The sequence below is a fragment of the Chelmon rostratus genome, chromosome 8, assembly GCF_017976325.1.
Source record: "Chelmon rostratus isolate fCheRos1 chromosome 8, fCheRos1.pri, whole genome shotgun sequence".
Taxonomy (NCBI): Eukaryota; Metazoa; Chordata; class Actinopteri; order Chaetodontiformes; family Chaetodontidae; genus Chelmon; species Chelmon rostratus.
In genome coordinates this window covers 16,223,735-16,365,903 of record NC_055665.1, presented here as the reverse complement: position 1 = coordinate 16,365,903, position 142,169 = coordinate 16,223,735, and the positions used below count along the sequence as shown (strand labels likewise).

At 43.8% G+C, this 142,169-nt stretch overlaps 7 protein-coding genes across 20 annotated transcripts; 2 read left to right on the top strand and 5 right to left on the bottom strand.

The window, feature by feature from the left end:
* The first annotated feature begins 3,386 nt into the window (after positions 1-3,386).
* Positions 3,387-12,082, top strand: tcea3 (transcription elongation factor A (SII), 3). 6 transcript variants are annotated; one of them, XM_041943297.1, is made up of 16 exons: positions 3,401-3,636; positions 4,376-4,438; positions 4,615-4,720; positions 4,826-4,928; positions 8,149-8,208; positions 8,361-8,432; positions 8,572-8,640; positions 8,734-8,796; positions 8,917-8,991; positions 9,757-9,917; positions 10,062-10,118; positions 10,237-10,391; positions 10,491-10,637; positions 11,177-11,248; positions 11,342-11,360; positions 11,532-12,082. In XM_041943297.1, exons 1-15 carry the CDS (start codon positions 3,568-3,570, stop codon positions 11,348-11,350), a joined length of 1,281 nt encoding a protein of 426 aa, XP_041799231.1. In that variant the 5' UTR covers positions 3,401-3,567; the 3' UTR covers positions 11,351-11,360; positions 11,532-12,082. The 6 variants fall into 6 exon arrangements, with proteins under 6 accessions (XP_041799229.1, XP_041799232.1, XP_041799234.1 ...); XM_041943296.1 differs by having other exon boundaries at positions 11,342-12,082; XM_041943299.1 differs by lacking the exon at positions 8,149-8,208 and having other exon boundaries at positions 11,342-12,082.
* A 16,529-nt stretch (positions 12,083-28,611) lies between these two features.
* oprd1b (opioid receptor, delta 1b) lies at positions 28,612-31,113 on the top strand. Its single transcript, XM_041943303.1, has 3 exons — positions 28,612-28,850; positions 30,032-30,387; positions 30,584-31,113. Exons 1-3 carry the CDS (start codon positions 28,612-28,614, stop codon positions 31,111-31,113), a joined length of 1,125 nt encoding a protein of 374 aa, XP_041799237.1.
* Positions 31,114-39,830: 8,717 nt separating this feature from the next.
* On the bottom strand, positions 39,831-46,672 carry rcc1 (regulator of chromosome condensation 1). The gene is made up of 10 exons (XM_041943301.1): positions 46,619-46,672; positions 45,536-45,624; positions 45,091-45,278; positions 44,791-44,967; positions 42,630-42,726; positions 42,415-42,537; positions 42,146-42,286; positions 41,877-41,996; positions 40,849-41,001; positions 39,831-40,603 (listed from the first exon to the last, which is right to left on the bottom strand). Exons 2-10 carry the CDS (start codon positions 45,612-45,614, stop codon positions 40,428-40,430), a joined length of 1,254 nt encoding a protein of 417 aa, XP_041799235.1. The 5' UTR covers positions 45,615-45,624; positions 46,619-46,672; the 3' UTR covers positions 39,831-40,427.
* Positions 46,673-49,012: 2,340 nt separating this feature from the next.
* On the bottom strand, positions 49,013-73,832 carry phactr4b (phosphatase and actin regulator 4b). 7 transcript variants are annotated; one of them, XM_041943284.1, is made up of 15 exons: positions 73,741-73,832; positions 67,358-67,471; positions 66,762-66,806; positions 60,333-60,497; positions 59,909-59,989; positions 58,403-58,909; positions 56,531-56,872; positions 53,454-53,985; positions 52,702-53,015; positions 52,395-52,593; positions 52,147-52,202; positions 51,672-51,733; positions 51,446-51,583; positions 51,202-51,278; positions 49,013-50,525 (listed from the first exon to the last, which is right to left on the bottom strand). In XM_041943284.1, exons 3-15 carry the CDS (start codon positions 66,772-66,774, stop codon positions 50,510-50,512), a joined length of 2,502 nt encoding a protein of 833 aa, XP_041799218.1. In that variant the 5' UTR covers positions 66,775-66,806; positions 67,358-67,471; positions 73,741-73,832; the 3' UTR covers positions 49,013-50,509. The 7 variants fall into 7 exon arrangements, with proteins under 7 accessions (XP_041799218.1, XP_041799221.1, XP_041799219.1 ...); XM_041943287.1 differs by lacking the exon at positions 73,741-73,832 and adding an exon at positions 73,689-73,711; XM_041943285.1 differs by lacking the exon at positions 73,741-73,832 and adding an exon at positions 73,630-73,698.
* A 9,605-nt stretch (positions 73,833-83,437) lies between these two features.
* Positions 83,438-86,574, bottom strand: LOC121610957 (endothelin-2). Its single transcript, XM_041943305.1, has 5 exons — positions 86,274-86,574; positions 85,344-85,500; positions 84,988-85,101; positions 84,205-84,258; positions 83,438-84,108 (listed from the first exon to the last, which is right to left on the bottom strand). Exons 1-5 carry the CDS (start codon positions 86,329-86,331, stop codon positions 84,033-84,035), a joined length of 459 nt encoding a protein of 152 aa, XP_041799239.1. The 5' UTR covers positions 86,332-86,574; the 3' UTR covers positions 83,438-84,032.
* Positions 86,575-90,507: 3,933 nt separating this feature from the next.
* Positions 90,508-129,780, bottom strand: LOC121610946 (transcription factor HIVEP3). Of its 3 annotated transcripts, XM_041943277.1 has the most exons (10): positions 129,550-129,780; positions 109,487-109,532; positions 100,876-103,226; positions 100,350-100,642; positions 98,035-100,053; positions 97,413-97,558; positions 93,986-94,161; positions 93,702-93,803; positions 92,250-92,917; positions 90,508-92,079 (listed from the first exon to the last, which is right to left on the bottom strand). In XM_041943277.1, the coding sequence occupies exons 3-10, from the start codon at positions 102,881-102,883 to the stop codon at positions 91,426-91,428; spliced, it is 6,066 nt and encodes a 2,021-aa protein (XP_041799211.1). In that variant the 5' UTR covers positions 102,884-103,226; positions 109,487-109,532; positions 129,550-129,780; the 3' UTR covers positions 90,508-91,425. The 3 variants fall into 3 exon arrangements, with proteins under 3 accessions (XP_041799211.1, XP_041799210.1, XP_041799212.1); XM_041943276.1 differs by lacking the exon at positions 109,487-109,532; XM_041943278.1 differs by lacking the exons at positions 109,487-109,532; positions 129,550-129,780 and adding an exon at positions 125,026-125,123.
* Positions 129,781-133,853: 4,073 nt separating this feature from the next.
* On the bottom strand, positions 133,854-141,735 carry serinc2l (serine incorporator 2, like). The gene is given in 11 exon segments (XM_041943294.1): positions 133,854-136,170; positions 136,629-136,783; positions 136,786-136,828; positions 136,927-137,077; positions 138,185-138,275; positions 139,287-139,456; positions 139,645-139,782; positions 139,919-139,998; positions 140,108-140,295; positions 140,599-140,760; positions 141,634-141,735. Coding segments are annotated over 11 exon segments (1,356 nt in total). The 5' UTR covers positions 141,673-141,735; the 3' UTR covers positions 133,854-136,031.
* Between the last annotated feature and the right edge of the window lie 434 nt (positions 141,736-142,169).

Below are 142,169 nucleotides of genomic sequence, written 5' to 3'. Positions count from 1 at the left end.
TAATTGCCCAGGCCTGGCGTCTCTGGTCTGTGACTGGCAGAGACACCAGCGCTGGGCGAGGTGCGCGGAGGGGAAAGTAGACTGGGGGATGTTCCCCGCTGGATCTGTGTTAACTCTTTGTCTGATAGAGCATGGGGGATGCACAGCACAGTTAGGGGTGCACGACCACTTTCTGTTTTCTGCTCGGAAAGCAAGAGAAGACAAGACGGGGCTTGATGTGGTCAGACCCGAGAGGCTAATGATAGCCTCAGAACGCCAGCGGCAGAGGCTCGGGGTACTTCAGTGCAGTGTATGGGAATGCACACAGATGCAGTTATGTAACCATGTACAGCCTGAGAGCCAGCAGGAATCCAGAGTGAGGGGAGACTCGCCGACTGCACAGAACATCAGGGACTCAATCTTTTCAGCAAAATCCCCATCTCCGCTGTCTCAAGGACAGACCGTCTTCTTTTGTGTGTACTTCTCCTTCGCAGTGGCAGAAGCATTCAGATCCTTCACGTCAGTAAAAGCAGCAATACCACAATGCAAAAATACTCCCAGAGCAAATGACTGAGTGTCAAGTTGACGGGGTTGTAACTCTGCTGTTCCCTCAGCTCTACAGAGAGTTTCCGTTTCTTTCAGTTCGTCGCTTCGGCTTTAAGGCCCACAAGTTTGCTGTTTTGGTCTGCTCTCACCGTTTGCATGAATGCCGTTTCGAGAGGCAGCTGTTTACAGAAAACAAGCTCTAAAAACTCACTGCACACCACCTGCTCAGTACCGGACAGTAGACAGGCACAGTTAGCGACTAGTTCATGCACAAAATGCAGCATTTAGCAACTTAAGAGCCCAATGTTTCCCTCAGGAATTGCCAGAGATCAAAAACTAAGAGAGTGACAACTGGACTCACATTTATTAAGTGGACAGAGGCAGGACCGCAAATGAATTATAATGTTGCTCCATATGTGCTGGATGTTTGCTGACAAGTTCACAATATTAATAATAATTATAATAAACACTTAAGTGTATATGTCACTGTTGTGATCGCAGCTTCTTTCTGCTGCTCCAAAGTGACCAAAGAAATGTTTTCATTTTCATTTTCATCAAGTAAAAATAAGATTAATATTACTGTTTAATTCATGTGTAAGTAGCATACTACAGTTGTTTAGGCTGGTGTCAATGTTAAATACTATTGAGTAATTGAATCTATAATCATTATTTGAGATGATCAAATTGTAAAATTGTTATCTGACAAGGAAGTAAAAATTACAATATTTGCCTCTGAAGTGCAGTGAAGCAGAAAGCATTAACTGGGAGGAGTCAAGTCAAGGGCCACAAAGTTGCACTTCTGTACAGCTCTTGAGTAAATAGGTTTTATTCCACTGCTGCTCCTTTGTAACTGGTACAGATGGATGGAAAATGTAATAATTCTTAATATTTGTGCACCAGCCCAATTTGAGGTTGCAGAACCAAGCTGGTGGTACAAAGTATAAACAGTTCTTTTCTTAAGAATGAAGAGATCAGTTTATTTAGTCTGAGTGTCTGGGAAAGGGGTCAGAGAGTTGCAGGAGGGGGAGCAGCTCTTTTTCAGCCCCAAGCTGAAGGGTTTAGTACACGGAGTTAGAGGATGCCGTGGGTTGATCTTGATCACTGGTTCTTCCTCTTGGCCCGCTTCCTCTCTTACCTCACGGTGACCCGTCCTACTTCTTCAGTTGGCCGGCGCTATCTCTACCTGCCAGACACACTGCTGTCTGCAGGCGGAGGCAGGGACGAGCTTTACACTCAGCCTGTTGTGTAAGAGATGTGTAAAGAGCTAATTCTCTTTCCTCAAGACAAGCTCCGGGACTGTACTTTCACCCGCCGTCATTAACGCAGTGATCTCCAAATCCCTGCCCACAAACAAGAGTGTCACAGCTGATTACCGGGACGAGGATCATATTTTCAGGTTTTAAATTTGACACTGTTGCACAGTAAATCTGAACACTTCCACTTTACCTTTAGGGCAGACTTTTATGTTTTCCAGCCAATGCTGCTCTGTAATGACATACAATTATGTTAGAGAGCATTGCCGTCTACATAAACTGCGTCCATGTAAACTGTTGGGTATGAGTACATTTCTAGACAGAGAAATCCAAACCAATTAAAACCTCAACTCTTCCCCACAGATATTTGATCTAACTTCAAAAACAAGCTGCTGCAACTTGCATCTTTCATGTCCTTGATTCCCACAGCCGTCGAGACATCCAGCAGCAGGGACGTCTCGGAGATCTGAACTGTAGCGAGGCTCAGTTCCCGGTGGACTGTGGGAGGATGCTTTCATGCCTCTTGGTTCTGGGAGCGTGTTTCCCCTGGAGGAGATTTTCTATGAAAACAGTCTGTAAGTGATTGCTTCCAAGAATTTGTCAGACATGATATATGTATAAACACATTTTTACAAGGGTACATAGTACCTTGTAGAAAGCATTTGCTTGAGTAATTACAAGTAATTTCATTCTCTGAATGTTTGTCTACCTGACCTCAGATAGCTCACTGTGTACACCACAGGGCTCCATGGAAGGAGCAGCAAAGTCACGTGCAATTACAGGCTCAAGTCCTTTAAAATAATACCATCCCAGTTCAGTATTAGGATAGTTTAGCATCACTTCAAACGCTGGGTGCCTGCATGTCCTGGAAAACAGCTCACATACAGTCAACATTCATACTTTCACAATGAGTGTTTCTGCAAACAGGAAGAAGAAGAATAGACATTTTTTATTTTATTTTATGAAGTCTCAATGAGCCCAAAGGGAACGTGAAGTCTTCAGATTAAACAAATTGAAGCAAATGACAGCTGATGCAAAGTCAGTGCTTTCAAGCCGAAATCTTCAGTTAACTCTGGTGAAAGGCTCTGATCAGCAGGCCCGTGAAGTTGCGTTGGGTTACGCAGACTTGCATCACAGCACCCTCTGGTGGCAAAAGCGTATACACGAAACCAGGAGCAGATATTCACCACGTTCACTTCATGTGAACGGCGGTGAAAATCTGATCTCTCCACGTACTTCACGCTGACCAAAAAAACTCCAAAAACACTGCAGAGATCTGTGCGTTTCGGCGCTGAACTTGCGTTTGAGGTAACAGCCATGTAGTAAACTGTGATCTGGTGTCAGGTTGCTCTCTGGCACAGCGGCAACTGGCGCTGGTGTGCAAATAACTGGTGATAAACTGCAGCCAGAGAAATACACACGACGGTATATGAAGCCATTACGACTTTTCAAAAAAGACTAAAGACTGCAGCTGATTGGCTACTTGAAACGCACACATGAAGAAGCGTTTAAAGAGTTTGGCGCTTTGTAAGAACTTCACATGAACCACTTTGCTGTCTGTGTTGTCCTATGTGTCAGCTCGAGCGTCTATATTTAGTTGTTGTCATGTGTCGTGCTGGTCAGCTGGGACCCCGCAGCAGGACACGCCTCTGGGCTGAATGGATCGCGCCGTGCGTAAAGTCCGACCTGCAGCGGATCCAAACTTTTTGTTTTTGTTACTCCATTTCACGCTTTTTAATAAGCATCCACTCTACGTTGTTGCGTCGCTTTCAGTCGAGTAAATGCAGCGATGACGCGAGAGGAAGATCTCATCCGGATTGCAAAAAAACTGGACAAGATGGTGTCTAGAAATAACACGGTGAGGCTGGAGTTTGACACCTACAGGTGGCGCGTTGTGCTGCCACCTCGTGCTGTTGCAGGAGGCCCATCTGAAAATGGTTTCCTCCGGGTTTACGTTGACGATATGTTAGATTTCTGTCTGTAATTGGAACGTGTGCACATGTGTAATATGAACCAGACTGTCCTGTAACAAATGACTAACAGGTGTTTGGCGGACATTTCGCTCGCGGGACGCCTCGGCGTCGGAGTGTCCGGCGCCACATGGGCCCCGTCATGTCCACTTGTCGTGGGCTTTGTGCAGATCTTTCGCTGGTGTCCATATTGATCAGTGACTCGTGCAACAGGCAGTAAACACCGCGGCCTGTGGGCAAGGTCGAGGGTATTGTGACTGACTCCGCAAACAGGACGTTGTTCCATGGCGCCCTCGCACAGTTGGAGCGCAGTGCAAACGAGAATGAAGCGCTCAATAACAACTGTGCAAACTGCGTGAGATCAGGACGGAGCAAGCAGTCACAGACATGTTCATTCAATGCCTGTTGTGACAGAAGTTAATAGAATCAATGTTGATTTGCTGTGAAACGCTGCTGAGCGCTTTAAGATACAGAAGTGAAACTCTTGCTGCTTATCAGTTTTTTTTAAACGTTTATGTTTGCATGCTGTCAGATCTGCACTTTCACACCGTCCTTACACGGCTCCAGATAAACACAATCAGGATTTCGAGGTTAGAAGTGTAAATGATGGCTGTTCTGTGCGTGCAGGAGGGTGCCATGGACCTGCTGAGGGAACTGAAAGGTTTCAACATGACACTCAGGCTTCTGCAGGTAGGCTCCAGGGTGCTGCATTAGATGTACACAAAGCTTTACATCAGGATGCAGTTTTACCATTTGTTTTCAACTCATTAACTAATTAAAACAGTGCAAGAATGATTAAACCAACACAACATGGTGAATGCATGATTACTAAAGCTCACAATGTACTGTGGGTGTGTTTGTTTTAGGAAACGAGGATCGGCATGTCTGTGAACGGTATCAGGAAGCACTGCACAGATGAGGAAGTCATTGCCTTGGCGAAGGTCCTCATCAAAGACTGGAAAAGGCTTCTGGGTACTCCATGATTTACATACATGCATGATTTACAGAGCAGTTAAATAGTAGTGTGTGCAATCACTGACCGGTTTGCCGATATGATTCATTCAAACATTCACACAGACTCTGGCCATTCTCACCCTGAGAAACCATCTGAAATGAACGGTCTGAACTCCAGCAAAGCAGCGATGTCTCCGAACAGTTCGCCGTCTGAGACGCAGAGCAGGTCAGTGCTTCCTTCACAGGTAACGTGATATTTGACAGGAAGCAGAGACATGGTGAAATCAAGTTCTGGTCAGTATCAGCACACCTGCAACACCCGCCTGCTGCTGTGGCCTCCAAATAGAACATGAAACAATGCTGGAAGTGCAGACATTCAGAGAAATGGTGAGATGTTTGTCATCCACCATGATCCACTATACTACAGTATTGGTATATGTGAAGATGTTTATGTGTCATGACACTTGAAAAACAGCCCCACATGCAACAACAGCTCTGTCAAAAAGCACTGAAGAGATTAAAAGATGAAGTAAAATGTCAGGAGTCGCAGCGACTGCCTGGAGGCGACGCTGTAGCAGGATATCCAGACATAAATGAGTAATTCTTTCAGAGTGATGCAAAATGCTGTAAACACATTTGTTTGTTTCTTTGCAGCGAAAGCTTTTAAGTCCTTCTATTTTTACCTTGTTGTTATTCAAGTAGCATTGCATCATCATTTTGAGCAAGTACAGTTTTCTACCCACTGACAGCTGTAAGTGGTCTTACGTCATTCTTACGTGCAGTATTGCAAGGGAAAATATATTAACCTCTGGAGAGAGCAGTAAATGTCAGGAGCAGACCGATCTCACAAGTGTCCAAAGCACCAATGACGGTGCTTTACGACTTAAAATGAAAACTATGACAGAAGCATCAAATGTATTCACCTGTTGTAAGTGAAGTTAGACGGACGGTGCTGCAGTGTGTCTGCGCTCACTCAGGTTATTTTTCAAGATCGTCGTGTTTACAAGTGCAAACACAGGACATTTGTAAAGAGGCTGTGATACTAGAGATATCCTCTCAGCGTGTTTTTGCATTGAGTTTTCATCTGAAACACTGAATTAATAATAATTAAGTAATAATTACCTGCTGTTCATATTGGTCCTCATGTGGTTTATGTCCCGTCCGCAGAGGAATTTGCATTTCTAAAAAGTCGGAATTTGTATCCGTAGAGTTGTGTTTGCACTCACTCATGGATTTTAGTTGCGTCAGGGGGAGATTATTTTAATTTTATTCCTGTCCAAATGGGGTCTAAATTGCATTATAACAGCAAACCTGACGTAGGTGAAACTGGTCAGTGTTTGCTGGCGCTTGAACAGAGGTAAAAATGATACTTCCTTTGTTTCTGTTAGTCACAGGAGGCTGGATGTCAAACCGAAACAGGACTCAGATCCTGACAAAAAGCACTCCAGTAAAAACAGAAAAGAAAAACATCATGACGAAAACAAAAGCAAAAAGAGACATGCGGATGACCTCAGCGATGAGAAACACCTGGAGGAGCCCCAAAATGAGAAACATCCCCATGAAATCAGAAAAGAGAAGCATCTAGAAGAATCCAAACCTGCGGAGGACGCCCGACTGCAAGTAGATAACAGGAAACAGAAGCAAGACCTGCAGAGCGAGAAACACAAGCCAGAACCAGGGAAAGAAAGGCCGTTAGAGGAACCAAAAAAGACGAGACACGTGGAAGAGGTCAAGAAGGAGAAACACCCGGAGGAGCCCAAGAAGCACAGCTACGCTGATGACGTGAAGAAGGACAAACTCAGAGAGGAAAACAGACACGAGAGGCCGATAAACGCAGTGCAACGAGCGAGACCGCAGAGCGACCCCCAGAGAGAGAAACCTGCTGATGTCCACAAACCAATATTTGAAAGGTGAGAGGAAAGTGGCTGGTTATTAAAGCTGGTTATTGCACGTGAGAAACCTCCAGCAGAGCCTCACAGTGAAGTCTTTGTTTCAGGAGAGGAGTGTTGGACAGCAGTATTCTGTATCCCACCCGCTTCCCCTCTCCTCCTCGACCTGCTCGGCCTCTTCTCCCGATCAAACGCCCCTCTCTGGACCTGAGGAAAGACAGGTCAGGACTCTTGCATGGCCTGAGCTGTAGAGCGTGACGGACTGAAACGCTCCCACTGATACTGCATGGCATAAGCGTTTGTGAGTCACTCATATCTGTCCCTGCAGTGTCCTAACCGCTCTCTTGGGCGAGCAGGATACCCGCTGTGCATGGTGCATGCTGTGATGGGTCAGTCAGGTGTGCCTTTACTTAAAAGGACTTCGTATTGAAATGCATGCCGCAACGTCGGAGACTCTTGAGTTGCTGCGCTCTGATCTCTGCTGCTGTGATGTTTGCTCAGGAAGGACAGTAAAGACTCTTCCTCCCGACCCCCTCGTCCTCCCGCTCCCCGACCCACCTCTCCTCCGGCCAAGCGTCCTTCACTGGAATTAAAGAAAGAGAGGTGAAACGATTTGTCATTGAGTTTAGTGCCGAGAAGTTTTAAGGACTTAAAGGGAAAACTCAAAGCAAATGTTCATTTTCACATCAGGAAAGTTCCACCGGACCCAAACGCTCCCATTGCTCCTCTTCCTCTTCACCTTCATCCTCCTCCACCAAGGTCAGGGTCTGCATGCCCGCTGCATTGCCTCACATTAATATTCGCTCCCACCTTGAGGTGGTTCATCTCAGCTCAAAGGCGTATTCTCATTTAGAAAAGAGGCTCCGGACCCCAACGCTCCTCTTCCTCCACTTCCTCTTCACCTTCACCCTCCGCCTCCCCTGAAGCGCCCCTCGCTGGACGGGAAGAAGGAGAGGTCTGGATCAGATGAGTTCTCATTACAGACTGCATGTAGCCACCGCCTTGGTTATTTTGGAAAAAATAACCCGTAATTTCATTTGGCGCTTCTTCTCTGCATTGAATCCTTGTGTTGTTTGCCACAGCAGGAAGGAGGCGTCAGACTCCAAACCTCCTTCACAGAAGAAGACGTCAGATCACGTGAAGAAAGACAGGTCCGGGATGTGGGAGCTGCTCTGGCTCTCGTTCATCCTTGAAAAACCACTTTGCTGTTGTCTCCGGAGGATCAGTGACCTCAGACTTAAGTCTCCAGTTGTCGTTTGTTTTAGAAGAAATGTTGACACAGAGCTCGAGTGCAGCGCTGTTAGCAGAGTTGTATCAGTGATTCATCTTTTTCTTTTCACACGACTACAAAGGAAATAACACAAAAAACTCTTTTTACAGTATAGCAGGTAGAAATTAAAGGATAAGCTTTGTCAGATTTAAAAATTTTGAAAGGCTTATAATGAATTCTCCCTTTGCTTAAATATCCTCTCAACACTGACGTCTTATTTCAGGCTGGTGTTCAGTAACTCACTGTAAGAAGAGTCTAGTAGCAGATATTCTGTTTTCTTTTTGCAGGAAAGAGTCATCGGATAACAAATTGTCTCAAAAACACTCCGATGAAGCCAAGAGAGACAGGTTGGCGAGTTACGAGTGTGAAAATGCTTGTTGAGCTGTGGGTGTGATACGCGGTGGTCATATGACTAGAGCTCCCACGAGGAGCTCGCCTTTTATACGTTTACTGTGAGTGGTTTTCTTTAAAGAGTCAAACAAATGTTTCCTTTTGTCAGGAGCGATTCATCCGACTGTAAACCAGTTCTGCCCAGAAAGCCCAGTGTGGACGTCAAAAAAGAAAAACACAGGTTTGAAGGAGCAGGAAAATGTACTCTGCAGTACATTACACTTTGGTTTTACGCTACTTCACGTCCGACATAATCTTAAGAGTGTATTTGACTTTTTTAAGCAAGGTGTCAAGCGTCACAGCTCTTTTCGTCGTTGCAGGAAGGACTCCTGCGACTCGAAGCCTGGCCAGCCTGTGAAACGTCACTCAGCTGACTCCAAACCTGACAGGTAGGGCTGGTGTGCACCGCTTTCAACCTCACTCATACTTAGAAATGAAAAAGAAAGAAAAATGCTGAGAAAATCCATAATTCCTGACTGCAGGCGGGAATCCACTGATTCAAAGAAAAGCAGCTCACCTCCAGCAAAGAAGCTAACAGCTGAAAGGTAAAAGAAAGAGAAGGAAGTGCTCATTAGAATTTCACTGAAGTGCTGACCATGTGGGGAAGAGTTGGAGGTTTGTTGCAAAGGAAAGTGTGAAGATGATTGTATTGATTTGTCTTATAGGAGAGAGTCTCATGGCTCCAAGACCTCTCAGCCTGGACCTCCACAGAGGAAGCCCTCGACTGACAGCAGTGAGAGGTATCCTAATATGATTGTTTTTAATCAATATTAATCAATTGGTTTCAGACCTCGAACCCCAGTTTCCTTGCTGAAAGTCCTGTATTTAACCCATCCAGTCACCACAGCCTCCTCCTTACATGGACTTTTTGCTCTTTATGCTCCATCACCTGGTGACAGGTGTAAACAGCCGAGTGGCTGCGTGTGACTCATCTTCAGGTTCATTTTTTGGGGTTTTATTGTCTCTTGGCTCTCGTCAGCCTCCTTTCCAGCAGCAGCCAGATGTTTTTGGTGCTAAAGGCGACCTGGCCGACACCAAACAACAGACAAGGTTAGCAACCGGCTGGTGAGCGTTGCGGAGCATTAAGCAGACAAATGAGTCCGATTTTTCCCTCAGGAGTTGGTGGAGACCAAAAACAGAGCTAAAAAGGGAATATTGGCCAAAAACACAAATACAGTGAATGCTTATGCTATGTTTGCTGTATGTTTAAGTAAGTAATTGTATGCTAACATACAATTACTTACTTACATATGAGCCATAGTATCTCATTGTGATAATATGTCACCAATGGGGCTCAGTTGACATGTGCATCCTTTAAATGATGCCAAATTTGGATTTCAACTTTGTTTAATTTGTCTAATTTTAGTTTAATATATTTAATACAAGTCAGAAATGTTCTGAAGGAGGTCTATTGACTGACTCTCCTTCCTGATGTCATATCAGATCGAATACACCAGTGATGCTCAACATGCCCTGTGATTGCTGTGATGTGTCCTTTTCTGCAGGAAAGGCAAAAGCGACACCCCTAAAACTCCCACCACCCCGACCAGCCCCATGTCACCCGGCTTCAGTTCAGCCGGGGGTCCACTGCCCCCTCACCTCACAACCGGAGACTCCGTCAGAGACAAGTGCATTGAGATGCTGGCTGCTGCCCTGCGCACAGACAGTGAGGCCAAGATTACACTTTCTCACTGAGAGCACGCACACAGCAGCGAGTGACACAGACAGCACAGCAGAATATTACATAAGCAACACACACAAATATCACTGCACACGCAGATCGACATGAAATATTTTTCTCTATTCACAGATGACTACAAAGATTTTGGAACTAACTGTGAAAGCATGGCTGCAGAGATTGAAGATCATATCCTTCAATTTAGTCTCTTATTTGCTGTTTTGACTTGTAGTTCATTCATTGATGATCAACATGCCTCATTTAACATTATTAGTATGATCAGATCTCCCTTGACTGCACGTCGCACATATCTACCAGGAGATAAAGGCCACAGATATGAAATATAAAAACAGAGTCCGCAGCCGCATCAGCAACTTGAAGGACCCAAAGAACCCTGGTCTTCGCCGAAACGTACTCGCAGGAAGCATCGAATTAAGCCGCATCGCCTCCATGTCTGCTGAGGTACAGAACGCGCCGATGCACTCCCTTTATGAACTCCCCCTTGAATTACTCCACATTGTCCGCTCTGCTCCATCCTTTCCCATCTCTGTCTTTCTGTAGGAGATGGCCAGCGATGAGCTGAAGCAGCTGAGGAACGTTCTCACCCAGGAGGCCATCAGGGAACACCAAATGGCCAAAACGGGTGGCACCACCACCGACCTGCTGCAGTGCGGCAAGTGCAAGAAGAAGAACTGCACCTACAACCAGGTGAGCATACATATAGGCACGAACACGCAGGCACGGGTTTCAACAAAGCAAAACTAATCATCAGTGAAAGAAAAACATTTGAACATTTTTTATAAAAAGAAGTACCAAGAAGAGGAGGATGCAAGATGGTGGAAGGAAACTGGCTGTGAAGTGACATTGTGTTTTGCCTTTTCACAGGGAGAGCGTCCTTAAAATCCAGATTCAAAGTATTACATACTTCAGCTTATACATAAATTCATAAGTGACATGTATTTATGTGCAGTTTTGAGAGGACAGTGGATAGAATAATGGTTTATTTGTTTTAGTGCGAAAAAGAAACAGTAAATGTTAAGTATGGGTAGGATTAGTGCTGTGGATTAATTCAGCTTTGACGATATTGGAACTGCTTTATGAATTTTGTGCTTTTGAGATCTTATTCTTTAATTAGATCGTGTGTGTGTGTGTGTGTGTGTGTGTGTGTGTGTGTGTGTGTGTGTGTGTGTGTGTGTGTGTGTGTGTGTGTGTGTGTGCGCGTGTGTGTGCGCGCGCGTGTGTTGTAGGTGCAGACACGCAGTGCTGATGAGCCAATGACCACATTTGTCCTGTGTAATGAGTGTGGTAACCGCTGGAAGGTGAGTCTGTCCACCTTTGTTTCAACTCCTAGTTTTTATACTTTTTTTTGAATCATTTAAACAGACTTTTGTTTTTTTCTTCTTTACTTTCAGTTCTGCTGATGCCTTCCAGGTGAATCCACATGTTTTTTTTTTCTGAGCATATTGAACTGCATTTTCTATAATGGGAGGGGGGGGGGAGTTTATAAATGAACTATCGCAGCTTGTGATTTAAACAGATAATAGTGTTCTTACAATTTTTACTTGAAATTTTGAGATTTGTAAGCATGTGCTTATAATCAAGGTTTGCTTTGTATGGAACTGAAGACTGAGCATGAACGTCAGTTAATGACTGTTGGAGCAAAGAGTGCTGATCACGGTGCTGTCACCATGGAGAGACCAGCCAGTTAATATGCTGTGCCATATTACAGCTGTTCACTTTGTATATATCCAATTCCAATAAAACTGCATAGATCATCAGTACGATGGCTTCCAAACTCACATTTAATAAAAAACATTTGACAATCAGTCTTTGTCACTTCCCAGAGTATCATCATCATCATCATTAATGTTTATCACTAACTGTTATCACTACTTTTAAGCATGATTTGAGTGCACATTTTAAATTTTTTATTTTTTTAATTTATTTGGGCATTATGACTGGTTCACAACAGTTCTGTAAACTCTGATAAGTATTTGGTTTTTATGATTTCAATAAACACATCTGGTTCGACCGAACTGAAGAAGAAAAGAAAGACTGAGCAATGCAAACTGCACCTCATCTACAATGTGCTCATGTTCCAGGATTTTAACACACAGTATAACTGACATGTTTATGAATAAATACAGAGTTAAGTGCCAGATGTTTTTTTTTTTTTTTTAATGAAAAAGGTGTCGGTCATTGGATCGTTTTTCTGTTGCACCACTGAAAACATACAGTAGATGGCAACAATTCAGCTCCAAACACAGGCAGCATCAGTCCCCACGACTCACTTATTCTCTCTTCAGGTTACCGAGCACAAATTAGACGCTTGCTCATTAGTGCCAGTCCAACAGGCTTGTGAAGCCAGAGGGAAGAGCTGCTGAAGAGTAATGTGACGATATTAAAGCCGTTCAGCAGCTTTCAACAAAGCAAACCTTCTCCCTGAGCATTTCTGATATTGGCACATGAGAAATATGTTTTAAATTATACCAATTCTGTGTTTTTTTTAGAAATTGTGTCACATACAGTCCAGTCAGTATATGAATATCAAATGTGGTGCTAATGTGAGAGGTATGGTCTGTATGTCGGTAGAAATAATAGAAAGGAAAGTCTTCCCTCTGGCTTAGTATCCACCATCTGGTTTCCTGTGAGTTGAAACCACATTCATTTACTACTTCTGCCTCATTGCCACCATTAAAAATCCTCTGTTGATGTGCAGGCAGAGCTCAGAAAGCATCACCGCTGACTGTGTTATTCTACACTGGTGCATTGGTGTTATGATCATTATCTCTCTTTCGACCTGCTGAGAGTAAGCAGGAAAATGTCACCTCCAGTACTTAAACGTAACACACACGCACATAAACAGGAATATAAAAAAATAAATCCATAAAGCAGAACCCACTCGACTAACTGCCGCTTCAGCTTGGAAATCCTCACACAGGCAAATGAAACAGAAAATCTGTGCAAAGCCCAACATTTCTAATAATTTGTTAATGGATTCTGCAACATAATTCCCCATATTCTCACTTGGTGGCAGCTGCTCTGCTGTGTGACCTCTGCGTACCACAACAGTTGGTAAATGGAGATGTGAGAAAATAAAAGCTGTTGAAACAGTAACACTTAGTACGATACTCCAGCTGGATAATGCTCTCCCATAAGGGCTAAATGTTTTCGTGCAAATTTAAAATCATGTATAAGGACATCGCGAATTGTCTATGCCTTTGTAGCCTTATTATTTTAAACCCTTATTAGCTTTCCCAACAGTGATACACACAACAGTTGTGTACAGTACGTGTGTCTGCTTTTATGCCAATATTATACTGTAATTTACAAACAGTTAATAATGTACACTCAATATAAACTGAATAATTCTGACACCATACTTTGTGGTGTGTTGGATTTCATAATGTTGCAAGGGATGTTGGTTATGTCTTTATTTCTGACGTGACCTATAATATAAATCTATGCCATGTCAAGCAAATGAAACGCGCACGGTGAAGTAAACGCAGTGTGGATGTTAGCGTCCCTCTTGATAATATGCATGACAGTCCATCACTGACAGGCACATGCGGGCATCATCCAATCAGATCGCTCCATCTGCTTCAAAACAACCAGACCTCAGGAGTTAAAGCAACTGTCATTCGGGATGGATTTGCTTCACTACACAGCAGAACATTTGGGCATGGCCACGTCTCTGTCAGAGGAAAACAGGCAACGCTGGAATGCTTCAGCGTCAGCACTGCACCCACTGGTGTGTTAACGGGAGGTTAAACGCTGCACAATAAGGCCTGTTTGACATGAAAAGCTTAAAACCTTATTTAACTCAGCACAGACAGCGACTCTTTGACTATATTCATGCCTCTTGTAATCACGTGGCTTACACAGCTCACACTGAAAGCTTGTTGCCTTGTTGGCTTTGTCTGAAATGTTTCGATGCGTCTGTAACCTCCCAGCCTCCTGTTGTTGCTGCATGCAGCCTCTCTGTTAATGCAAATAAATGAGACTCGTTAGACATGCCGCGTCCCCCACATAACATAATCCGTCAGGAGAGAAACACTTCACTGTACAACTATAAATGTGCTTTGAGCAGCATAAAGGTCTGCCTGGGCATATATTTCCTGAAATTCACACACTTTTAATAACAATATTTCACTTATAGATCTACCTATTGTAGATTTTCAGTATATAAGATGAAGTAAATTAATTTAATAGTGTGTTTAGTTGAACAAGAAGAGTCTACAGCCATGCTGGTGGCTCAGTAAGGCTACAGGGAATACTGTGGTGCTTTGAGCTAATCCTAACATCAACATACCGATGTGAGCACAATAACAATTCTAACACGCTGATGTGAAGCAGGTATGTTGTGTTAGTTTAGTGTATTAGCGTGCTAACACAAGCTGATCATCTCAGCATAGTAAGTGCTGATGAAGCTGAAGGCCTTGGGTTTGAGTCCTGTAATCTTGGTTATGTGAATCTTCTCTGCCTCAGTAATGTGTCTTAAAAGCTGTACTGTCATACCAACCTGCTGCAGCGAAACATTATCTCCCTGTGAAACTTTTCAATTCAGAGCATTTGCAGCCTCTAAAGCATCCAAACTGTTGTCAGCCTTCGAAATGGTGCCGTCCCTGCTCTCTCTTCTGGAGTCTTTCAACCTCTGCGACTATCTCGTCCTCCAAAATTAATCTTTCAAAGACTCCATTACTGTTTACGTAGGCTGCGGACATAGTGGTCTGTTCAAATAGTAGAGAGTAGAAAAGTTTTGCATGCACACAAGATCTGCTCTTGTTGAGACTAATGGGAAACGCATCAGTCTTTCAACTGGTGTTTCATTGCAGTAGCAGCATTTCAATCATTTTCATCTTAATGTTTTGAGGTCTCTGTAATGACAGAGTGGGCGCGCAATGTTGAATCACCTTTACAGCTGCCGTGGCATATGAAATTGTCATGGTTGACACTTTTTAAATTGCGAGGAACGTGCACCGAGGCTGAGAGGGAATGGGTGATCTATAACTCTGGACTCCCGTGGAGCTGACTGCCTCACTCTCAGTCTCCTGCCTTTTGCTCTCAGCTAAGCTCATGAGTGGTGGGAGGAAATGCATTTGATGTTGAGAGCTGTCAGACTGTGAAGGAATATTCACGTCCTGTGTATACACCTCTCTCTGTAGAATCCGTTCATTTAGGGAATACGAAGTCCTCAAGGCAAGAAAGTGCCTTCTGATCTGCTGTAGAAATAATCCTTTAACCTGTAGGCTGTGGAGGGGAAACTTTATTGGTTATTAGCCATGCAGGAGCTTCTCATACATGTGCTGAGAGCTGATCGCTCTCTTCATAGGAGGTTGGTGTCAGAGGCTGTCTGTTTGATATATCCTCACATTTTTTTGTAGGCAGGTTGAGCAAATTGGCCATCTTGACTAGAAATAAGCAGTTGGCGGACTGAAGATGTCTGACCAGAAGGAGAGTCTCTGACATTTTGAAACAAGTTTTGAGGACCTGCAACTTGTAAGATGTTTGGAGCAAGTCGTGTTTGTCAGTGGCATTCAAATAGTCCCAGATATAATATGCATGGTTGCGTAAAGCTGGGTGAAATGACCTGGACCTGACGAGGGCACAGCGGTTTGCTAGAGAGTATTTGAGGACAAGCAGCGGGACTCCATTTGGATTCTGCAAGGTTGCTTCTGGACTTTGCCTTAGCTGACTTTTATTTCAGGGCTGCCCTACAGGATCAGGTCCTAAGAACGACTTCTGAACGATGCCAAATATGTTCCATCATGTGAAGCAGAAGACATTCTGCTATACCAGCCTCGTAATGGTACTTTTAAACACTAAACCCACAGAGACACACAAATTCCAACTTTGAAGCTTACAGAGCACATTTGTTATCGGTCTGCTGTGTTTATGGCTGTGCAGGGAGGACGTGGGAAAAACTCATTTCCACCTCATCAAAAAGATTGGAGCCTTCAGGCAAGCTGTCTGCAGTCATGCCGGATGAAAATGTGCAAACTGCAGATCTTAAAGTTGTTAACACAGAGAAATCTGAAGACTAAAGACATGAAACAAAGAGAGAATCAGCCACTGTCTGAAAGGAGAAGATAAAGGAGCAAAGCCATCCCCAGACTTGCGGGACAGCAAGGAGACAGTGAGACAAAACATTTCACTTAAATCAATAAAATGTGACTAGTGTTACAGGATGCAATGAGCTGGATAGCACAGCACTGTGGACATGTGAGTTAATTAAAGACATAATATATAGCTGGATATGAACAAGACGACTAACAGTCTACAGCCCAATGAGCACAAAACATAGCGGAGGCTGATCAGAGTCGCTATCACAATCTGTACAAATATGTACACTATAAAACAATATAAATCACCCATATATAGGAAACACATGACATATATGTGAATATGTAAACTATGTAATTTGCAACAATAAATACCAGCCAACTATGTAGAACATAACTGTTGTGCAGCATTCAACATCGAGTAATAAGAATAAAAATAATAAGAAAAACAAAATACTAGAATACAACTACTGAATACGAATATTAATAGTATAACAATACCTATAACAATACAAACAATAGAATATATAGAATTACATATAAAGCATATGTAGTAATAATGCCCCTTTCATACCCAATCATTATACTATCACCTGTTACCAATCAACCTGTTTACCTGTGGAATGATCCAAACAGGTGTTTTTGGAGCGTTCCACTACTTTTCCAGACTTTTGTCGCTCCTGTCCCAACTTGTTTGAAACATGTTGCTGCATCAAATATAGAATAAGCAGATATTTACATAATTCAATGAAGCTGAGGAGGTCAAACATTAAATCTATTGTCTTTGTACTGTTTTCAGTTGAGTTTATGTCAAAAAGGATTAGAAAATGATTGCATTCTGTTTTATTTATGTTTTTTACTGTGTCCTAAGACCAGCATCACCATAGAGCCAATTTAAAACTATTGCGTAACAAATAAATTGGCATCAGAGTGAAGTCATCCTTTCCAGGTGCAGCTGTTTGATTCAGACCAGAGCAAATAAGAAGTTTATATATGAATATGCAAACACTCCTGAATGATGCCCAAAATGTCATGTCCATTTCAGCCAGCCCTTATTAACACCATTATCATGTGTAATGGGGCTGATGCCATTCTCATGGAAATTTTGCTCCCTCTCCCTTTTCTGAAATGACTCCGTGAGCCTCGTAGAGCCTTGAGAGAGCGAGGGAGTCTTCACTGGAGCAGGAGGAACAAATCAAGCTCAATGAAAGGCTGATGTTTCTATTTTTTTGTGAAAGTGCATCGTGTTAGCCAGTACGTTCGTCAACAGTTCACAAGCATTAAAACTGCAGTGATCTTTTCCTTTGTGCTCCTCTCCTCTTATCTTGCTCTTGGAGAAATTAACTGCAACAGATTTTTAACTGCTGTCATGGCGGACTTGATCATTGGGCATGCTGTCAGCAGGACAAATAGGACGTCGTCAATAACATCAATGAAATCTGGCTGCAGGGGTATGTGGCTGGCATAACAATAATATCAGATTTCTTCTGAAGCTGAGAACATCAAACCACAAGTGTATGTTGTCACATTCATCAAAAACCTTTTGAAGGCCGTGTCTCTCCCCGCTTTAGGACAAGAGGGAGCTACTTTTTATATGCAATGTTGTCTCTAATGATACAAGCGCAAAGCTATTATCACATGTGTGTAGCTCATGCCACCACTGTTTCGAGAGAGTTCCTCTCGGCGAAAGCAGCAGCGACACAACCTTGTTTACAGCTCCATCCCTGCGATCAGATGATGTGTCCTGCCTGTTTTGAGCCAGCAGAGCTGTGATGTGTTTGGAGGTCGATTAGAGCCTGGTGGCACCTGGAAAATCACTGCTCCTCACTGTCCTCTGTTATTGTAGGGACCAGCAGGGAAACCACAGCCGGTGTGAGAGGAGGCAGCTGCAGCGTTCAGGCTCGCTTCAGCCTTCTTGGCTGATGAATCTCGCTGCGATGTCTCTAATGAAGGCTTCGGTTTTCAGCCGGCCTTATCCCATTGAATGCTTTGCATTCAACGTCAGTGTTTGAGGAAAACAGGAAGCTTTGTTGCAATTAGCCGCTCTGCTGCCAGCTCTTAAGCTTGCCTCATTCAACAATTTCTTTCACTGTGCTGCTACAACTGTGGCCTTCTCTGTACATAATAATACGGATACAATGCACATGTTCGCATGTCCATTATGACTCTCTCTGTGTTTTAAACATCTTTAATTCATGCTGCTCCTGAATTTATTTGATATTTTTCATCCCAAGAGTCTCCTTATCAATCCATTTTATATTACTAATTTACAGATATCAATTTACTGCTGACTGTTACTATACTTCTGTTATCCTACAGTGCATCAACTATTAATTTCTTTTAGCGCATGCACATGCTGGTGATATTGTTGAACTAAAGTATTTATTTTCTGTTTCTCTTTTCTCTGTCATGTCACAATTTGATGTTGCAACAACCCAATTTCTTTCTTTATCATCAAAGTTTCATCTTATCGTCTTACGTTTGGTGCCCTAGGAGGTTCTGTCAATCCTAGCTTTGCAGAAATGTGATCATTTGATCCCCTCTCTTCTCTTCAGAATAGCTATGTGTTACTGCAATACTGGGAATTGTTTCCTGCATCAGACATTCACTTATTCTAATTCTCCTCTCCAGCTTTGCCGAATCTGAAGAACCTTTGGTCATAATCCTTCTCTGATCCAGACCCCGATGACTCTTGACCCAGACCTATTGTCCACTGTGATCTTAAAAAGGGGCTAAATTATTGAAGGGGGCTAATGTTGTATTGGTGCCGAGCACTTAAGATGGAGGCAGAATAGGACTGCTGCCAAACCTGTGCAACAGTACCCGTCAGACCACTACCTGTTAGTACATGGGCACTGAGCCAAGTGACAGACCTTCAAGTTATTGCCTGGTCAGTCTTAATAGGGAGCTATTGTTAAGGCTGAATGACGCCATGGCCTTCAGACAGCTGCAAATATCAGTGGCCCTCAGGAGCTACTAACTCAAATGCTATCATCCAGAGACAATCTTAGCGATAACAGCGAAGGCCTGCGTGGCATTTACCCTCAATGAGGATTCAGAAATAAATTTTATTCGCAGTAAATGGGTTTCAGACTGCACCCTCCCCATCTCCTTCTTCTTTATCTTTTCCTTTTCTGCTCTCCTGCTTTCTTGACCTCCCTCCCTCCCGGTTAAGGTCACTGCCTCCATCTCAGCTCATTAGCTCGATTTCAGTCAATCACAGCACTGAGCGGTGACTCCATTTCTCGGTGCTCTTTATTTTACTCCTGGGAATAATGTTATACGTAGTGGAGCTGCTGTAGCGGCCTGCCAGGTCATCCTCCTGCCATTATCAGTGCTGCGCAGTGGCTCTCCACCAGCTTTGAGTTTCTTTTTCTAATATCTGAAACTCAGCAGACTTTTTACACACAGTACACCATAATCAATATAGTGACTTTAGAAAAGTCAACTCATGTTACTCAAACCATTTCCCCCTGAGACACCAACACTAAAATAACATCTTATTTCAATTTAGCTTTGATTATGGTATCTAGTCAGACACTATAGAATTGATTGGCCTGCCACTCTCTAATAAAACATTCATAAAGTTTAGAGCTACTATTAAGCGAATAACTTGACATTTAAGTAAACGTATTTGCTTTCTTGTTGGGAGTTAGATGAGAAGGTTGACACCACTCTCATGCTTGTACGCTAAATACATACGAAGGCAGTGCCAGGAAATGTTAGCTTAGGCTATAGACAGTGTTAAACAGCTAGCCTGGCTCTGTCTGAACGTGACATAAACACAACTCCCATTTAAACTACAACGTGTTGTTTCTGTTGTACAGGTTAAACAAAGCGGATATTAAGTGTTAGCTGTGAGCCTTAGAGGTGCTGCTAGGTGGACAGAGCCAGGCTAGCCAGGCTAGCTGTTTACCCGTTTGCAGTTTTTGCTAAGCTAACAGTTGCTGGCTGTAGCTTCATATTTACCATGCAGATATGGATACGACCCTGAAATAAGACCCCTTAAGTGAATTATCTGACCACTAACTTTTTGGAGAACAAAATTTAGTAACATTTTACAGTCTTAAACTATATAGAAGCCATGATTAACTACTTTTTAAATGATATAGCCTAATTGAAGATAATATTCTCCTGCTGATGAAACATCAGAAATCAACAAAACTGTTAGCCCTTATTAATGACTTCATGACACACGAGTTGTTGTCATTAACTCTTTATAATTGTCCTTTAAAGCATTAGTAAACCACTATTTATTGAACGGCCAAAGACATTAGTGACAGCTATAGACCCTTTATAAAGGACATGCCTCATTAGGAACCGAAGCTTAATTCTTGCCCTCCATTAGGCTTCAGTTGCCAAGGTTACATCTGTGAAACAGGTGGAACCAAAGCACCAGGGACTAATTTGCAAAAAATATAGCAAACTCAAATATGCTAAAATTTCACAGAGACCGGGAAATTATATAAAATTTTAGGGAATGTCATTGTGAGAAGAGAACGCAAAAGTCAGATAAATGGCTGATAAGAGAAATAACACAACTCATTAATGATATTGTACCATGAAACTAATCCTCCTCTGTCCCTCATCTTCCAACACTAAAGGGATTAAACATCCTTTCATTTGTTACTGGGCCAAAATCAAGGGTTAATTTAGTGTGGCCAGAGAGCAGCCCAGTGGTCAAATCTATCAACTCACACTCGAGCCTCTCCTACTCACAGACTGACGTCAGCATCCACAAGCAGCTTTGTTCACTGCTTCCACTTAAAATCAAAGTGTTCTGAGCTACAGACAACTTTTTATTAGTGTCCGTGTTGGCTGAACGCCGATGTAAACTTCAGTCCTTTAGGTGTCACATCGACGGCAACAGACCTCCAAGACGTCAACAAAAAGCAGTATCACAGAACTGGTCGCCGTTGCTCTTTCAAGCAGGCTTTAGATGGAAATGAGACCGCTGTTTCCTTGACAACCACATTTTACCAACTTAGATTTTTTTTCCTGTCACTGAGGTCCTCTCACTTACGCAATCTAGTCTCTCTTTTCCAGTCGGTGTCACTTTGCTCTCCATCTTCTTTCAACATATGCTCTCAAATTCATCTCCCATTGCTCTTTTTTTCATCTCCTCATACCTTCTCCTTCTTCTTCTCTCAGGCTTTTAACAACCTGTAGCTCATTCAGGCCATCTTTCTGTTAGTCGCAGCCCTTTGCTGCCTTCATCTCCATATTTTACTCTCCTCTAAATTCAGTGGATGTCGTCACATTGACATGTTAGACGCCGCTTGACCTAAGGTTGTGCATGTGTGCGGTATCCTCACCACGACGGCAGGCGGCAGACCTGTTGACCTTGACCTCAGCTTGTATCCTCACAGATTCTGCACACTTTGATAAACAAAGGTTTTAAAAGTTGTTGCACTTGAGGTTTTTTTCAGCTGAAAGTCAAATCCATTTTCACTCTTTTAGCAGGTTTCTTTTTAGCGAGTCACAGGGAGAGCTGATGATCATCTGCCACTCCAACGGCCATGTGTATAATCAGATGTGATCTGTGCCTCTTTGCAGTGTTACATAACCCCCCCCCCCCCCGCCTTGTTTTCTCATGCGTGTAGTATTTTTTTTTAACTCTCTTTTAAGGTAATAACTGTTTTTGTGAGTGTGTGTAACTGTGCACGGATGCATGTGTGTGTGTTTGTGGCACGTACTCTGTACTCTGTTCTGTCTCATTTCACACCTTTCTGACACCCACCCCCATCTTGCACCTTCAACCTGAATTAGTGCAGATATCCAGTGACCCTGAAGAAGATTGTGCAGTGACAATAACTATAATAAGGACAGTTGCTGCGTCACTGAAAATAAACTGTGTGTTCTGTTTGTGTGTGTGTGTGTGTGCGTGTGTGTGGAGACTAGCACGTTGAGGACAACCACACTGTAAAAGCCTGTGAGTCAGAGGAAAGCAGATAAAAAATTACAGGAGAATTGCATAAATATTTTCTTATTTTCTGTATTTCTGTATTTCTGTACATGTGCTGCAGATTCATTCCCTGCAATCGCTGGAAAAAAAAAGCACATACTTTAAATTTACGAGTACTAAATTAATACAAAAACAGCTGGCCAATTAAACAGCCAGTTCAAACCAGCACTGTGCTATATTCAGTCTAGAATTACTGTATGAGCTTCAGTCAGTTTCAGTTTCAACCTCCTCATGTGTAAAAAATGACAAGCGCGACTCACATTTTTCTCATTTCTCTCCTGCAAGCGTAGTTTGAATCAATATAACAAGCAGACTGATCAGGAATATTTGGCTGGCTGCATCACCAGTCGGCTCTGCTCGGCACAGCTATTCTTTTCACAGCATTGCAATAATTTATGACTGGCACAGAGAGCAAACAGTATGACAAGACATGAATTGGCTGTGTATGGGTCAAGGACAGAAGCTCTGCCATTGCACATAACTCCCCAGTGGATGACGGCGATGACTAACACTGCTCTTTCAAAAGGAGAACTGCCTCGGACCTTGATGTGAAGAGGAACCTTTAAAAAAAAAAAAACAGATGTCAGTCTTTCCAAACTGAAGGCTGTAAACTGTCTGTTGTGTTGCCTCCGTTCAGTCATCCTTACATGACATCATTGCCCCTCGAACAGAGACAGTGAATAAGACACATTAGCCCAACCTCAGGTTTATTTCTAAAGGCACTCTGGTATGGTTTGCAATTATTACAATTATCTAATAACTGACACAGTGTGTGTTACAGGTACAAACATTTTCAGTGAATGCGTGCTGTCTCTGCCTTGTCATATCCAAACTGTGCAGGCTGCCTCTGCCAGACGGAAATCAGAAAACTAATCAAGTCCTAGACCCAGACAAATTGCTGTTGCATAACTAATTGTGAGCTGAAACTGCTGAACCTCTGCCTGTCATTGCCAGGTACCGCTGTACACAAGGAAAAAAAAAAACAGAAACAGATGAGAATAAGATCCAGAGAGCGGCAATGTGAGGTTTTCTTTTCGCAGCCGTAGCTGCTGATTGTAAATATCTGTCAATCACTGCTAGCATGCCTGGGGAGGTCACATGTTTCAAACGATTAGCGCTGCAATCAGGGAGAAGCCACAGTTTACATTAGGGATGATTTACTACCTTGCCAATGGTGTTAAGAGAGAAAAAAGACACTAAACAGATTTGACAAGCATCAATAACTTTGCAATCAGAGGCACTGAGGCTGTGAGTATTGTTTGAAGTGATAAACTATTACTGTGACTGATCCAGACCATCCAGACAACCCTGAGTCAATTCTATATGTATGAGATATTATTTTCAGTATATTTCATGAGGTGCTTACATTGAAGTGTGAGTGTATCAGTCAGGTTCCTGGTCTGTATTCATCCTGTATGCAGCTGTTAAGAGAAAGATCACAAAGTGCAGGAAGATGCTTAAACCTCTCTGGACACCGCAGCACTAAACAAATAACAATGTTCCAATTTCCTCTAAGTGATTGCCCAGTTGTGCTGACAACTCAGTAGTTTACAGACTCATAAAAGCTTAAGTACCTCATTTTTGTGGCTGTCCATTTGCCCACTCTCTATCCAGCCCACTCTATCCGCTGCCCAATTACAATCACATAAATGTTATGCAGAGGAAAACGGAAGAAAAGGACGAGAACGTACCACTAATATATGTGAATTTCATCCTGAAATAATGGACAGCATGAAAAGACTGTGGTGAGGAGGGGGGCTGACTTTGAAAGAAACTACAACACCTAAAGCTCCAGTATCTCAAAACTGTTTCCTAGAAAATCCATTTCTATACAACAAATTTGCATCAGCAACACATTTTGAGGGAAACTTCACGCCAACTGGATTGCATTTTCTGTCAACATAATGAGGAAATGTTATCATATCTGGCAAGTTGCAGAAGTGTTGAAACTGAGCGAATCAGTAAAATGTTCATAAAAAGGCTCATTCAGACAGCCTAACTGGAAAAACAATGTCGCACCACATAAACTCCCCTCTCGGGGACAGGGTTGCAAAACAATATATTTATTGCAAACATGGCAAAGTAGTGAAAAAACAGGTACCAAATGAACGGACCAGGCCCAGGTGCTACCTCTCTAGGTTTTGATGGATTTGAGCAGCACAACATTTTGCAACAGGAATGACTGAACACAAAATCTAAACTGTTCGATGAGAAAAAGTTGAAACATCCTCCCCTTCAAAAATACACAACCCTCCCCATTTTCACCCTAACAATAATAATGTCCCAAAATCCTAAACTTTAGACAAATCCAGCTGGAACCAGGCCTTCATTGCAACCATCTTACCAACAGTGTATTTATTATTAATACCCATGATTTAAAAAACACTCTCACACATAATATAAACATGCTGCAATTATCTATGTATTTCTCAAGCTTGAAGATGCTTTAAAATATTCTGTTTGGATGTGTGACATTTGTAGGCCACAGTGTGACTTGTTCTGTTCTGCACCATGACTGCATAATCCCACAACGGGGCATCTGTGACTTCTCTACAAATTGATAGCACATAAATGTACCGGCTGCACCGCCACGTTTCATAAAGGAAGACGTGTTTTTTTTTGCTAACAGATGTAAAAAAATAAAAATAAAACATAAAACAAAAAATGCATTTCAAAGACTGTGCTCTTGTGTATCTCCGTGCGCCTCTGTCGCCACGCAGAGACACCCTATTAGGTTTAACAAAACTCCAAGCAAGAGCCCAAATCTAACAGACTGCTGGCTGCACAGTCTCTCAGCGCTGCGAAGGAAAGGCTGTGTTCTTCCGTTTCTATTTTTCTCTGGTTTATTTCTTGCTCATTTAGTCCAAAGCATACCCAAAGGGAATTCTGCCCATACAAAGACATCTGACTACTGGAAGAGTGTGACCTGCAAGCAGTATAGATGTCCTGTCCCCTGACGACTGCTGCACAGAAAACCGACTGTGAGATGTAGAGACGTGGTGTCAGATTGTCAGATTTAATTTTATGGTTTCTTGGTGTCACAGTGACACTCTTTTTAGTGCGTGTAAATTTAGTGCCCTACAGAAGAACATCAATAGCAGTGAGAGACCACACTCACACAGCTATTGATCTCCAATGTGTCATTGCTGTGGTGAAAGATAATACCTTGAATGTGTGATGTCAAAAATATATGACCACATGACATAGAAACTGCTCGAAATTTGGTGTATTTATAGGAGCTAATAATAGTTCCTGCTTATCCAGCAGTCAGAAGATAACACAAGCTCAAAGCAGGCCGGGCTGATATACTATACTTAGCTTTGTGTGCAATTGTGAGAGAGAGATGCAGTGTGACAGCCAGCAGAGGCTCAGTCCTCCACCGCGGTTTAGCTCTGACAGCGCAAGAACAAGCAGGTATCTTAAATCATCACCAAAGCCTCAGAACACGTTTCCTCTCCCATCTTACGCTGTGCACGTAGAAAGACACTGTCAACTGGGAGAAATAAAATATCAAGATATAAGATACATAGTATGTGTTCCTTTTTTCCCTGACCTTTCAGACATTGTGAAGTATCTTGGCTCATATCAGAACTGCTGCTGTGCACCAAATATCGCAACCAGACAGCAGATATTAATCACATCTGCTCATAACAGCAGCAACATAAACAACCGAAAACAACATAAAAAATATGAACGCGAGTGCAACAAGCATGGCAGTTCAATTGATACGAGCTAATATGTCAGAGTATTAAATATGATTTCTTTAGATTTAATCGATCAGCAGCACCTTGTCTTGTGTGTGCACTTAAAAATCAAACATGCATCATCTTCATGCCAAAACCCAACATCAAGTCCACTTTAAACGGACTGCACTCAGTATTCCCTGCCGTGAACGTGATGGGTTCGGGGAGGCAGTGTAATGCTTCCCAAGGTTTCCATTGGGCTGATGAGTGATGTGCGCAATCATGCTGTCTGTGCAGACTAATCATGACAGGTTCTCCCCAAGAGGAGAAGGGAAAACATAAACACAACAGCAACAGCAGCGTTTTGTTGGTGTTCGTATACTGTATGTCCAGACCCATTTCCTTCTCTTTTATGACACATTCCACCGCATCTCAGAGCTGTGTACACAGAAAGATATGGCTCATCATCTACACGCAGCCTGCCATTACCGAGAGCACCTACCCTGCACTCAGGCATTACATTGTTTTCAGTTGCATTCATTAGGGAGATAGATTGCCCTCTAATCTAACTGTGTGTTTCATCAAAGCTCCTGCAGCAGTAGCAGGTGTCATATACTATTCTTCCACCCAGCTGGAACTGAAATTAAACTTGGTGAATGTACATCGTAAACTGCTGCGTAAGTCATTTCATGCCGGCGGGGTGTGCTGTCCCACTTGGACCATTGTTGTTGAGATTGAGCGCTGTGATCGGGGCTTCAGCGTCAGAGTTGTGTAGGTACACAGGTTAGATAACTGTCGAGCCCTCTGGAGGCATCGTGGGATGAATTCAATAAGCTGAAGGGAGGTGTCTGTTTGATAACCCCTGTGACCTCGCTGCTCCCGCTGCCTCCCTCCCATCATCTGACACTCACTCCAAGACACTTAGCCCTCAGTTTCCTTAACTTATCATTACTTAGCTGATATGGACAACAAAACTGACAAGAAGGGTCTCCATGCTAGTGGCTCTGTGAGACTACTGAGCTAAATACTACAATATTCTAGCATGCTAACATGCTGATCTAAGCTGGCATCCTTTTTCACCATCTGAATTTAGCATGTTAGCATGCTAGCATTTGCTAATTAGTGCTAAATGTATATGATGCTGACGTCATTAATTTTGCAAGTATTTGGTCAGAAACCAAAGTACTGGACACAACTAAACTTTAATCTGATGATGTCGCTAGAAGAAAAGCTGACGCCCGCCAGCGTGGCTAAAAGCTCGCCTTCCGATTTCCTGAATCTCATCAGCAGCCTTTAACAAACACCCCCCATTAATTGGAGAAAAATTAGCTTGCTGGACTCCCAAAACTAGCTGGGTAACTTTAATTACTGCTCTTCATCATAGGAGACACGCGTGATCTATCTCCAGAAAGAAGAGTGAAGATGGAGGGAACCGCGCTTTCGTTCAACACGCTGGCCCTGCTTTGTGGTGGCTGCTTAAAGGCAGATTTTGTAAAGGTCACATTGCAAAGCGCATAAAGACTGCTGTAGTTATGAACACTACAGACGCAGCCGCGGGAGGATTCATTTGTCTGTCTTCAAATAAACCGTTACCCCTGGGAAACGCTCTCAAACAGATGCACTTGCATGCGTGCGCCAATTTCAGAAGACACACACGAGCACATGCACCTGTGTGTTCCTAATGATTTCTGATGTTCACAGTAATGGGCTGCAGACAAAAGGCAGCTACAGATAAATCAGTGCTTGGTTGACAGTTGAAAAAGACACCTGGTTGCCATTAAAAATCAAACATTTGCGTAATTAAGTATTTACGGGACATGAAATAAGATGAGCAGGTCAGGCAGCAATGTCTACTGGAAAGTCAACAAATCAAATGCTCCCCACTATGTTGTGTTTTATAAGTCAAGTGAAACTCCTTTGACCAGGGATGAGAAAAGATGCATCGGAAAACATCAGAGATAAGGGAAGAATGTTTTATCGATCTAAACATGAGCTGCATTGATTCGATATTTACCCACAGCAAAAATAGAGCTCTCATGTGAATGTGCCAGCATGTGTGCATGCCTGCATCAATACGTTTGCTCATATAGATGTAACTGATACCAACACAATTACCCAGGCACTGACTGCAAAGAGCAAAGTGGAAATCTGTAGGATTCACTTCCAAATCCACACTTGACTGCTGCTAGAGGCTATCAAAACCATCTTTAATATTTCATCAGCCTTGTTTCTGGCAGGTAATTGCATCACTCCTGTGGTTTAGTAAGGTAATTTCATGAGGTGACTGCCTGGTGAGAACAGCCAGTCCTCTAATGGAGCTCTGCTAACAGGCCACAGGCCATGGAGAGTGGGAGAAGAAGTACCTCGGGGCTGAAGGCAGCAGCAATAAGAGGAATAGCTCAGTGTGTCTAATTGAGCTGTAAAGCCACAAGGATGAGAGATGTTGAGATTGAGTTTGAATAATATTGTTAACTCGCCAGGTGCAGGTGGAACAAGAAGCTGCTATATTGGATAACAGAAAAGATATATTAGAAAAAAGGATTTGATGAAGCATTATTATATGCTAGAGCTAATTTAAGCATTTTGACAAATGGTATTCCTTTAGGCAGGGTAAGAATTAAGCAGGAAAACTGTTTCCTCACGTCCTGCTTCGTGCACCAGTGCGCTTTGCCGAAGGGAGCGCGCAGTAGCGCAGAGAGAGAGAGAGAGAGAGAGAGAGAGAGAGAGAGAGAGAGAGAGAGAAACACACACAGAGAGAGAGAGAGAGAGAGAGAGAGGGAGGGAGAGAGAGAGAGGGAGAGAGAGAGAGAGACAGAGAGAGAGAGAGAGAGAGAGAACCTCCTCTGGACGCCTCACCACTTGGCGAGGCGTCCGCTTTTGGTGCGCTCCTGTGTGCGCTCCTGTGTGCGCTCCTGCTGCTTTGGACATCTCTGACCCTCTCCGCGCGCTGCAGCCTCACCTGAATTTTAGAGATGGAGTTCCCCACTCTTCTTCCCGACGCTCTCGAGCGCTACTCGGCCTCAGTAACTCCTTTCAACGCCACGTTCTCCGAGGATCTGCTGCGCGTGCCTTCAAGTAGCAATGAGACCAACAAGGCTGCGACCAGAGACGCTACTAGTCTCATCATTGCCGTTTGCATCACGGCTCTCTACTCGCTCATCTGTGTGGTGGGGCTGCTGGGGAACGTGCTCGTCATGTACGGGGTGGTCAGGTAAGAAATATACACAAAGAACCGTAAACTAAGTAGCACGAGCAGAAAGATCTTTAAAAGGGCGAGAAAAAAAATGTTTGTTTGTGTAAAGTTGATATTTCCCACGGTTATTTGCTGCTGGCAACGTGTTGACAACGACAAACGACACCTAGATAATAGCAACTGCTGAAATAATATTGAGGCAGTATTATTTTTAATTGCTCTAATTGGGAACATATGATTTTGTAGGATTATGTGCGCTTCATTTTTTGATGGTCCTTTGTAATTGGCCAGACTTTTTGTGTCTGAGAGGCGCTCTCTTACACACCCACACACAACCCCCCCGCCCCACACACACACTCCACCTACACACAGGAGGGAAAGGAGGGCGGTGAGCTCCACAGCTTCTAGAATTGAAATTACTTCATTGCGCCAATCAATCCTGTCAAAAATGACGTGAACTCAAATGATTGATCTGCATGGGTAATACGCAGCGCGTTGAACCCCTCACGTGCGAGTCCGAACCTGTGACTGTCTCAGTAATTCATGTGATGAAGATTCTGAGGATTCGTGTCATTCTGATTTGTTGCTAAAGTGATGCAGCTCAAATGAGAGAGCGATGACTGTGATGGGTGGACCTCTGGTGTCAATCAACTATGTCGCCGAACTGCGTCTTGAATCCCAGGTGAAACGTGTGGAAGATGAAATATGAGTTTCTGCACTTTGATTTGTCATTTTCAGAATAATCAAACAAAGTGAACATAAAAGACACTGTGCCCACTCTCTCCCCGGCAAAGCAATTACAGAGTGAGATCAGTGCGTGGTGTGCAATGTAATAAATCTCTTTACTTGGGGGATTAAGATAAAAGGAAAGACGTCCCTTTGTCTTCCCTCATCCTTTTAGAGCCTGTTGCTGCAGTTTAATTAAATGTGACCAACTACTGTCATATTGTGGACTTATGTGGAGGAATCCATCTTTAAACAACCAGACAACTGTTCAGCTGGCATTCATACAACACCGGTCACTGATGAAAGAAAGAAAGAAGAAAAAAACTTGTGAATCTGACATTAAGGAGGAGTTTAGGAGGGTTTTTCAGTGACTCATTACATATAAGTGCAGTTTAATTGAGCAGGTCGTGTTGACTATGAGTCAGGATAACCTAAAAGTAAAAGTGCTCGATGCTTGTCTTTTAACAAACCAGGTACACCAAGATGAAGACCGCCACCAACATCTACATCTTTAATCTGGCTCTCGCCGACGCTCTCGCCACCAGCACCCTCCCCTTCCAGAGCGCCAAGTACCTGATGAGCACATGGCCCTTTGGGGAGCCATTGTGCAAAGTGGTCATCGCCATCGACTACTACAACATGTTCACCAGCATCTTGACCCTCACCATGATGAGTGTGGACCGCTACATCGCTGTTTGCCATCCGGTGAGGGCCCTCGACTTCCGCACGCCCGCCAAAGCCAAGCTCATCAATGTCTGCATCTGGATCCTGTCCTCTGCCGTCGGGGTCCCTGTGATGATCATGGCCATTACCAAGGTGACAGATAAAGGTGAGAGATTTTTATTGTTGAAGACAAAAAAACATTAGCAACATTGTGTAGAAGCTTCACTTTTTAGCACTTTTAGTGGCATGTATTAAGGGAGTGATCACGCCATAAAAGAGAACGCATTTGAGCTGGGTTATTAAGTTAAATTAGCCTCTCCACATGCTCCTCTATTAAACTTCTAATTGTTTTAACTCCTCAGGAAACACTGCCTGCACGCTCAGATTCCCCAAACCTGAGCGGTACTGGGACACAGTGATGAAAATCTGCGTGTTCATCTTCGCCTTCGTGGTTCCCGTCCTGGTCATCACCATCTGCTATGGCCTGATGATCCTGCGGCTCAAGAGCGTTAGGCTGCTCTCCGGCTCCAAAGAGAAGGACAGGAACCTGCGCCGGATCACCCGCATGGTCCTGGTGGTTGTGGCAGCCTTCATTATCTGCTGGACTCCCATCCACATCTTCATCATCATCAAGACTATGGTGGATATTGACCACAAGAACCTCCTGGTGATGGCCAGCTGGCATCTGTGCATCGCGCTGGGCTACACCAACAGCAGCCTCAACCCCGTGCTGTACGCCTTCTTAGACGAGAACTTCAAAAGATGCTTCCGGGATTTCTGCCTGCCTGATCGCTCCCGCCTAGAGCAGAGCAGCTTCTCGAGAGCGCGCAACAGCACACGGGAGCCTGCGTCTGTCTGTGCTCCTGCACGGACGGAGACGCCGCCGGCCTGACTAGGCATGGACCAGATGGGGGGGGGAGCAGTTCAGGACGACGTCCGGACTGAGGTCACGCAGTTCACCACCACGGGAGTCTGAGTCTGCAGATGTAAGCTGTTGAACTAACGTTCATGTGAATGATTGATTGTGTTTTTGGTTTCATATAATGAAACTCATTCGTCCCAATAGGCTTGTGAGATGCAGTTCCTTCAGGACTGTGCTTCAGGATGATCACAAACATGCCTGTGTGTGCCTGTGTGTAAGGAAATGGATGCAAATATGTGTACATTCATGGAGTGTGTATAAAGCACAAGCATAATGCAACCATACAAACACACACAAGGTTTAAGGCGTTTGTAGGTCTTCAGCTCCATATCAGGTAACAAATGCAGGGCCTCACAGCAGCCCTGTGTAGTCCCACAGTCCCACAGTCATCAGGTTGTCAGCCAGGACATTGATCCTGAACACAAAAACAAGGCACCAAGGAGCCCTTTTATGGCCAAGCAGTGGCCACAGTATGATTTGCTGAGTCAGTTACCTGACCTCCGTCCAACAACTCATGTTTTTCACTTGATGAAGAGCAGACTGACTCAGAAAATCCCCTGCAGCAGGATGAGGTGACGACGGCTGCAGTAGTGCAGCTCAGGCACAGCATCAGCAGCAGAGACGCTGCTGTCTGTCCTCAGCTAGTCATTTATGTGTAGTTAAGTTTTATATATGATGACTACATTAAGGTTTATGTTCGCCTGGAAAATTACTTTCTACTTCCTCAGTTTGGGAAACCGTTTATAAAGGGCTACAATTCCTACACTGTTGATGTGACACCTTCAAATTAAACCTGGGAGAGCTTCTTTTTTGCCACTTGTGGGCAGAGCTGTTAACACGACACTGACGTATCATTGCCTTTTCAGTTGATATGACAAACTTGCCTATTTAAAAATCCAGCAGTTACACAGCAACATTATTGTTCATGAAGTCCTGTTTTTGGCTACTTGACAAATGTTGGTTGAATATACACTCTGCTTTTTTTTTTTGCAACTCCTGAGGGAAATATCTGGCTTTTCAGCTGCTAAATGCTCCACTGTGTTCACCTTCTAGTATTTCACTGTGTCTGTCTGCTGTTTGGTGTTGGGAGGGTGGTGTGCAGTTGGTTTTTAGAGCCTTGTTGCTGAAAACAGCTGCCTGCAGCGGGTGGAAACAACGCAAGCGCAGTGAGAGTGAACCAAAACAGTGAAGTTGCGGGTCAGAAAATCAAAACAATGAGTTGAAAGACTCTGTAACGCTCTGCAGAGCAACTCCTCTTACATTGCATGTGGCCATCTGATCTGTTGTTAATATAGGATTATTTTTTTATAGCAGCATCACAGCTGAATTTACTTTAAGTCAGGACTTTAACCTTGTCTTTAATTTCATGTCCAGTGTGCTGGAATACAGAGCCAACTCAATGAAAACATGTCTCCCTCCTAATACTGTCCGAATGCACAGTCTATCGAGACAGCATTACCACTCAACCTCATAGTGAAGGTAATGAGAATCCAATAATGTGAATGCTCATCTGAGACTGTATCCTCATTGTCTCTGTGATATTTTAATTAAAGGATGCATCCAATTTCATGTGTGTTCTCGTGATGCTGCGAGGAGGAATAATTACAGATGAAGGCCACACGCACTGTAAGAAGAATTGTGAAATTCTAGACGAGAGCAGCGACATGTTTCAGCGTCATATCATCCTCTTTTATCCCTCCGATACATCGTTAAAGATGCTTGTGAAAGACATCTTAAATAACACGAAAATGCAGCCTTCGTGATTGAGCAGAGATGACTTGGCGCTTCCAGCATGTATTCACCATGAACTTCAGCTGACTCATTATGTTTCCACTCCTCCAGCAGTTAGGTTGCTCTGATTTTTTTTTTTTTTTTTTTTGCACAACTATTCAGCTGACAATAAACTGAGGAAGAGAAGGGGAAAGTGGCACTGACTGACTCAGTGACCTCAAATTGACACAGAGGCAATTCTGCATTGGCTCAAATGCATTAGAAACAACACAAAGCTTCCTATACATATTACAGTTAATGGACGAGTTTCCAGTCATGATGGTTGGACACTTGCAGGAGGAGATTAGGGCGGTAAGAAGACATCTTTTGCACACTCAAACGATGCTTCTCCTCTTGCCACTGCAGCGAGGCAGTTGTGTTTCAAAAGGCATCCGTATATCAAGTGTAAAGATAGAATCGTTCTGTAAGAGCATATTAAGTGACGATGTGATTTATTCTGTTTCAATGTGCTGTCAAGCTGTTGTAACATTAAGCTTCACTTGTATCCAATTAGTAAAATCAAATGTTGTACCACATAATATGTATTTACACTAAGTGCTATAAATGTTAGGTGAAGCTTTCTAAATCTTAAAAAAATATATTGTTCCTGTCTCCTGTCTGGACTATCTCTAACTCTTTATGGCCATTGCTGTAAAAACAGCATTTTTAAATGTTGTCTGCAGTGCGAGCCACCATGTGTTAGGTTGAATGAAAATATGTACCGTAATGCCTTATTCAGCATTATGTTTCATTCCTGTTTTGTAGAGAAAAGTGCTTCATCTTTAAGTGTTCTCACATTTTGTGTTTCAGCAGATACAGTATGTAAAGTACCTTATTATATACAGGTGTAGTAACTGCTTTTGTCTTTTGAAAACATTAATACAGCTGTCATATGGAATAGAATCAGCTGTAGCTTGTAAGTGCTTTTAATTTTAAGTATTGTTGTAAATACCTTTCAGTTTTTTTTGTTTGTTTTCTGTGCTTGCTATTAGCCTACAGTCTGTTGACATTTCTACTCCCTGTAAGCACCAGTGAGGCCTCGTGGGAGTTGGGCATCTTATTTGTCGGTCGGGCGATGTTGACTGGGTCAGAGGTCACCAGCCACAGGGTCAAATATGACACATGTACAGCGTGTTTGTTATCGTGAGTGAGTAAATGAAAGCACAACATGAAAGAAGTCAGGGATGATGTTTGAGTTTCTGGCCACCAGATGCCCTGGAGAATTAGTACATTTTATAACCCGAATTTTCAAAAATGTTGGGATGCTGTATAAAACTAATAAATAAGACAGAATGTGATAGTTCGCTTATTCCTTTTGAAATATAGTCGACTGAAAACAGTCCAAAGACAATATATTTAATGTTTGACCTCATCAGCTTCATTGATTTTTGTAAATATCTGCTTATTCTGAATCTGATGCAGCAACATGTTTCAAACAAGTTGGTACAGAAGAAACAAAAGACTGGGAAAGTAGTGGAACGCTCCAAGAACACCTGTTTGGATCATTCCACAGGTAAACAGGTTGATTGGTAACAGGTGATAGTATCATGATTGGGTATGAAAGGAGCATCCTGGAAAGGCTCAGTCGTTCACAAGCGAGGATGGAGCCACTTTGTGAACACATGGTTGTATAAAAGATGTTACTACATGGGCTTCTGTCTTTATTTATGTTTTGCACAGAGTCGCAGCTCCTCTGGAATCAGGCTTGTCCTGTGTATACCTTTAAGAATAAAGCTGGAGATACATCTTTCTATTACTGCCAACAAATTCTTTGAAAAGGTCAAAAACAACAGTGCCTGTGGCTCCTCCTGAAGACTGAAAAATAATAAGCAATGAATACATATTTTCGGCTCGGCCCTGTACTCAAGTAGGAGTAAATAGTTCCTTTCTTGGTGACTATTTTCAGCCGTAGATTTGGTGCTCTTGTAAGTATTCACTGTTGAAACGGTAATTACTATAAATATATATGAATAATATAAATAAATAGAACAGTGTATGTGGGATTGACTCAAAATAAACTACAGTGCTCATGTCTATGTTGATGAAGGAACATGTCACCCAGTGCATCAGTGTTTTTAGGATCAACTGGTTGCTGTTTTATGTCTTTTGATGTGATCTGTGGACAGAAACAGAATCACCAACTTTATCCTCTAACAGTCTAAAAGTGACACAGAGGCAAACCCCTGATTGACTGCCGCTTTCATCAAAAAGGAACAAAATAAACCAATGTGCTATCTTTTCCAACGAATTCAGATTCTCATTGAATGTGGATTGCGGACACACGAGTGCGTGGGCCTGGCTGGAGTGTAAACAGTCATGATTGGCCGATACCCACTGAGGCGTTATTATGGATGCCGTTAACACTGACATGAGGCATGCCAGTGAGGCCCACAGAGGATGTGCTTAATGCGACAAATTCTTGACCATATTTCTACCCTGGTCTTTCATTTAATTTCTTGCACACATGAAAGGACTGAAATCGTGCTCTGCTGAAAGACTGGTAATGTCACAATCATGTCTCTTTCAGACTCATACTTCAGATGATTGGAGCAGAAGATGTTCAGCCTGAATCTCATGGAAGTGCCTACACAAGGCATCACAAAGCTCTCAGCTCCCGTCTGAAAACAAACGTGTAACTGTGATATTTGTCCCACCAGAAACAGCTTTGCTCTGCATTTTATAATCTATTGTTTTCTCTCAGAGCCATTCTTTTAAAAAATCATTTGCAATCAAATATGCGCAGTTACACACAGAGAGATACTGTAGATCAGAGTGACAGCCAGATAATTAAAAGCGTTCATCCTCTGACCATAACTAATGGTCGCCTGTGCGCTCAGATAAATTAACAGAGGGAAGCGAGAACGGAGGGAATCTTGCTGAAGAATTCATAAGAGCTCGCAGTATTCCCTCGCTGGCATCAAAAGCTAAGAGCATCCAATAAATTTGAAGCACGATTTTGTTTTCTGTTTCATCTGAGCGACACTTTACGTGAGGGAGACTTAATGAAGAGATCTGCTGTATGTGAGCTGGAGAGACGCTGTGAAGGCAGACTTGTCGCTTGGCCTCATGGAAGACAATTATCTTGTTTGGCAGTTTGGATAAAAGCGCGGCTTGAGCTCCATTACACCGCAGCCACATAAATCTTCCAACATAACAGATGTTTAGGCATCTCGACACCTACATACTGTAAGTGAGGCTTTTCTCATCTTGGCTGACGGCACACAACCTGTCAGTGTTGAGTCAAAACCGTGTAATCCAACACTGAAGGAGGAATATGCACCCAAAAGGAATCAGCCATTGGGACGGTGATTATGCAGAGATTCTGGGAATGGTTTTGGCAATCTGGCCTGCTGCTTTGTGTGATAGACGCCTGCTGTAACACAGTCAGTCAGACCTCCTAGTTGCCCGAGGTGTTCACAAAATGGCAGAAGTTGAAAAAGCTGTTTCACGAGGCGGCAAACACTCGGGTATTCCCTGCTGAGGAGCAAGGACAGGGATTCAAACTGAGTGCCATCTGCCAGCTGAGGGCCACAAGGGATTGTATGAAAAGTATATTACAAAAGAAACTTTTTTTTTTATAAACTCTCCTCTTGATGTAGAAACAAAACACCCTCCTTACAACATGCCAAAATTATATAATACTGTCAAACATGTACAACTTGTTTATGTGTAAAAATAATATCCTGCTGGAGCTTATGCACCCACATACTCATTAGAGGGGAACTTTGATGAAAAGGTCTTAGGGATTACTCCTGAATATGTGAGAAGATTGATGAGAATATCTGAACCTTTTTCTGACTCCCTCCCCTTTACAAATGATGTCCATACAGTCCCTATAAGTCAGATCCAGTTCCTTCACAGGATGCGAACGTCTGTAAGTAATTAGCACAGACACAATATGCCATGGATCGTTGAGAATACGACAAGCCCATTAAAAGAGATGAGTCATACGCCATGGTGCTTCATTACCGGCGCCTGACGCCCGTCGCTCATGTGGTCAGTATAACACATCTGTAAACATGCAGTAAATTAAGAGATGGGCCCCTCTCACAAGCTCCTGCACAGCTGTCGGTCCTCGGCCATGGAGCTCACAAGAAGCCAGCGGCCCACTGGATGAGGAGTCCAATCTATCAAAGCAATCTCCAGTAATTACAAGTAAGGTCCACAGGCAATGGAGCACCAGCAGCTTAACAGCAAGACAGTACTCATTTACTAATAATATGCTATTTTGGTTTCCTGTGCATGCTTGCAGAAATACATGTTTTTTCAGCGCCAACAGCAAAACAATATCAACTCTGCCATGGCAACAGTTAGCGATGGGTATAGTTCATACACTTCATGCATCAGTAGCAGCCAGGGGCGTTTGTTGTTGTTGTTGTTTGAGGGCAGCAATGATAGAAAATGGAAAATGGATGTTCAGTGTTTTGTGTGAGGCTGTTTGCTTTCTATCGATCCATCTTTTTTCTTTCTACGTCTTAACTTCCCTCTTTCGTACACATGTATTTTATCCACAGCGTGCCATTTGTCTGTGTGAGGGAGAGAGAAACAGTGTGAAGGAAATGATCTGGACAGCAGCTTCCTGCTGGGCCGTGTTCAACAGGTTCCCACTACAATGCACCGCTTGAAGACAATCCATCCTGAAACATTCAATCATCACAAAACTTTGGATTTCTTGATTAAGATGCACTCGAGAGCGAGCACTCAACGCTTGAAATGACACATTAATAAAGGAGCAGGTTGACTCAAGGGCTGCCACATCCCAATCAAGGCAGCGAGAAAATTATGGAAAATGTGCTCTCTGTTGTAAGGTTATGATTTTAAGAGCGTGTTTATGAATGCATCGTGCAGCCTGTCGGGCGTGCCATGCAAAGCACACGCAGAGACAGAGTTACCAAAACAAAAGCTTCTGTACTGCTCCGACTGGAGCAGCCAATTGCTCTGATAAATTTGGCTCCTTCCAATATAACGCAGGTGCCTGAGATTCCTCGGTCTCCTCTGTCATTAGTTCAGTGAGAGGAAGATTAGAGCCCGACATGCATAATGAACAATCCAGTTAGACTTTGTATGAGTGAAAGGAACTAATCACAGGATGTCACTGCTGAATATCTGCAGGAATGTTTCTCTTTGTGCTGGAAACATAGGAGAGGGCTTCTGGGGTTCAGAGCATTATCAGACGTTGAATGCTCCAGCATGTGGAAAGCTGCCAACAGATGCCAGAGACTGATGCTTTTAACATCCTTTTCTAACCTCGCAGCTTAAATAAGGTCAATTTACCTTTTTGTAAAACATTCCAGCTTTATTGCTTTGGAGGTTGGAAGGTATAGAAAAAAAGACAGAGATACAAAAACAGGTTTAAGAAATTTGATATGATCCGTAGGTCTAAAAACAAATGTTAAATTGCTAAAACTTCAGGTGCAGTGAAATAATGAATGCACATCTAAAGGCTACTTAATCAGTGTCATATTAATATGACAGAGTATTTTACTCTGCTTGGTGTCTGGCATTGCAACAGCTCATTACTGAACTAGGACAACATTTCAGAAAGGAAAATATTGAATTTAAAAACAATGAGAGGTTGACTCATCAGACAAAGAGTCTGAAATTACAGTCACACAGTGTGAAATATTAGATTATCTCTTTGGTTGAGTTGTTGGCAAAACACTATTTTCATCCTAGTAGAAAGAGGTTGTTCTTATGAAACGATAAGTTGTGTATGGAGGTGAAGCAGCACGGTAACAATACATTCACACTTTACACAGCTGTCACTGCAGTATATGGAGAAGAGGAACATAACCCCTCATGTTCTTTGGAGAAGAATGTGCTCATGCACGAACACATGCATGTCATTGAATGTGTGGAACGGTTTGAGTTTTCTACTAAGAAAAAAAAAGATGAGTTCACACCTTTGCTTTTAAGAGAACCAACACTGATGAGCAGTGAGCGGTGCATTCAAATGTGTTCCTGACATTTCGTCTTTGTCACAGGACAAAACATGATGCAAAACAAACAAGAGAAGAGGTTCACTCTGATCAATTAACTGCTAATGAAAGACGCTTTAGCATTTCAAAGCTTTTTGAGACGCTGTTTTCCACGAGTGTTTTTTTTTTGTTGTTGTTTTTTTTTAATTTCATCATCTGTCCTTTTGGCCAGATGAAAGAAAGATGAGACGAGCAAGGACCGCGTGCATTTCACCCCAGATAAAACACAATGGCATGTAGCTTTGATGTATGTACTTGAGCCATCATTTGCATCTTTAAGTGTTTCTGATTAACATTCATGACTCTGTGAGTATGGAATGTGTTGATTGCATACATAATAGACATAAAGCAGACTGAGTGTAACTGCTGGACGTCAGCAACTTCCACACTGCTGACAAAGAAAACGGTGAAACATTGACTGATGTCAATGTCCAACCTAACTGAGTTAAATTAGTTATATCGCCAACACAGTGGACTCAGACAGGTCTGGACAATATACTGTAACAACACTGTTGAGCCATGAGCCAATATAAACGAGTCAGCATTAATCCCTTTAATATCTCTTGTCATTTGTTAACAAAGGCCTTTGATATTGACTGACGTGTCAAACTGCATTGGAATAACGTGGATTTTATTTTAGGATGGATTTTCCCTTTTGCTAGCACAGTGTTGGATTTAGCACCCTGCCAACATGTCTGTGGTTACAGCCCAGCTGGGACGCAACTACAAATTTTCATCATCACTCTAACTGCCAACTATTTTTCTGATTCATAATTTTTTTATATATAATGTCAGACGGTAGTTAAAAATGACCAAAATAATTTCTCAAAGCCAAAATTTTTAAATCCTCACATCTGAGAAGCTCGAACCAGGAAATGTTCGGTATTCTTGCATGGCCAATAACTCCATGTATTAATTATCAAAGTAGCTGCTAAACATTTGATGCATTAGATAAGGCTTAAAAATTTAAAATGGAATCTTTATTTTCAGACAAGAAAAGTAACAGAATGCAGGATACAGTATGACACATAACCAAATGTTCAAATAGTCACAACAAGGTTGTGTGCCCAAGGTAAAATGAACACCGGTCTCACATATTAAACTATCTGAGTGTAAATGTCCTGTCTGAAACAAGGTTGATGAAATTATTGCTTTAAAGCAAGGGGAAAAAATAATTAAAAATACTCTTGTTTGGGGATGTCATTAAAAGGCTTGGACTTTCATTTCCTTTCTGTACATGCCAGTACTCACTTTCACAAACATTTTCACATTATTCATCTCACAGCCATACGAATGACTTTTCATGAAAAGAATTGGAAGAAAACACCAAAAACTAGTTTTAAAAAAATAGTCTCTCATTTGTCATCATCTACCAAACACCCATGAACATTTTCCCCCACACCAAGAAGAGAAAAGTTCCCTGGATCTGAATTTCAGCTCAGAACAGGAAGTCGCACACAGATCGATCCCATCCCTAGATTTAGGCATCATGAACAAATCCGATGATCCCCCATCATCCTCTTCCTGATGTGAACATCAGCTCTCCTGCTTGTCTTTGACCAAAAGGACTGTGTGCTGCCCTCCACTGGAGGCCATCAGTACTACACGGTTCTCCAGCTGCTTGCCCGTCATCTTGACGGGGCTCCACTCATCATCCTCCTCTCCTGTGCCAAGCTGCAGGTTGGTGCCCATGCCCCATGCATACACGGATCCTGGAGGAAACACATGCAACAGTGATGAAACAGCATCCACATTAAACAAATGAAGCTGATAATCAGTTTGGGGGAAAAAACAAAACAAAACAAAAACCACTTGTGAGTCCTTTGAGTCGTTTTCGATAACGCAGCCAAACGACTTATTTTTTCGTTGCGGTATGATCACTTAAAGCAAGCGGTGTGACACATTTATGAAGCGGCTCACTCCTGCAGTCCTCTGCTGCATGGGATTTGCTTCTCACCTTCTCTGGTGACAGCGTAGCTGACGGACGCCCCACATGTCACTCTGCTGGCCGGCTCCATGCCCGTCACCGGCGTGGGCTCACTCTTCTCTTCAGCTCCTTCTCCCAGACCAAGACGACCATACTCTGCTCTGCCCAGGCTGTATACCTGTCCTGAAAGATGAAGAGGAAAAGGAGTCATTTACTGTTTGTTTACACCACTGAGGGTGTAGGTGAGAGAAGGATGTTAGCCCACCCCCTGCATGACACAGTGGGGGCCCTCACCAGCTCCTTCAGCAACCGACTGCTGCATCCACTCTGCAAAAATGAACGCTACCGCGGGTCCTTCATGCCAAAAACTGTCAGATTTTTCAACTCCAGCATCGTATAATGTAGCACTACTGTAAAACATCCTTCTTCTTCATACACGCTATAACCTGTACAATATTACTGTGACATTAGAGCAAATACTGTACTTAATTTATCCACAACCATGAGCAATTTTTGTTTCAATCCCTGTGCAATTCTTTTTCAACATTTCTCAAGTACTTTCCTTTGGCAATATATTCTCTATAGTCTTTTGTATAAAATGTACATGTACATAGTCTACTTCTAATTTTGGTATTTTCTTATTTTGTATTTTGTATTGTCTTTGCTATTTTTATTGATGCCTCCTGCAACATTAAATTTCCACAGCTGGGGATTAATAAAGTTGAAGCTTTAATAAAACTACCTGCTGTCCTCGGTAGCCCAAGCTTTCCAACCAAATTACCAAACGACTGATTTGTCAGAAAGGCTTTTACTTTTTGGTGTTTTCATTTTAATCAGAACAATAAAGGTTTGGGTTATTTTTTTGAATTGTTTAAAAAAGAAAAAAAAAGAGTCAAACTCTGTCAACATGTCTTGACTCAGCTGAGACCTGAGTGCTGAAACATGATTTGCAACTTAAGTTGTATATTATCTGATTACCTGCTAAACCTGTTTGGTTTTATAGATCTGTGTAAATCTGGATCAGGCATGGCCTGGATGAGCGATTACTTGGAGCTTACCCTCAGCATCCAGGCAGACTGTGTGATGCTGTCCTCCAGAGAAGTCCACCCAGGATGTGGTGGAGTTCTTGAAGCATGTCAGTTTTACTGGGAAAAAACACACCCTGGTGTCTTTAGTGCCTGAAAAGGTAGATTAAAAAAAAAAGTGTAAGGACACATAAAATAACTTCACAATGTCTGATGCAATTACCGTCGAGCAGAATGTGGCCACAGCTAATGATAAAGTTGAAATTACCCAAAAGGACTAAAGTCTGATGAGCCATACTAACCCAGCTGGTGATAGTTGGTGAGGCCAAATCCATAAACGTGTCCCTCTTTAGAGAGAGCAAAGGTGAAGTACGCCCCACAGAAGGCATCTGTGAAGTGAACCTTCCCTTTGACTTTCACTATCTGTGGTTCCAGCAGCCGGCCTGAAATCACAGGACACACAGTCAGCCAGACGACACGACAGCATCCATTGTTAACGTCATCACAAATCAGACATCAAATCCTGGACAACTGTGGAAGCTTTGGGCTTGGAAAGGCTTGTGTTACCCACCGAGGCCTTTCCTGCCTCCTGTGTTTGAAAAAAGCTCAGGCACTCTTCCCAGCTGCCCCTGCTCTCCAGTGCCTGACGAGTAAAGATTTCCCTCCAGTGTAACCAGCACCAGGTGGTCGTTACCTTTTAAAAGATTCATGAAAAGAAACAGAAACACTGTCAGAAGATAATATGTAGTGTGCGAATAAAAACAAAAAAAGATGGCTGTTTCTTACCTGATGCAATTTTCATAACAGGCTCCGTCATGGGGACTTTGACTGGAACAGTAGATGTTTTCAAGGGCTCCAGAAGACCTATAACACCATTGTTATCCTGGAAACAAGAGTCCAGCACAATAATGGTCAGACCCAGAGATATGAAATGCTCATGTTGCAGATTATGAGAAGTACAGCATGGCTATAACTGGGACTGGAAACTGTGATGTATAATGCACATATAGAAAACATTCAAAATATACACCGATCAGCCACAACAATAAACCACCTGCAGAATATTGTGTTTGTCCCCTTTGTGCTGCTAAAACAGCTCTGATGGTCACATGGCCTCTGAAGGGATCCTGTGGTATCTGGCTCCAGGGGGTTAGCAACAGATCCTTCAAGCATTGTGGGTTGGCGGGTGGGGCCTTCGCCTATCAGACTTATACCAGCACATACCACAGATGCTTCATCGGATTGAGCTCTGAGAAATTTGGAGACCACGTCCCTGGACAGTTTTTGCAGTGTGGCAGTGTGCATCATTCTGCTGAAAGAGGCCACTGCCATCAGGGAACACTGTTGCCATGAAGGGGTGTACGTGGTCTGCAGCAATGTTTAGGTGGGTGCTGCATGTCAAAGTAACATCCACATGAATGCAATGACATTCATTTTATCTGTCAGTGGTTTTAATGTTGCGGCTGATGGGTGTAAATCGGAGGGAAAACAAAGAAAACAGTTAAAAAATTTTTTTTTTCAAAACAGAGGTTACAGAGTTCGTTTCGGCACTGTCAAACATCTGGTGGGAATGCACGAGGTAGGCAGAGGTAATATGGATGTAATTGCCAGTGTGCCATTGAGCATTAATAATGTAAAACCAACGAGTAAACTAGCAGGAGTGCTAATGAGTGCAGAGAGACTAAAACAATTCTGAATGGCTTAATAGAGGATCGTCAAGCTATGTTCAAACGCTTTTGCTTTTCTCTCTAGTGAGGTGCAAAGAGTTGTTGTCCCCATGCAACATGCCACAACTTGTAGCCAGATGACGCGGAGAAAAGTTGACCAGACACTCAGAATATGGGAGGAACCTCTGTTATGCAAAAGCAATTAGGGAGGGAAAGGAAGAATGAGAGACGTGGTATTCAGGATACGCAGGTTTGCAGGTTTAAGAAAGGAAACTGATGAGAGGACGCCTAAGACACCAGAAGGATTTGGTTGCTTTTTATACCAAACTGTTGATAGCACACTAGGTGAAACCTGACAAAGATCGTTTATTGTTAAAGCGGCAGAGCGTCGTCTCAGTGTAACTGCACTGACATGAGAAAGGCATGTTAGTGCGATGCTACAGGTTTGACAGTTGAGGAGCTGATGGGTACAGAAAGCCTGGTGTGCTTGAATAATGGCGACGTGCCTGAACAATATTACAGGAAATGAATCTGTTCTTGGATGGTGAGGGGCAGACATTTACATCAAATAAGATAAACAGGCAGAAAACATGAACAGAAGAGAAGGGGGAGTCCACAGTTAAAAGCGCGTGTACTGCTGCATATACTACTGCTTGTGCTTGACTTCATGCAAGACAACATTGGACAAAAAATGGGTATGATGCATGACTTTATGGTGTTTTGTTTACTGAACACTGGTCATACTTTTGTGACATGACGCCTGGTGTGCGGGTGGAGGAGGAGGAGGACTCATCTGTAATGATGTCCATTTTTGCATTGATATACATACTAAATGTATTTTGACGTATCCACAATGTCAGTGAAAGAGTGGAAAGCAATATACAGGCAAGCAGAAAAGCGTTAGAAGCGGCTACAGTGATGCAAGGTCATCAAACCACCCACTCGCTCGCCGTGCAGCAGGGCGGAGGTGCAGACACTGAATGACAGTGTGTAAACACAGCTTAAGGGATTGCTCCAGCACTAGAAACAGTATTGCCAAATCTCTACCAGTGGACACATTTCTAGTGTCACATGGCATAGACCATCATATCGCCAAACCCTAGTACACCCCCATGTACAGAAATTTCCTACTGGCGCTCATAAGTTTTATGGGTAGAGCAGATTAAAAAAAAGGTTACAAAAATCACTAGTTGACTAGACGTAGGGCCAACCTCTCTTACACACAGACATGCACACTTCCAAGCACAGGCCTAGGTGGCTGAAAACAGCAGGTAACCAACCCTGAAGGCGCCCCAGATGTACACCGTTCCATCATCCGTGAGTGCGGCTGTGTGGCTGTCCCCTGCCGACACCTGGACCACCTTTTCCTCCAGTATCACCTTCCCCGGAACCATCTCAGACCCCTCTGTTGTGTCCCGACCGAGGGCACCCTCATCGTTACAGCCAAATGTGTAGACCTACAGAAAAAAAGTAAAGTAAGATCCTTACTTGAAATCTTAGCTGAGAGCCAAAGCATTAGCCATTCAATTTTCATTACAACAAAGAGACAACACTAAACAACAAGACAGGTGGGCCCTTACATTGCCAGTGTCGCTGAGGCACACAGTGTGCATGCCTCCAGCTATAACTTGCACAATTTTCTCTGGCAGGGACACGAGGGCCGGCTTCTTCCTCTGAATAACGTTCTCGCCATTACCCAACTGTCCAACATCGCCCTGGCCCAGGACAAGAACCTGGCCTGCCTCCTTGCCATGACTCCTGTGGGAAACTGTCACACACAAACACAGAAACAGTGTTTTATCATTTGATGGCTTCTACAGGTTGACGGTTTCTGGTTTTAGGAGGCGCGGCAGCCCCCCTTTAAAATAAAATAGCTCATTTTTATTTCTGTAAATTGTGTATTTATTACTAAAGCATCTATTGGTAATACAGTTAAGAAGGAAAAATGAAAGTGTTGTGTTGCATGTTGATTTAAATGGTGCTACTGAATTCTGTACTGGTGCAGCTCATGGAAAAGTGACTTACCTTTCACTTTCTTGAGGTCTTTCTCATCCTCCACAATAGCCTCAGACTTCCTCTTGGTGGTGGTCTTTTTAGCAGGCATGACAGCAACACTTAAGGACATTGGGAAAAACAAAAGGGAGAGATTTTAATATCATACCACGGGTTAAAGTCAGTGAGCTGTACAATTGGTGAGAAAATAAGACGATTTATCAGAGATAATTATATCGCGATTATGGATGCAGCTGCAAAGCTTACAACACGGAATAAATGAGTGGTTAATGAATAAAGGGATGACATCAAAACGTCCATCATAGGGCAGAACTGAACAGCACTGGACCTGATGCGATGTTGTGGGGGGTCTATGTTGGCATCTCCACATACTCACAAGCCTACTAGCAATCACAACTGACCGACAGACATTAGCCACAAGTTGTTGGGGTTCAACAGCTGTCAGAGAGCCATTTCAATGGCTGGCACAGTGTCGGGTTCTTTCACCCCACAGCTGTGCTCCTTCCACCTCTGCTCCAATGCTGTTATGAAATTAACGTTAGCAAAACGAGGACGAGTTAAACGAGAGTCAGGCTCAGCTCTCGATGATCGACTCTATGATAGACGCCAAGTCTTTGTAAGGACATGTCTAGAGAGTTCTGTCAGTGCTTTAACATTTAACATAAGCTCCCGTTAGATACGTGCCGTAGTTTAAAATAGGGAGCGTGATCAAACGCTGGCAGTGCCCATGTGTCCTTGCTAACGTTCAGTTAGCTGCGTAACAGAAAGAGCTGTAACGCTACATGGCCTAGCTTCGGTCCAATTCTCGATCACAAATAAATGTGACACAGTAAGCTACTAGCTAATACAGTAAGAATATAACAATGTAGAGTCGTGTTTTTGCCATACAGCAAATGTTAGTTGGCCAGAGCTGTTTGCTAGCCAGTGCTAACTACCTAGCGGCGTTAGCATGACATTCGGAAATAAAGGAAATTGCAATCGCGTAATTTATTCTAACATGATTTATTGAATGAACTACATACACATTACTAAAGTAGTGTTTAATACTGCTTGTCTTTTCCAGCTGAGCAGTTTAGCCGATGATTATTTACTAACCTGTGATCTGTAGAGGGTTGCAGTTTCCCTTGTAGTGAACGTGTGATCCTGTTCCCGGTCTTCTGAAACGCACCACACGCACGACGTCACTTTCTTTGGAACGCCTGCCTCCTTAAAGAGACAGCAGCACTCGAACCTGCGGCGGTGGTGGTGGAGGTACTTGGATCATTTGCTTAAAATAGTCCATTACAAGTCAATTTCCCCAATTTTCTCCTCAGAAGTCCTGCAGTTAAGATTTTGTTTAGCAAGTAAACATTAAGTAGCTTAAGTTATTTGCAGCAATCATTGCACAAAGTGAAAGTACTGATTATGCTGCAGAACTGCTCCTGTGTGTGTTAAATCACATAATGCAACATATTATTTGATTATGATTGATGGAGTATTAACATGTAAGTAGCATTTTAGTGTTGCAGTTTGACTTATTTTAACCAGTATATGCTGTTAGGTAATGCATTCTATTATCTATATCTCTATATATACTTTATATACCTGGTCTCTCCATAACAGCAGATCAGGCGAGGAAAGAACTCAGTCTGGATCTGATGCCATCAGGCGTCACTGCTCAGGGACTGTGCAGATCAGCTCTGCAGGGTCGTTCTGCATATATTCAACATGAGCCTCTATCTGGAGAGAGTTCCAGCCCTGTGGAAAACTTCCTGTGTGGTTCTGGTACCAAAGACTGTCCATCCCAGAGAGCCCAACCACTTCAGGCTGGTAGCCCTAACTTCCCACCTGATGCAGCCCCTGGAGAGGATTATACTTAACCACCTCCGTCACCAGGTGAGCAGCAAGCTGGACCCCCTACAGTTCGCATATTGACCTGGCATTGGTGTGGAAGACGCAGTCATCTACCTGCTACAACAAACTGGTCAGGAGAGCTGGCTCTGTCCTGGCCTGCCCTCTGGACACCATTGAGGACATAGCCGAGAGGAGGATGTTAGACAAGCTGACATCCATCATTGACAACTCCTCCCACCTCCTGTATGACACAGTGGGGGCCCTCAGCAGCTCCTTCAGCAAGAGACTGCTGTATGCACTCTGCAAGGAGCGCTACCGCAGGTCCTTAACTCCACCATTGCTTAATGTAGCACTGGATCCATATTCAGACTGTTTTTTGCACGGATGTCAGATTTATTATACACAAATTACCTTGTGCAAAATTTCTTTTTCACTCTCTTTCAGTACTCCACCTACACATATATACTGGTATTCTACTGAGACACATATAAATTTATTACTGTGCAATAGTGTTGTGTACTCATTTTATCCGTACCCACCATGTGCAATTTCAATTAATGTGCAATGTCTGGTAAAACTGTAAATATTCTATACAATGTTTGGCAGTATATTTTTATGGCAATATTTTTTTATAGTTCTTTGCAGCAATATATATATATATATATTTTTACATATTTCTACATATATGCTGTCAAATCAATGTAGTGGAGTAGAAGTAAATGTAGCAGGAAGTACAAGTGTCTCAAAATTGCACTTACGAAGAGAACATAGTTATATTGTACTTGGTTATATTACAACACAATTTCAAACACTGGACTGATAGCCTTTATTAACGGGTCTCTTGTAAGTTTTTATCTATTTTCTATTCATGGCATTCATTCAAGTTGAGGTAAAAAAAATACACACAAGAACATGACATGATGAATTGTGGCAAGCGTAAACTTTGATGTACTCCACTTGTAATATATATTGGAATTAGAGTATGGTTCTAGTTTTAGTTCAGTCTCTTTGTTTGTTTAATGTTTTCTAGTTGAAAACAATCCTGTTTTCATGTTAAATTCTGGGTAACGCTTTAAATTGAATGTTTCTTTCTAAGCCTGTGTATTTGTCTCAAACCACAAGTATTTAGGAATATTTTCCTGCTTGGGTATTATTTTTTTTGTGTGTGGTCACTATACATGTCCAGTATATGTGTTGTGGCCTCAGGATGCTGTTTTGACTCCTTTATTATTCATTTTTACATTCTAGTGTTGTTTTGCAATCTGCAATCTCTTTTCTTAATTTGTTGGCTTTTTTTGGCCTGCAACTTCCTCACCTTACAGCATCACCTCATAATGAGGTCACTGATGAGTTTTAGCCTTTGTCTACAGAATATACTGCTTTAAACATTTCCCATGCACATTTATAAAACCAACTGCATTCCAGGGTTCTTATATACATCCTCATCATGCACAATGCACCTAAAACCCTGTCCAGGTTCAGCTCCTTACAAAACCTACCATGCCACCAGGTGTCGCTGCAGCCCCGATTTTACTTTGGAAGTTCCCTTTTAAAATTTCCCTACAAATCTCCACCTGAACACAATCAATAGGTCAGAGAGGCCTATTGATTAAACAGCCAGGTCCAGAGTAATTGCACAGAAGGTTCAAGGAATTGTAAGGTTTTTAATTAGATCCAGATGTGACTATTTACAATTAAAAAGAAAACTGTCAGTCCGTACAATTCCACATTCAATTAAAAATGAACTTAGTTTTACAGAAAAGGTACACTTTCATATTCCCATTCTTTGTTGCATTTAACTAATATTCTGTGCTTAAAAAAATAGCAACCTATAATACTTTTATATTTAAAATTTCTTTTCAAATGAAAGGAAGACAAGATATACACAAGCATCAATTAAACCTATATCAACCTGTACACAGCGTAGAGAACCCTGTAAGCTACTGGCCAGACAACAATACAAGATAAAACACTCCTGCAGTTTCAAAAAGGTTCCAGCAAAAATGACTCCCTGTTGACCGTTTATATGTTTTCTGATTTTTTGGATAATTCCCTGATCTACACTCACAGCAATTTACGTTTAACTCTTAGTATTGACACTACTGGCATAACCTTATTCAAAATGGCTACAGAATGCATTGCATGTTTGATCTTTAAAGGGAAGTACAAAAACTCATAAAAAAGTATAAATGAAGAGAGATTATCCAGATCCAATGGCATTGGATTCTGTGTAGGCTCATGCAGTGGATTGCAGAAATCAGTGATATGAAAACCAGTATAACCTATAATCCTTTAGGCATTGGGTATGTTGGCACACATAAAAACACCAACAGCCTCCTGACCTGCACCTTTTTCTATATCTAGATTGACGCTTAAATGGCCACCTCACATCACAACCATAAATACAGGCAAGCCAAATAAAAAAGGCTCAAATAAATGCTGTCACTAGTCATGTGATCAAAATTACAATATAAAATATCTTGTGCATTACAGAATATTTTGTAATTAGATCTTTCCAAGTTTCATTCTAAGGTATAACAATAGCAGTCTGTACACAATTTTTATAAAACATACACAATATCCCAGAGATGTCCAGTCCTATTACAGAATATCCCAGTCTTCATCCTCCAGCTCGCTCTCGCTGCAGCCATTTGTCTCCATATCTATTATTACTGTGTGGAGTATTATAAGTCATCATTATTATTATTACTGTTATTATTGAATGTTATTACATTAACATGATGAATTAGCTTGTCCATATGCAATAAAGAAGAAAAAAGGCAACACAGAATGAGGCCGCATTAAAGGTTGTAACTAGATCCGAGTCCCTGAGGGGTACCACATAACAGCAGACTGAGAGTAAGCCCTGTAGGTCCTCTGTCACTTCTCCGCTTCATTGGCACGTGGCTCCCCCTGTTGTCCGGGAGAAATACTGCATCTGGTCCTCAGCCACCAACACCTCAGTTTAGTGAAAGCAATGTATTGGGAGGGCGATGGAGGGCAAGCGAGAAGCATTCTTGTTTTGAGTCAGTTTCAGGTTTTCCCTGATAATCTGTACATTACATTCGGGAAACATAAAAGGGCGATCTGTCTGCATAGGGAGCAGCTTCACAGAGACCTTAAGTGCTTCATTATCCGCGAAGAGGGGGGGGGCTAAGGCCGATGAAACCTAAAGGAAATTAAGAGATCTCATGACTCACCTGAACAGACATTCAAATTGTTTAAAGTCATAATTTCAAGATTTTCATCAAATGAAGTATTTGATGTCTTTTCCAGCGACAGCCATGTAGTGTATTTACTGTACATTCTGTAATGATGTCTCAACAATATGGTAGGTTTTATTGTTAGCTGCAGGGTCTGCCATTCCTATACTGGCTTCAATTTGCCTTCACATGCAGGAGGGCTTCACAGGAAATGATTCATGCATGTAATCCAGTATTACTATTTTTTTAAAGGTATCTCACTGATATCAGCTTAAATGTTTACCGTTCACTGTCCTGACACTGTATCAGAGCTGCATTAAGTTAATGCTAATGAAACCCAAATTTTTGCAGCTGCTTCACATTAAAAGTGTTTAGATTAAACATGGAGTCGCTTTTATTGTGAAGCAGCCACAGGAAACACAATGTATTTGTCACTATGGTTAGAACGGACAGCAAACCTTAGACAAAAATGAGACTCCAAGTCATTTTATTCTGTAGTTTTGACAAAGTGGCTGCATACAGTGTATGTGCTATAGTATTACACCACACCTGCTATTACTGTGGCAACCATGGGTCGCCAAGTGAACAAGGACTGAAATCTGAGGGATTATAGTGTCAAGATCCAACTAATAAAAGGCATACCTCGTGTAGATTCTGCTGTCTTCATGAACCTCCATTTCAGTGCTCTTATAATCATTGAGCTCCTTCCGAATGGCTGCCTGGACAAAACAACAGCAAAGAGATTGTCAGTTAAAAGGAAGCCTGCTAAACATCATGCCTGATGCTAATAATATGTGAAACACAATCCACAAGTTCAGGGAGATCTGTTGGGTGCATTTATTGGGTTTGGTAAGTGCTCACTGGAGAGAAGAAAGAATGGGTATACCTTGTCAGCAGGAGTCAGCTTGGTCCATGGCTTGTCTGCTCTCCGGTCATAGTCTTGGGCATCTGTGACTTCTACATACTCATGGAACCGCAGGATTTTTCTCGCCTGTAGTTCTGCGACTGTGGGTCTTTGACTCAGCTGCGATAAACAGAGTTTTTATGTCAGCTAATATCCAGCAAACACATGATTTGATACTCAGATGTCTGTCGTGGATGTGTTGCCTTACCTTCCTGGTCAGCCGCCGCTTGATCTCTCTAACCTCAGCTTGTCTGTCAGCCTGGTTTTTGGCTGAGAGGGAAGAAAAAAAAACAGTGCTTTATTTAGATGCAGTGTGAAAGCCAGGCTCGATGTGCACCAAAGGTAGAGTAAATGCAGTTTCCAGAATTAGACATCTGAACAGTATTCCAGTCTTTTCAAGTTAATTCTTGCTATAAGTGCATGAGCGAAATGTTATTTTGTACATTATGAAGACGTGGCTCAAGAATGTCAAGAATGAGCTTCATTTACATAAATAAGACAATTCATAGACATATCATCAGTCAGAATTGAGCTGTGATGTTTGTTAGAGCCAGCAAAACAATGTGTCCAAACAAATGAGGGAGCAGCTGACTCAAAACAGAATCCATCTTTTTTAGTGAAGGCATCATAAGGTTCAGTAACGGATAACAAAGGTGAAAAGGAAAGAAAGACTTGATACTAACGCTGAAGGATGTTTCTTTGCTCGAGCTCCTCAGCAGTGGGTCTCTGGCTAAGTCGCCTGAAGTGAAAAAAAAGAAAAAAGAGAAGGACTATTTTTACACAGTTTCATCATTTTGTCATTCAGGCAATAAGTAGGACACAGATCTAAGAAATGATCTGATTTCTTCAGGAAATGCACATTCACTATTGTTAGTTTAGAGGGTACAAAGGAATAGAACATGCACGATAAGTATGATGTCGATGTCTTTACCTTGTGAGTGCAGTGCCGATCTGTGTGCGGATGGCCTCCCACTGTTCCCTGCTCTGCCAGGTGAGGCCGGTCTGTCCTGGAGGCTGGTCGTCTCTACTGCTCCTCTCCTGGGTAAACCTGTCCCTGTCTGGGGCGCAGGGACGGCTGCTCAGCTTCAGAGCCAAGGTGTCCTTCCTCTTGACCCTGCTGGCCAGAGCACCTGGATGTAAGCCAAGCAGAGAAGTGGTCAGGTGTGAAGGAGCACAAATGCGACACAAAAGTCTTGAAATTAAGTTGAAATCTTTTCAGAAAGCAGGGTTATTCTTACTAGGTGGGGGCTCATCCTCCTCATCTTCATCTGAGTCTTCATCTTTATAACGCACAGGGCCGTCTGAGTCGCTGTCCTCCCCATGCATGTCACGCTCTTCTTCCTCATCTTCTTCCTCCTCCTCTTCCTCCTCATCTTCTTCCTCATCCTCGCTGCTGTTTCCCCCTGGGATGACACAAACACCGGCATCTCCAACCAAGCATCTCCGACTCCGTGGCTCCAGTTCTGGCTGGGGGATCTCCCCATCGTACTCCTCCTCCTCCTCATCATCTTCCTCTTCTTCTTCTTCCTCCTCTGAGTAGTCATCTTCAGATCTAATTGAAAGGGAAAATACATACATTTATAAATATTATTGATCCAGAAAAAAATCTTTTTCTGTGTATTTAACTAATTAAACATAGTTGTTTTTGCACTTAAACAACACTACAATAAACATTTTTTTCCAAATTAAAATGTATACATCCTACCACCAACATACTGTACATTGCTCTTATAGCTTTACCAGACTTTTTAATGATCTCTGTAAGATTTGCTTCAACTATAAATAGGATCAATTAGAAAGGGTACTTGGCTAAAAAAAAAATGGATGTGGAGGCTGCTCATGGTCAGATGCAAAGATCTCATGGAGGTAGAAATACTGCAGAAACCCTGTCATGTAGCCTTGTTTTAGCTTGTACTGACTCAGATTTTGTGTTGACAGAGTCACTTTGTTTAACAAAAGTTCTTAGATTATTATTTATTGAGAAACTCACAGTTTCAGTGGTTGGATGCTGACAGGAAGGGGGCGACCACGGTCGCCTTGGTACTCTGGAGGAGTTTCGAAAAGTAGAGTGTGTGCACGCTGTGACCCATCTGGGTGCGGCTGAGCTGGGCCAGGACTGGACAGGGCTCGCTGGATCATGATATGCAGTGGAACAGGAGCCGGGCGCTGAGGAGACTCAGTGGTTGGGCTTGGTGGGTCAAACAGCATTGGTATTGGTTGGGGCAGTGGGTGGGGGTAGGAGTGCTGATGGTGAAGGTGGTGGGTGTGGATGTGTTGACGGGGAGGGGAAGGTGGTATGTGTGTTGGCAGGGGAGGGGAGGGAGGAGGCGGAGGCAGCTGAAATCCCACAGAGAGGTTGCTGTGGTCCTCCAGAGAAAGTGGTGAGGGGCTGATGAGATGGCTTGAAGCAGAGGAATCCTCTGTGTTGCGTTTGGTGACGGGGGTGGTCCTCTTAGGAGGCATCGGTGGAGAGGGCTTGGCTGGCACAAGACTGGCACCGCCGGTGGCCTGGGTGAAGTCACCTGCAAGTGGAAAAACAGTTAATACATCCAATTACAAAGCAGAAAGCTATAGCTTAGGCCTGTGAGTGAGTTACTGACAAGTGCTTTATCTTTCTATCTAGTCTGAGTGACGTGAATGCACATGCAGCAGCTCTACATGTATGATGCACCCAACATGACAGAATACGCATGAACAAATATAAGTACTGGGATTACATGTCTGACTGAGCATTACTGTGTACATACAGTGTGCCACATCACATGACTGTGTCAACACGAATGCACACACTGCCCTAAACAGCCAGTGTGCAGCATGTGCCCCAGGTCACAGAGACGAAGAAGATACACACAGCCTACGCGCTCTACACAGCCAGATTTGAAACCTGCCATCAAACCTTGTTTATGAGCATCTTTCATGTGCAAAAAGCTCCTAAACAAAAGGCTCAAATGCAAACCCTCCAATTATGTGCATGCACATTTGTATGTTTGCTATATAAATCTTAAATATCTGTAAAACAGCTTAAAAGCGACATCAATGTTAAAAGCCATAGCCGTGCTACCGAGGCATAATACAAGATCAGTGCTTCCAGACTTGAAACATGCAGTAGACTAGACTGAACTGGATTACATCTTCCTCTCTAAACTAAGTCAAACTCTTATGTTAGAACCCTTTCACCCTCCATTCTCCCATCCATTTATTCACATTCACCCATTCAGTGGATTAGTGCTATGAAATTCACAGGACACAGCTGGAACCTGCTGAAGGCTCACCCTCATTCACAAGCCAAATAGGAGTGTACAGCAATAAAAACATCCAACTGCTCACTCAAAGGGAAGTGTTCTCTCACACACACACAAAGCACCCGGCACACACATCATCGGCCCATTATGTGCATGCGGCTCTTATATACCACATCCAAAGAAAAGCAATCAAGGCCAGTCAACAAGTTAAAGGCATTGGGGGGGAAATACGCTGGCAGCTAGAAAGGGCGCAACACGATGAAGAACGCAGACTCTAAAGGAGGGGGGGCATTCCAGATACGTCACCCTGGCCACACAGATACCAGGGGGCAACCTTTTACCTGAGCGCAGGCCTCCAGCCCGCCGGCACAGGTAGACGGGCAGGGACAGGTAGACATCGTAGTCGCACTCTCGCTTCCAGCAGGACCAGTAGAGCGGAAGCTGAGCGTTCTCTCCCCCCTGCAGGGCGGAGACTAACAGGGAGGAGACGGAGGCCTTCAGCTGGAGTGTTTAATGAATTCAGTTACATGGTGGTACTGTTTTATGTTTTTATATAGATAAGGGTGCGCTCTGAGGGTTGTTGTTGTCCTAAAAAAATATTATATAACCCATACTCTTCAGTACCATTTTGGCTTCTTAAAGGAGTAGTTTCACATGTTGAGAAACATCCTTAATTGTATAAGAGTTTGATGAGAAAAGAGCTAGCTTAGCTTAGCCTACAGACTCAAAGCTCTGTCTGAATGTAGCAAAATCCATCAACCTTATCAATACATTATTTCTCATTTCTTTCACGCATGAAAAAACTGAAGCCAAACTAAGCTAAGCTAACTGTCTCCAGGCTTCATATTTAACTGAGATATATGTGAGTGGAATTGATTTTCTCATTCAGCTCTCAGCAAGAAAGAGAATACGTATAATGTCAGTTCCCTTAAATGCTAATGTTTGCTAACTTTGACGACATAGACAGCTTCTGCATACTGTCAACAACTGAGATTTTTGTTCACCAGTCAAAAGTTTGGGACGCTGTCAGTGTTGAAGTGAGCTGCATTGTATTCTGTTTCTATCTGCCACTTACAAAAACCAAAATAGCCTCAAGTGAAAACCATCTTGTTATATTTTTTCCCCCATTTGACTAGTCACATGACTCTCATGGCATGACTGAGAAATATGAGAAAAAAAGAAAAAACACCTCACAAAATATCATAACTAAAAAAACTCTGCATAATTCAATCACACGGACACAACTAAAGGCATGACAAGAAGTGGACACAAGGTACCAAAAATCATCAGATCTGCTAAGATACGGTAAGATAAAAATGAATCGAAGTAACCAGCCTTGCCCTTGTGGGAAATACGGCAAGATCCCACATGTGACAAAATAGTAAGCGCAAAGAACAACAACAACCACTACACTGCATCTGTGCGAGCAGCATCCTGCAGCCACAAGAGCCCCTGTTATCTTCAGATTGTAAAATACTGGGGAAAAGTTGCAGCTAAAATAGTCCAGGCGTAATAAGTAATTAGCTGGGGAAAAGCTGCTCAAGCTGTTCAGATAACATCATTACCAGGGTATGCGTGTGAAAGTGTGCGTGTGTGTGTTTGTGTGTGTGTGTCTGTTTGTGTTGAAGGCTTCTCTTTGCCATCAGTGATGCACTGACTCATAAATGTACATATTGTTTTCGCCAGTGGGAAAACTACATGCTAGCTGAGCACACATCTGAGTGTTCATAATGAATATTTGTGACTGCTGATGTGGGCTGCATGTGATCATGGTGATACCCTCTATCACCTGTTCACAGAAGCACCCACTATTAGCCGAACTTACCCAGCATGGCAGCGTTGCTCCTGTTCACTGGCTTGGGTGGGGGCAGAGGGGGCTGCTTGGTGCCCTGAGAGGCAGAGGTTGGGGCTACAGATGACTGCTGAGTGGTCGCACCCGCAGAGGACACAGACCGGACGGGCTTGGATGCCATAGCCGAGGGGGCAGAGGGAGAGGAGTACTGAGTCGCGGGGTGGCTGGATGGGGTGCGAGGTGGACCCTTGCAGCCAGGTTCGGGGGTGGAGCTCATTAGCCATTTTGGAGGCATTACAGACTGTTTAGGTGGCAGAGGTTCACGCAGGGTGTCCCGCAGGGCTTCTGGGTCAGGGACAAAATGGCTGTCTGACTCTGTGAAAACACAGTATCATGAAGATATGTTATTAAATAAAGGCACACACAATATTCTACATGGCAGGCATCTTAAAAGTTTAATTTTATCTTTTCTTATTATTGAATTAGTGATGTCTCTCTACGTGGCTATAAGCGTTTCAGTTCAGGGACTGAACAATGAGCCATTTTCTGCTGCTTCACCACTCAAAGTGCTCTCTATGATAGCACTTGTTTGAGAATTGCATTATCTAGGGATCAGCCGCGAAGATAAACAGAGTAGGCGGCTGCAATTACCACCAAATACCCACCTCCCTCTGCCCATCCCACAGCAGCCCCCACGCTATAGCTCCTACACCATTCCTCAAAGCTGCAGCTCTGAAGTTCAGGGTTATTTATTTACAGACAAGCTTTTATCAGTGTGTCATCATACGACCAAAGAGGAAATAATTCAAAAGGAAGGAGTAAGTGAGCATGAAGAACAGAGAGGAGAGAGTGAGACAGTAGCTGGGTTGCCATCCAAACGTATTGCAAATTTTAACCCAACTTCAAGAAAATTGACAAAAGATATCGCAAATGAACGCGTGCTCACATCCAGTACCATTGTGCGATTATTCTAGATTTTTCTGGGCCTTTGGTTCCCTGAGGTTTGGTTTTGCATCCAGATCCTCCAAGTCCTCAAAATGTCCAACGTCTAGAGCACTCACAGGACCAAGGGATTTCATCACTCCAGTCCGAGGTGCTCAGGTCTCCAGTCGGACAAAGGTTACATCAGTGTCTTTATAAATATTTGCTACCTCAGAAAAAGGTGCTTCTACCTCCCATTAAGTGCATTAACTCTGCAAAAGGCACCTCAAGCGAGCATAAAAACTTTTTTTTGTGAGACTGAGAAAGTTTTTTTCGATAGGAAGTATTCTTAATCTTCTTAATTATGTTGTTGTATCCCAAGTTTCACATGTGGATCATTTAGATCATTTAGGTTCCCTCTCATCATGCTGACATACTTTTATAAACAAGTACTAAAAAATTAAAAGTGATTCACATGTCAGGTAAGTGATAACTGGACAACTGATATCTAAAAACAGACGAAAACATCATTATTTCTCAAAGCGTAATGCTTCAGTAAATCAATTAGCTGTGGCTCCTCACCAATTATCACGGAGATGATAGTGTTAGCGTTAAAGGGCAATAATGGGTATAGTGATCGTGCGACATTAATTAGGAGAGGAGAAGAGAGGACGAGCTATTCCCTCATGTTCCTGAATAAGAAGCATAGCTGGAGCAGGGCCCCAGGGAGCCGTCAGGAGCCTGTCTATATCTGGGAGGACAGCACATAAGCAGGAAAGTGACAGCAGGAGGGAGTGAAAAAAAATGCATAGACTCAAGAATCGCTTGCTATCTTCAAACATGTATGAATGAGGTCAAGTTGCAATATATACAACTTATCTCATGTTCTCACAGTGAGAAAACCCAACAGGGATTTTATGATCGCAGCTTTTTAAAACTGTTGGATGATGTCAGATGGCAGGGGTAAAAAATACCATGACTCACCTCTGCGGGCCCTCCCCTCTTCAGCAGATGCATGTCGAGGGAGTGTGGGCTTCCAGTCTGCTTCCGCAGGCCGACTCCTCCTGCCATCCTCCGATGGCGCCTTCTGCAACCCGGGCCTCTTCTGCCCATCGTCAGGGTGAAGTCGGCCTCCACGTCTGCCCTCCTCCATCTGGCCCTGCCAGACCATGTTAGACTTCCACTCGCCCTCAACATGTGCATGAGACCCCATCCCTCCTCCTCTCCACCCATCTTCATGCAGTCCTGTGCCCCTGGAGCCCGGAGCTCCTCTGCGGTCTCCGTTCAAGGGAGAGCGGACCCTGCGGTCGTCTGGCTGGGTGAGCCAGGCCGGGTTCATCCTAAAATCGGACTCTAAGGGGAGTTTGCCCTGGTTGCATGGGCTCCTGCTACCACTGACTCCTCCACCTCCTCCGACCCCAGCGCTCACAGGCAGAGTGTGGCCATTTTTCACATAGTGCTGCTTCAGGTTTTGAGCATCTGGATCTGCATCTGAAGAAGTTGGAAATATGACCAAGTTCTTGATGAATACACAACTATAACACCTAAAAACTATAACGCTACTCTGAGTCATCAAGCAAGTGAAAACTAAACACTAAATATTTATTCAATCAAAATAATTCATAATGTTTTAGGATGGCAATGTCTTTGTTAGATATTGCAGAGTATTTTGGTAGCTTATTCCTCTGTCTCCCCTCAACCTTGATGTGATACAACAGAAGTGGCCAAATGAGGTGACAGTAAATTAATCGAAAATAATTTTTTAATGGGTTATCCTTTAGGCCATTTAACAAGCAAAAATGGCATATCTGCTGGTTCTGGCTTCTCAGATGTAAAGATTTGGTGCTTTTCTCTGGTTTATATTGTTGTAAATTTTAACACCTGCTGTTTTTGAACTGTTGGTCAGACAGATCTAGTCATCTAAAGTCGACACCTTGGGCTCTGAGATATCATGGTGGCCACTTTTACAATTTTCTGACATTTTACAGACTGAGAAATGACAAACGGAACAGACTTATTCGATAATGAAAATAAATCTGTAGTTGCAGCCCTGTTCCATGGTGAAAAAGGAAGGTGCCCTTAACTCAAGCCCCGTAGACAGAGTCTGTGTTTGTTGGTGTGATGAAGGAGCAGCTGTAGGTTTAATAAATGGGCTTCTGCAACAGCGGGGCCTGCATTACGCTTGCACACACCCCTCTCAAAGCTATTTTGCTGCAGGGCACAATTCGTTCCACTTTTCCTCAGCTCTGGAGAGTGGCATGCAATTTTAAACAGATATTACATTACTCTGAAAAACAGCAAGGTGAAAGTAAATTTGCCTTTTTTAAATATGTCTCAGACACCTGCTGGTTAGGAGGACAGTGTTCCTGCCATAATGTACTGATAACTTAACTGTACTGTCTGTGTGGGTGTGATAGTCTCGGTGCTGCTGCTGTCAGATACAGACACCATTGTGCAAAGAGCTCAGATGAATCACAGAAGCACTCTTACCGTTGTCCGGGACCTCCTTCAGCACTCCCTGTTCTATGAGCTCCTGCCGCGTACGCCTCGTCGACATCTTTCTCTCCAGTTCTGCCGTCAATAAACAGAAGTTAGTTACACACCAAGCTTTTTATTTCCTAGATCTCCACGAGGAAAAAACACAATGCAGTAAAAACATTTTGCGTGTGACCTCATGCTCCAGAATACATGATTCAAGTTTAGAGCTCTGCATTCAACAGGATATTTTGTTAGCAGCCTATTGTCTTACTGTAGCTGCACTGAAAACATTAGGAGAGCCAAAGGGGCCTGTAACATTTGGGCAGGAACACATGCATTGAGAAATTTTGATGAAAGCTGAAAGCAGCTGATATGACCAGTGTGGAAGGAGAGAGGTTCACTCACACTATAAACACAATGAGTTCACACGACAAACCTTCTGAAGTTTCCTTGAACTTCTCGCTGCTTTTCTTCTTCCGCCACTTCCACGGCTTGAAGATCTTGCCAAGGGTAGAGAACTTGCCCTTACGTTTCGGGGTGCTGTCTCCCGTGCTGCCCCCCTCACCCACCATTGTGCTGTGGTGTTGCTCAGCTTCATCATCTAAAAAAAAGCAGTAATTTTATATAAATAAAACAGTTTCAAGAAAGATTGGCGCAACTTAAACCAAGACACATGAGCATGGAAAATCAGAGAGGATCTTTCTCTTCTAACCAAGCTCATCTGATGCCTTTGTGAAGAGGGCCGTGCTCGTTACGGCTGTTATTATCTTTAGCTGTTAGTTCTCGGGGACTGAGTGTGCTTTGGCAGGGTGATGCTGAGAGCTCACGGACTCCTCCACACATCCACAGTTAACAGGAGAGGTCTGATGCTGGCGTTTGGCCAGGATTTCTCACTGTCAAGTGCTCACATTCCTTGGCTAGATGGAGACTAGCGCCTTATCAGCCTTTCAGTCCTCACTGCCTCTATAGGGAAGAGAGGCTCACACATGGATGCAGTCATACAGTAGCAGAAAAAAAGTCAGTCATATACGTACATCTAACAACCTTAAAACAATATGTTTTAAGAAACAACGCTTATTATGAGATGCCATTAAGGTTTTAAAGTACTCCATTAAATAGCATTCTGCAGTCATGGTTACATAGTCTGGGTTACGTGATTGACAGACCAACTGACAGGGTGCTGAGCTCAGAAAAGAGTTTCAACATTAGCTCTTTCAAGGCTGCAGCTGCTGTGCTCAGCAGACATAATATTTACCAGTGGAAAGAGAATAGGATCCGATTTAAAACATCCAGTCTCATGCGCACACAGGATGTCTTGGTGACAATAATGCCTTGCAGTTTGATTCCCACAACAATATCCTCTCACAGCAATACCTACAATACTGATGTGGTGTACTTAGCAGTCCAATAAAGAATGTAGGAACATAATAATAACAACAATAATAGAATTCCTGGGTGGAAATTGAGTCTTCGTTTGACACACACTGTGGGGGACGTCAGAGCTAGCTACGGACCAGCGCCCCTGAAGCTGGCAGGGCTACAGTAACTTGCTAAGGGACATTTTAGCACGGTGGATGGCTGCTGACACAGGATTCAAACCCATTTTTGCAGCTGAAGGACAGAATCTTTAACCGCTACTCCACCTCAATGGTGCTGGCGGGGTAAAATATGAACTGAATGCTTACACAGTGTTTAAAACCCCAAAAACAGCTCAAATCAGAACTGTTGAAATTAATGCACTACTGCCCATGTTGCTGTGCCTGAGAAGTTTAATCTTTGACAAGCCTTTCAAAAAAACAGATGTTGGTCTACCTGGAAGACGAGTGTTAACTGTCCAGCTTCCATGGTGGCGGGACTTGAAGCAGCATGCCATGGGGAAGCAACCCCAAAATCGACTGTCCTGTATATATCCCAACAGAAAATGCCAAAAGGCCAAGTTGCAGAGAGCTGTTTGAAACTACACCAGAAAGGGTCCAGGTTCAAGGGACATGTCCACACCATGGAAATCCATTTTATCTTGGCGAGGTAGAAATCTGAGGATTCAGACCAGCTGCCATAACATCCAGATTAAGCATTGCTTAAGGCAGCTTCCCTGTGAACCAGAACTGAGGTTCTCACACAGCAGACTGCTCTGTCAGAGGAGCCTCTGCCACAATGTCTCAGCTGAAGCCAGTGAAGCAGGATAAGAGCTGCCTGTGCCAGGCCTGCACACTCCAAAGCACTGCAGAGATGACGATCGCAGAGGACTCAGCCCATGCAGCACGCATCTATTTGAAAAAGATGACTGACCATATCCTGAGGAGACTTGTACATTAGCCTACAATGCCTGATTAGCAAAAGCGTCAATCCACTGAGACAAAAATTCCACAAAAAAAGGGAGAGACAAAAAAGTAAAGTACATCCAACTTAATTATCACATTCAAGAGAGCTGTTGATCCACTCAAAAATTATTCTTCACAGATACAGAGAAAAACTCTCCAACATGTCATTGTTTCAACTGTAGTGAGAAGAGGTCTGGTGTGTGGTGGCACTACAGCTGTGTGTGACTGTAAGTCTGGGAATGGGAGTAAAGGGTAAAAAAAAGCTACAAAGTACAGGAGTAATGGGGGTGGGGGGGTAGCCTGGAAACACAGGGAGGAAACTGCACTCCACCCTGATTCTGTGACCGAGAACAAAGACAACCTCCCCTCAACTGAATAACACAGTCCACTGTTATGCTTATGGAAATAGTGCTGCAAGGTAAAATACAAAGACACTGGTGAAACTAATTAATATCTTGACGGTTAAAACATTTACATGATATAAAACATATTTCCATTCAGAACAAGGCCAGAACCAGAAATCTTGTAGCCATGCTCTGTAATCAGGAGCTCTGCCAAGATAAGACATACCAGCCAGGAAACATGGGGGTGGGTGACACTGTGAGTGTGTGTGTGTGTATGTCTGATCCTCTGACGTACCCCTATCCTGAAGCCACACCTACCACTCTCTCAGAGAGGCCAGATTTCCCTCTAACCTCATGATTCAATGAGTCATGGCAGGCCCGGTCAGGTGAGCATGTGGTTAAAGGAGATTGTTGTTTTAAAGGACTTGGCCTTTAGCCAACCTGTTAGCCAAGCCGCCCTGATCACTTACATAAGAAACCCCCCTCCACGAGGTGCAATGGTTGGGAAATACCACCAACCTCATTATAACTCTAACCATTGCCAGGCCAGATTATGAATTTCAATCTACTTAATTGACAGCACAAACAGGTTATTATCACTGTGATTGCTTCTTGTGGAATCTTGTGCGCCCTAAAATCATGCAACCATTTAAAACCCAACTGCATAGTTCCAGTAAGTCAAATAAAAACCATTATTACATGCTGTTTGAGGTCAGAAATACCATAATCTGTCCTACGAATTCACTACGGGCTACTTTGTCAACCTAAAGATCAAAAACTATAAATCAAGATTAAGTTGGTCTATAGGATTACACTGTGTAATATGGAAAATTTTAATAACCAAGGGGGGAAAAAATTAGGAAACAATCAAACAACACGTAAAACCTCTAACAGGCAGACACAATAACCTTTTCCAATAATCTCTAAATAATAAAGGTTGTTTCAATAACCAGTTTTAGGGAGTAAATAAGTGACACGTGACAAGAGTGCAACACATACACGAGTGTGTAAAAACAGAGCTGAGATTCATCCACGTGATCTAATGATTTAACATTCCTTGTGGTGGCGAATGTGAAGGGGGGGCAGACAGAGACGAGACTCTGCAAAGTTGATTGTCTCCGACCCTTCTCGCTCCTCTAGGCTTTCATTCATTTAACATCTACAAAATAGTATACTGATTTCATGCTGTGTATGTTGCTTTTTGGGAACGCAAAAATGTGAAGTAGACACAGAGTGCACAAGTGAGTCCTTAAACTCACCGCCATTGTGTTGTTGTGGGTCCTGAGATGGGGTCTCCACACGAAGGCTCTGTCCCATGATCCAGCCCCTGAGGGGCCTCTACCTGTCCTGCACCCAGAAACGTGCGCACCACCCTTGACAGATCAGCAGCTGCACCTGCCTTCCTCCTTCTTCAACAAAGTCCCCGGGTCTCCTCTATCTCGGGTCCTTTCTTTTTCTGTGTTTCTCTCGCCTACTATTTCTCTACGCCTTTCAGTTCGATCCTTCCCCCGTCCCTCCCTCTCGCAATCTCCTTAAGACCTTCCCTCCCTCCAGGAGTTGGACTCCCTCTCCCCTTGCTCACTGACCCTCCCTCCTTGGCTCATAGCACAGGTCAGCATTCACTGAAAGATGCCTACCATTCCTGAGAGAAGGACGAGTTATGTTTTCAATTTGATGCGTGTGCTGCAGTATGCGGTGCAATTGTGCATCCAGTAATGCATGTCCAATGTAATGTGTGTTGTGTGGTGCAGTGGGTGTCAAGAGAACAACAATGTGCAACTCTGACAAAACATTACAATAAAAAGATTTAACCAACACAGAAATACTAGACTTAAAACCTCAGAGCCCAGACCACACTGTGCCCTGAATGCAATTCGCTGCCCGACACACGGGTGTCAGTATTTTCTCGCCTTCCTAGCGCTGAGATGACCGGGAGAGCAGAAGATAAAGATATATAGACAGTGTCAGTATAGGCCATTCCTAAATTAGCAATGCATCTAGCCAGACAAAATCCTTCACTTAGTTTGGGTGTGAAGGATGGAGAGGAAAGAAACTGGAGCAATGTCAATCAATGCCCTCAATCAGGTGAAATTTTAAACAGGATCTGACTTTTTTGTAGGAGCTGTGTAAAGGTCAAGTGTGTCTGAGATGCTGCGCCGTCTCAACATCTGAACACAAACAATGGACACGAATTGGGAGAATTACATCCGCTGCGATGACAAAGGAGGAATGAAGGATCACAAGTCAATCTGACAGGAAAATGTGTTGATTGGACATATGCTGCCATTTCTACAACCAGCATGCACGCTAATATTAAGCTGCTACTACTGTTCAGAAATAGCAGAGGGTAATTATCATGCTGCTCACCTCTCTTAATGCCTCCAGACACCATTTTATGCACATCTCCAAGTCTCTTATCACAATTTGAACAGTCTTTGTGGTATTAGCATGACTTTGAAACATGTTTGCCAAGGAGAGCTGCCCTGTTTGGCTGTTTGGTGCTTGAATACAGAGAGGCAGAGCAGCAAAGAAAAAGAGACTGCTCTCTGTAAACTTGACGAAAAAGGGGAGTGTGGACTGGACCCCCTGAATTAGAGCTTTGATTCCTTTGGAGGTTTATGTGCCTTCAGAGAACCATGTCCTACTGCTCCTCAGAGAAATCCAGAGCATTGAGCTGTGTCATTATGCCTGGACAGATCAGAGTTTTCTGAGCGTTTGGCTGCATCTCGAGCTGTTTCTAAAGATGGAGAGCTAGTGTGTTCGACAGCGTTCCTTTTCTCTCCCTGTGCCCCACATACAGCCTCCACACCGGGCCAGCTTCCAGAGAGAGCTGAGCCAATCCGCATGAGCCCAGAACCTGTTGGCCTGACCTGGATAACAGACTGGGCCAGGCCACTTCGGCAGGCAGGCAGACTGAGGCAGGTACACACACACATGCACATGCACATGCACAGCCCGTTCAACATGGGGAGAGTATGGATAGTATCCTGTGGCTGGTGCTATAAGCTCTGTGTCACTATGGCAAGTCTTATTCATCATCGAAAAAATAGTCTTCTTTTCATATGTATTTACATATGCTTCATGCACTGTATTTGTACAAACACTTATCTATCTGAGCTAGTTAAAAAACATAAACTGAACACCAACATCACGGTGATAAACCAAGTAAGGACAGGACTGAGGACAGGCAGTTATTTCTGAACATGAGTATGTGAGTCAATAATATTTCAGAAAGTACACTTATCAGAGTCAGATGATCAATACCACTCTCATGTTTGAGTAATAAATATGAAGCTACCTGCAGCAAGTTAGTTTATCTTAGCACAAAGACTAAACGGGAACAACCCCCTGTAAAACAAGAACTAATTGTTTTTACACACAGTAGTTGTTGTTGTAGTTAGCACGCTGTAGAGCTGCCATGAGGCAGATTTTTGTCACCTTCAGCTTGATAAGCAGCTCCTGCCTGCAGCTTTATGAAAGTGGTATCAGTCTTCTCATAAGTCTCTTCAGGAAACCAAAAAAGTTTATATCCCTGTTCCTTTGTGGGGAATTCAACACTTGCAACACACCTGTAGATATTTTCCTGTGTTGTAGTGATGAGAATTGTGACATTTTATTAAAAAGTAGACACTAAACATGGTTTAGTGTATGCACATTTTAACTTTTTTTTTCCCAAAAGGGAACTAGTTAACTTAAGAGCTACGGGTGGCAGTGAACCAAATACCAGCAGTGCACATAATCAAGGCTAACACTTCCTTTTCCTGCACAGCTGCTGGGTTTGGGAGAGAGGTAAGGGTCAGTGTTGCCATAAAATCTTCTAAAAGCAGTTAAGCAGCTCACCTTAATGCACAGCAACTCATGTTCTCAAAGTCAAACTCAGAAGAAAAAGCAACTTAAACAATGTCACAATAGATATTCACTGAACCGTCTCTTCAGCAACAAAGCACACACACACACACATATAACATGCAGACTTGGGAAAACCCTGAAAGACCAAGTTTTGGGAGGAGAAGCTTATCCTCGATCAGGCTCTGAGGTTGAGAAGATGTATGTTTGGAGTCCTGAGTGGCTCATAAAAGAGCAAAGGCTAGACAGACTCCATAAACACAGTGGATGTACAGCAAGATGAGTGGATCTACAGCTCTCTCCACAGCATTAACACTGCACTCAACAAACCACAACGAGCAACTTGGTACTCACCACGATTTTCCATTACAGAGTTTGAGGCACACCAATCAACGGTTCCTGAAAAACAACAGTCTGAGCATCAACACCAGTTTAAGATGTGGGCCGAGACACACTAAGTTAAACCAGTGTAGTAAAAACAGTAATTCACATCAACGTTGCGGTCTTGGATTCATGAGATAAATGTTTTCATTTAAATTCCTTAAAAGCCCTAATGAACCTTTCCACTTCAAAAAGTATCTGAAGCATCTGATCATCCCTGACCACTTTCAAGACACATTTAAAACCAAACCATATATAGTTACTTCTATTGAGATGAAGAAATCACAAATTATATACAGAACATTAATCATTTTGTATAGGTATGTTTTACTAGATTATTCATTAATCTAAATGTTTGAGTGTCAGCATTGCTTTTAGAAATCACTATGAATAAAAAATGTGCTGCTTCCAGTAACACATTTTTTTTGCGCTTATTTTATTCTCCAACTGAATGGGAAAGAATTAATCTTTCACAAAAAGACAATACTTTTATTATTCTCTTATTCTTTGTACATGAACTTAGTATCATTAATTATGGATCTGTGTAAACATAAAAAAGGTAGACATACACTATCGAAAGTCATGGGTGGGGTGGGGGTGGTTGAGGTCTTCGGCAGCAGTTTAATAGTAGTTTTCAGGTCTCCAGCATACTTAAGACGGCAGCTCCACCCATCTTAACCTCTCTGATGAAGAAAAACAAAGACAGTTAGATCATAGTTTATCATTAACAGAGAGTAGTCAAAATAAACGTATCACTACCACAAAGAAATTTCAACCGGACATGGCCTAAGAAGTAAGACCCCATTCACACTTGTCATCCAGCGTGAGCTACATTTTGATGTCTTGGATAGAGCAAAACACAAGGAGTAACTGGGGTCTAAAAGGCCACAGCATGAAGATGACATCAAGCTTTGTGCTGTGTAACCATCCACATTCCCTGTCGATCATGCAGCATTGCTGCCATTTTACATATTGTGCTTAAGGGCCAACACCAGGTACATTTTTAGTCCAGTCAGAGTCAAGTTCAAACAGTACCTCAAGCTGCAGCACTATGTATAGGTGTCACAGCCAGAGGGACAATATTAAACCTCAGGAAAGAACACAAAGACTTTTCCCACTTATTTTTAGTGTCGCTAACTTGAGCAGATCTGCTATAACCACACTTTTTTTTGAGGACAATAAAAGCAGGACAAAAGACGTACGTGAGTGTGGAGGAAGAGACAGGAAAGAGAATTTGTGAAGCTGTACACAAATTGCAGGAATTTTGTATTTGAACGAGAGTGCAGTAGGACAAAGCGTGAAACAGAGAAAACAACAAAAGGCCCTTAAAAAGAGCCAAAACATAAAAGTTACATGTGTCTAAGAACACAGAGTGTGGTAAAACTTGAAATACATGGACCACAGCAGAACACCACTCCGGTCATCTTAAAAAAAAGACAATGATGCTGCTGGTCCACAAAACTGGATGACTGAAGCGTGAATCGATTTCTGTTCCGTCATGCTGATGGTGGTGCTAAAATCTCGTGGGAGAACAGTTTCCTGGCATACACTGAGACCTTTGCTTCCAACTGGGCATTATTCAAACTATTCACATGTAAAAAGTCAAAACGCTGTCATCAAAACACTCCAACAATGTAATTAATCACTTTTCTTGGCCAAGTGCATCACTTCAAAACCACAAACTAACCTTTTAAGTACCTGAGGTGGGCAATTTATTACCAAAATTATTTTAGCTGACTGAGCTTGCAAAGCAAATACCTAGTAAATAGGGTTAATTGCTTTTAGAAATATAAAAGAAGTATATTGGCAAAAGACAGAGCAGACTCAGCAGAGCCGATGAAAACAGAGTAAATTATTATTTAACTCAGTTCAGAGAGGAGATCGAGTTAGACATCAGGCAGAGGCTGTTAAGAACTGAATTTCCACAACATCTTAAGGTTTCATAAAAGAGCAAGTTGGTTCCAACTTCTCAAACATGAAGATTTGAGGTTTTCCTTTGTCGTACATGAAAGGAAACTAAATATTGTGTGTTGGTTGGACAAGACATTTGAAGACCTCACCACTGGCTGTGGGGAAAATAATGTGCACATTAATCAATAATGACAAAAGTTCTAAGTTGCAGCCCTTGCTGAAACCAACAGTTGATTAATCAGTAAGATGACAAATGACTGGCAACAATTTTGTTAGATAGATCATTTAAGCTGTTCAGAAAGCAAAAATTGAAATATTCGCTGGTTAAAGCTTCTCAAAAGTGAGAAACCGGCTGCTGTTCTTTATATCATAGTAAATTCAATATTGGAAACATCACGTTGGACTCCAGGGAACTGTCATGAGCATTTTACACTATTTACAGGGATTTTACAGAAACTATTGAATGGCTAAAAAAAAAAAAAAGAATAAGTAAATGATTATCAGTTGCAGTCCAAGACTTCACAGCATCATTACAGAATCAATACAAAATTAGACTACAAAGCTTCAAAGCTGCAATACTAGAAATGCCACATCTTTTGTGGCAGCTGAGAAAAACAAGCACCGACATTTGCCTGCATGAGAAACCAAAAACAAAATAGCACTGAGGGGGAAAAAAAGCTGGTTATAACTATCTGCGAAAAAGTACATACGAACCAAACTCCTACCCTAAACAAGGCCACAAAAATTCCTTCAGTTCCTCTCTCAACATTACTGATGAATTTCATCGCAAAGTAATCCTTCTGGTGGTCAAATGGAGCACCATATCATGTTACATTTCAGTGAATTACTGGTCTAACTAAATTGAAGCATCAGATAAGAGCGAAATCCCCTTTAGACTTTGTGATGGTCTCCAGGCCACCGGAGGCCCTCTGACAAGACCATTAACGTAATCAATGATCACAGTCCTGCCATGAAGTGAAGCTCTGTCTGTCCGAGGCACGTGAAGCTGTATGCCGTTGTGATACATGAATCAGACACTGTTTCCCACCGATACTGTTGTAGTCTGTATTTTGGTATGCTTCTCTGTTCCTCGTCTAAGCCAATTTACTGGCATGTTAAAAGGTGAACTTCCCTGTCAGAAGAAGAACCTGAGCAATGACACTTGGACATCAAACAGGCCAATAATCCTGTCAAAAAAACACATAAAGTCGGGTTCAAAGTGTCATAGTAGAGCCATACAAACAGACTGGAGGAGAACCCTGACACCACTGAGAGGAGGCAGATGTATTCGTGGTTGGAGATGAAATTTTTTACACTCCCGCCCAGTGCCACAGCCTTGGCTGGATGACTCAAAATAATCGAGCTGAGTGGTGAGCGTTTTGCTCTATCCAGGCAAAGAGAAAATATCTTTGGTGTCAGAAAGTAAGAGCAGATTTGAGGCGGTGAGGGGGTAGAGCTACAAACACAGAATTTTCCACCATTTCAGCCATAGCCTCATATGTTATGTATGCATAACACTTGCATGCATCACTGCATGTCAAGTACAACATAGATGATCCAAAAAAAAAAAAAAAAAAGAACTGGCTTGAGTAGATACATTCCACCATCAAATACTGCTGTTTCACTTGCCGTTTCTGTCACGCTCACAGCCAGCCTCAGAATGTGCCCATAAAAAAGGGATGTTGATGGCCTAGTTCCCTTTTGAGTTGTTAACCCTCTCCCTACTCCTTGTCGTACACAACAGATCAGGATGAAAGTGATGAGTCTGTTCAAACTGTACAGGACCTCTGTCGCTCACCGTCTTCACTGTCATGGAAGACATTTTCTGTGAAGCTTTTGACGGCCACCACTCACTTTACAGCGTTGGGCAGACAGATCGAAAAGGAAATGATGCACACAACCAATTCATGACATAAACACCCAAGAGCTTAAATATTCTGACAGAGGAGAAACTAAATGGGTTGAAAGTTACCTCACCCACTTCATCAATCACCACTCATGCTATAATCTTGTCTACAGCTCTGTACAATCAGGATGAACGCTGTTTGAAAACTCCCATGACAAACCCACATCCTCTTCATGGATGGAAACTTTACCGTGGAAGATATCGGTTGGGGTTTTTGTCCTCTTCCCATTTTCCGTCCCACAAACACACTCACCAGGAAAAGAAGCCACCAATCAGGTATGTCAAAGTGGCCGTTACAGACCGCCTCGAAGCTGTGACTGTATAATCTACAGCGGACGGCACACACCCTCACTGGCGCACTCCACTAGCACCGATTCGATTACGATGGGAGCGGAAACGGCAGCAGCTGGCTGAGTTGTGCCATCTTTAAATAGCAGTACGCTTCTCACTTCAGGGCTCCGGATTTGGGCACAAAAAGCTGCCAAGTCAGTGCAACTCCACACTTTGGACTAAAAAAGACTTTCCAACAACTTACTCTCTTACAAAAGATGGTGAATAACTGATTTAACACCACTGGGTGCAGGGCCAGATGGACTGCGAAGAAGCATACTTACGAGCCTGCTCCAGAGAAGCATCAATGATAGATGGATCAGAAAAAAGTGGCTGTTGTTTGAAAAGTCAGACCCGCTGTCTCTCTGCTCGGACCTTCCTGCAGTGTGTATCCGAGCAGAGCAGTTTCCGCACACCTCTCCAAAGTGGATGGACGAGGGTGTCTGTTCCCAATCCGGGCCGGGTGAGCGTCATCACCGAGCCTGCCCCAGAAAAGCGTCACTCACCGCAGGGACCAGTGGCCCACTTTTACAAGGAGCCCAAAATGCTCCTCGCCTTTGCTAAACTTTTCTTCCTCAGTGTCCCTCCACCTGTGTGAAGACTGCACTGCAGGGATACATGCCATCACTTACAGCCGTGCATCTTCACTACATTGAAGGTAACAGATCATACGCAACAAGCATTAACATGATGTTTTGCATGCAGCATCTCCAGCCTAGAGCCAGGTTGTCAACCACCCTGATCCCTGCATGAATGTGGGTGGGGAGTGGGGTGGGTGGAGGGGTGGAGGAGAGACATTCATCTGGGAGCTCCGGAGAATTCTTAGGCACACATCAGTCTCATCTGAGGTCTAACCGAATCAATCAGGCCCAGATGACAGCTCAACCATCCTAGTTGCCTCTTAATGGCCCATTAAAGTGGGGGGGACTTCCAATGGGAAGTGGAAAGAGCTACAACACAAGCTGAGAGGCAGCTTTTTTTTTTGTTTGTTTAGATGAGCACATTAACTTCAGGAGCTATTACGCCACAGGCAGATGAAACCAGACGAAATGTTATTGCACAGAAGACAATATATAGGTTCAAGAGGGACAGACACCTGACCAGACTATTAGCCAGCCTTTAATATGACCTTAAAGGTGCCGAATTTACTATTTAACACTCACTGAAATAAATACAAGATTATAAACACATAGATGTCACTTTTTACGCCTCGGGAGGTTGATCACAGTTTTACACAGCTTCCATCAATAGGTTTTCTGACAAGAAGTCTGTTAGCTTATTCGAGGGCTGGCACTAACCGGGATAAATTACTGTGTGCTCTTTATGGCATCCAGTATTTTATGTCACTGTAGAAAAAAAAAACCCACTCTCCTTGGTCAACAATACAACGAATGACTAAAACATGAAAGCACGTAAAAAGAAAAAGCTTTGCTTTTTGCTAACGTATCCCGAACTGCAGCCGTTAAGGATGCACGAGCGAGCCTACCGCGTCTTCCATCTTTGCCCGAACAATCGCTGTCCTAATTAAGAGGTAAATGGAGCGATGATTTCTAATTGTATCGCCGAGAGTATAGTGACTGTTGCTTAAACGTTTCGTTTCCTGAGGCGAGGGTCAAATTACCTGAGAGGTTGACTCGGTCTACCGTGTGAAAAGCATCAAATTGAGACAGCCGTTACTCCCGGCAAGAGGAGAAGACGGAGCCCGGTTTGGAGGCTCTCTATACCGACCTGCCTCCTTCTCCGCGAGCGGATCTCGCGCCAGTGAGTGAACTCAAGATGCTGATGAGCGAGCGGGTCAAATCAGCCACCGCGGATACGATGACGTCCGGCCGTGCCTTTCAAAATAAAAGCATCGACAAAGAACGTATTTGGCGACGTTTTTAAAAAAATCAGTACATTAAATAACAAAATAGGTGAGGTTTATTATATATGGGGTTGTTGTTGTTTCTCATTTTAGTTTGCTTTTCACTTACACGCAGTCAGGCCTTGAAGTAGATATCAACTTGTTAACCTTTTTATATTAGCTAGTAATTACTTTGTAGCAGAGGGCTTGGGTTTCTATCTTTAAAGCCTCGTGCAATCTGGTGTCTTCACAAAATGAAGCCACAATTCAGAGCGCTTTGATTTGGAAACTGATCGGTTTTTTCCGATTTAAGCAGCATCCCCCCTCTGATGCCTGCAGACAAAATATCATCGTTTCTAGAGGCCTATATTTTTTTCCCACATGACGCGCCGTGATGTTAAAAAGCGACATACAGACCTTAAACGTGCATCCCATTGGCAGAGCCATACGCTTACAAACGTCGATACACACACACACACACACACACACACCATCTAGCCTACATCCCCGAGATCACACGCATCCTTTGTGCATGGACGCCTGGATGCAGAGATCAGTGGAAAATGGAGTTCCAGGCGGTGAAACCGCAGCAGGGATTTCAGCGAAAAGCACACACAAAAAATTCACCCTATGACACCAAGGATGTGCAAAAAACCAAGATGTTTACACGCAGTGATGCAATGCAAACGTGCAATTTAGGCTACTCGCCATACCGGCTTGTTTTGTATCGGCTAAGTTGGAGCGCAACTTAGGTTATTGTCTGCGGAAAAATTTTCCCTCCACACTCAATCAATGTGGCCGATTTGCTTCGTCAGGACCTCAGCACTCACATTACCTCTCTTGTGACTCACCCTCCTCCGCCTCCTCCTTTGAAATTAGTTTAAAAATAGCAGCCCGGTCATTTCCTCACCTCACACTTTCCCCGTCTTCCAGTGCCCGGTCCAAACATTTTACGCACTTACCGGAAACCATCCCGAGCTGGGCATCTCGGTACCGGTAGTTCTCGATGGAGGCTGCAGCGCCTCTGTGGGCGCTGCGAACACGGCTCTTCTTTGTGTTGTGAGGACTCCAGTACCCACCAGGCATTGCAGAGCATTGATCTGGGGTGGCAAAGGGGGGTGGAGGAGCATTCCTTTATAGTATCCAGCTCCTCACCCTGATAATGAAACACTGCATAACGGAGGCGTTCACTTCCCCCTTCGTGTCATCATCATCGTAGTTCCCACATTTAAGCCGTGAAAGAGTTTGCTGCCACGCTATACTACTATGACACATTATCAACTTCACACAGCAAGATAGATGGATAGATAGATACTTTATTAATCTCCAAAGAGAAATTTGCAGCTGAAGACTATAGCCACCTACATAGGTGATACAGTTTGTTTTATAATCAAAATTATGACACCTACACTTTTACACTATTTCTTTTTAATATATGTCTTGTCACAGAGGTTGAGGGTAACGCAATTTCGATTCTCTGTCTTGTACATACGGCAGAATTGAATATAAAGGTGACTTTGACTTTGACTTAACTTCCGCTTGCTGTTTAATATAATTGTACTTAGTCTCTGGTTAGATGCTAAACTGCATTGTTCCAGTACTTGAGCTCTGCACAGTGACAATAAAGTTGAATCTAATCTACTCTAACATAATGGGCAACAGTGAAATACAGTACTGTATATAGCTACAGAGGACCTGACAGCCATCAGCTGTCATCCAGCCACTTCAGAGCTGAGTTACAATGTCATGTAGTCTCATAATTTATGTTTATGTTGTGTCTTCTTGTCCACAGTTTCAGAGGGAAATATTGTTCTCTTAACTCAGCTACATTGATTTGATAACTTTAGTTGCTTGTTACTTTTCAGATTCAGTTTAAGTAATAATATGCAAAATAATCAATAAATACATTCTCATTTATTATTATAGATTAAGATAAGACTTTATCACTTAGGAAATACAAGCTACTCAGCAGCACATTAAGTGATTAAAAGTAGTCTCATCTTCAATAGCTGATACATTGTGGTATTGCTGTTTTTACATAAGTAAAAGAGAAGACGTGACCTACGTTCTCCAGTGGAGGTTAAATCATAATCTATTTTTTAGGGCACCCAAATGGCTGTATGTGTTGCACTAGACCACCATCCCGCCTAAGAAGAGTGCCATAGCTCTCTGAAATCTGTGATTACCATCATCATGTTTAGTCACATTTGAAGATACAGACAAATTAACTTTTCCTCAACTTCCCACACTGACAGACAAAGGTGTCTGGGAGTTTTCTCCCACTCCCTGATCTACTGTGGAGCTGTGGAGGGAAAGACTATAAATATATATATATATATACATCATATACACCTTTCAAATTAGCCCATTAAAAGCCCTGCATTCAAAAGTATTATTGGTAAAATGTCATGTAAAAGTATTGATTCTGTTGGTGGTAATGCCTTGAGCAGCATTTAAAGGGAAAATCCTTAAAACCAAACAAATGTTTTGCCATTCCATTGATTTTTGCACAATAATGAAGTAAATCAACAAACATTAATCATTCCTAAAACTGCAAATCAGAGCAGCAAGTTCTAAACTGGTGGTCATCAGGTGACACTTTGTAAAGTTTTAGTGAAATGGCTTTGTTGACGACGCGCAGCATTAACACTACATGTTATATGTGAGTTGTGAGTTGTGAGTTTATGGTAGCCCGAGGCCATCTACTGGCCAACTGCAGGGATAGCATCCTTCTCCACTGGGTTCAGAGAGAGGATTTAACTTCAAATATACAAAGAATATATATGAGTTGTACTTTATCACAAACACCACTGTGTAAATATAGGGGTAATTAGAAAATCCAGAGGTTATTTTCAGGACCAGTTCAAATGCTGAGAACTGATTAGACTGAAAGTTGGAGGATTCAAAGCTTTGGCCGATTTTGCAGCAGCACCACAAGGGAACATTTTGACCAACTAGTGGAAAACCCAAACCAATAAAATCTTTTTGTTTAATCCTTGTTAGCGTTTGATGTGACATATTTCAGCTCAAGGAAGTAGCACCACACCTGGAACCTTCCTGGTTCAAGAGTTTATCTGATAACTAATCCTTAGTTTTCTCACTCCTCAATGCTTTAGATAAGATGTTGGTGCTTGTCTCAAGTCAATAGTCATATTGTATTATATATATATATTTATACTATACAACACATTGTTTTTCTGCAGTTCATTCCACATTTTTTAAAAATTTAATTCAATTAAATTAAATCAATTCAATTGAAATCACTTTCAAGAATCAGTGAAAATACGATACAACAGAGTTTTTACCAGCTGAATAAGGTGTGAGAAACGTTTTTAATAATACATATGTATAATATGATGATGACTAAATTTTATGTTAGGTAGATTTTGCACTGTGACAAGTCTATTTTGTTCTGTTAGTTAACTTATATTGCTGAAGTCTGTCTGGCCTCTCTGCGTGACATTGGTGTCATTGATAAACCAACCAGAAATGCAAAAATGAGACACTCTGCTGGGAATTAATGGTGATATTTCCTCGACACTTCATCATGGGAGAGAACAAGGAAAGGATTATATTGTTCCTCCCTCCAAGTGAACCTTTGCTCTGTTATACCATGTAAGTCATTCTGGTCGGGCCAAGGCTGCAAAACAGCAAGGCACCACACTGTAATAAATGATTCTGTGGTCATGTAGGTTTTAACTGATGAATTTGGTAAAGTATATTCAATATTAATGTGTCCTTGATTTTGTCGTGATTATTTAAGTAAAATTCAAATAAAAATGTCTTGAATAAAACCAGCGTATTTTGGATTAATTAAATATAAGCTTTCTGTTCATGCAATTCTAAACGGAGAGAAAATTGAATAAATCCAACTTAATTGAACCTGTCAATTTTTAATTGAAAAGCACTTCCTGTTAACCGCGCTTTTTGAATTTGGCAGGCAAAACATGCAGATGGGCAGTTACCCTCCTCCACTTTACTCATCTATGTAATCTGGTTAACTGTGGTAAGTAAACGTATTTTGTCTGTACTGGGATGGTGAAGTCAATACATGTCTATGGTGCATGCTGAATTATAATACAACATGAGCAGAGCATAGCACACAGAGAGAGAGAAACTCAGCAGCAGAAAGCCGGCTTCTGTTAGCTAACTATGTTAACTATGTTAACATAGGCTAGTATTGTGATAGTGTTTCGCTTCCAAAATGGAAACGTTCGTATTGCTGATAAAAGCACAAGCTTTTACTTTGAAAGATGTCGGTTATTATTCCGATATGGTGTTGCCCATGTTGCGTTAGTGTTATTCATATGTCCTCGGCATGTACTTATTAAATCCTGCCGATAATCATGTTGGGGTTTGTGTTGCGATCAGACACTTTTCCATATCGAGAAATGATCAGGATTATCGCGCTAAGTATATTGAGCTTTTATTTCCAAACTCTACTTGCTGCACTTCCGTTAACTTAACTTCCGCGTTGTGTTGGACCGTTTACCACGCAGGTAACGTTATCACTTATCTCTGTTCTTTCGCTGTTTTGTCATCACGTTAAGTTACCTCGAAAACGCATTAAGTCAGTGTTACGTTTTAGGGCTTCAATTTTATTGAGGTTTACTGTTACTCTTAATTCATAATCTCCCGCCAGCCGCGAAAAGTCGAATCAGGTCGGCGAGCTAACATCACGGTTGCGTCAATAAAATTCTTCTGACAATATGTGAGGAGCAATGTGGTACCATTCGTTTTATGTCCAGCATATGCAGGGTTGATAGTTTAAAAGTTTAGCGAACTTCGTGTGGTGTGTGTGTGTGTGTGTGTGGTGGGGGTGGGGTAGGGGGCGTGTCAGGACATGCTGCTGTGATCTGTTTGTTTGTTCTACCTTTGCATAAAACTCAGTAAACATTTAGTCAATCACTTATTATATGATAGTAATTATGTGTTCAAGTGTACAACAATTAGGTTTTGCAATTCATTTAAAATATGAAATATTGAAATAAAGTTAAATTAACAAGGTTTGTTTTTGGAGTAACTCTCACATCTAGAATGTAGGCTATAATTGTTTAAAATTTAATTTCTTGCTAGACTGGATGTCATCAGTGTACATATATGTTGACAATAAAGAGATGCAAATATTGATATACCAACCAGCCCTACAATACACCATATGCATGTGATTGATACATGGATGGTTTTTATCTGCAATTAAACAGAAAGGCACATTTTGTAATTAACATGACTGTGTTTCTCTTATGTGCCCCCAGATGAGATGGCAGTGTAAAACCTGTGGATACAGAGCAACGACAAGAGGTGATCTTCTGACCCATTACAGGCTACAGCACAGGACATTTGAAACTGGAAATTCGGTACCTTGTCTTGTCCATGATAGGACAGTGTAGCCATGCCCTAATGTTTCTTAGTTCTTCTCGACAGGTACTCTGGCAACTGTACACATTTTTGTTTTCACAAAATAGTGTTCAAGGTCATAATTTGTAAAAGTTTGCAATGAAATGCTATAACTTTTATAATAAAAATGTTAATTTTGGCAAGCATTTTATGTGTGATTTGTTAATTTCTGAGTTTTATTTCCTCTGTTCTTCCTGGTACCCAGTGTAATCTCACCTTAAAATGTAGATCATGAGATAAACACAATATATCTAAGTAAGAATAATATTTCGATTTAATTAAATCCACTGAGTAAATTCAAATAAATTAACTGATTAAGATATTTCATTATTACTCAATTACATGGTACTTGTATGTAGAATTTAATTATGTTTTATTAATACTTTTTACTAATTTAGACATTTCTCTTTTTGATATATACTCAATATTTTTGTTTAGGTTTTAATTATTGCCTTTTTGTATTTTAATTAAATCTACTCATATTAAATGGTTAACTCCAAAGGGTCTCATTTAATTAAAATTTACTCAATTACAAATCTGATAATATTTAATTAATAATATTGCGTGCAATCTGTTGCCTCAATTTTATTGAGTAAATATGGTATATCTTTCTTTACAGTGCACACAGTGTTGCACAGTATGGATTGTTCCTGCATGATGTGAGCCGGACAGGCAGCTGCTGCGGCCTACATAGAAGAAAGAAAAGATCCTGTGCCTTGGTGGTAAAGAATCATTGCAATGCACAGTAGAGGGTAAAACACACACTTGTTCCTCTGTTATGTTTTTAGCAGCTTGTCTTTGCATGATACAGTCTTTTTGGAAAACACCCCCCCCCCGTGTGTGTGTGTGTGTGTGTGTGGGGGGGGGGGGGGGGGGGGGGGGGGGGGGGGGGTTCACTGCACATTCTTGGGGAACAGCTGTGGAATATTCGACCGCTGGCTCCATCAGGGTTATTCAACAGCAGATCCCGGTCTCTGCTTTGACAACTTGCTGATGAATGGACGCTTGTGGGTTAGGGTTAGATTTGTGGAGGTCTGATAGCTTCCACTCCTTTATTGTAACAAAATACTCATGAATGCTAAGGCATACGAATTACGAGTCATAATGAACAAGAGGAGGACAAAGGGCTTCTTACAGCCCCATTATTTAGGATTTTTAAGCAATTATTTTAACTGATGAGCATAATTTTCTTGATTTATTGCTGAACTTTCCCTCAGTTCATTCAGCTGAAAACATGAATGATACAGATGTTACCAATCATGATCAATGCCGGCTGCCTGTGACCAAAGAAAATGCCTTTTGGGTAGATGAGAGCACAGGAAGCATTTAAGGAATGTTTACTGAGTGTGTTGAATCTGTATGGGTTGTATCTAATGTGATGTGACCATTTGGAGCTAAATATACCACAGGGGTCAGCACCGGTATATGAGTCATTTAGAGGACTTAGTGCAATTCGACTGTATCGCGCTCACAATATGAATGAATGGGATTATGCACAGCAAAACATAAGAGCATTACTCTGCAACACTCTACTGGGATTTTGGGGAACGGATGCCAACGAGAACATGCAGACTTGAAGACTTACTGAGAAATACACACACAAGCATGAAATATCTAAAATCACCAGATGTCGCTGATGCTACACCTGCAGCTTCTGAGACATATGAGCTCTTAACCACAAATATATAAGTTACATAGCTGATCTCTGGAGTGCTGCCAGGTGAAACCTCTAAGTGTTAATACTGGGAACCGCAGGACTGATACTGGTGGTAGAGAACTTACTAACTTTAGAGAGTACATACTTTACCCTGGAACATGATGTACCTGCAATGGAAGACTTGACCCATATATCTCAGACACGTTATCTATACAAATTTGAACAGACTTAATATTTCTTCAAGTCCAGAATGTAAAGATAACAGCATTTTATAAGGAAAGATTAAGGATCTGCTCCTTTTAGGAAAAGATCTGTTGAAAATGTGGCTTCGAATATCTGTTTATGTAACTGCCTGAAGCCACAGTGGTCCTCATAGTACTGCTTTGTGTTAATTGGACAAACAAAAGATTATCTTTATTAATATCATTTGACATTTATTTTTCAATAAGTTTTCAAGGATTTTGCCTTTGTAAGCCTTTGATGTAAGCATGACCTTCATAAAAACAGGAAGGTATTGATTGCTATATTATGGTGTATTTAGCCTGTTTCTTCTTCTAACTTGTTTTTCTCATCAGTTTTTTTTGTTTTTCCTTTTACAACAATATAACAATAACTTTTAACCTTCAGCCTCCATAGATCAACTCTACAGTCACGTAATGTAGATTTAAGGCAGCTAAAAGTGCCAAGCAACACAATGCCAGACACAACACAACGGCCTGAGCCTCAAGAGAGTTGTGGGGTCACTGAGTTCTTCAGACAATGGCAAAGAGACGGACTTATCGAGGAGTAAAGAGCCGGAGAAAAGGTGACAGTTTGTTTGTTTGGGGAAGAGGAACTTCCTGTTTTGGCTGGACTGGATACAATGATTAGATCAGCTGTGTGAAGTCTACTGTACAAGTACAAGTGCAACTAATAACACGTCTTTGCTCCATTTCTGTGCTATAGTAAGTTAGTTTGCTTGTCAAAGTTTTGAGGACTGTGGGCTGCACAGGAAAACCTGAGTCCGCCATGTTGCACCACCATGTTTCTACAGGAGCCCAGAACGGCCATACAAAACAAGGGCCTTTCAAGTTTGTTTTTTTTTTTTTTTTTAATATATTTTTAGCATTTCACTACCCATGTAGAAGGGGACGGCTGCAATCTGCAACCTCACCACTAGATGCCACTGAATCCCACACACTGGATGAGGCTGAGTACAGTTGTGTCATCTGTGACCTTCAGAAGTTTAACAGACGGGACTTAAATTTGCGGACGACACCTTTATATTTAAAGTTGAACTGGAAACCAGTGATTTTCCAGCGTGTACAGTGTGTATAGTGAAGTGGCTCACTGGAGTCTCTCCTGTTCCAGCACCATGGACAGAGTTTTGCCTCTGTGGCAGCCTGGTGGCTTTTCAGCTAACACAGTGTAAGTCCTATTTTATCTGTCTATCATTACTTCATCAGTTAATCATTAATGAGCATTTGTCTCTTTTTAATGTTATCATTATCTCTTTACAGTCCCTCAGTGCCTCAAGTTAGATAAAATGGCTCACCATATCTGAAACCCCCAATGACCTCTCATGACTTCCAGTAATTGACCTGAGACTTGCCTGTTACTTTCCGCCATTTCTCCTCTCTCTTCTTGGGAGCGTTTCATAATGTTTCCTGTTTTGCTGTGTTTAGGACACACAGCCAGCTAAACCCAGAGAGCTGAAGTAATGTAAAGAACAGTAAAGGCAAGAATGACACAGATAGTGTACAGGTGATACTGAGCATGTTGACATTATAACAGTAATGTGAAAGCAGGGCTTTACAGAATCCCCCTACAACTTGTAGATTACATTATTAAAAAGACTACAGATTGTAAATGCAAGAGACAGGCGAAGACAAAAAAGTCTTGAGTGGAGATAAATAAGCCTCAAAGGAATAATTCGACAGTTCGGGAACAACACTTATTTATTTCTTGCTTTTTAAATATGAAGCCACAGTCAGCAGCTGTTAGCTTAATATTTAACCAGACACTAGAAACGGGGGAAACACCGTGACTATACTGCAGTGCTAGCTCAGTTAGCATTAGCTTTCTTGTTATATGACACCTGTTCTGTTTTGTACGGAGCCCCTAAAGTGTCATGAAGAAAAAAAAAACTATATTGTGCGCACAAGATACTATAACGTGTGCACGGGATATTAAAACGTGCGTACGAAATACTAAATCGAGCACACAAGATATTAAAACGTGCACACGAAATACCAACTTGACTTGAAAAACATTGTCTGAAGGAAAACAATAAAGCTATTTGTGAAAAAGAAATGGTCAAACTTTAGAAATTGATTGGCTTCACAGCGTTGTGCAACTTTGATGGACACACAGCAGCTAGCTTACTTAGACCAAAGAAGCTGTAACATTAGTGGCCCACTGGGTTACTGTGGTGACATTCATGGTAGAAGCGCAGCTAGCTGGAAGCTACAAAAACACCAGTGGACCAATCAGAGAAGACTGAGCTTTAAGGGCCTTAGGGAGGGCTGCAGCCCAAATGGAGCATTTTAGGCAGTGAACGAAAAGAGGTGCTGCAGCAATGGATAGCATGAGCAAAAAAAAAAGTGTTTGAGCAGTAAGGCACGGAAAGCTTTTCTAGCAGACGGCTAAAAAAAAAAAGTTTAAACCTGACAACATATGGCCTCTTTATATAAAACCATCAGGTCAAGCGTGGAACCCTGACCTTGCATGCAATTTGGACAAACGTGCAAAGGTGAGAAGTGTGAGTATTGCATAACTGTGCCTGATGGTGTCCACTGTGGAGGCAGGCAGCCTGTGTGTGATACTGCCTAGAACCAGGCTGTGGTTTTGCTCAGGCCTGTCTGGGAAAGATGGCTGCAGGGTGTCTGTCCAGAAAAAAGTCGAAGGAGAAATATGACGAGAATGAAATGCAATAAAAACCTACTCCTGAAATCAGAGCTACAGTAACACTTGGTGCTTATCATCCATCAGTGTTATATGATCAAACAAAAAACCCCCCGCACCATTGCTTTATTCATTAGATGACAGATGAATCTTCTCTTGTGATTCTTTTCTGCAGTTCGAGCCCTTGTCTGCCTTCTTGCACATTCAGGTGTGCGTGGACGGTATGTACAGTGCAAGCAGTCAGAAAGGAACACAGGGTGACAGGGCATCTTGTACCTCTCTCTCACCCCCTCAGCAAAGTTATAAAACCCTGCATTCTTTCCACAGATCCTTATGATAACACAGGCTGCGCTGCCTTTGAATAGCAAATAAACTTATGGATGTGAGCCCTGAATTCCTGCACCGTCCATCCATCTCTGCGCCCCTTTCGGACTCAGAATTGTGTTTGCTTGACACACAGTTGGAGCGCACATCTAATGCCATCTAAAAGCATTTATTTTCCCTCAAATTATTCTTCATGTTTAGTTTCTTTACAGTAATCCCTTTATGTACACAGTGCACTTTCCTCATGCAAGCAGAGAAGGCCATAAATCAGAAAATAAGAGATAAAACAAGATGAGGGTCCGTTTTTCGGTTTGTTCAGACTAAATTTATCTCAGAAACTTAGAAAGACAGATAACAAAGAATGATACAGGCTTGATTTAATTCTAGCATATTTGCTTTACACTTTTGCAAACAATAATCCTTCATAAAGCAACATTAGTTTTACTCTTATACATAACATGAACTGTCAACTAGGTCATAACACAAGTTAATTTACTTAAGGTGTAATTTAATAGATCTGTTGATCCATAAAAAGAAAGATATTACATGTATTTTACAAACTAACGAGTAAACACATGCCATGTATGTCAGGAATTCCTGTACATGTATGTACAGTATGCGTGACCCTTTTCCCCCTGTCACATCCATCTGTGTCAGCGCTGGCCTGGCCTGTCTGTACAGTGACACAGAGACAACTGCTCCAGCTCCTACAGAGTCAAACATGACCACAGGCGCAGCATTCTCCATCCTGACAGAGGCTCCTTTCAGTGCTGATCCTCCACATCTGTCTCCATGTTGTGTTTGCAGAGCACTGTCACGTTTTTCACCCTCTATTCCTGGGCACGAACAGACGTCTCTGCGGCGCTTTGGCCTTCCTGCGTCGGCTCTTTCAGCAGCCCTTTATTTCCCCCTCTCTATCAAAGGAGCATCATTTGTTCAGGTGCTCGTTGCTCTCTTTCTCTCACTCTTGCTGCCTCAACAGCCACATTGTTTTTAGCGAGTGTCCCTCCTTCGAGCCTCGTCTGAATCAGGCTCACCCAGGGCTCTTTTGGATCTGCTGGCCACAGCTCTGAGGGACAAAAAGCCAGTCAGATTATTGAAAATATCAAATTATAAGTATAGTTGTGAGAGTGTTCTTTAGGTAGTCTTGTCATTCAAAGCTCACCTTAGGATGCTGAGTATGTCGAGCTGACGTCTCTTTACAGATCTCTTGCTCTTGCTGCAGACAAGGAGGAACACTTTAGTTATGAGAAATGAACACTGCATTTGAAATACACACTCACCCTGATTTGTATTTTGTAACTTTAAATGTTTTATTGTTATTGCAGTAGTTTAATCATTCAACGCTATCTCTTTTTTTACACACTCAGTAACCTAAAAAAAAAAAAAATACACGTTATCTTTACAGGCACACTAAACAACTTCTGTCCCAACAAAACTGAAGTGCGCCATCACTGTTTAACATGAGGCCTTGTCGACTTCACGTGACGCATCCTGTCTCAGCCTGTCACTCGTCGTCTCCTCTGTTTCTAGGTGGTGGCGTTATTTGTTTGCCATTTCTAGGAAACGTGAACTCTCGACTTAGCTCTTAATTGCTTCCAAACTCCTACACGCTTCAGTCCTCGAGCCTCAGAGCCAAAACAAGCTTTGTGCACCAGCCTGAGATTAATCTACTCCCTCGGGCCTCAGCTGTGTTATTTGACGATCACACCCTCGGACAAGCAGGACTTATGGAGCACAGTAGCAACACATTCAGGCTACCGACAGAATTGCAGTGAAATGAGTGATCCCTGACACTGCACCACTCCTTGTCCCTCACAAAGGACAATAATACCTGCCTTTACAACTAAGCAATCCATGACGGAAACACAAATAGGGGGTTAAAATCCTAACTCGGGCCTTCAAGCGATGCTTCACAGCTGTTTGGGACGCTCGGGCCCTGACTCACCTGTGAAGGCAGAAGTTGGTGCAGGTTTGATCATCGGGGTTGGCACAGGTGCAGCGGCAAGTGGACCTCCTGCGTCGAGACAGAGCGCTGCCTAGACCATAAACTGTTGTCTTACTGCAAAGAGAAAGAGAGACAAGAGAGAGAGTGTGATATAAACATTGTGCAGACTTTGCTCTTTGGTACTTCTGGCCATTTGATTATACAGTGCCAACAATAGCACATGTTCATTCTGCAGCTATTGTGCTCAAAGTGATAACGCACTCACTTTGGTGTTGTGTTTTTAATCTACGATCAAGATACATCAGCGCTTGCTGCATGTGTGTTCAAACTTGACTGGGTTATCCTGTCATGCTCACCTTGGCGTATTGACCCAAATGATGTCCAGGTGGCAGAAGTAGTGGCACTCAGAGTCTAGCGGGCTGCTGCAGGCACAGCGCTTGGTCCTCTCTCTATGTGTTGGGACGCCGTCACTGGACTCCACTTCCAGCTGTTTCACCACCGGAAGACCCAAACCTGGTCGAGGCAAAGAGCCACTCAGTAACAGAGATCCAAACACAGCATCGGCTCCAGCCAAGCCGCCTGTCGGTGGCCCTGCCTCTGCCTTAACCCTTTTACTGTTTTTCAAAACACTGAACAGATGGGTATGTTACATCACTCGTCTATTATGAGCAGAATTTGCGTGCAAGAACAGGAAAAAGTGTCGTCAGCCATTCTTCACAAACTTTCTCTCTACAAAACTCATCAGTCTTGATCTTTTACAGTGAACAAATAGACTTATTAACAGGATGAGAACGCATGCGTTCGCACGCTAAGGTCATAGATTGTCAAACAATCTAAAAGGCTCAAAACAATCTTCTTCTTCATCAAAAAAAAACTAAACCTAACACTGCCATGCTCCTACTACTTGGACTTGAGGTTTTAAAGGAATCAAGTACAGACTCTATGTCAACATTTAGCAGCAGTACAAATCTCCTTTAGATAAAATGGGCAGCTTTTTTGTGATAGATGGATTCTTTTAAGCATTCTGGGCTACTGGGCTTGCCAAAACATGTGTGTGCACCAACATACAGCGATGGCCGTTGCTGCTTTGTGCACAGTGTGACTGAGATTAAAGCCAGTGTACATATGCCATGTGAGTCACAGTCTACGCTGCTAACGAAAACACAAACATGTTTTTGAAGATTATCCCTTCTGGCACAGCTGAGAAAGTTCTTAGGTTGATGTAAAGGCTCACAAACTTAAATCTGATGTCGTGAACAAACAACTAAATAAAGAAATAGACTCACCATTCTGCATGGAAGCCCAGAGAGTGATGAGAAGAAGCACACTCTTGTTAGTAGACATAGTTGATAGCAGATGGATGAAGCTCTGCTGTGTTGCTGACTGGTATCCGTACAGTTACAGCTGTGTTGTATGTCCTCCTGCTGCTGCTGTTAGTCTGCAGGTGTCTGAGCACTGTTATACCTCTCCTCTCCTCTCCCTCTCATGATGTCATAGTAAAAGCTCCACCCACAGCTGCTTGCCATGGAGCCACAGTGTACGACCCCAGGGTGTTCGAACCTGTGGCACATTCCAGGAATACCTGATGATTTTTAACCTCTCCGTGACACCGCTGCCACCTGCTGAGTGACATTTATGGCTGCAGTTTCCCTTCGGATGAGGAATTGTCTCTTTCCTCTAGCTATACCAGAGGCTTGAGGGGGAGGAAGAGTGAGATGGAGAAAACATGAGGTCTGAAGAGGGGTTAGAGGGACTACCTAATGTGCCAGAGTAGAGAGATGGAGGCTGATGGATCCTGATGTGAATATGAAATGTGATGGACGAGGGCCAAGACAATGCTTCCCAACAGTGCTCACTGGGAACACACGTGGGAAGAGATAATAGGGGAGATCCAGTGATATACTGGTATGTAATGGAGACGTTTTAAAATGGGTTTCTGTACTGGAACAAAATAAAATAAAGGTTAATCTGTGACATGAATCTCAAGGTCAGAGGATTTGCATTTTCGTCTATATTAACTCATGAGGCTCGTGACACAAAGAATGACACTACGTCAGAAATGATTGTGACCTTCTAATGAATTCTGAAACAGTACCAACATTTTGTGAAATTACTGATAAAGACTTTGTTTTGAGCAACTATGGCTTAGTAAACTTCAGAATCTCCAAGAATGTACTGTAATTATAAGGATTTCCTGATTGACATTTGAAAAATGTTTGTTATGTTTGACATAAGCAGCCGTTTTGAGCAGCCAGAAACTTCCCTCAGGTGCTGGTAGAGACCAAAAACAGAGCTAAAAGAGACTGAACATTGGACTCAAATTCATTAGATGTTCAGAAAAACGACAAATAAATAATGATTTTGGTCTGGACGTGTAAATAAGCAACTGTTTGCAAAGCAGTTTGCCATCAGCCTAAAAGATGATGATATGACTACACTGCCACCAAGTAAAAAACAAACATCTATTGCAATTTTTATACAGCTACATAGTTGTATTTACTATATTCACATTTTGTGACTGTTTCACTGACAGTGTAAATGTCAGAAAAGAAATTCCATTGTCACATTTGACTGAAATTATGCCTCCATGATGGCTGTTGAAGGCCCACATACAGATAAGCAGGCTGCTCTTCCCTGCCCACAGGCACTATACTGTATGCTCCAAGTCATATCCCACCCACACGGTGCCCAGTGTGCAGGTCAGCCGTGCCAGAAACATGCAGATAACCAAATGGTTTTATCTTACGCTCATGTAAATACAGCAAACGTGTGTTCGGATTAGGAGTGTGGATATTGTTTTTACTCCCAGAAGATGACAGATCACTTGTCTGATTAGGAAATGGACTCACAAATATGAAAATGTGGAGTAGATCATTTTTTGCTACTTAAATCTTAGATGACATGTGAGCATGTTTCCACTGGAAAGGCAGACTTGTCATGATCCTCTAACATAGTCAGGTTTGTTTGCTCAGTAGCTATTGCTATAGGGGCAGATACAAAAACAGCTTCTTCCTATTCATTTGCCACAAAGCCTTCTGTGAATAGTGTTTACTTAAAATCGCTTATAATCCACTCTCCATGAAACGTGACACCTGGACTTATAGAACAGAGCAGAGAGCAGACAGTACTTGTCCTCTGTGCCGTGGGCATGTTCAGTGCACAACAACATGTGCCAATGAAAGCAGAGAGGAGAGCAAATTACAATCAGGAGAAGACAAGTGGGAGGACAGAACATAGGACAGCTTGCATGGGAAATGCTTTTCTATACAATACAATTGCGTATAATACTTTCAAAACACATAAACACACATTAATTTCACCACAGTCTGTTTCTCTCAGAAGGAGAGGCATTGTTGAGTCGATCAGGATATGATGCTGTCTAATATATAACCTGCCAGGCCTCCGACAGGGAGGGGGCGACTTTTCCCTCTCATAAAGCTTTTTTGGAATGTGTGACATGGTGATGAGATTGGCACACTGCATCATGATAGCGCACATTCCTGCACCCGAGGTTATAAGTTCAGCTCCCTCGGGAGCGCAGATGTTCTCCTCTCTGCCGGCGTCGCGTCACGTTGAGCGGCCTCGTCTCTGAAAGGCAGATTGTGAATAAAAGTGATGCAAGCCCGAGGAAAAGCCAGGGAGTCTCTTTTCATTCGGCCACGCCCCTTTGCCTTCGCCAGCTTCTGTCCTAGAAGCAGGTGTTTATCTTTAATTAGCAACCTCACCTCCTCAGTCCACTCCCTTTACACATTATCTGCCTCTAACCCCTCTGGCCCTGTGTCATCTGCCTGTGTGGGGCTTTGAAGGAGGAGGAATGTTCATTCCCTTCAAACTATCTTTTGATACAGGTGTCTAAAAATACAAGTGCCTCCCTGTTGCCTGTTTTATAACGTTTTCTGTGGAATGTCAAGTCTCAGCAGCGAACATCTCTGGCTTCCTGTCAACACACTGACTGGCTGTCCTGGAGTCATCTTTACGTAATCCAACTCTTGCTGTGCTGTTAAACATTGTTGTGCAAAGCACCAGTGAGAGTGAACGGAAACGCTGCTGAGACATTTTATGGAAGTATTGTTTTGCATGTGTAAATTGTTTTATGCTCCTGGAGTCGCATGTGCCAGGAGTGCCTCAAATGGCGAAGTCAATTGATATAGAGAACGATGGGGGGGTTAATAATTTGCAGAATCAAAATCAGCCTTTGGAAGTGATAAATTTGTGAGTGTACATGATAAAAATGGGCGTTTTCAGAACTGTTTCCAACTTAGAGCTGCAGAATGAATGCTGACCCACATAGCCAACCATAGTCAAGAATTTATGGACATTATTAAAATTCAAGTGGGTTCAGAGTTGATAAGGTAAATTTCTTCCGAAAGGTGTGTGTTCACCCTCTTGACCCCAATAAAGAACTAAAACCAAGCGAACCAGAATGCCAAATCACACCTGTCTCTCTACAGCCATGAGTGCCTCCTTTTTCTAACAGATCGGCTGCGAGGAAGATAAAGATTTTAAGGTATACCTGAGGGTTGGTGATGAAGGACACCTAGTGGTACTACTAAAGGAATACAGCTGGCTTTAAGGGGGAAACGGTAGACTATTGTGGGCTTACATTATATTTGCTACTTAACCACTATCACATACATGACAGGTGACAAATTAAAGGAGACACCCGCATAAATGAGTGGAGAAGCAGATTCTTTAATACAGGACACAGGGGGTGATAGAATGGTTTGGCGAGTATGAAATCACTAAATCTAACCTGAGCGCAGTGTGTTAGACAGCGCTCACCACACCTTCTGTGTGCAGTCGCTGCAGCACAGTTCAGCTGGTGAGCCTACGCCAAGATAAAACTATTACCACCATTAACCATTAACACCTTACAAAGAAACTTGAAGCTGTTTTAGTCATCCACCAGTGTTTGCATCTCTGGCTGTTCTTTTTGATATCGCTCCGCAGTGATTTGACAGATTTGACATGCATCAAATATCCTTTTGAAACTCTAACCTTTAAGAAATAAGAGAGAAGAAGGAAAACAACTTTCCAAAAGGTTTATAGCTGCTAAATGCCACATGTCATCACATGGGGATGCAAAGTACAACCAAACTTATCCCAAACTGCCACCGAAGTAGAGGCCAAGACCACAAAATACCACAAAGCTCATGACTATGTACCACAAACAACCACATGCAAGCGCAAGTTGCACCACAGAGCAGTGTCACAGGAAGTTCTACCTCACAGTACAAGTATTCCCTCTTATCTCCTTCTCAGAGGAGATAGCCACGTCTGATCCAATCAGCTGAACCCTTGTTGTAGACATTTATGATGTGGTTTTGATGTTTTCTTTGTCCACGTTCCAACTTGGCTAAACCAATCCAATGTGGTTGATAACACGAGGAAATCATTAAACAGTTTTTTCATTTAACTCCCACACAGTAATTAAAACAAATTATGGCACAAACTCTATTAAAGCAAAAGCATGAAACTGTACACACGGCGAAATGGAAAGAAAGCACAACCTCAAGGGAGTCTGGTGCATTTTTTATTTCTTCAATGACTAGAAATTTTGCTGTGTGTGAAATCTGCAGGGCACTTATTCCTCCGGTACCAGCCAAACTCAATCCCTCATCTCTGTCACCAATTCAAGTCACAAGAACATCATGAAAAAGACACACAGATGTAACAAAAAACATCTTTTTTTCCACTAAAAAAAGTAAAAAAAAAACAACAAAAAATAACAACCTTGAAACAATGATCATTGTCATCAAATAATAAATAAGGAGCGCTCTTCCCTGTACAGAGATATATTCTAATCTAAAATCTTTTGTAATAAAAAATAGAACTTCAGTGCAATTCCTTTGACACGTTTCTGCTGCTCCTTCAATGTCTCCACGATGCGCCTCTCTGTTACCCTGGCATTAAAGCAATGGAACAGAAACAATCAAAACACCAAATATGAACCCTCCTGAATGACACAAAAAAGCAGATATAAAATTTCACAGCCTTCTCTTTGTCTATCTGTACTGTACATCTCAAAACACAAACCTGGACAGAAAAGGCACAAGTAACTACAATTTGAGTGATACTGGACAAAATTTGGACAAACAAAAATGGAATTATTTTTGATTAAAGATTTTGGTCATTTACAAATTTATTCATATTTCTTTTACATATATTTAAACAGACATTAAGATTACCAGTATCAATAGAGATACAGGAGGGATATATTTATATTTATATATATATATTATATATATAGATAGACATTATTTTTACAAAGAAAAAAGTGCATTTTTATAACAAACCTGAATATTGCCCAAGAACAAACATTTAAGTTAACAATAGTATTGAAAACTGTATAAAAACAAAGCAATAAAAAAAAACAAGACTAGTGTAGCAACCAATAAAGCAAAATAGGATGCATGATGCATCAAGGTGTAGACACAGTTACGTGCTCTGGTCTGTTCTGGCTGAGTCTCCTTTAGCTCCTCCCTCACCACCAGGTGGCGGCGGCTCCTCCCCCTCTGGCTGCTGTCCAATGACACGCGGGGCTACGGGGGCTGCTAAACTGGGGGGTGCTCTTGAACGACTGTCTCTGGCGCAGCGTTCGGTGGTCTCAGTGGCAGACCTGCGGGTGTGGGCGGAGCTATGTGAGCTGCCATATTGCTTTGAGTCTGTGGTCTCCAACTCCGGTTTGGAACACATTAGTGCTGTGCTGAGAACGCACCGCCCTGGCTGGCTGGTTCCTGCTGCCTGGTGCTCTGACCATTGGTCTCCAGGAGTCCTAAGCCCTTGAGTTCTGGGGGTCCCGCCCCAGTACGATTCAAACCTGGCCAGTGACGGCCCCTCTACAGGGGGAGACGTCGGGGACGAGGGGGTGGCAGGGTGGGACCTTGGTCTGGCCTGTACCATTTGGATCCCTCCGATGGGGATCATCAGGCAGGGGATCTTGGCTTGTTGGGAGTGCATGGGAAGATGGCTGAAGATGTTGTCTGCCGTTTGGTGGCCAGGATAACCTTCACAGGTGGAAAGACGGAAAGCAGGGGGAAACAAGCTGGCTTCTGTCAATGCTGGCCCTTCTGCTGCTGTGCCACTTTTCTCCTGTAGGGGGAGCGAAGACATCATCATTACATTTCATGGACTTGCTCTGTCAGCACACAGAATACTGGACACTGAGATCTTCTGAGGAGGAAAGTGTAGAGGAAATACACTGTGGCTGCTGTCTGATTCTCAATCTCATCACAGATCTAGAAATGGAACAAAAGACTCACCGGTTTGAGGTGACTTCCCTTTGTACCTGGGCTCTCCCACGGCAGGTATCCAGGGGACCTGTGCTGTAACCCGAGTGGCGAGGGAGGGGTCCGAGCTTGGGATGACCGGTAGCAGCTGGGGGAAACAGGACGAAGAGGGGAAAGGGGTCTGATGGGAGAAGGTCCTCTCTCAGGGGAGGGTGAGACATGCTGGCTTGGCGAGGACAGCTCCGTCCTGGGGGAGAGGCTGTGGATGGGTGAGGATAGCTCCAGACGTGGAGAGAGGCTGCGGCTGGGGGAGCAGCTCTCATTGCTGGGGGAGAAAGCTCTTGGCGATGCCTTCCAGCCCCGCCGGGAGAACAGCGCTCTCCTGCTGCCCGGAGAGGCAGCTCGTCTGCTGGGCCAAACTCCCCTTGGGGAGGGCTCCCGACCGGGGCTGGGACTGGGGCCCGGGGGCTCGGGTTCAGGAGTGCCCTGCTGGGAGTGCCTACTGCAGCTGGAATGCCCTCCTGTTGATGGGTGGGTGTCTGACGAACAGGAGGACGGTGGGTCCTCATGGGATACAGACTCCTCTTCCTCTTCATCGTCGTCATCGTTGTCGTCATCGTCCTCAGACTCCTCCACGTCAGAAAACTGATGTTCCTCCTGTTCTTCTGAGCCACACACACGCTCTTCACTTCCTGCTGTTTCTGTCGACACAGAACAACACGCACATCCTTTAAATTATAGCCCTTTAAATCTATACTGTGCACTTCAAAACTCCGGTGCTGGATGTACAAAGTCGTGACAAACCTACTCACGCTAAGAGACATGAAAACACATTAACTGAACAATTTTCAGGAACAAGCACAAAGCGTTAGGACAGTGTTCTGTATCTTTCTGACAAACCTCACCCACAACCCATCAAACCCATGTTATAAATAGACTGAGGATGAAAAGACCGGAATTTAATTGAATAGCACCATGCCTCTATTCACAAACTATCTCAACAGCCTTGTGAATGGAAGGACGGTTTTAATGGCACGTCCTTGGCTGTGATGAGTGTAGTCTGTCAGTAAGAAAGAGACGGCGAGGGGAGGGCTAGTACAGGAAGGTTAGGGAGGAGATTGCGAGGTGGCTGGCTTTGAGGCTGCTCTGTGGCTTTTTGGGGGGGGGGGGGGCAGACGAAAGTGTAGGAATGTGTATTGTCACACGCCAGAAACGCATCCTTGAGAACAAGGTATACGTACCAGACAGCCGTAGCTACATCAGGAAACAGCGAAATGCTCTGTATTCATTCATTTATCTTTTTTTTTTTTTTGTATTTCTTATGCAAGGCCAAAGGGAGGAGAATACAACATCGTGTTGCATAAGCTGTCAGTGCTGAGCGGCTACAATTCTTCACATGCAGAGGTTCATCCAGCTGTGTACCAATATTTCTCTACAGTGAATGGGACATATGTGAGCTGCCCCTCTCCATCCCCTCTTGAGTACCTGTTTCCTCGCTCTCTGGCTCGTCCAGTGATGACTCAGATACTCCCATTGCCTGGCATTTTTTCCCATGAGCCTTTGACTTCATGTGTTTAGTAAGGTTCCCTAGGAAGGAACAAGAAAAGCACATTAAAACTGCCCTCGACTAACAGAGTGCAAGGAAAATGAGGACATTTCAACAACAGAGGTAAAATGTGATCACTGGGCATGAAGTAGATGGCTATAATATAATGCAATGAACAGCAATACAGATCATGTTTGAAATGACTTGTAAATTGTCCTCTCACCTTTGGTTTTGAAGGCAAAGTTGCAGTGTTTGCAAATATACGGACGGACATCGGTGTGCGTTCGGATGTGCTTTTTCAGCATGCTCGGTTTCTTACAGCGGATGCCACACTCACCACATATGTACTTGCCCCTGCCGCGACCTCTCACATAAACATACTCTTCATTGGACTTATATCTAAGAAAAAGAGAGAGAGACGGAGAGGAGAAAGAAACAGAATGATAATTAAGATGTCATATAGAACACTGACTTCACTGCGTGGTACAATTCAGGAGCTGAAAGCACAAATTCCAAATTCCTTCACTGACCATCCATGGTGAATCTTATATTTAGCTGATTTTAGCTGAATTGCATTTAAAAGCTGCATTCACTGATTCATCATTACTGTATTCACTCCTTCTAAAGTTGAAATAGTGAACATGTTAGCAAACACACATCGTTGAGGGCTGTGCAGATAGCACAAGGGTTTAACGAGCTTTTCCCCTGAAAACAGCTTCGTGCAGGTCGATGACAGCGGCGTGTGCAGGGTCAAAAACAAAAACATTGTGCTAAAAGCTGCTAAAACACGCTGTAAAGCTGTCACTACAAGCAACCCCTTTGACATTATAGCCATTGTTTTTATAAAAACATTGATTAGTGCAGCTTTATTAATAATGATGAATGTGGATGTGGGTTTGCATGCGGCACAAATACATGCACACTTCTGCTTCCAACACACACACACAAACCAGAGAAACTGGGAAACAAGGCTTTCTTTATGGAGGCGGGTCGGGGAAGCCCCACCAAAACCCCAGCAGCACTGAGTCCCTTGGCTGTTCCCTCCACTACACCCTGGGCACACAGAGAATACCAGCTATTCTGCTGTGAACGGGTGGCCCTGCCAACAACAGCAGCAGCTAAAGAGAGGGAAGGGAAGCCTGGCTATGGCCCACAACCTAAAATAGACACTATATATAAAAATCAAGCAACACATTTAGGTCTAGTCTATAAAAACATTGTTTATACACAATCTCGATGTTTACCAAAAGGCTATTTCTGGACAAAGTGGACCACAGACATTTTATATCTGAATGAACTGTCCTCTATGAAAAACTCCATCTGCCCTCACTACTCGCTGAGAGATGTACAATCCATTCTGAATTGTAAATATCCAATGTGTGCTGACTGTGTTTAATTACAGGATATGCACCACATCTAAAAGAACCCAGGCTGTGAATACTCCCAGTTGTATAACAGAACCAGCAACAGCAAATCATAACAAATTGTTACACAACTGTAAAATAGTCTCAACAGTGGCATTATGTTGTATTCATTCAGGAGCTGGCTACTGTTTACTGGCATGCATTTCTTGCCACTGCTAAAAATATCCACCCACATCTCAGGAAAAACAAGGCAGGAGTTGCACTTCACACATTGGGCATTAAATCAGCAGCACGTCTCTCGGTAAACTCAACCGACAATCTGCCCGTGCTTGTATTGTAGCTCTCCGGCCGCCATGACAGATTGGTGTGGACAATACTGCTTTCAACCAGGGTGTGACCGATTAATAAAGCCACTGAATTTCAAGACGGCAACAACTGCATAACACTAAAAGGCAGCACTGCAGGTACTGAAACATACTTTGGTCACTATTTGGCCAGAAAGGAGTTTGACATAACTAATCCTTTGGACACATGCTGTAAACTCTGCTCACAGAAATGGCTCTGACCATTTCACCAGTGTGGTTAAAGTGTTATGACAAATCTGCAGTGTTGCAACCACTTACACCACGGAAATCAATCTGCATGTTTTAACAGAATCCAGCTGAAGACAGTTCAGCTTGTACTTGTACTTGTAAGAGGGATTAAAGCTGATGTTAGACGGACTTTTGCTGCCACCAAGAAGAAACAGCAATGCTTGCTTAATTGCTAAGACATGTGTTTTTGAGGAGAGAGCTGCCTTGATCCAATATCTGTTTCTTTAGCTGTGTGACACTAATAAACTCTAGAGACCCCTGCACCCCTCTTTCTTAAAGGGAACTCTGAAACTGGATCAGGATGAAATCGTGCAAGTTAGTGGAACATCAACAAAGCTGCATGATGCATATTCATATAAAAAAAAGGTGTTGCTTGTTCTCCAGAATAAAAGAAGTGGCAGACAGTCATGATTTCAATGTGTTGACAAAAGGGAGATAGGGATAATGAGTCCTAACAGAATCACGGTACAAAACATTCTGCTGTGTTCAAGAGTAGCTGTGCTTATTTGCATGCATGGGGAAAAAAAAGCAGGATATCAAGGGGTGCAGGTACACAGAGCGAGGACACAGAGGAGGTTGGGAGGGGATGAAGAGAAGATAATACATAGGTAAGTAAAACTGTAAGAGCTGCCAGAGTGGCACAGGCAGAATGAACAGAAGGGGGGGCGGTGTGATGGAGATGGAAGACTGTAGGCTGTTTATGGATGAAAATGCACTTCTTGAATGTGTGTAATGTGTGGCTGCAAATGATAAAGACTGGTAATTAGTGCCTTATCTACTGTTAAGCAGACAACTACTTCACTAACTTCACACTCAATCTGTGTGCACATTAACACAAGACACAGGACTTATTGTGCAAGTGTTGATACACACGCACGCATGCACTCATACACACACACACACACAAGCAAAAAACATTCCTTAAATATCTCTCCAAAGTATCTTCCTTTCGCACCAAAAGGAAAACCAGTGTGTTTTGAAATTCTCACTAATTGGGAACCTTTTACCGCCATCCTCCATCTTCCATTTTTTACAGTACTGTCACTTTTATTCTTATCCATTTCAACCATTTCTTCAGTGTGAGCAGATCTGCACAGAATCGCCTGCTGGGGAAACTCTTTCAGCTCTAAACACAATAAACTGGGAGATAGAAGAGAGGCTGCACTGGAAGAAAGCACAAGTATGTAAATATGTGAGTGCAGTTAAGTGTACAAATGCGGACACAAACACGACAGTCACGACTATGACACTGATTGCTTCATACAGTTACGTACAATTTATCCATACCTGTGTCCTCCCAGAGCTTTCATCCTAAAATTCAATGATGACATTATGGGGACATGTGTTTTGTCCCCATAAGGAAGAGGAGCCCCCCCTCAATGTGACTGTGTAAACACACACACATACACACACACAAATCTCAAAATTAACACTTCTAAAACACTGACGCTCATGGCAGCAGCAAGAGGAAAAAGCTTGGCTGCAGGTACAAATGAAGTCCCTGTGGGTTCCACTGCCTCCCATCTGTTACTGTAATTCTCTGTGCACTTTCAACGGCTCTCCATAGTTGCTGTTTTTCTGTCATCAGGCATTGGCTTGTGACAGAAGAACAGATCACTTGTGCAATGAGGCACAGCCATTATTCGGAAATATTGTATTTGGAATTAAAATTTGTGCGCCTTTAAGTTCTTACCCGCCTTCAAAGACGCGAACACGAGAAGCCTCGCTATGTTTGGAGGTGGAGGGTCCTTCCTCTTCTTGCATCTCTTTATTCTCCTCCTCTTCAAGGTGCTGCTGATCCTTTACTTTAGTGAGGGTGCTGGGTGGAGTGGCATGTACCTACACTCAAGACACACATAGAGAAATTCAAAACAACTTAAAATAAAATGTTAACAGTTTTAGTGTTAAAAGAGTACTCCACCAATTTAGCGTTGCACTCCTTTAACATTGATGGACTCATGACAGACAGTCAAAAAAAAAAAAAAATAAAACAAAAAAATCTGATGTAGCAATACCAGAGATTAAGTCTTTTTTATTCCATGAATTCTTCTGCCTTGTCCAGACTGGTGCCTACATTACCCACAATGCAACCCAACAGCCGACTAAGCTAGTAGCTAGCTTGTAGCTTTGAGTCTCAAACAGATATGAGGAGTGGGCTACAGAGGTCTGGTAAGCTCACTCTGTCTAACTCCACTGCTCCACATTTTCTCATTTTCAACCTTTCCAGCCTCAACTGCCTGAGGTGAGAGCACTACAGGCCGTTCAGAAGTCTACATTAACTAAATACAGTAAATGTATATTGTGGGTATGTTTACCTCTGACACACGTGGGGTCCTGCTACTTGTAGGGCCCACTTTGCTTTTGGCTGGGGTCGGGGCCATGGCCATGGTGTACGTCTCTGAGCTGTGCTTCTGTTTGGAGCACAGTAGAGACAACGCCACCTTAGTGCTGAGGCCCGGCAAGTTGGGGTTGTGAGCACTGACGCTCCAGGTAGAGTAGACTGATGTGCAAGGGTCCCTCAGGGCAGATGGGTTGGGTTTGACATAGTTCAGGTAGCACCAGTTGACTGAGGTGGAGGTGTGGAGACTGGGGTACGACGGGGTGCTTGGTCGTTCAACTCCCTCTTGCACAACTGGCACCTCCTCCTTTTTTGTACTCGTCTTCTCAGTTGACCCCTCTTTCTCCTTTTCCTCACTATGTTTCCTTGGTACTTGCTCCTGCTCCTCCTCCACTTTCACATTTGTTACCTCTGCACTCTCTGGCTGTTTCTTCTCCCCCTCTTCCAGTTTTCTCCCAGTTGCTTTACTTCCTTCCTCTTGTCTTACCTTCTGTTCTACATCCTCCTCCTCCTCCTCTCCTGTCTTGTGCTCCCCCTCCCCTTCCTCTTTCACCCTTTTCTGGTGACGTTGGGCCTCTGTACTGAGTTCCAGACTAGCTGCAGGAGAAAGCATGCGTTTACTTCCTCCAGCCCCCAGTGGACCATATCCCTCCTCAGATCCTGAGGCCAACTCCGTGGGCAGAGACAGGGGAAGTAGGCTCTTGATATGTTGTGAGGGAACCTTCAAATAGGACCTTTGCAGCTGGCTTGTGATGACCATCGCTGTGCAAGAAATGGGTTCCTGTGAGCGGGTGGAGGCCAAGATCTGGGACAGGGTGGTATACATGGCACTGGCATTGGTAGGTATATGGGTCTGGAGGCGCACTGGCACCACAAGGGAAACTACTGGTGTAAGCTGTGCCAGGCATGTGGCAATGACCGGCCGTGGGTGGTGGTAGGAGATTGTTACAAGGGACTGATGGGTAAGGGCAGAGGACAGGGAAGAAATGGCAGGGCTGCTCTCTGTAGTGGGTAGGGAGGGAACATGCGCGGTAAGTCTTGGAGGAAAAGGCAAGTACAGAGCCTGGCTAGATCTAGTCCTGGAAGAGAACTGGAGAGGAACTAGAGAAGGAAGCTGATGGAATGGTATACCCAACCGTTCTGCCATGTGGATCTGTGCAGGGTGTATCTGTATAGGTGGAGGTCCTGTCTGTGAATGCAAGAAGGCTCTGTGAATGATCTGGGTGGACAGTACTTCAGAGAAGGCTGTGGTGACGGGGAGTAGCTGGGATAGTGATCCTGGGGAAAATGCTTGCTGGCCTCTGGGCTGCAAAGGGAGTACGTCCTGAGAGGGTGGGAAGATTTGTGGCTGTAAGAGCTGCAAGGCTTTCCCTGTGGCTTCCAGGCTGAACCGGGAGCTTGCCTCAGTTGAGTAGAGGGGAGGATGAATGGGACGGGAAGGCCCAGGCTTTGGGCTCTCTGCTCTGGACAACTGACTCATGCTGGCCCCCTCCTCTTGCTCAGGTTCTCCTAACGTGGCATGTTTCACAAGGAGACACTTTCTCCTCTCCTTCCAGGAGGATGCAGACTGCTGAGGGGACAGGGACCCATAGTCAAAGGATTTACTTCTGGTCTCTGAGATCTGCTCTGTTTGTTGAGGGCTGGTCGGGGCCTGCTCTGAGGCTGAGCGTCTCATCTCCTTGTGGCTTTGGTGGTGTTGGTGGGAAGCGGATGGCACCATCAACATCTGTGAGCTTTGGCTACTGGAGGCCCAGACGGCAGGCTCTGATCTTGCCGCGTCCTCAAAAGAAGCAGAAAGGCTTGAAGTGTGGGAGATGTTGCTCTCTTGACTGGGGCTGCGAGGCAGAGACACAGACTCAAAGCTAGACTCCCCAGAGGACTGGGCTGCTTCTGCCAGGCGGAGTCTCTTCTTCTTTGGTGGCAGCTTCTCTGCAGGGAGCTGGGCCAAAGTCTGGCTACGCTGAGGCCACTGGAACTCCTCCACTCTCTCTGCCTCCTAGGACAGATAAATAGTTTACTAATTTAACATTCTGTGTAGGATGAAGGGACATTGACTGCTCACCTGCACAAAAATCTTCTTAAGATGTTAAAGAAGAATTAGAATCAAAAAACTGAAACACCATTAAATCAATGCATGTTTCACATGTATTTAACATGAAACATACTATGGTTTGTTTAAGGCCCTTGTTTTTGAGAAGAGGCAGATGAAATAGACAAATAAAGACACAGCAGTCAAATTGAATAAAATGTACAAAACTATATAACCAAATGCTACTTTAAATAATCACGTACCTTAGATGAAGATGTTGTCACTTGTGGTGACACGGATGGCATGTCAGCATCAGGCTCCACAGTAACAAGGATCTCTGGCACTTGGATGTTTGGCTGGCGGATGAGGCGAGATGTAGAGGGTGATGGTTTTGGCTGGGGTTGTTGTGTTTGCTGAGTCTCTCTGAGGTCTGGTTCTTGATTTTCCATGGATATACTCTCCTGCTTCTCAAAGGAGCTTGTGTGTTGGATGACAGACACACCCTTCCTGTCCTGCTGCTGTTGCTGTTGTTTTGGCTCAGTCTGTAAAGAAACACCTAGAAACAAACCAAAGAAACAACAAATTAACTACCACAGCTTTTAAATGACAGCATTTAATGGTTTTGCATTTCATTCCCTCATCTGTGGTGTAGTGTAATTTAAGAAGTCTTTGCTTACATAAATGACGCTGCAGAGATTTACTTGTTGTGTTTATGTTTTCTTTAGTGATTCAGGGTTCTCAGAATAATGTCATCACTTTACCTGCTACTGTAGGGACACATAAACAAACCTGAGAGGGCCTGGCTGTGCTCTGGTCTGCCTGGCACAGGAATGAGGCCTGCAGAGCTGCCTGACATGGCTACAGATCCAGGGCTGGGAGGATCCTCCTCCAGACTTTCCTCTTTCCTCCTCTTCCTCACAGCCATGGCCAGTGCTCGGAACTTATAGTGCATCATCATCTGTGGGCGATCCTCCCTGCATGTTTTACTCGCATCCCTTCTCTCTTGTTCTAGTGTTCGCTGCTGCCCTGGGCATATGCCCCTGTGGGCCTCGTAGCCTTCACTGTATTGGAAATGGACCCCACATGCTTCACATTCAAACAGGCTTGGACTCCGTTGCTGCTGTTGTTGCTGAGGCTGCCTGGCTAGTTCAGTGTCTCTGGCCGAGGAGGAGGATGTGGGACCGGCCTCCTCCAGCAGCAGCTCAGCTCCCAGCGGAACTTCTATGGCAGGCTGGCGCCTCAGCATACGCTGGGCATGTCCAACCCTCATCTCTGCTACCATTGCTTGCTGCTCATCGAATGACTGGCAGAGACGGTAACCCCTGGGAGACATGGTGCCAGAGGTGGAGGGCTCCTCTTGGCTGGTTGACGATGGCATTGAGTGGCTTCTAAGCAGAGGCACTGCTGACAGCTCCTGGGTACCTGGTGGATCCGCCTCAGGATTGTGGAGGTGCCTCAAACCACTGGGGCCAGGGGCTTCTCCCTTGGGATCGAATGTGTAGGGATCTTTAGGGGTGGTAAATTTGGGTGATTCCATGCTGCTCTTCCTGGACAGAGAGGAGCGTCTGGGCTTCACACTGTCAATCTCACTGGTGTCTACTACTGCTTCATTAATAGTGATGAGCTTGGTAATGTGTTCTATTACTTGGGTTTTGGGTACAGCAAAGGGAATGCTCTTGTCCTCTGTTCCTGAGGATGAGGAAAGTGAAGAATGAGGCTGCTGCTGATGGGGACTGCGCTGCTGCCCTCCCAGCCTTCCATATTTCCCTAGAATAATTTCTGCGTAGGTTTTGGCACTGGCACTGGGGGGACTGACTTGGGACAGGTCAGTGCTGCCTGATCCAGAGAAGTAGCCAGACTCTGTGCTGCCCTTACTGCCAGGGCCTAGGGAAGAAGATGAGGTGGAGAGGGAGGAAGGAGGGTCATCGGGAGAAGCCATCGGGCCACGTTTCCTTTCACTAAGCCTCAGTGCCAGCCTTTGCTTGACAGCCTGGGAGTCCTCAGGCCTCTGGCTCTCCTCTGAGCTTCCCAGCAGCTCCTTACCACCTTTCTTCTGTTGGCCCAACATCTCCTTAGAGGATTTTCTATGCTGGCCTGTCTCTTCCTCAGACTCAGTGCTTTCTCCCTCTGTGTGTTCCTCGGGGTCTTCTCCAACACCACTGCCCTCTGGTCCACTCAAGCTGGGTTCATCACGACTGGACGCCAGGCCTGCTTTAATGCGATGGGCATGGGACTTGCGGTGCTTATACAGGTTGCTCTTGGTTTTGAAAGAAAAGCCACAGGGGGCACAAGGGTACGGTCTCTCTCCTGTGTGTGAGCGAATGTGTTTCTGAAGAACACTTGGCTTGGCACATGGACGGCCACAGTAAGTGCACACATATTTCCCTGGTTTGGGGGGTTTCTTCTCCCCTTTTCTGGGCGAGCTGACCCCTTCTGGGCCCTCTTGGCTGGACTGAGATGGAACCCCATGACCATGCTCACCCCGGGTCGAGGAAGTAGATGGGAGGGATGAGGTTGATGAGGAAGCTGGAGAAAAAAAGCTGCCTCCTGAGGGACCTGCGGTGTCTGAATGCTGCCATGCTACTGCTTGCTGCTGCTGTAACCGAAGCAGAAGGTCAGTGCGTTTGGGTTGGCGATGTTGCAGGCGGCCCAAAGCTCTGTGTACAGGACGAGGATTAGGAGGCTGCTGGGGCTGCTGAGGTGGACAAGAACCTAGAGAGGATTCAGCTGTTACATGCTGCTGCTCTTGCCTTCCCGAGCGCTCCCCATCAGCCGGACGGCTGGGCTCAGCCTCCATAGAGTGGGGAGGAGGCCTCAAAGACACACAAGGAAGGGCTCTCGGAGCCTCATGGGGCTAACCGCATGGCAGCAGAGAGGTCAGAGGCAGGGGAACATTGATAGACTAAACTGTAAATCACAACGGAGGGCCTTTTTCAGTGTGGGCCAAAAGTTATTCAAGAGGACCGAATGAGGCATCATTAAAAGGTGCCCTGGAGCTGCATGGATGCAGGTAAACATGGATCATCTCTTTGAACAAAGCAGCTCTGCTTCTGTCCAGCTCCAGCCATTCTAAGAGCCCTCCCAAGGTCTTCTCTGCATCTCCTTTGTTGGTTGTAAAGAGCGTTGGCCGATCAATGGGTCTAAAGAAACACAGAAAAAGACAAGGAAGGACAGAGTTACAAAAGCAGAAACATATTAATACATTTATTAGATACTTATGAGGCTTGCTATAGTATAGCAACATGCAATAACAATATTCTGTAGTTCTCTTTCCCCCCTCTTAATGCTGCAATAAAGACAGAGCAGCAAAACAAAGAGAGGTAATAAAGAAAGGTCCTGCTCTGCTGAAAGAAAGAGAACACAGAGAACCTTATGAAGACGACTTAGGCTTCTTGACATCTCCAAAAAGCCTGCCACGCAGTCTAAAAAAGAGTTATGTCGGCAGAGTAGAAGGCCAAAATCATTAGTGTCCTATTATCAAACTCACTATTAAAAATTACCCCACGTATCATACTATGACAAATAGGGTTACATTTCCTGGTGCAGTGTTGAGTGGGGTCAGTGCTGTAATGAGAACATTAGCAAGGTAATTGCATCAGCAACATGTTATTGCTCTCATCTGTCCTGGCTTCAACTCTTAATAAGCAGATAGTGTGCAGGCAGAGGCACACATACTGTAAATCTATTAAGATGTTACATGTTAGGTCAGGATGTTCTGTTATTACGACACTTTCAGAAGACAGTGATCTTAGCACACAGGTATTTAGTATGTGCATGGCCACATACTGTATCAACACTTAAACTTTATAAAAAATGAAATGAAATAAAATGAAAAACTCCTGTCTACTCAAAACAGGCATGTCCGACCCATAACTGGCCAACTCTTCAGAGGTCAGAGCAGCTCAGGCCCAGAACAGGCACCAACAGACCACAGTGTCAGGGCAAGGAGTCAAAACAAATGTTGGAAATACAGCCTATGCTTATCTGATCTGGCACTAAAGCTAAAGGGGGTAAATGGAGGGGTGCTGTTTTCTAGTTGCTAAAGGGACTTGACAGCAACTGGGTTGCAGCCTACGCCCCTCACACTCACTCACAGCCACCAGGGTGCAGTGTTTATGAGGGGCGAAGGGTGGCTGCTTGTTATGAAGCCTGTTGCGAAAGGGTACTGTGAAAACTTTTATCAAGATAGATGTATTGTAATATTTCCCGCTCACACACTACCGCAGCACTGTGTTTATGAGGAGCCAAGTATAGCTGATCGCGGAGACTTGAGGGTACAATGAAATCTCCTCTTTTATCAAGATGTATGTTCTGTAATATTTCCCATTTACTGCGAATCCTGCACTCTGTCTCAACTTGAGACACGGGATTCTTGTATCGCAGCCAATCAAAACACATTCTGGGAATGGATGGGGCCAATCATAACATTTTCACTGAGCAGCCATGCCCAACCGCTGACAGTCCCAGCACAGGCTCATCCAGAGTATCAATCATCGCCTAAGACACTGGCAACCCCCCGACTCTGTCAGACTCTGGAGATCAGAGCTCACTGAAGGAGGACGCCGTGTTCACCTCACAACTGTAGATCTCTGTGATGGTGCAGACAGCGTACACCACCTCTGACAGCCAAGAACATGCCAGGAGAGAGGATAACAAGGGAGGAGGGTGGGGCAAATGTACTGAAAGGAGGCGAGAGACAGACAATGCAGAGATTTTCTATAATATTAAAAACATGCATATGAAGTAGGAGAGGTGGGGACGAGAGAAAAGACTGAATCCAGTGGCTGGAAAAACAGGCCCAGCAGAAGCCGGCAGCTTAAGGTGCCAGTGGTGGCAAGGCAGCACTGACAGTTTTTTTTTAATGAGCCACACTTTTGCTCTCTCCGTGTGTCTAAAAAAACACTGTGCACAGTCAGCCTTTATTAGAGCTGGTTTACAGTGGGGGAAAAAAAAGAAAGAGAATCAGTCTTCCTCTTGGAAACAACTTGACACATTCTCGGCTCCATCTCCACGTTCCCCCACATCTGCTGAGGGCTGATCATCTGTTTAGCGAGCGTTTCTCCAAGCAGACCAACGCTTTGATTACAGCAGATTTTTACCATCAACACACAATAATTAGGCGGCACAACAAACCGAATCAACACCATTAAAATTCACTTCTCTGTCTTCATTTGCCAATCTTCCACCTTTTTCAGCTGGGCAGGAAGACTTGCGTATGTGGCGTCAGCTATAACTTTTTCTGACCTCAGCTGTTGGGCCAGAGAGACGCGTAATTAGAGTTATGGGTAAATAAGTGAGATCAGGAGGGAACGGAGCTTACAAATGAGTTATACATCTGATCCTGACTGAGGAGTGTTGTTCCTCACACATCCGAACTGGAGAGAGAAAACATAGATGACGATAAAAACAGTGCACTGGAGGGGCACCTGGAGAGCGCAGACCTCTGCCAAGGCCAGCAGCCCACTCTTCTATGATATGCAAATCTGCAACCACTGTATATGTCTGGATATATTTTCAAAACTAGCTGAAGCCTCATCATCTCAGCTGTGCAATTATTATGCAGTTTAATTATTAAATCTCTTCTCATGAAGAGTTATGTTCAAACATTTTTTCATATTTCTGGTGGAGTTTGTTGCAGACAATTCACATTTGCATGTGAGTAAGAGTATAAGTAGTTGCATGATATGTGTGTATTTATGTTTGCAGAGCCACACCTTAATTTGAGCAAAAAGCATTGTCACAATGGTGGTGATGTCACAATTGTACTTCTTCTCCCATGAAACCACTGTAGTGCTCCATAGCGACTGCTTTCTCTATTAAGACTAAGCAGCTGCATGTGTCGGTCACCCCAGAGGATTACTGGCACTAATGAAAGTGGATTGTGATATGGAGTCATCATATTTATACAATGTGAATGAAAGTGAAAATTATTTGCATATCCGCCCTGTTAGCCACTCAGCTCCATGGATGGGTAAAATGTAAGTAGGTCTGGGTGTGAAGAAGAAGAAGAGGGTTGTTACTGTGCATGGAATATAGAACAATTGCACAGGAGGGGAAGCACAAAGAGCAAGACAAATCGTCTTCCTCAGCCTGCCTGTAATAAATGTCTTTGTTCATGTAGTTGGTTATCAGAGTGTAAGTTTAATGATCTCTGGCGTAGCTGTTGATGCAGCCCTTAAACAGGGCGATTAGAAGGTTTTAAGGTTGGGGGGAGCATTGCTTACATTATTCATGGCAGTCTAGACTGCCAGCTCTGAGCGGGGAAACACACAGTCAGGGCCTTGCCAGGAAGATGAGGGAGAGGAATGCCAGAGTCTAGCCTACATTAACTGAAACACACACACACCCACTGCACATACAGTGTACAGTACTTCTCTCCCCAGAGCTATACTCACTAACACACAGCAGCCCTAAATCTACTCTGACACATCTGACCAACGACTCAGCTGCAGTGCCCTGAGGTGACCTACCCTGGTTCCAGTCAGCCAATCCTCCTGCTGTTTGACGAGGGGGTTTCCTTTCTCATCATCCTCATTCCATGGAGATGACTCGTTATCAGCGGCGCCTATTACGCATAACGCTTTCATGCACCGCTGGCTTGTACAGTATACACACCAGCAGCAATCATTGGTGCAAAAGATATTAGAATGATAAGGCCTGTGACAAAACACACAGGTTATATAAATTTGTCTAACCTTATTGACGAGGGTGGGGCAAGGGCGTTCTTCACTGTGCTCTATTTTTAGGCTGAGGTGCGAGCAGGAAGCCACTGATGCAGCTGTTATACTGTGGTATGGTCTTTTGATTGGAGGTGTCAGATCAAAACCACGTCGCCAACGTTAGCAGCAGTGTGCAAGACCGTGAGAATGTGAGCATTTTACTCTCTCCCCCTCTTAGTTTTTCCACCTCCGGTCCATCTTGACCCACTGTACAATAATTCACAGAACAGTCTCCTCATGGTGTAAGCTGTGATTTGTTGTGTGAGCTAGTTTCTGGTGTCTGGTGCCTAAAATGTGATTAACAACTGGTCCACAGAGAGGAGAGAATGAGTGAGGAATGTGTGCAAAGATGTGTGCGAGTGTGTACATGCAAAGGGGGCTTTGTCAGCAGAAACAGGCACTGGTGCAGGTACCCAAGGGAGCCCTGACACAGGGTAGAGATCACACTCCGTATCTTTCACACACACACACACACCACACACACCCACATGCTGTCACACACTGTCACACACTCTCTCCTGCCATCGTCTCTGCTGTGTCTATTAAGTCCAGCAGATACACTTCTAAATCCCATAAAACAAATGTTTAGCTCAATTCCTGCTCAATAAGTAGTGCAGGAGCTTTGCAGCAGTTTTACAGTTAAAACTTCATTATCATGCACAGGAGAGTACGGCTGACAGAGTTTGTGTTCATTTCCTCATCAATACCCAGACGTATTCATGCAGCTGGTAATGACGGATAAAAATATGGGCTAAACATTAAATTACCTTGTGTCCTGAGAACAGATAAACCCTCTTAAGTGCTTTTTAAAAAATCTGCTGTCATACCCCCCCAAAACACACACACATACACAAACACATGCACACACACATCCCTCTCTCTCCCCGTTCTCTCTTACTGGCGGTAGCCTGGTGCAGGTTCCCATGGAAACCAGCCTACTCTGAGCAACGGCAGATGGAGAGGGAGCTGGAGGTCTAAATTTATCTCCCAGCATCCTTTCTGACTACACGCACACTGGCAGCAGGAAGTGAGGAGGGGAAATGCTTGGCCGCTGCATGCATTGACAAGCTGGCATGACCCTTGACATCTAAACCTCTTAGAGTGTCGACGGGTTGATATCGCAGCGGGCAAATGCAAACAGTAGCGTCTGTGACAGCTTGATCTGCAACAGTCATATCTCATAGAGCATTTGATGCCGTGCAAGAGGCTCTGCAGCATTCTCTAAGTATAAGGTAAATGGAAAGTTAAATCACAGTCCTCCTCTGCCACCACCAACAAAAACAGAGCTGCCAATCAAACTCAAGCCCCAAATCCTAGAAAGTCACACTATCCAATCACAGAACCACAGCACAGACCAGTTTGCTTTGATAGTAAATGACTGGAAAAGAAACCCTGAAGACAGAAACAGACGCCACCTCAGAGGCCAAGAGTCACACTCACCCAGGGATATCACTGCTGTCAGTAGGAGCCTCGCGCTAAGGAGGACGCCGTCTGAAAAAACACCACATACCAGAGCTCTCACTCACTCTCTCTCGGCTCTGTGCGGGACGCATCAGGAACGCTGTACCTCTGAGGCGAGAGGGTGTAGAGGAGGATTTCACAGGGCTTTGATAAGACTGGCAGTTCACAACCGTCGCCGTGTTCACTTTGATTAAACACAAGCCAGTGAACTGCGGGTCAATACCGGCCTTTAAATCAAACATGAGCTGCATGGCAGAGCCGGGAAGTGCACACCTCGACGGCAGGAGAAGATTGCACTGAGAGCTTTAATAATACCTCTGGCAGCGGAAAATCTACTCCTTTGGTGACATAATCAACTGTAAAAACAAACTGACCACAACTTGGGCTAAATTGCAGGTTGCAGGGTTTTCCATCTTTTTATTTGCGGCCAGGACCTTCACGGATGGAAATCATCTTTTTGTAGCCACTTAGTTTGTCAATTTTAATAATAGGGTCCAAAATCTGTCTCAGAGGGCTTTACCTCTGATTGGAGAGGAGCTTTATCCTTAGACCCTCGATTCAGACAAGGGGAAAAAAAAAAATCCCACAAAATGTCCATAAATTCGGGAAAAACAGGAGAAACCTCAGGCAAGATCGACAGAGGCGGGATCTCTCTGCCTGAACGGGCATTCGGTAGGTATACTGTACCACAAAGGAGACTCCTTCCAACTTTAATTAAATCTGTGAATTACAATCCTTGTATCATGAAGTCCATACGTCTCAGTGACACCCGCTGACTGCTAAGAAACCTCAGTTGTCCAGTGAAAAAGAGTCTTTGACATTCACATAAGAGACAAACTTAAATCCTTTAACTTACAAAATACTTCTCTGGGTGCTAAGGTGTTGCATTATAAAGAACCAAAATGACAAATTTGCTATAATAAACTATAAAATGTATAAGTCCACACACTTTGCTGCAATAACTAAATAGCTAATTTTCCATAGCTGACAAGTAGAGTAAAAATAAGGAGAGAGAGAGAAAAAAAGGGGGAAAGACTGAGGACAGAGGAAGACAGAGATGGATTTAAAGACGAGAGGAAGACAGACAGACAAAGAGACAGAGAGAGAGAGAGAGAGAGAGAGTGAGGGGAGGGGGGGGGGGGGTGCAGAGAGAGAGAGAGACAGAGAGAGAGAGAGAGAGAGAGAGAGAGAGAGAGAGAAACAGACAGAGTTTAGATTACCTGACAGTGCAGTCTGGTCTTCCCCCTCAGAGACGCTTCACAGGCACTGTGAGACAAGCAGGGAGAGCCAGAGAGTGAGAGCGGATATGACTGTTTGAGTGGGTGTGTTGCTGAGAGAGAGAGAGAGAGAGAGAGAGAGAGAGAGGCTGGGGGTGAGGCAAAAAAGAGTGATGGAGAGAGAGAGGGAGAGAGGAAGACACTAAATGAATGTTTCCACTGTACAAATGCAAGGGGAGGAGGAAGATGCGGTAGCAAGAAGAAACAAAAAGCGGCTCATATTGCTGGAGCGCGAGCAGCATCTCAAAGAAATCGTGCCATCCTCTCTGAAACCACAGTAACAGCGTCACTTGTCACGTTTCTCACTGCTAATGCGACCATCGTGGCCAGCGAAACCAAAAACATCCACCTACAGATTTGGGGCAGGAGCATCCGCCGCTGCCTCTTCAGCTCGCACACACTCAGCGGCGGTGGCACGCTGCCGACAGATAGGATTACAAACAGGTCTTTCATGGGGTTTTCCCCTGTAACGCAAGCCCTGGAGGCGATTCCTTGCAATTATCGCCTCCTTATCGGCAAACTTATGTCACTGTAGTGGCGGTTGAAGAACAGCACAACAACAAAAACAGCGGCCCTGTTCCTAAGTGACAAACCCGGTGCCTACATGAACATGCCTCGTTTACATAAATCCTCCAGCTTCAGCCAGAGTGGCACTGCGCTTCATCTGTAAATGAATTCCAGAGTGGCATCTATTCAAGCAAGCCCCCGCATTACGCAGAACTCAGGCTAGGCCTATCAGCAGTGCAACGCGGCCGAGAGAGGGAGAGAAACAGAAAGAGAAAGAGAGAATTGAGAATGAACGGAGGTCCTGCTGTTCCATAGAGCCTTGCCTCATTGGCAGAGCACAGGAAGTGTGAGTCACACACTCTAAAATAAACACGCTCACACAGCGACGAGCCGGCACACAGAACGAGCGGGTGGCTGGGCTGCTGATCAGAAGGCAGGCAGAGGGAACATGGATCCTCACAGGCCAGCAACACGTGGTGGCCTGGTGGGACTCACAGCCAGATAATGGGATGGGTCGAAAGGGAAAGAGGTTTCTCTTCTTCTCTAATCGCTCTGTTATGTGTCTTTTTTGTTTTTCTTTTCAACCTCATCTACCATACACCTGCTCATTCGCCTCTCTTTTCTGCTTCCCTCTCCTCTTGTCATGTTCCTGGATTGTCCTCCATATATTCTGTCTCCTCCGCTCTGTGTTTCCTCCATGACTTTATTTGGTCCCAGTCAATAGGAGTGTTGTTCAGGACTTGGTGATTACCCCTGGCTCCGTGCGGCTGCTGGCTGACTGCTGCAGGGGACTGTACTGGCCTGATGCTGGTCGACTCTCACAGGCTGCTGGGTTCGCTGGCCCAGGCGCTGTATTGTGTCTGCCTGAATGTGCTCATTGTCACCCTTTACAGCGCACACCTTCTATACTGTACTTCCCTGTGAGGGACCTTCACCCATCCGTCATCCCTTTGTCCTCTGTTCCTCAGACTGAGGGGTTCTGATGGGAAGGTGGAGGGGGGGGGGGCAGAGGCCCGGGAACAAAACTGCCACTGTGCCGATGATTGACAGGAAAGTTGCTCTACACAGACGTGACGATTAGCGAGGCAGAGGACCGGGCTGCAGACACACAGTCTAGTTAGGAACTACAGAGAGCCAGAAGGTTCAACAGCCCTGCAAGCCACAACAGAGAAGATAAGAACTCTGACGACCGGGAAGTGCAACGATTGTCAAGGTGTAAAAACGAGCTTTCACAATGCTATAATAAATGGTAACCCCACTGGCCCTAAGCAAGTCAGGCTCACGTTATGAAAAGCTGTTCTCATTTATGGTAAATGGAAACAAGGGCTCCCCTGTGGTATGGTCACATAGGCAATTTCATCCATGCAACACACCCCTACCTATACAATATAACGCATATGCAAGCAACACCTAAAATGCAAACATCATGCTTTATAAGAAACTTCATGTTGTTTTGGAGCAGACACGGACTATAATTTAGACCAAATGAGTGGTTTGGGCATTTACAGACAACCATACAGATGACATATTTTTGGACTTTCACCCCATAAACTGCAGACACAGGCAGTAAAACAAGCAAATTTGGGAGTATTCAGAGAGGGTTCTCTCCGTTCTGAGGGCAGATTATTTCAGACGTGTGGTCTTCCAGTAAACTGACCCCCGTCTGTCCATATAACTGCGGTATTATGACAGAAACGAAATCCATTTAAAGAGGGAGCCCACCTAGTGTATAAAAGCCACCGTGGTCCAGTATTGCTCTACCTGTTTATGTTTGGAGAAAAAAAAACCTGGGCTAAATGTAGTTGTATCATCACTTCATTCTCACCCGCCACTTTAAAATGGAACTACAGAAAAGTTAAATACAACTTATTTGACATGACATTTAACCACACCGCCTTTCTCCCAAAGCACAATAATTTCAGTTTGACAAAAGACTCTCTGTCTCAACTGGAAGACACCAGTGTTATTGAGCAGTAACTACTCATATACACAGCCGGAGACATGTCCAGATGTTTTTGATACAGGTGCCAGTATACCTATGATACTAAAAACGCTTTTAGCAGTGCTGGGGCCCGGATCTAGGGGTGTCAGTGTCAGTCAATTGTAGACATTCGTGTTTCCCACTGGATGAATCCTAATGACCCTGCTGATCCCCTGATTTTTGTCTTAGCACCACCATGTGTTAATATTTGTTGTTTTTTTGTGTGTAAAATATCTCAGCCATCAACTGGATTTCCATCATGTCCCCCCTCAGGATAAAAACTTTGGTGATCAAACACCTGCAAGATAACACTCCCATCAGCCTCAGCTGCACTTTGTGTTTGGCGCTAATTAGCAAATGCTAGCACGCTAACACACCAAACTAAGGTGATGGACATGGCACTTGCTTTGCATGTTAGCACGCACCAGTGCGCTTATGAGAGTACTCCACCAGTTTAGCATTACACTCCTTGTTGGACTCATGATGGACTGGCCTGTATAAAACACAATTTAAAACTACCAGAAACATGGTTTAAATCAGGAAACATCTGATCAAAGAAAGCCAAGTGAAAAATCAAAAGTAATCGGTGCCAACTTTCACACAACCCCATGGAGCTAAAAAGGCTAACACCATAGACTAGATATTAAAACACATGTAAGTGCATCTACACAAAAATCTAGATATAATACAGCTAGTGGAGAGCAGTCTTAGCAGTCTATGCAACCAACCGGCCTGCTAATGGAGTCGAGCATGCTAGTCTTTTGTTAATGCCAATCGATAAGTATCCTCAGCAGATGTGATATCTGATCCTGTAAAACACTGAAAGACTGACCACCCTCTGTTTCACTCAGCATCTCTCCTTTTTTTATCTTCAGGGGTTTCTCTGCCTCTCTTTTCTCTATTTCTCTGAGACACACAGAAGTGCACAATTCCCTCTTTGCAGCCACCCTCTCCCCATTTAGTTCTCAGTTTCACAGCCTCACAACACACTCTCATTATCTTTTCCTTTTCCATGGTGCTAGGGCATTAATAAGCGCCACTGTCTTTATAAGAGGCAAAGCAAACTTCATGTATATTATGAGGAAGGCTACCAGGAAATCACATCTCCAGGGTTGCTGTGGGTAGTGATTATGGGACGTAGCCTGGCCCTGAGTAAAGTCTCTGATTGGTAAGTGATACCATATATAGAGCTGATATATCAGCAATTTGCAACCGTAGTGTAAACCCAGCTATTATAGCTATACAGTATTAGTGTTTTCTTAAGCACTGGTTTTGATTCACTGCTGCAAAGGCAAAATGGTCCCCTCACATGTAACAAATGCATTTGGGACAGTAGCTGTGAACAGTTACTGTAACAGATGTGAAACAGATGCTAACCGTCTCTGGACACCGAACATCAAAACGCAGCATGAGCGGTGTGCAAATGAAATAAAAGAGTGACAAAGCGGGGGGGCTGGTGAGGGGCGGATAAATATAGAAAGAGGAACTGACATTCTCAAAAGCTGTCCTCCCTGCACCCACAAGTTTCACTGATGCGTGGACGTCAAGATCACAGTGCAAATTCTCCCACGCAGCTTACTGTACCCGGCGTTCACTGTCGGCTGCTTCATGTTTGCTCTCTCAGTCATGGTGAAACTGAAAAGAATGAGGCAAACCTGTGCTCACTGATAACTATACAATGACACAACATATTACTATGAGAAAAAAAAATCCACCTGGGGTTTCACCTTTTATTAAGCAACTGCATGCTGCGACCTGAGTTTTCAGTCTTTTTCGGTGGGTCAGAAAGTTTTACTATCCAACAATGAAAACTTGATTTTGCACATGCATTATTCTGCACCACAGAATTTGAAATCTGCCTCGACATGCTGGTCAATGGCAACTGATATTTTTGATTTTATTACAGCAGCAGTCACTTTGGTGCTGTCATTTTTGTTTTCAGTGAAGTTATCTATTTTTCTATGAAGTCACCCATGTGGATTCCTCCCCAGTGATGGGAAAGCCTGTGCCAGTTCCTCTTTCTGCAGCTGCTGTGCCACATCCTGTGTTAAGCTGCAGCAGGTAAAACAAGCGCCGCTGTAGTACTGTGCATGACCCGGCGCCATGCCTTATCAGCACATCTCAGTAAGCTGTGACTATGTTAATTTGAGCTGTTAAGTTGGAGCTGCTGGTGCTTTCAGCGCTGCCTGCACAAACAGAGACATGGGGGAAGAGTCAACAGGTGGAAGCTCGGCCTGAGTGTGTTCAAACACGAGGACCAGGCCGCGGAATGTATCAACACGGCCTCCGTCCCCGCCTCCCTCTCCCTGGCAGAGGGGCACCCTTCTGATCAGGGAGTTTACTCAAAGCCGGGCCAGTCCAAGTAATTGCTACCCACAGTGACAAACAACTCCATTCAGCCTAAGTGTCGGTTTACAGTTTACGCTCCCTCCTACGCTGTGTGCCCCCGCTGCCCATTCTGCCCGGTGCCACGCTGCATTAGCGGCCTGTCAACAGAGGCACTCCGGACGCATCAACGCCTCGTCAGCTACGCTTCAAACCCGGTGCTCATATACAAACGCCGTGCGCCATAACCCGTCTGTTTATGTGTTTGTTTCTCTGAAAGTGGAGGTGTGGGTGAGGGCATGTGTTAGAGAGAGAGAGAGAGAGAGAAAGAGAGAGTGCGAGACGGAGAATAACAAGATAGAGGAGAAAAACTGTGGAAATGCGTGGGAGAGAGAGACAGAGACATGGAGAGCTCTTGTATATGGTCATTTTGTGTTCTCAGTACATGGCTCTGACGTGCAGTAGTGACTCTATCTGCCAACTGGAAACTTAGAAAAGGCTATCAAACGCGTACGCAATGTGCAGCCTATATCTTGAGACTGCAGCTCTGGGGCTAGTGAGACAGCTCATCAATCACACACGACAATCAAGTGCAGCTAAAACAGTCTCATAGTAAATCTGTGTGTGTGTTGTGAAATGCTGAATCTACAGAATACATCAAACTGCGCTGAAGGTTGCTTCCTGCATGCATATACTGTAGGTTTTTGTGTTTTTCTCTCAAATAATTAAGGATGACAACACTGCAGAGGGATCCGGTTCTTGATTTTTTTTTTTTTTTTTTTGCTGTACTTCCATTACATTCCCGAGCCCCCTAAACCCTAATGTTCCCAATATATCCTCTGAATGCACCTTTAAAGCGTCGGTTCATTTGCAACAGAACATATTTTCTTTCTGATCTTTCGTGGTGTGTTTCTGAAAGAGAAAAGTTGCAAATTTTTTTTAAATGCAACTTTTTAGTATTTTGAGCCCCACGAACAAAATTCAATTTACCTTCATTATACAAATAGATAAATACTAAAAAAACTTGTTTGATATTTGGGTGAACTGACTCTTTAAGCAGCTTCATAGTTACATAAAGTTTTTTTCAACAGTCTGGCAGTGTCTGCTTGTTTTTACATTTCAGCTGCATGATTATTTATAAAATGATTTTAATTGTGTCATCAACTGGGCGGAAATCTGAGGCAGTGTAACATATGATAGATTATTGAGAGCTAAAATACAACACAATCTCTCATGGACACATTAATTATTACTGTGCAGTGTGGGGTAATTCAGCGCAGCGAGATATGAGGAGACTGCAGATCATATCAAGCAAGGCAGCAAGAATGCTCTTACGTGTGGATTTGAAAGTGAGTGACATTATAATCGGATTGCCCACAGTAGAAGAGCATGTGAAAAAGCATTCTATTGCACTAATTTTCAAAATTCAAAAGTCTAAAAAGTCAGCATTAAGAAAAAAATGTATAAAATATTTTGCAATATTGGGCGCTATGTGAATTTGCACTGATGCACTGAAGATTTGGTGAGACTCAAAATGTTAAATCATCCTGCTGCTTTCACAGTGCTAATATTATCTTTACAGCAACAGTTGTCAGTAACAGAGCGCTAAAGAAACAAAGCCTTGGTGTCCTGCAAACACAAAGTCGAGAAGGATTAAAATGTCAAGATGAGTGTCAATACCTGCATGCTGCTTAGTAACAGGAACACATGCACTGGTGTCCGATTTCTCCATCAAAACTCTAACTACAAGGAAATCCAGCTACTGCGAGAAGAAATGATTTGCTGTACCAAAAAGGTATTTTGTTCCGAGGCAGAAATGTGTCAGTATCTGCGTTCGTTGTTGCTGGAGGTGCAGTCTCGTCTAGCTTCTCGGGAAGGCCACACACAGACCACACCGTCTGCTTCCACGGGAACAAACCATATTCCTGCAAACACACACTGTTTCTGAATGAGATCGAATCATGCCGTGCATGTGCAGTACATGACACGCACATTATAGATGGACATTCTTCTCTCCCCTGACCACCCAGATCGTTCAGACCGCTCCGGAGAGTAAGCCAGCCCGAAGGTCACATGACCCGCGCTGGGGGAATCAGCAGTGCATTCCTCCAGCTGTCATCACCTCATACCGTAACGGTTAGGAGAAACCTGACTCCGAAAGCCGGCTCGCCACCTCTCTTCCCGCCTCTCCCGCCAACCCACTCGTCTTCGGAGCTGCATCCTCCTGCCTGCGAGCCTGATCATTTGAATACAAAGCAGCGAAACAAAGACGTCCTTAAAATAGAGATGCTGTGGCTTTCAAAGAAGCACACTGCAGAGACACGGCAAGAAAAAAAAAAACGGAGAGAAAAAAAAGTGAGATGGAACAAGAGAGGGAGAAAGACAGCCAGATGAGCGGGCCTATGGCGAGAATGTGAGACACTGTATTGATGTAGGATAGGTGGCTGGGTACATTGATTTCCTGTTAGTTCTTGCCTGGTTACGTACGGCTGATTTGTCATCCAATACAGTTTGAACTGCTGTCTCTGAACGTGCCCAAAGCCAGGCTTCACTAGCCTCTCTGTACGCATATACATTGGATCATTATGTTACCTCACAGAGTGTTTCCCCACCGGGAGTGTTTGCTGTAAGAGCTCTGTCATGCCAGGTTACGAGATAACACTGCAGTGTAAGCTCAGGTGCACCGTTTGCTCACCTCAGGACTGCACACTGGATACCAAGCACTCGCGTCAGGAAGCAAATTGTCTTTTATAGAGGATTGGATAATACCTGAACCTGCTGCAAAATCCACAATATAACTGAACCTTAACATGTCTGTTAATGTAAGAGAGGTATTTATTATTAGGTTATCAGCTACTTTTCAAAGAAGTGAGCTTTTAATGGTCATTTCTTTATAACCGACTGAAATCAAAAAGCTTTATATCAGGGCTGTGCCCAATAGTTTGGAAGCTTCATTAATAATGTTGACATTCAAGTTCTAAGTCAACATTCGAATGCTGCACAGATTTTGTTTTTGCGTGACTACTCATTCATTCTCTACTCACAGGCTCCACTTATTAGAACTATTATACTTGTAGGATTGTTCCCAACTCTTAACTCCAGAGCGCTGCAAAGTCCAGAAGTCCAAATTAATGGAATGGCATGTATTCATATGTTTGAGGATATTTTTTACTTTTTTTATTTTTAGGGTGATGACATCATAAATTATGACTACAGATAAAGCTTCATTCAAAAACCTCAGCAGAAGCATCTTGCACAGCTAATTGTTTAAATGTACGTATTCAGAGCTGGAGATGCAGCAACATGCCAGCTTTTGTGGACAACGTATTTTGAGAAATACATTTATTTGATAGAGTTAGATGAGAATATAATGCCACTCTCACATCCGTCCATTAAATATAAGACTACAGCCAGCGCATCATTCAACTTAGCACTAAGACTGGAAACAGGGGAAAAAAGCTAACTTTTTCCCAGCTTAAAGCTCACTATCTAACTGGAAAACAAACAAGTGTATTCTCCCAAATCTACATCTTTAAGGTGAGGAAAAGTTTCACACGGCCACATCACTTTGTGCTTTCATGTAATGGCAGCAAACTGACATGTTTTCATTTCTTCTGGGGAGAGCATTTGTACCATGGAGATATTCAGGACACTCTTTTATGCATCCAAGGACAGGTTTTCTGACAGAGTTACATTTTTGTTGATGGAATTTGAACAGTTTTCATGCTTTGATTTCGCTGCCTCTGTGGTCAGCGGGCTCCAATTCAGCCCTTTTCAGACGATCGAGCTGCGCCTCGGAGAGGGCCAAACACAAAACAAATTCTCCAGATTCACAAAATATGACAGAGCTGACTTTAATATGAAATTGTATTTGTATATGTATGAAAACATATTAAGTAATTGTCCCTTTAACCATCAAACACACTGTGTAATTGTACAGCTTGCCGTTTAATGGGAATAACTCCATCCTCATTCGGTGCATAATTTCTTGCGTTGCTGAATTGCCAGCCAAGTGAAAACACACTGATGTTTGTCCAAATAATAATACTTTGAGCTCTGAGTACAATTTTTTTCAAGCCATTAAAAAATGCTGCATGGTTCTGATTCTGTTTTAAATTTCCTCCATTTATTAGGTTAAATTTCCTCCATATTCCCTTCATGATTAACAGTCTCGTCTCTGGAACACTGAATATGTAAATCCACGCTGCAAGTGATATAAGCAACAAGTCACTAGAAGTCTATTCACTTCCTTGAGAGCTGACCAATAACAGAAATCTGGATGGTGTGTGTGATTAACAAGCTTGTCAGCTGACTTACTGCAGTCAGCAGCTGTAGATTCAGACAAGTTCGGTCAGTCAGCTTCTCCTGACAGATACAAAATTAGGCTGATTGCGTTCAATCAAAACTCTGCAAGAGAAAACAATGCTGGGAGAAGAGCTGCGTCTGAAGTGGACGTTTTTCAGCTTATGTTTAATTATTAAAAGTTAATTCATTCTTTCAAATCAAGATATTTAACAGCCAAGGCTGGTATTGTTTTCAAATTGTGAGTCTGTGTGTGTGTGGGTGTCATCAGGGCAAAATGTGATCAAGATGTGGGGCAACTACCACAGCGGTGTCTGCAGGGGTGGGGGTCATTGGACCCCTCCAATCCATCAGGTACGACTAGAGACTATCTCAAGATGGGATCACAGCAGCCACAACACTCAATATCAGTGTGTATGACGCAATGGAAGCATGAGAGAAGTGAGTTTGTCAGGTCGGGTGAACTGATTTACTCAATATGCGTAACTTCTAACCCATGTCAGCACTGACATACATACTGCAAGTGTTTTTCATTTAGTACAAGGAATGTACAATATTAAACACGGTTAATCATGAATGTAGAATGTGTGATTATTGGCAGGAGATCAATGATCAGTTGTCTGTAAAGAACATGAGCATTTCCATCTGTCTGTCTGTCTGTCGCAGCCATGCAAAATGCAGTCACAAAACTTTACACGTGTGCAGCCGAGAACAAAGTGAAGGCTGAGTTTCGGACGGGTGTGGTCCAACCCTGTGACAATGTAGAAATGATTACAACACGACTATCATCGTGTTGACGGGTGTCGCAGCTCGCATGGTGGTCTCTAGTTTGACTTAAATATGATGTAGAATTCTAGAAAGTACTGAAAATCCAGGAGAACGATATACAACATGATACGTAGGAACAGCTACAGCAGAGGCAGGTACTGCAAAGCCTACAGCAGACAGAGCAGCAGCATCACTTTCTGCAAGAACAGAAATGTGTTTATAGACCATTTAAATAGCAGATGAGGAAGTCATAAACTTGAACCCACAAAATTTAAACAAATGGCAAGATGTGGCCTCCAGTCAGCCGCTAGACCAAGAGTGGAAATCTAATCTAAAGACCACGAAAATCGAATCTGGAGACTGTCATGGATACCTTTCACTGCTGAAGCAGTCTGACTACAAATTGAAGAAAACTCAAACTGTGCACACCATCAAAGTTAAGCAGCATCTGCAACAAAGTGAAGAGCAAACCCCACAGCTGAGTTTGTCAAGGAGCGAAGGAAGCGTAGATCAGGACTCTGCATTTCATGGTCAGACACACACACACACACACACACACACACACACACACACGCACGCACGCACTAACTGACACCTATCAAAACACAAACTGTCACTAACACAGGCAAAATCACATTTGGCAAGTCTTGGCAGACGTGGTCTTGTCAGCCCACAGTTTTCAGTCCCCTCATTGTGGTCTGGCAAGACTCACGAGTCGTGCGGTTGGAAGAGACGTCATTTCACGTAGGTTGCACAAAGGATGACGGACAGGTCTCGCCATCACACAGACGTCAACGTAAACTGTTTCTCACTTTAAGGGATCAAGTGGTGGAAAACAAGAACATAATTCACCTGTCAGGCTTCATGTCGGGTCTGCTAAATTCGACTCCCGCAAAGAGTATGTGAAATATATACGCACACACACACACACACACACACACACGCACACACACATATATGATAAATTTCAAAGTTAAGAAATGTTTGTAAAACATTGTGCCAATTTAGCAACTATGTGGTACTCTAGGTTAGGCTTAGATGGTTAGGGTTAGGAAAAAAATGTCAGGGAACCAATCAGAGACAAGTAGAGGCGGAGCTTCACGGAATACATATGGAGGGAAAAAATAAATAACAGTCTTAGTTTGTTCTGCAAGCATGCTGACATAATTGGCTCTGAACACAAAGCAGGTCATAAACCAAAGTGCTGGACAAACTAGTGCTAAGAGAAGTCATCTCTAGATGAAAACTCATCACTGAAATCAATGCAATTAATTATTTAGGAACAAGCAATGTCTGGACAAAATTTCATGACAAACCACCCAAAAGTCTGGCCCAAAGAACCACACTGCCCTACCCTGCGAGCGTAGCTAACAGCACCTGATGTAAGATAAAGAATGAAAGTAAACACATCAATAAATATCACCCTCAGATTAAAGGCCTGGCGTTAGAGGGACAGCATTTTTGAACGTCTTTACGCAGGTTTGTTTGTAGTCACAGACTGGAGCGCTGAGGTCTTGGCCGATGAGAGGCAGAACACAATGAAACACAACGTTCACTCTGAAAAACTGCACGGAGGATAATCTGATAACACTGCAGTTACACAGAAAAGCAATAAACAGTGCATTATGCAGACTGATGGGAAGAGACGCTGATACTCTCTGCAAAGCAAACTGCAGGTTTCTGAGTTTTTCGGCCGCACTCGAGCAACAAAGGAGGAAAATGTCAGAGCAGGCAGCCGAGGAGAGAGGAGCCCTCTCTCCACCCTCGCAGCCACTCCAAAGCCATCGAGCCGCCATCCAACCTATGACTGGTGCTTCTGTAATGCCGATAACAAATGACCAATCACGCACATCGAAACACACGACTATGACCAATGAAAGAAAGACTGTTGCCGGCTTAGAAACAGGGACAGCTCGCTCTCACAGGAGTGGGGAGGCCATCCATCGCTGATAAAGAAACATTATACTTTCACACTGGCACAAAACTCTCCCGTGGAGTTTAGCTCAAAAAGTTAAGTCAAGACTTACTAGCTTGATACATTGCTTGTCATAAGGACAATTTTGAACTCCGTAATCGCGCACAGGGCATCTTTTTTCTTTCACCCCTGCAACAATGTGTTTGTGTGTGACTAACCCTCTTTTCGCTCAGAGACAAATTGATTTCTCCACTCTAAACCCTCCACCCCCTCCCCGCCTCTCTCTCCAAAACTCTCACTGGGGTTTCTCCTGATCTCCCTCTTCTGTGTAATTTCGGCACTCCCACAGTAATGGACACCCTACTCAGGGGCAGTGAGTGGGAACCGAGCCCCGCTGCTCCAGCTACTGCACTCTCAAAGAATCCTAATCAGCCTCTCGGATAGCTACCAACATGCTAGAGAGGGTCCTGGAGAACAAGGGGGGTTGGAGGGAGCTGAACCCTCTGTCTGCTCCGCTGGGACAGCTCCTGGTCTTCCCGTGGATGCGGGTGTCAGAGTGAAATATGGCCCGGAGCCACAGATGCACCCCCCTCTCCTTCCCCCTCGCCTCGACAATGGCCCGGCAAACTGTCAGCTGACATCGGGGCGAAAGGCGGGTCCTCGGAGGACGAGCGCGGTGCCATTAGGCATATTAGAGGTGCGGCGTGTTGATGAAAAGTCAAAGTCTGCAGTGACTAAGCCGGGGTTGCTCCCAAGCACTGTGCTGACAGTGCAAAGCAGGGGGAAAAAAACAGGGGAGGGGGTGGGGGACTACCTGGGCGCAAACAGTGGGACTGCTGACTATTTGAGGTTGTTGAGGACAGGGGAATTACATAATATGAACCACTGTAACACCTCCCACTGAGGAAGAGCATCAAACAGCTATTCTCTGTCCCTTTCCCCAAAACATACAGCACGCCACCATGTCTTTCAAAGGGCCTTAGTTATGGCTGTAAATCTTAATTCACATCAAGGTTTATCATGCAGTTAATTTGACTTCACTCGATAGAGTAGATTTCATGACGCTGGAAAAGCAGGTACAGTGTAGAAACTGGACTGACAGGTGGACCTTTTGTGCAGGGCTGTCAGGTGTTAGCCTCAACTTTTTGCCTTTATTCTGCCTCTTTCCTCAGCTTCACCCACAATCCAGCCCATCTCATCCATCCTAAGGGTGGTGAAAACCTCGGCTATAGCATCCAGCCGCAGACGATAAACACGCATGCTTTTTTTTCCATCACCTGTTTATTTTCTCAGTTAGGCTGGGTCAGCCTGTGTGACGCAACGTCTGCCGTATCAAACCAGCTGTTTTCTCGACCTTCCATCTGTAACTTCCCGCTGATCGCCTGACTGTTAATCTACCGTGACAGTGTGACAAATGTGACACTAGATTACTTCACTAAGGCTGCGGCACATTGTGGAGCTTGATCCTGCCTGAGATGATCTGCCTACTGTTGTGCCTTTTGTTTGACTATGAGGTTGGTGGATGAACTCAACAGCAGCAGCAGTCTGCCTCATCGAGGATTATTAGGGTTTTCGGACACACGTCCAAATGCAGTTTTGTCCTTGAATCGAGAGTCAGTAACACAACTGTAAGACTCCAAGAACTGGAGTGCAGGAGGAGCCGGACCGACATATTTGCAAAAATGCAGCAACATTGACAATCAGACATTTATTTGGAGGTATGGTCGTGAAAGTGAGCGCACCTGTCGCCAATAAGCCTTCAACGAACCAGAAAACTGTGTCTGCACAACGGGTGAAAGTGTGGTCGGTCTAAGCTGAAGCAGGAAGTTGGTTTATAGACTGTGATGGATGTCTGCGGAGGCCAGTTTGATTTTTGAATTGGAATTTACATTTTGCCTTTCGCCTGCTGCTGCAGTATTGTGATGTGCAGTTTTTCAATTCATCTTTTGGTCTATGAAATTCACAAAAATTGTGAAAAAAGCCCAAGATGGTCTTTAGATGTCTTGTTTTACTCTGACCAAAAGTCCCAAATTGAAATTTACTGTTTACTTTAAAAGTGTATCACATAGAGAAACTGCAACAGGAACCAGAGAATGTGGAGCATTTTTTTAATTATTTTTGTTTGAAAAATGACTAAAACAACTCATTGATTATAAAAATAGTTGCTGATTATTTTTCTGTTGATCGACTGATTGATTAATTGGACTGATCAGTTCAACCTTCCATCCAAGCTGCTCACAGACTTCAGATTCAAGGGATGTGGACCACTGGAATAAGCCTCACTGGCAGACTGTTGCTTTCTTTTCTCTCTTCCAGTCACTGCTGCTGTTTTCAAAGTTCCTGTCTCTGAGAAATTATCAAATGGGGAAATTCCCACAAGTGTGCTGAATTTAATTAGCCATGCGTAAAATGTTTCTCAGAATCATTCCCCAGTAGGATTTAGCAAGAGAACCGGTGTGCTTTGCAAAGTTTGTGGATACACTTGGTGATTCTGATTGGTTTTTGGCGATCAAACCACCAGGAAGGGCTTTTTTTTTCCATCTCTTGCAGAATTTCAGCGGCCTATGAACGACCTCTCTGCTGCCCTGATGTACAGTAGTGCAGAGAGATGGGTCTGGCAATGCTAGACTAGAATGATAGACAGGCACTCTGATTTTATTAAAGTACACTGGTAGCCTGTGTTCTGTCTCGACCAAGTTGTTTGTAGGAATGCTCATGCAAATATTGACCTTCAATCAGGTGAAACAGACGCCCTCCCTTAGGGGCTGCAATATGAAGGCATCAGCGAAAGCATCATAAGCATAAACAGTCGTGGAATATATACATAAACATGCAGAGACATACCTGCACAGTGTACACAAACACATCTTGTGTCAATAAATACACCTTCGTTTGCAGTGTGAACTGACATCAAATGGATGACAACTGCAAAACCTGAAGCCGTTCAAAGGTAGTTGTAACCTCAAGCAGGATGTCAGCAAAGCTTCAGCAGCATCGCAAAACCACAACAAAAATGAACAGTTCTACCCCGACACAACACACACAGACCGAAATCTGTAGAGTTTTGTGCCCTTTAATGGGGTGAGGAGCAAATGACCTTCCCAAGTGATGGCAGTCGACCACACTCCTGCATAATTAACAGCATCTAAAATGAGGTGTTCTTTATATGACCTTACCTGACAGTGTCAGGGCACAGCTTGCCTACAGGGACTCTGCGGTAAATAACAAATGCACATGCGTGTGTGCCACCCACAGCACACATACAGACCAGCCTCCTCTTTTATATCTTGTTTCAGATATTTCGTATATTAGACGATGGATCGTACTGCAGGGTATGGCCCAAAGGATAAAAAAAGAGGAGCATGCCTCAGAGCCCCCCACAAGCCAACACAACTCATAGCATGAAAGCACGCCAGGTAAGAGAGCGTTCCTCAAGGCTGAACACGGTACACCTCAGACTGACAGCACCATGAGAGAGACAAAACACGAATGGCTGTTCCACGGATTTCACAGGGCTTTTAAAGAGTGCAGCTAAAGGAGGGGGTCCAGGGGTTAGTTCAACTGCTCCGCTTCAGTGACGGTGACATGGCTGGGGAGGATTGTGCTGGAGCATCGCCTGCTGCCTTGATTTGCTCTGCAGATCCGCGGCAGGGTTGGAAGGATTTTCCCCCAAAGCTCTCTTACCCTCCTGCAGAGCAGAAATCCCCTCCAATCCTCCCTCGCAGTTACTGCAGGGACGTCTTACACTCTGAGACAAAGGACTCCTGAGAGGAGAGGAGAGGAGAGGAGAGGAGAGGAGAGGAGAGGAGAGGAGAGGAGAGAAGAGAAGAGAAGAGGAGAGGAGAGGAGAGGAGAGGAGAGGAGAGGAGAGGAGAGGAGAGAGGAGAGACGAGAGGAGAGGAGAGGAGAGGAGAGGAGAGGAGAGGAGAGGAGAGGAGAGGAGAAAATAAGAGAAGGGAGGAGATGAAAAAAGAAAGAGAGGAAATGAAAGGAACTGAGAGGAGAAGAGAAGAGAAGAGAAGAGAAGAGAAGAGAAGAGAAGAGGAAAGGAACTGAGAGGAGAAAACAAGTGAGGAGAGAAGAGGAAACAAGAGCAGAAGAGGAGAGAAGAGAAGACAAGTGGAGAAAAGAAGAGATGAGAGGAGAGGAACTGAAAGGAGAAGAACAAAGGGGAGAGGAGACAAGAGCAGAAGAGAGGAGAGGAAATGGGAGGAACTGGGAGGAGAGGAGATGAAACAAAAGGAGATGAGAGGTAAAGAAACAAGAGCAGAAGAAGAGAGAAGGAGAGAAATTGGTTCTAGATAGAGGAAAAATTAAGGAAGCCTGTATAAGGACATGCTTAAATATCATGAGAAAAGCTTATTTGTACGTAGTCATGGAATAAGACAGTGCAGATTGAGATCCTCACGGAGGAGGACGAGGAGAGACACGGCAACGGTGAGACACATTTTGGAGGAGCCGAGACAAAGCACGAGTTACCTTTGCAGGTGTCAGTTAATCAAAGATTAGTGTGGTGAACAGACACCTGCAGACTGTGATCTGAGCACGTGCAGTGTGTGTGCTTCGGGGTGTGGTCTCAGAGGGGCATCCTGGGACCCAGAGAGAGCTGGATCTGGAAGAAGTCGAGCCCTCTCGCCGTGAAATGCAACACCGCCTCGCCCGCCTCGCCGATCAATACGCACACAGGGCCTGCATCTGTAGCTAACACAGAATCCTTACTCGAGAGCTTCGCCCCCGGAAGGTGAGGTTCGATTCCTTCGCTCAAACCTGAATATCCACTAACTGATAAACTACTGCGTGTGTTATCACCTTCCTCCCAGCCGGTCGTCAGCCTCTCCCGAGCGTTACACAAACCCCACCAACGGGATCCTGGCCGAGCCTTCTCCAGACATGCCTGTGGTGAGCAGCGCAGCGGCTCACACTCGCTATTACACAACGCTGGTCACTGCGGAGAGTGAACACCTGCACAAAAATGCCCTCCACTGTTGATACAAGAAGAAAACAGATTATAACATGCGCAGAGGAGAAGAATAGAAAACGTAAATCCTGTCAGAGTGACATATTACGGCCGAGTTGGAGCTGTGATTAAACTATTTTGAGGGAGGAGCGCCATCTCAAACAGCAAACCCCTCGACATTCCACTTGGCCACCAACTGTGCAGAAGTAGCAAATGATTAACTCTCAAGGAGGAAGCATTTGAATGAGCGACCCCCCCCCCCCCCCATATAACATTACATAACCCGGGCTGGCTGGCTGGCACGCATGGGAGCAGGCCAGGCAGCCACACTAACACACATCCAGGACAGACTCTCGCTCACTGGCAAACACAAGGAAACTCTACCTCCATTGGAAGGGGCAGCCAACACGCTGGCCCGGGTGAGAGGCTGAGTGGAGGCCAGACACCGACAGACAACCTCACCCCCTGACGCACACACTCACACACACACACACACACACACACTGACTGATACAAAAGCAGACGAGGCCACAAGACTGAAAAACAGAATCTCAATAACAGATCTATTACCTCTACATTCCAAAGCAACTGAATGCAGCCAGTAACATTATTAGGCTAGTGGGGCATTTGTGAAGTTGCCAGGCTGGCACTCCTGGCCTCCATTTTGCTTTGTGTGTGTGTGTGTGTGTCCAAAGTCGTGTTCCTGGATCACTCTGCTCTCCCAGCACTACAGTGGGTCTATTCTTCTCGGGTGCTTCAGAGAACAGGATTAATGACCAGCCGCAGGGACGTGAAAAGGTTGTGTCCACCAGCCACCAGGATTATACAGCCTGGGTTTGTGTGTCACAATGCGTGTGTGTGTTTATTTCACTTCTGGGAGACTGACAACAGTGCAATTCTTCTTCCACGTTCCCTCAAAGAAAACAAAACTTAAACATGCTCATGGATACCATTTTAATTCTGCGTGTGATCTTCAACAGCCATGCATGAAGCAGAACACAGTGCCAGCATCACAACAGCCACGCCGACGACTTTCATGTCCAGGGTTCAGACTAAACTGCAGCTCTTACTCGGCGGGTCATCCCCTGATCCTTTGCTCCAGTGTGTCTGCGTTAATCAGACCTGGTTGCCTGCAGGAGGTGTGTCTGAGGGCCTGAGCAGGAACTCCACCCGACAGTCAGCGTGCCACCTGCATGGTTGACTCAGTTTGCGAGGTATGGGGAGAGGCTGCCAGGTGAGTGTGTGTGTGAAAGTAAGGATATATACGTATATACTGTGTAAGGCGTTGAGCAGTTTGGTGCTCACTGGCATGTTGTGTTGCTCGTGCCAGATGCATACAAACCTGCCAGAGTGACTGACTGAAGTCTTCAGTAATCAGAGTCAGTGCTGACAGAAAGATACGTTTGGCTTATATTGTACCTGAATGAACTCATTGCGCAAGTCTACAGCTCTGATGCTGAATACCAGAGCTTTCTGTAATGGACTGGCGCTCCTAAACTGTTGACTGGTATGAAAACAGGTTCTGCAGCTACACGGTTAATACCACATTCACTTCCAGCTTTTAAAACATAGCAATTATTCTTAACAAGCCGCCTTCTAACATTTCAGCCAAGTTACAATGGTATAAAAGCATCAAAGTAACTCGCAGCTTTTATCCCCATCCGCCCAGAAACCATAAATGGCAGTAAGCCCCGAAGCCCAGATTTTTTTTTTCACCGATCAAATGTTCCACGATGTCAAACAATCTTGGATATTTGCAGGGAAACGGAGCAGCGCTCTCCTTGGGTGCCTGCTGAGCTTGCGCCTTTCTTCAGCCAGCACCACAAGTGGTCTTGATCCAGGCCAGAGCGGCGCACTGTAAGGCTGCCACTTTGTGCTGATTCAATAAGAAATAATTGCATATTGGCCTCTTTCCACTCATGCCCCCTTCAGCACCATGCTCTGACACTTCACTGTATTTCTGTACTGTAAGTTACAGTACTGGCCCAGAGCGAGGCGAAGGACACTGCAGCATTGTTGCTGCTATCGTTTTATAAGTATTTTTTTTAATATCCACATTCCTTCGGATTGGATGGGGAGTTGCACTGAACCTCCACTGATATGAAAAAGTATTTCTCAGCAGCATGTGGCTTTAGGGCAACCACAACCACTGTGGTCTTCATCTACACACAGCAATGCACGGCAAGCACTGTCCTTACCTACAACTGGCACCAGAGACACTGAAAGAGCACTGACTTCACCTGCTGCCAAAACTTGTTATTCTTCTGATTTCTTCACCTGATGTAATATAGCTTTCATATATGTTTATATCAATAGCAACATGCTCTAAGGTGCTGAGAGTTAAGAGGTCATAGATCAGACAGACAGATTGAAGCAATTCAAGTGCGAATGGAAATAAGGGTTAAAAATGACTGTTAAATACTGAAGCTGACGTCCTGTTACTCCGTCCAGAATGGCAATATTTGGTTTGTGCAGAGACTTTTTTTTTTTTTTTGCATAACAAACCTGTCAGACAACAGTTATACAGTCATTCGCTGTGTCTAAATGCAAATTTCACACTACAACACTGTCATTACCCTGATGTATGGAGGCGAACCCCGTGTGGGCAGACCATAAACAGCCTAAACAGCAGAGTGACTGAACTTGGAGCGGGGTCGATGCTGCTGACTGACTGAACAGCCGCCAAAACAAATGCGCACCGGTCAACTTAACCCATTTCTAACAGCGGATCAACAGAGCGAAAACGCATGATGTCATCCCTGAAGTGTGTGTGGAGGTGTAGCCCCGCAGTTCACAGGCCTGACCCCGAAGCTTAAACTTGAGCCCGGGCTGCGCCTGGCAGTCCGCGCTGTTGCTTTCCTCAGCCGGCTTGTTATAACGAGGACAAACGGGGTGAGCGCCGTGCGTGATGAAGCATATGCTGTCAGCTGTACGCGTGCGGCGCCGCCGCCGCTCCGACCGACGCTGCCGCGCGGCGCCGTACTTGAGACCGCGACTGCCTCCAACCCCCCCGTGAACTGACTGCTGCTGGGGTCCGCTGCATGCAGCCCGTCCTCGCCCCCCCACCACCCTCACCTATCACTATAAAACCCAACGAGGCGATCTCAACTTCATGACACTCTCTCAGCGTGGAAACACGGCTGGGATCCTGCGCTCAACTTCACGCCACATCGCTCCCTCAGCGTGACAGCCGCTGCAACGTCACGCAAACTAAGTGATAAACAGGCAGCAATATTACGGTTAATATTTACCAGCTTGCTACAGTGCGAGCGCTGCAGCCATTTATCCCGTAGCGAAAGGGCCAGAAGTCCGCATTTCCTGGATTGCGATGCGCTGGATAGAGCTGCTCTCGGTGGCCGCGCTCCTGCGCAGGCAGAGCCGGAGGGGCTCGGGGTGCTTCCCACTGTTGTGTCAGACCGGACAGCGATGCCACATTCAGCTGATCGCCACAACAAAACAACATCTCGCCCTACGCAAAAACACACTCCGCGGCTCCGCACCACCCCGCACGGCAGGTCCGGTGGGCACCGCCCCCTCCCTCTCAGCCTCCACCAGTGGGCTGGCGCGCCGAGCCCGCCTCGTGCATAGTCATGAGGTGGCGCAGGCGGCCATTGGTGGGAAGGCGCAGTTCCTGGTTAATGCTATTAATTGTAATTAGCCAGGCAGCCTCATGCAGTCCAGAGTTTCGGAGGCTGATTGGTTTAATCATGCGCCCACCGATCTGGTCTACAGCAGATCCTCTCTGATTCAGCAGCAATGTTTCATCTCCACTGAGTTAGAGCGCACGTCTTCCTGCCACACCGCAAGAATGAATAGCCCACCTAAAGTGATGCTGACATGGCATCACACACACAAGAGTCATAATGGAGGTCAGGATCCGAGGCCACAAATCAATTAACTTCTCCTGGATGACTGTGTGAGCTGTCAAAGGGTCACGGGCAGCGCTTTGCAATCCTCTGCACACACCCAAGCGCTGCGAGTGAGTTTCCTGCTGATCTGATGACCCTGTCTGTCTGACCTCCTCCTGCCGGAGGGACCGATGGTGGGGGAGGAGAGACGAGGGTCAGATACAGTGAAAGGTCAGCGGTGGAAGCGGCCCAGGCGGCTGCTGCACGGTTTGGTACCCCGGGGATCAAATGGTGCTCGAAAAGGCCAGCGGACACGAGAGCACACAGGTGGTGGCGGTGACAGCACCAGTCCACCTGACTCCCATCACTCTCATCACTGCGCGGGGAGTCAGCGCAGGAGCCGCTTTGAACAATCATATAAGGACAAGAAGATGCCCAACGACTGAAGTGCATGTTTCATGATGTGTAGAGGGGGAGGAAGTGCTGCAGAATAAGAAACATCTCGTCCTCTCTGCATGCGAGCGCACAGCTAGTCCCGCTCTTTTGTGTCTCACACTTTCAGAGCTGTGGATGCATCCGCATCCAGCACGCCAACTCTTTGTTCCCGGCGCGGAGAGCAGCTCCGCAGCACGGAGGAGAGGGAAGGGAGGTGGGGAGAGGTGCAGCGAAGGAGAGGAGAGCGGGGAAAGACAGTGGGAGGAAGCGAGAGACAGAGCAGGAGACGGTGGAAGGAGTGCAGGGACGCGCTGTGGTGTGAGCGCTCCGTGCTGCTACAATATGACTCTGACGGGCTTATGTAACCAGACTGGCCTGGCATTTGGCTCACAGCAGACGCCGGCTGCACTCACTGTTATATAACTGCATTAGCCGCTCCTCTGAGCCGGGGAAGAGCATGCGCACAGGAGAGCCCCCTCCACACACACACTCACACACACACACACACACACACTCAGACTTTCAGACTTCCAGCTTAGGACGGAGTGACTGCATTGCACTGCGGACAGAGCGAGAGAAATGGAAGCGATCAGCAATTTATTAGAAACAAGCAGATCTATTAGTGGCCACGTTTTCCTCGCTGGGGAGAAACGGCGCAAGGACAAGCACCAGCATCCTCACTTCCCATCATCCAGCAACAAGTTTCCCATCCCGAAAAGCCTAATTGGGGCTTAATGTTGGGTAAATGTTTCCAGTGCACATGCTGTATGCCAGCAGGGCTTAAACTCAATTAGCTCCCCTGCGCGCAGCGCATAATTTAATGGGCCTGGATCCAGCTCTTAAAACCCAATTACACCTCAGACGGGCATTTCCAGTCATTCTGTCGGAGAGGTGGTCAGGGACGCGCAATCCTCCCAGCAAACAGCGCTCATCCGAATCAGCACCAGGAGCAGCCGTGCCGCGCTCCGCTTATTGGAGTGATGACACTGAAGCAAAGCTGGAACAGTGGGGCGATCTGCGCGACCCTGTTCCTGACAAGTGGATGCAAAATGCGGCTAAACGCAGCTAATGCATGTGACAAGCACTGTTTTCAGTCTATCTGCAGTTAAAAATCCCAGGATGCCTCACCAAGCATGGCTGCAGAGCTGCTCTAAGTGGTTCATAATCAGCACATTACAGCCTCTGATCTCTTATTACAGCGACAAATTGCATCTGATGATAACAGAGGAAATGAAGGTGGGATTTATGACGCTGGAGCCAATGGCCGGAGGCGGAGAGCGTCTTAAATCTATCCTGGGAGAAAATCCGACTTCACATTTATACACGTGATGATAACAGGGGAAATAAAAGCGCGATTTATGACGCTTGGCTAATTTGTTCTCACATGCTGCTGGCTGCGTTCAGAGGCTGTTAAATTTCAGATGGGGCTAATGGACGAGGGCATTGCAAAGAGTTCTTCAGTCTCATGAAAGCCAGTCTGGTGCCCTCATAGCGTTCAGCCCTCAATCACTGAAAGAGAAACAAAAAAAAGACAAGTTTGAAAGAGCGAGAGCGGTTTCTGTAAAGAGTGAAGAGTGAGATCGTGTTCAACCCTGACCAGAGCAGTAAAAATGAAAGCATGAAGGTGTTGGAGGAGATGCTACATGGCTGCTCCATCACTTGAGTCGCTGTGGTGGTGACCTCCGTGCGTCTGTCTCATTAAGTGAAGCCTTTAGGCCCAGTGTGCGGCCCACCGCTGCGCAAAGAGACGCAGGAACACTCTATACGAAAAACGACAAAGCTTCCAACTTTGTTTTTAGATGCACAAAACACCCTTTTATTATGTCCTTCTCTCTGGTTTATGCACATTCTGCATCAGTGCTTTCTTTTCTTTCTCTTTCCAGTGACAACTTGTCACATACTAATTACATCATTATAATTTCCTGCAGGCCTGTAACCTCATTCTGGATCTGCCGTCATGGCTGCAGCGGTTGTTTGATGCTGCTGTGTTTCCTTCTTCAGAGTCACATTCTGAATTTGTTGTGAGGTCCTGTTAACATCCTGTGTTTATATCTGCTTATGTTGTGCTCACTATGAAACTGCTTCCACACACTGGTGTTCTCATTTTCCATTGGCACATGAATATGTATTTGCACTTTATATTCACCTCTGATGCAATGAGTCTCTGCCTGTGCAAACTGCATTTTTAACAATGTGCACTGCTAAAGCACTGTTTTATCTTCACTGTCTCACAGTTTGTGCGTCGTTGTTTTATGTTTAATGTTGTGTAGGTTACTGTCTTTGTTCCCTCCACTGCACGTAAAGGAAGTATTCATTCTCTCAACTGTGACACCATCCACTCAGGATTGCCGTGGATAGGCTGAGCGAGGGGTGGTGTTGTGGGAGGGTGGTAGTCGACAGGAGGTAGTGTGTCCTGAACAGTTCCAGACAGTGCCAACTGGATTGAGTGACTGTAGCGGCCAAAACCAACAGGCCCTGTCTGCCAGCCAGGCGAGAAGGAAATAACACAGCAGAGGCTGCGAGCATTGGCACACACTGCTGTCTCTGGACCAGCTCAGGGGACGGGTCACATTTACTGTCGATTTACAGTTCGGCAAAAGGGGTTGAATCTGCTATTTGAGTTCTAATTATTATTTACTGTATACACAAAGTCACGTGCTTTCAATTTAGTGGGTGTCTGTAACAGCAAGCAGAGCACACACTAAGCAAAGGTTAAAGGCAACAGTGGCTGATGTGAATGTGTCCCCTGTCACACTGCCTCTGAGAACGGTGTTAGAGTTTAAGCAGCAAGCCGGGGAAACACAGAGTGTCACACGTTAAGTGCTTGAACTGATGCATGTCGAGCGTATGGTTGGCTTATTTTGGAGTGTTATCTACATTTGATGGTATACCCAGAGTACAGAACGTGCTGTGATGTGTCTATTAGCCCCACCTCATGACCTCAATCTATGGGGTGATGTACAGAAACCAAGTGCTATCACACTACCTGCACCCTGGAAAGATAGAGGTGTTGTGCACAAGCAGTGAACATCCACAGGGGACCTAAATCACCCTAATAGTTAACATGCCAATCACCTTACCAGTAATTATTGTATTTCACTAAAATCAAACGTAAAATCTCATCAAACGTAAACAATAACTCATGCTTTTACAGTTTTTACACTCCGTCTTCATGGTGTACTGATGAGGATTATTTTACCCAATGTATCTGTATCTTTCATGGGACGCGACCGTAGAGCTTCTACTGAGGCTCCATCAACACAGAGTTAGTGAGAGACTTTCGTATTTATTAAAAACAGTGTCTATACATGAAATACAATGTTAATGCCTGTCAGAGGTCTATGCCTTGTGACATGCAGTGAGCACAATGTAAGGCAAGGCATAAAAAGCGCACGTCAGCATTAGTGATAAATTCGTTTTGAAACGCAGGGCTACAAAAAGGCACTTAATCGTGTTTTCAAATATTACATGTTAATGGCAATTCAGCATTAACAATCTCCTTAATAGGGCGATAATGGTAACTTGTACAACACATCTGACATGTTTGATAAAGTTAATATATAAAAAAAAAGATTCCCATTTATCACAACACTTTTGAAAAACTTCATTCACAATACTCGTGTGTTTCTCCAGAGAAATGTGATTCATACGTGTGGGCGGTGAAATGTTCGAAAATAACAAAAACAAAGAACATTTACAAGAAGTTCCAAAAACAATTATTCACAGGTACAAAATATTCTGGCCTTACTGGAACTCATGGCATTAAGATTGAAATTGAGGTAAATACTATATAATGCATAAAATTACTGTACCACCATTACAACCATCAACATACTATGAAAGTCAAGACCATTTAACAGCAATTTATCAGTACCAACATGCGTCATTATTGTTTTGTACACTGTAACAATTAAAAATCCTTTTCTTCTTGACTCAGTAACACGCTCTGAAACCTTCTGGAAATAATGGCATTTGTGAGAGCACAGGTAGTGTGGAGTTCACGGCTGTCACCTCCTGAAGCCTACTGCTGCACATCGCGTGATGTTGACTGCTATGGATCAATACATGTCTGTCTCCCTGCTGCAAACAGACTGCTATACAGGTAGATTGTTGCCCGTGGCTGTACGAGGCCAAACACAGTCAGACATGGAGAGGCATAGCACCAGAGATAAATTACCATAGGTTGGAATAGACGAGGAAGAGCTGAGATTAGACTGGTGGTCTATTCGGACTCTCTGGCTCAAGGTGTAATCATGTGGATTTGCATACAGCCGAGCAGCAAAAGGGAAGCCCTGTTAGGATCTGTTGGGTGTGTCATATTAGTCTTATCTAACTCTCACACTCACCTCACTCTGGGGCTCCTAAGGAGGGATCTCCTCGTTGCCCCCTGCACCAAAACAGCCCAGCTAATCAGGGGGATTCCAGACCTGGCCAATCAGAGAGGTCTGACGTTGCAGGCCTTTAAAGGGGGATCTGTAACTGAAATGTCTGAGGTATTGAGAAAGTGCCTTGTTGCTTTCTGATAGTCCAGTTACTTAAATTCAGCAGAACGATAATGGAGCTTATATAGTCATATCACAGCCGCGTCAGGCGGAAGGTAGGGAGTTGCCTTTTAAGATGATTCTTTGGCAAAGAACTTCAGGTCGCCAAAACCATCATCAATCAGGCTAACTAAAAAAAATCCACTTTGAAATATCTGTAGTGATTATCAGAATAAATAATCATACTGAGAGGAGTAAGACAACAGAAACACAAAAACAGCAGAAGCAATTAATTAAAAAAAAGGAATAAAAAGAAATCAAATGTATTTCCTTCATAATACCCTGTCTATTTCCTCTATAGCATCCCTTATACTGCCTAACAGCTTGATTCCACCGGGCACGGCTGGGTCACGTTCCGGCTGCGAGCAGTTTTGTTCCATCCTCTGCACGGCTTCATTCCCCACCGGGAGTGTTTCAGAAGCGTTTTGCCTGCTGATTTTGTTGACTTGCTCAGATTTTAATGATCTGGTATTTTTTCCTTGATGTTTGTGCTTCTACCACAGGTAAACAGGCCACATAGTTAAATGCTTTCATTTTTTGTCTGTTGTAATTGCGTTTATTGTTGATATTCGATCAGGAGTCTGCACATCCAGTCACTTGAAAAGTGGACTGGATTCTCTATGCCGTTGCGGTGTCTGACTTCCTGTGCAGCTCGATCTGCTCTGCGCAGCTTGACGCAGCTTCCGTCAAAAATAGATGGGGCATGCATTTTTAGAGGAGGAGAGCGGAAGAGCAGCTTCTGGGATGCTTCTGAAACGTGCTGCGGCGCTTCTGGCTGAATCACCAGAATTGTCTAGAATGGCCACGATGCGATGAGCTCTGGTGGGGCGACAAGGCTGTGCCTGGTGGAGTCAAGCCGTAATACACTAGGCAAAAAAACAAAACAAACGGCTGAAAGACAGGGCGTGCTCAGTTGAAGTCCCTGTCAGGGAAGATGAGAGGGGCAATGAGGGTCCAGAGGTAGAGCCCAAGGCCCAGCCAGCTGGAGCTCATCTTCACCCACACAGCTGGCATAGTGCTCTGCATGGCCTGGGAGGTGGTGTCTGGTCTGAGGGAGGACACAGAGGGAAAGGTGCAATTTAGTAAAACCAGCTCCACATAACACATGCACTATGGGTCCCATGAATGATTAGAAAAAGCACTGTGGTGGATTTAGCTGATTTTAAAAAATGACTTTCAAACTGCACTCAAAGAATGGATAACTTTCAGGTCAGGTAATGTGCCCTCTAGTGGCCATACTGGGGACCTACAATACCTGTGAAACAACTACTGACAGCTGATTTCAAAACATATGGTCACCTCAGAGGCATCAATCAGATGAATACATTCTTCAAGGCTTTTCTTTCAAAACTAATCATTTTGTTACTGACATATCTGAAGAACTGTATGTTTAAATGCTGTCAGTTTGGGTGATAAAATTGCTTATTTGTAGCTGTTTCACATACTGTGTCTGTTTATTCAATATTTGTATTTCAGCGGAAAAATTCTGTGATCATGTTGACTTACTGGTACCAGTTGGTTAGAGTCATCATGATGTACAGAGAGGCCAGACAGAGGTGGAAGTGGAAAAAGGAGTAGTTGTAAGAGACTGACTCCTCCTCATCGTCCACGGCCCTGCGAATGCCATCCTCTCCCACTACACCCTCTCCCCCTGACCCTCTGTCTGCATCAGCTTGTTTACCTGGGTGTTAGTGGATGAACGGATACTAGAAAGGGGACAGAGAAAGCCAGTTTTACAAAAATACAAGTACTACAAAACAGGACAAAATATTCTATGTGATGGGTTTAGCACCGCTAAACCTACCTGGCATAAAGAGTGCAGAAGAGGAAGATGATCAAACCAACAATGCCCTGAGCATCCCACCACTGCACCACTCCTGGGTTGTTGTCACCAGGTGACTCAGCGGTGCTGACGTTTGCCACGAGACTCAGCAGGCTGGGGTTACACTTGCGATCTAAGACAACAGAGTACACACACGTCATTACATATGTTATTATAAGGTATTACAAGGTAACAGGTTATGAAAAATACATCAGTATACAATGAGTGTGTTCACACTCAACGTGGTCTTTTATCTATGGATATCTGAATTATATTTTGACTGTAATGGCAATTAGAGCTGCCGGGATTAATGGATTAATCAATCAGTAGTCAACTATTAAATTAATTGCCAGCTATTTTGATAATAAGATTAATTGGTTTAAGCAATTTTTAAGGAAAAAAAAGTCAAAATTCTCTGATTCTTTACTCCTCTGTAATTGTAAACTGAATATCTTTGGGTTGTGGACAACACAACCGAAATCTATAAGACTAGAACTGATGCAGTTTCAGTGTTGTGTGGAAATGGATCTCTGCTTGCGCATACAGAAAACTAAGCCTACAGTCACAACAAGCTTGCCTATTGGTGCCATTCACTTGGAAAAGGCAGATAAACAAGGACAGTGTGCCAGCTACAGTGTTAGCAGAATGCTCGTTGTATGGAGTCAGATCAGTCTCAGCATTAATTAATGCACACAGTAGTGTTCACAGATATTTTGTGTTTTAAATAAATGTAGTAGAAATCTACAAATATATGTATTTGAAAGTAAAATGCTTTTTTTTCAACAAGGAATTATCTGTCGCCAATCAGATGGCTCCTTCAGTTTCAGCCAATCACTACAGCGTCACATCTGTGCAGTCTGGAAAAGAGGGAACGAATGTCAAACAGCTGCCCGACGTCTGGGCAGTATCATACAACAGGGAAGAACGTTTCACAGCTGAGATATTGTTTTACACTGTTGTTTTTACATGTGTATGCAATGATAAAGTGGAGGGAGTCATTTCTATCTAACTCCAGAAATACATCTGTGGATCATTCTGTGTGGACTCATTAATACAGACACTGATCTGCCTACATATTTTGTTCCTACAGCATGTCATGGAAAACTCACCAGCGAAATCAAAATGCTGCTGAAGCAGATAATCAGAAAGTACATGTATTGAAACAGTAAGTATAATTACAACTGAGCATGCAGCCAAAAGCTACAGAAGAGAGCTTCAAGTGTGGACTAAGACAACTCACTTGGATTGTTGGTCATTGCAGACCAAGTGACATACATGGTGTAGAGAGAGATGAGGGAAGCCTGGAGCAAACCAGAGTGTGGCTGGGCTTCCTGCAACAAAAAGGACAAACATGCACTAAATTTATCAGCCAAAATGTAACAACCACAAAATGTAAATGAAAAATGTAAATAACTGTATTCGGATGTACTACGTATTTCAGTCAAAAAACTCAACCAAGACTTTAAAAATCAATCAAGTCATTTTTGTTTCTACATATTACGTTTTACTAATTGGAGACAGCAAAGCCATGTCGACACGAGGACAGATAAATGTAAAAAATGCTTCTTTTTTTTCCCTTTTCTACAGGTTTGCATCCACACTAGTGCTTTCAGGTTGCATCCTCATATTTCACTGTCAACGCTGAAAAACCACAACATATGACCTGTACTATCTGACCGGCTATATTGACCTGGCCTGTTTTCATTTTTTCCAGGTTCCATTTTATTTTTTCCCAAATTGCAGGTTTCTTCTGAATTCTATGTTTTACCATTTAAGCACTTTTTGTCATAAGAAAGAGTGTCCAATCATGTGGCGGATGAGCAAGAATTTTTATAAAAGTCAAAATTCGATGAATATCAATGAAGTTGATGTAACATTACATTGCACTATTCAATATCAAAGGGATCGTCTGCAGCTTGAACACAGAGGGTAAGTGGATCTGATGGAGGCTGCAGTCACATTTAAGCAACTCTCCTCCTTGTTCATGATGCTTGACCAGAAACGGGCGCAGCTTCTCTTGCACTGCAGAGAGTATTGCTGAAGTGATGAGGTCTTGCTAGCTCACTCCATCTTTTTCACTCAGAACGCCTCTTTAACATTGTGTGTGTGTGTGAGTGTGTGTGAGAGAGAGACACTAACACATAGCAGCATCGGTTATGTATGTGTGTGAGAGACACCAAAACATAGAAGCATAGTTTTTTCTGCTCTTTTTCTGTAATGGACTGATCACAAGGAGAGTTTGAGGGGACAGAATCTTCACCTCTTGTGATCTCTGCTAAATAGGACCCAGGACCCTTACTCAAATAAGTAGGGACATGGCCTTGGATTGGTCCACACTGTACCTGTATCTTAGGAAGGATGGAGACGATGGAGATAATAATGCAGAAGATAAGGTTGAGGCTGATGAAGACTTTGTGCTCTGTGCAGTCGTCAGGTAGTGTATAGTAAACGTAGAAAAGCACCACAGCAGTGATAGCCAGTGCATAGTGGAGGAGGGTGAAAGACAGCAGACCTGAAAATTACATGAAGATACATTAATAAAAATTGCTTAAAATGCAGGTATAACAATGTTCTACTAATCTGGGCAGCAGAGCAGATCATCCGATCTATTTAAATATTATGTCAAGTGTATAACTGATTATTCGGCAAATATGTAGTTCAACATGGCTAGAAAGGCCTCTTTTCAAGAGAATGCTTTACCTGCAAACCAGCATTTGTTGTTACTACTTTCAGCATTTTCTACCCACACCTTGTTCCAGGAGTGGGCAAAGTCGATGAGAAGAATAAGTTGAATTAGAATGAAGATGAAGGATCCCACGACTCCAAAGTAAAACCACACTATAAAGAAGAAAGAAAACAGACACATCAAACATTGTTTATCAGGGATAGATTCCTATTCTGTTGCCGGAGCCACTGGGAAAACACAAAGTCAGTATATTACTGTGAATGGTAATTGAACAGAGATTGTTAATACCGGTATGAAATGTCCCGTCGGGGATGAAAAAAGCTCCCACTGTTATCCCAATCAGGATCAGAAACTTAAAGAACCAGAACCTGAAAAATAAAGAGTCACAACCCACCATCAGTACAGCAGGCAGAGGCAAGTAACACCAGCAAAACTGCCTCCATCCCTGACCACATATAAGCCCAATAAAGCACTCACCCATTCTGAACTGCTGCACGTGGGTCTTTGCTGCTACGGACACCAATCATGATTGCGAAGAACAGAAAGAAGAAGCAGGTCATGGCGAAGCACATACGGTACACAGACTTGTAGCCGACAATGACGTCGCAGTTAATGTGGTTCTCGACACCAGGTATAGTAGTTCCTCCCTGGCAAAATCCCGGGATCTGCAAAACAGCAGCAGACGATCAGAGAAAACAAAACTGTAATTAAGAGAATATGTCAGTGACAAAGGACTTTCGCTGCAAAACTGTTACAAACTGTGACCTAGAAACCTAGTTTTTTGTTCCAGTTTAAGGGCGGTCATCACAACTACTTCCAATAAGGAAATACCCTATACATAGCACATGAAAGAAAAAAAACATGCACAGTAAACACATGCAGTAGTTCAGGAGATCTAAATGAATGTTCAAAATGCAACACAGCCCTAAACACTAATGTAACAGCACTGAGAGAAACAGCTATCTTACTTTACGGAGCTGTGCCTCCATTCCAGGAAGGATCATGATGACAGACACCATGGTCCCCAGCAGCAAAAAGAAGGAGAAGACCAGCCGGGTGACAGTGGAGTTGTTGGAGGAGGGACAGCAGCCACACAGGAGGCATGGTGCTGAGCCACACAGACAGGAGGCCTGTGTGTGATGGAGAAAATTAGAAAGGAGTGAAAGAGGGAAAAAAAAAGTTTAAGCATTGGGCAGGACAGGCTTCTACAAATCAGATAACAGTCAAATGAAAGCAACTGCTTTGGCAGAACGCCGATCGCTAATAGGTTGTGGTCGATTACAAATACTGTGCTGGTAAATTATTTATCGTGACTGTGAATTTCCAATACTGGATCCAAGTGGACAAGCATCACCCACATATCTGACTCATTTATTATCTAAACAAGAACAACACCGGCCCATCCCTTGTTATCCCAGTTTGTCAAGAAATCCAGGACATATCCGTCCCCTGGCTTTTAACATGTGTTGATCCAAACAGCCACTTCACTTAATCGAAAACTGAGCTTAGCTAATTTAAACGGTCCAAGCTAACGCTGCTGTTGCATTGGCCAGACCAGGAACCGCTATCCAGATAACTAGCCATAGCATACAGGCAAAATCAGCTGTGTCAATAACACGATTGCATTGCCTTAACCCTAGCTTGGCTTAATATGTCTCGAAAATGGCTTGTTCTGACACTTCCTCGATTACTAACGTTATTTGCCCTGCTGATTCACTAGCTAACTAAGCTAACTTCCTTGAAATTTGTATCGTTAGCTGTTTGTCCAGTACAACTAGATAACTAGCTTTAGTGTTTGACGTTAAGTTAATAACTAACGTTAATTACATTAAGGGAGTTTTAGGCTGCCTGTCACGTAGCGTTTAACGTAATGTTAAGTGTTAAGCTAACGTTCACCCCAACTTTAGTTTAGCTCATCTAACGTTAACGTTAGGACGAAGAGAGTGAACTAAAGCCTTCCGTTTGTATCCAAGATGACATTCATGTTGAGAGTAGATACTTACACAGCTGGCTAACGAGCATAAGGCCAGACAAGCGCCCATGTTGACATAAAAATCGTGAAGTAACTGGAGCACAGTGGCCTCTCGCTTTCCTGTAACAGCACTACCAGATGACACAAACCGTCGGAAGTTGCTCTGCTGATTTTCAAAATAAAAGTGTGTACGATCAGCTCAATTGACAAGCTTTTCAACATAAAACACCAAGATATGATAGGGTGGGTAGGATATAAACGAAAATTGGTTTTAATCAAAACAGCCACTGCATATACAATTATTCTGCATTTTTGGGAGCGACAACACATCTTTGTGTTAATGGGTTCAATGTTGTATGCGTTGTGACCCTGTTTACTTCTCCATTCCAAAATATGTGTGCAGAGCACAGTGGATAACAAGACAGTAGATGCAGGGACTTTGAAACCTACCATCTGTCCTCTCATTCAGTATCCCAGGAACTGCATGTCTGTTGTTTAAAACTACATGGATAGCAAGAGAGAGGCTGTCAGGTGCATACAGGAGCCTCTTCAAAAGCCCATGCTGTT

What these genes read in the sequence shown, in the direction of transcription:
- LOC121610946 (XM_041943277.1), bottom strand. Translation starts at nt 102,883, where the DNA reads ATGGAGGCTGAGCCCAGCCGTCCGGCTGATGGGGAGCGCTCGGGAAGG. An exon ending in GCACAGCCAGGCCCTCTCAG is followed by an intron (nt 100,643 to 100,875) that starts GTTTGTTTATGT and finishes GTTTGTTTCTAG; the next exon opens with GTGTTTCTTTACAGACTGAG. An exon ending in TGACAACATCTTCATCTAAG is followed by an intron (nt 100,054 to 100,349) that starts GTACGTGATTAT and finishes TATCTGTCCTAG; the next exon opens with GAGGCAGAGAGAGTGGAGGA.
- LOC121610957 (XM_041943305.1), bottom strand. Translation starts at nt 86,331, where the DNA reads ATGTCTACTAACAAGAGTGTGCTTCTTCTCATCACTCTCTGGGCTTCC. An exon ending in CTGGGCTTCCATGCAGAATG is followed by an intron (nt 85,501 to 86,273) that starts GTGAGTCTATTT and finishes TGCCTCGACCAG; the next exon opens with GTTTGGGTCTTCCGGTGGTG. An exon ending in GACATACTCAGCATCCTAAG is followed by an intron (nt 84,109 to 84,204) that starts GTGAGCTTTGAA and finishes TTTGTCCCTCAG; the next exon opens with AGCTGTGGCCAGCAGATCCA.
- oprd1b (XM_041943303.1), top strand. Translation starts at nt 28,612, where the DNA reads ATGGAGTTCCCCACTCTTCTTCCCGACGCTCTCGAGCGCTACTCGGCC. An exon ending in GTCATGTACGGGGTGGTCAG is followed by an intron (nt 28,851 to 30,031) that starts GTAAGAAATATA and finishes TTAACAAACCAG; the next exon opens with GTACACCAAGATGAAGACCG. An exon ending in TACCAAGGTGACAGATAAAG is followed by an intron (nt 30,388 to 30,583) that starts GTGAGAGATTTT and finishes TTAACTCCTCAG; the next exon opens with GAAACACTGCCTGCACGCTC.
- phactr4b (XM_041943282.1), bottom strand. Translation starts at nt 61,769, where the DNA reads ATGGCATGCTGCTTCAAGTCCCGCCACCATGGAAGCTGGACAGTTAAC. An exon ending in GCAAAGAAACATCCTTCAGC is followed by an intron (nt 51,734 to 52,146) that starts GTTAGTATCAAG and finishes CTTCCCTCTCAG; the next exon opens with CCAAAAACCAGGCTGACAGA. An exon ending in AGCGGCGGCTGACCAGGAAG is followed by an intron (nt 51,584 to 51,671) that starts GTAAGGCAACAC and finishes TGTTTATCGCAG; the next exon opens with CTGAGTCAAAGACCCACAGT.
- rcc1 (XM_041943301.1), bottom strand. Translation starts at nt 45,614, where the DNA reads ATGCCTGCTAAAAAGACCACCACCAAGAGGAAGTCTGAGGCTATTGTG. An exon ending in AGTCTGCCTGGATGCTGAGG is followed by an intron (nt 41,002 to 41,876) that starts GTAAGCTCCAAG and finishes TTCATCTTTCAG; the next exon opens with GACAGGTATACAGCCTGGGC. An exon ending in CTACGCTGTCACCAGAGAAG is followed by an intron (nt 40,604 to 40,848) that starts GTGAGAAGCAAA and finishes TGTTTCCTCCAG; the next exon opens with GATCCGTGTATGCATGGGGC.
- tcea3 (XM_041943295.1), top strand. Translation starts at nt 3,568, where the DNA reads ATGACGCGAGAGGAAGATCTCATCCGGATTGCAAAAAAACTGGACAAG. An exon ending in AGACTGGAAAAGGCTTCTGG is followed by an intron (nt 4,721 to 4,825) that starts GTACTCCATGAT and finishes ACATTCACACAG; the next exon opens with ACTCTGGCCATTCTCACCCT. An exon ending in CACAAACCAATATTTGAAAG is followed by an intron (nt 6,613 to 6,698) that starts GTGAGAGGAAAG and finishes TCTTTGTTTCAG; the next exon opens with GAGAGGAGTGTTGGACAGCA.